Consider the following 144,179-nt stretch of genomic DNA (forward strand, 5'->3'; position numbering starts at 1 on the left):
TTAGTGGTGACAGTTGCACAACTCTGTGAATATACTAAAAAACCACTGAAAATGTACACTTTGAAAGGATGAGTTTTATGTGTTGAGAATTGTGTCTCAATAAAGCTACTGTTTTTGAAAATGTATGGCATAATTCCATAACTGTACCATCTTTTTTAGCAGTCATGATAGGTGTTATACTGTGATAACAAACAACTCCAGAATCTCTGTGGCCTGTAACAATTTATCTCTAACTCATTCTATATGTTGATCATAGATTGTCTGAAGATTCTGATTTGTTTCTTCTTTTTTTCTTCTGTGGTCATACAAAGTATATACTGGCTCTTGAAACTTCTATTTGGAAGTCATACACATTGATTTTGCTCATGTTGACTGAAGGCAGATTACCTGGCTGTCCATGAGTTCTACTAGACAGGAAAGTATAAGCCCACCATGTTCTCTGAAGCAGAGAGAACAAAATATTTGTGTACACCCTTAATGAGTATTTCTAACTGCATGAAAAGACCAACAGCTCTACTTGTTTGCAGTTACATCTAATTTTCACAGTTGCTTTTTTTTTTTTTTTCATTTCTTTGGTGTATTGAGTAGTTATTACTGTGTAACAGACTATTTCAAAACACAGTGTCATACAATAATAAGCACTTTGTGGACATCTGGGTGGCTCAGTGGTTGAGCATCTGCATTTGCCTCAGGGTGTGACTCTGGGGATTGAGTCCTGCATCGGGCTCCCTGCGAGGAGCCTGCTTCTCCCTCTGCCTATGTCTCTGCCTTTCTCTGTGTATCTCTCATAAATAAATAAAATCTTTTTTTTTTTTTTTAAAAAAGCACTTTTTCTTGCTCAAGGGTCCATGGGTTGACCAAAGTCACTCAACTATATATTCTGAAGCCAGGGTTGAAGGCCAGCCATACTCTAAGACATGCCTTTCTCACATGGGAGATCCAGAAGTGCAAGAGGGTCAAGTAGAAATAATCAGTGTTTTTGAGGTCTACTTCCACCTATGTTATGTTGGAGCAGTGAAGCAGATATACAATCTTTGCATGGTATGTGTGGAGGTAGGGGAAGAGGAGATCTTTGCTAAATAATAATCTATCTCCCTTATTAGGTGTCAGGCCTTGTTCTAAGCATTTTACAGATGAACACTCACTTTACACTTATTACAAATCCAAGAAGTAGGTACCATATATTATTTTTCTCCATTTTACAAAGGAATAAACTGGGGAGTAGAGCATCTAAGTAATTTTCCTAATGTCAAATGGTTTGTAAATGATGAAATCATGATATGAACTTGAAAAAATATGAATATATTTCTTATATTTTTATATCCATCAGTTTCCAGTCACTTTACTGTGTCTACCACTGACTAAAGTCTAAAACTTAGGTTGATAGTATTCTAACTTTTTAAAGAAAGAAGATAACACCTTTCAACTAAAAAAAAAATTTGCAAAAATATTGCTTATCAATAGTTGAACTTTCATATTGAGTAAAGGAAGAAATATAGTACAGTCAAAACAATTACAAATTCCTTTTTAGAATAATTTCTATTTTATTAATCATAATGACATCTATATAACTTGACAAAATGCAGTATATATGTATGCATGTCTGTGTGTGTGCCCAAGACATTATTCATTCCATACACAATACTGAAATCTATTTGGATTTTTTAGCTTTCTCAGGTATCTGAGTTCTACCAGTTGGGAATGACAGTTTGTGACAATCCTTCTATAATATGGAAATACTCTTCTGTATATTTCTTATTAGTTTACATTAGTGTAACTCTATAGAGAGAAAACTGATGACTCAGATTGAAGTAATGTTTTACTACAAACATTGAACATGTAATATCTCCCTTGCCTTGGCTCATAGTGCCTGTTAAAGATGTGATGGTGTGTGTACAGTAATTCCTCCCTAGTACTAAAGCAGTAAGGAAACAAGGGAGTGATCTGACTTAAAAAAAAAAGAAAACAGGGGGGAGGAGCAAGATGGCGGAAGAGTAGGGTCTCCAAATCACCTGTCTCCACCAAACTACCTAGAAAACCTTCAAAAAAGAAAAGAAAAAAAGATTTATTTATTTATTTGAGGGGGAGGGGAGAGAGAGAGAGAGAGGGAGAGAACTTCAAGCAGACTCTGTGCTGAGTGTGGAGTCCATCATGGGGCTCAATCCCATGACCCTGAGATCATGAATTGAGCCAAAATCAAGAGTCAGACCCTCAACCAACCCTAATTCATGGTGCCCCCTGATCTTTTTGTCATTATTTATTTTTCTTCAAAGGTAGTCAAACAGAATTCCCTAGGTCAAATTTTGTTTTTAGTCAACAGATCTCTTATAAATAACAAAAGCAAAGGTTGATGTATTTTATACTTTTGTTTAAAAAGAAAAGATATCAGGGAAGCTAAATGTATTATATTTACAAAATTATTTCAGAAGGAAGGAAGGTAAAAAGAAGGTTATTTTGCAAAGCTTGATGGAGAGGAAGGTGGTTAGATGGAATGACATCATGAGGCACAAAGCAGGAAAGATCCTGATCTTTGCATTCTGGCATAGTTCAATTAAAATGGAAGTCCACACTGATCATAATGTTAAAAAATCAATGTGAAATTTTCCAAGAACTTTTTTAGTACAGATATTTCTCCCTTTGTTTCCAGCATTTGAATATTTTTAATTTCAACTAGTATTCAAGTCTATAGTTAATTTTAAAGTATCTATGAAACTGAGAGTATGTGTGAACAAATACATGTGCACTCACTTATTGGGGTAGATGGAATGTGGATATGATGGACCTAATTGAGACACTTGGTTTCCAGATGTGTTTGGGAGAAGCATAAAAGTTGGGCCATGGCTTTAAAAACTATGATGTATTCAAATTGTTACACAAGTAATACATGCTCAATATATTAACTTTTGAAACTTGAATCAAAAAGCAAAAGGAGGGATGCCTGGGTGGCTCAGCAGTTGAGCCATCTCTCTCTGGCTCAGGGTAAGATCCTGGAATCCTGGTATTGAGTCCCACATTGGGATCCCTGCATGGGGCCTGCTTTTCCCTCTGCCTGTGTCTCTGCCTCTCTCTCTCTCTTTCTGTGTCTCTCATGAATAAATAAAATCTTAAAAAGAAATCAAAATGAAACAAAAAGGCAGATATATATCACCTTGATCCTACAAGGTGATAGGACTATTAACATTTGGGTGTATAATCTTCTAGGGTCTTCCCTTGCAAATATAGTTTTAAGTGTTTCACATCCAATATATTTGCAAAGTTCCTTTGTTTTGTTTTAGTATTTGTTGTTTGGGTAAATCCTTCATACACATTTGTCTAGTTATTTCTTTAAGATAATTTTCTGTAAATAGATGAAAAGAGAGGCTGGAACTGGAACTAGACCACTGGTTCTCAGTGTGTGGTCCCTGGACCTTCATCATCAATATCATCTAGGAACGTTTTGGAAATGTAAATTCTTTCACCTAGTCCAGACCTATTGAATCAAAAACTGGAGCATCACCAAGAAATCTGTTATTAAAAACCCTTAAGGGAGTTTTTGTACAGACTCAAATTTTTGAACCACTGAGATTGACTTAAGGTACAAAGCTTCATCTCCTGAATTTAGCACTTGAACTGCCTTGCCCTCTAGCAAAGACTCAGATGAACTTCGTTTAGACTATAGTCTGTGTATGGAGGGGTTGGGTATGTTCCAGAGCAGTTTCTTCCATTTCCACTATTTTTTCTCTGAGATCACTTTTTCTAGTTTGTTTGGGTATTTAATTTCATTGCAGTTGCTTTCTCCAGTATCTGATGATCCTTTAATTTCCTTTCATATTTATGACTGAGACACTAAAAAGCTGATTGGAATCTCTCTGTGCATCACTGACAGGTGGGCTTTGCTGTGTGCCCGCCCATAAGGGAGGCTGCTGCAAAATTGTATCCCTGAGGTCAGTACGTATAGGTGTTTTCTCTTTTGCTGGATGGATTCTCAAAGAGAATTAATTCTCCAGAGAACTACATGGAGGGCCATGACCCTGGTTCACAGCATTTTGTGGGTTAAGAGAGAGAGGACCATGGGTTCTCAGTCTTTGATGTGTATATATTCGCTTAATTTCTTTTCATCAGGACAATGCCTTTAGCTAACTCAGGCTTTCTTTCCAGTCTTCCTTTCCAGAGAATGAATGTGTTATCTGCCAGATTGCAGAAAATATAGTTTTGTGGCTGCATAGGCCGTGGGAAGATATCTTGGTTCTCAAATATTTCTTTAACATTTATAGAAATTTCTGTCAGAGAAATCTGACATTCTTTTGAAAAAAAATCTGAAAATTATGAGTGGCATCTTCAGCCCCCAGAGAGAGCTTGAAACTCTATTCATACTTTCAATTAATCACTCATCTATATCTATCTATCTATCTATCTATCTATCTATCCATCTATCATCTATCTATCTACACTTTTATATCTCCTTTTAGCTATGATTTGATTAGTTCCAGTAATGATAAATCAATTGAGGCCTTAAGAAAAAAAAATCTCTCTCATTTTAAGGAAGAGATACACTAAATTTACAACAGGAAATGTTACGGTCTAGTATTTCTCAGTCTCATTCCTCAACTCTGTTTTTTTTCATAATTCTTAAATTCTGAAGAAATCTTGAGGGTTTTTTATTTTTTTCACTTTAACGCCACCACAATTTGTCTTATTTTAGGAGTACTGCAAGATTCTAGGTGTCCCTTGCCATATCCACTGCTTCCAAATAATCCTTTTCCTCAGTTCCTTAATTTCTAGTGTTTGATATACTGTAGTCCTTTCTTGTTGCCTCTCTGTCCTATAATATAGGAATCTGGCTTTCATTTCCTAGGGGTTATGTGCCAGCCTGTCTCTGCAGGTTTATTTATTTTTCTGCCAGAGTAAGTACCCACCTTGAAAGCTCTAGAGTTGGAATGATGACCTAAAGTGCTTTGAAAGAAGCTTAATCCTGGAATCATATAATAATAATATTATTATTATTATAATAATTATTATTATTATTTAGTGATTTATCATTTCAGAGAATTTTTTAATTAGGCAGTAGGATAGGAGAGGCTAAAGAGGTACATCAGGGCTAAGTATGTTAAATCTTGATAACACTCAGAAATGGAAAAGGAATCAATTGTGTCTGATATTAAACCTGAAAAGATTGACCTTAACACAAGGAAATAATCCTCAAGTTAAAGACAGACCAATTTTTCTCTGTTGATAGATAGTTAGCTGGACTTATTGTTGATGAGTAGTGATTAAAAAAAGAAAACAAAACATGGGGAGGGAGTAATAGTTGCAAGACTGAGAGGAAGAACATACTTCTGAGAAATACCAATGACAGATTCAGAACAGAATTTTCAGATATTGTTTGAAAAGGTCAATAAAATGCAAGAAAAGGGCATCTTCTAAAATAGTGACTAGGAGTCAGATGAAGAGATAAAAAGGCAAAGGTTTGAGAGAAGACAACAGGAGGTAAAAAAAGGTGAGATGGTGAGTTAAAGAAGTATTCTAGGAAAAGTTAAAAACTTATAGGGTGATTGAAATCCAAATATGGGGAATAAAAAAGAAAAGTTAATGCTATGGCTCATGGAATCATGATATCTAGGGGAAATTTGATAATGTCTCTCAGAAATCAGTGGAGACAATGGAATAAACAGTATTAGAAATGAAAAGACTGTATAAGAAAGAGAACACAAACTTACACATAAATATTTGGCAATATAAAGAAGTCAAAACAAATACAATAGGTTTAGTTATTAATGATATAGTAGAATAAAAGTCTTCAGAGTTGTAGACATCATCAAATATCATAAAACACATATGCAAATACATGTATACATATAAAAATGAATCAGGAATTATACCAGAAATATTAGTGCACCCTAATATTCAGAATTCCTTAATTAATTAATGTCAATTAAAATAAACATTTTATTTGTTGTTAAAAAGCATATTTCATATTATTAAAGAGTATGCTATTAAATTAGGAATACGTGTATCTTTTGTAACATAAAGAATAATTTTTTTCAAAGGAAGAACATTTTTCTGAAAAATACCTTATGCTCCATACAGTCTTAGAAGCATTCCCATTAAAATTATAAAAAGAAAATGATCTTAATATATATAATATATAATATATATATTAATATATATATATTCTTATTAGTCAGATTATGTTCTGGAATTTCTGCAATAAGAAGATGATGCAATAAGACAAAATAAGTGTGGTAAATATAATGGAAAGAAAATTAAGCATTAAACATCATTTATCAACAGCAGCTGAAAGAGATTGGAATACTGAGAGGTCTGTGAACAAAATTAACCTGCAAATATGCATGTACATATGTGTGTGATCCCCTTGTTCCTGATTTTATTCTATTATTTCCTTAATTTTTGAGCATTTTAAATGGTTTCACATTACAATGCATTTCAGATTTCATGAGTAGATTTAATTCATTTGATGTGAACCCTCCCATTTTTGAGTTCTGTAAACTGACTTTCTTGGCATTGAACATCTCAGATATTCTGTTTCATCTGGGTGCTAATTTTACATGGGATTTAGCTTTGTTGGGATTTTTGGACACATTTACTGGGCTGTGTAAGTCTTACTATAGAGGCTGATCTAGGTTTGTGTCAATTCATTTTTCTACAAAGTCCCCACCTCTGAGCCCTGTGAGTACCTTGGTTTGGGATTTCCTCACAGGCTGGTCGGCATGAATTCATCAACAGCATTGGCTACAAATTCTAATTTTTCAATGGTGAGTCAGCTTCCATTAGTAGCCTGGAGCAAGGCTTCTGTCAAGAAACAAGGGCGGGTGGGGGAGATTCGCAGGTTTCATTTTGCAAGCAAGCAAGATTTCCCAAATCTGAGTTCCAGGCTGGATCCTAGTAAGGGTGCCAGGCCAAAACCAAATGCTGTGGACTCAGCTTTAGCCTTCGGTGAATATTCCAGGTCTACTCTCCCTCCATGGGCTGCCCGTTCAGATTCTTCTCAGCATTGTGGTGTTCTTCTTTTGTTTCTATATATTGCCTTAAAAATATGTATTTTCACCAGAATTTTTTATTTGGTGAAGGAGTATATCACTGAGTAACTCATATTTCCCCATAAGTCAAAATTTTCTTTTCTCTCTGAAGTCTCACATTTATTGAAATTAACTAAAATACACTGAAAATACATCTACCACTTGTCTGGTAGGTTCTGATCTGCGTCCTGCTTCTCATATCTAAGATCTCCAAAGGTCCAGAGTGCTCCATAGCTTTTTATTTTTTTGTGCAAATTCAGTTATCAAAGTTTTAGAGACTATCTGGAGGGGAAAGTAGAAGGAAAAGACAAAATTAGCGTGTCTGTACACAAAATAGGAAGTCACTAGTGAAAAGCATATAATGCACTCTGATTTAATCAGTACCAAGAACAAGAAAACATTCAATGAAAATGCAGGGTGATGAATTTATAGCAGCTAAATGAAATATGTGCTTTCACAGCACGCAGCAAGTCTGTTGAATTCTTCTTTGGGAAATCACGATGCAAATAATACAATATCTGTTGCTCTGATTTTCTCTGCCACCTGCATTTTCCTTTCAGTTTGGGTCAGTCCATTAGAGAGGAGATAAGCGTCCACGAATCTGAAATGCCAATACTACACTGGAAGGAAGATGAGAGACATTGGTCACACCCACTCATCAGCACTTTGTTCATTTCCTGTGGGTTTTATGAGGAGATTAATCAAACAATGGTCTGTTTTCTTGTATATATGCCAACAATTTCCTGCCCCAAATCTTAATTTATCTTTGATCTCTGTGGTTATTGTAGAGTTCTTTTATTCTTTTTTCTTTTTGTTCTCATAAATAAGATCCTCAGAAACACAACTATGCTTCCACGCACTGGGGAAATCAAAATCATAGATTTTTCTCCACTACTTTTTACCATAAAGACCTGACCTGGGAACTGTATGGAATAGGACATTGGAAACTTTGCTTTGGAATTTATGCTTTTTATTTCTGGTCTTTTGCCTAGTCTGATTCTTAAGAGGTATATTACACAATTTAAAATTACTATATAAGTAAAGGTGGCTGTGTGGATCAGTGCCACTTTGTCACCTCTACTTAAGGCTCAGACATTTAATTTTTTTGCCTTAAAGGTCCATTTCTTTTTCTTTAAGAATGGAACTATAATTGTTTAAGCCTCTAACATTTCACATTCTAACTTTTGCCTTTGAAAACAAGGTAAATAGGTGCTTTTAATTTGTTCTGAATTTTAAAACCATTTTAAAGATTCAGAATACTTAATATAATATGTCAGAATGAGAAATACTACTTCATGCTGTTTTTCTTTTGCTATACATTAATCAGAAAGTTATAAAAGCAGCTCATTTGCTTGGAAATAATTAGACATCTATCAACGGGAGATCAGTTCAAGGGTCAGCAAATTGCAGCCTGCTTTTGTAAATCTATTTTGTCTGGGTAGGCAAGCACATTAGTTTACATATTGGGTATGGTTGCTTGTGTACTAGAGTAGCAGATTTGAGTAGTTAAAATAGTGATGATATGGCAGGCAGAACTTAAAATATTACTATTTGGTCCTTTAAGAAAAATTTTGTCAGCTCTCAGACTGGTTACATATATTATGATCCTTCCAACAATAAAACACTATATACTATGAAAAATGATGGGCATCTCCATATATGAGCATATTTATTTCCTATTGCTGCTATAAAAATTACCACAAATGTGGTGACTTGAAACAAAACACATTTATTGTCTTAACAGTTCTTGGGGTCAGAAGTCCAAGAAATAACTCACTAAGCTAAAATCAAGCTGCTGGCAGGACTGTATTCCTTCTGGAGGCTCTTAGGGAGAATTTCTTTCATTGCTTTTTTTCAGCTGTTAGAGGCCACCTGCTTTTCTTGGCTTTTGCACCCCCCCCTTTTGTTCCCCATCTTCCAAGCTAGCAAGAGTGGGTCTAGTCCTTTTCATGCCACCATCATGTGATTTCGTTCTTCTGCCTTCTTTCACTTAACAAGGACTCTTGTGGTTACATTGGGTTTACCTGGGTAATCCAGGATAATCTCCCTATCTCACAGTCAACTGATTAGCAGCCTTAATTCCATCTGTAACCTTAATTCCTCTTTGCTCTGTAACCCTCTGTAACTCTGTAACATAGCCACAAATTTCAAGGGATTAGATGTGAACATATTGGGGAAGAGAAGCACTATTCTGTCTACAAAGAGTATTTAAAGACATTGACAATATTCTATAATTTGGAAAAATACAAAATAATAAAACTTCATATGCAATATGGCTTAGTTTAAAGTTTTTGTGTCATGATTAGAAAAGTTTTTCTCAAAGGATTTAGGAAAAATATTACAATTATTTCTTTTCTGAATCGTGGGGTTATGCATACTTTTTACTTTATATTTTTTAAAATTCAGATTTTTAAACAATGAGCACTTGTCACTTTTATAATGGGAAAAATCTAAATGTAAATAATATTAAATCAGAGACCAATTATTATGGAAATTTCAGAATTGGCAATTTTGCAAAACAAAATAATTTTCCTATGTATATTTTTGCAATTTTTCCTTTATAATGTTAGTCTTTTAACAGAATCAGGTACTTCTTTGCTTTTAAATTTGGGGCAGGTTATACCATTTCCCTAATGCCAGTGCTTCCCAGAGGGGCTTTACTTCCCCAAATGATGGAAAACTTAATCCTAATTCCCTCAGGCTGGGATGTCCCAACCTATAGAGATTGGAACCACTTGAGTTTGCATAGAGATACTACTTCTCTAGCTTTGTCATCTTTTTGAATATTCAATATTTTCAAAGTCCCAACTTACTGATTGATAGCTTTTGAAATTTATTTGTATATTCCACAATATCTGCAAGTCATTCCATTGCATCTTATGGATGGAATGGAACAAATGGAACAAAAATTGATTTTCAAATTCTCACTTTCTTTTTACTTGTAGCTCCAAAAGATAAACTGAGTGGGCCATTTTGTTGCATGATGGTTTCATTTTCCTCCTCGTCTTCCACCCCACTCTTTCTTTAGATAACTCACTTGCTCTTCTCTTTCTCAACTATCAAAACTTTTAGTTTTGATAGAATCATTTCTATTGTTTGATATTAATCTGTTATCCCTGAAAATCATAGAATTTTACAATTTCTTCCACATACATTGCATCCTGTTATGAATTCAGCTTTATTTAGTAATCAGCAAACATCTATACTGTCCCTACTATGTGTATGTATTAAATAGTGCTTCTTTTATGATGTGCTGTTTTGCATTCTTTGGTAGCAGTTGATTAATATTATTAACCAGACCAATTGCACTATTTGAGATAAAAACAATAAGTTTTTTAAAAGTGTCAGATTAAGGACCAGTAAAATCTTTAAAGGATTCACAATAAAAAATAAGAAAAGTTAAAAAGGAGAAAAGAATAAAGAAGTAGAATGCCCTTAATAGCTTTGAGTTCAGCTTTCTCTTGCTCATTAGCTTTGATACGGCTTAGGAGACCATTGTAATTCACATCTTTATCAGGGAAATTAACCGAAGAGTGTGTGAACCTTACCTTCATATTCTGTATACCAGCTGGCACATTATGGGTCCTTAGGAGGGACTAATAAGAAGATTATTAATAAATATAAGGACAATATTTTTCTCTAATAGGGACACAAACAGTAGCTCTGACCTAAAATAAAAATAAATACAGTAAGGAAATAACCAGGTGCTTTGGTCAAACTGGTAGAGTTCAAAAACACTAGCTATAATGTGACTGAATTAGTTTTGTGTGGTTAGCCTAGCAGTAATGTGTTATTAATAACGTTCAAGCAGGGGAGAGCTATACTTTTTAAATGGCTAAGAGTTGTCCATTACAAACATTTCTTAAACCTTTACATATATGTGAGAACTTGGATATTGACCTCATAAACCTTATCATCTCTTTAAAGAGAAAGAGCTTAACACTGACTTAAGGGGAAAAAAAATCAAAGAACCTAGTAGCATCTATGCTAAGAGCGTTAGTGATCAGAAAATCAGTAAGGACTGGAACAGACAGTAAAGGCTCAGTGGCTGAGAGGAGATAAGTGCAGAGCTTCAAAGGATCTGGGAAGAATAAATGCAGGATGAGATTTGAGGGGACGCCTGATGAAGGGATTTCTATGAGCAAAATTAGAACGCAAGCAAATGTACAGCAGGTTATCCCAATGGCTTACTGGAGCTTGGGTGAAGTTGGAAAGACAGTATTATCTATTTATCCTCAAGGGGCTTCCCTATTGCCCAGATATGGTGAGAGACAAACACCTATTAGCACAAGTAAAAGACAAAACTCAAAATTAAAAGAGAAAAGGAGGTGGAATTTCTACCCAAGAAATTTGTTTGCTGAAAAGAATTGGTTTCTGAGCTTTCTAAAATCTAAGAAAAATAAGGAAAGCACAAATAATAAGGTATCTTTTATTGTGAAAAGGAGCACGCTTTTCCCTTCCCTCCGCCCTAAAGGAATTTGTGATAAGAGCATTGACTAATATCATGAGTAATAGCCTTGAGAACAACTAAAAAAAGCAAGCATTTTGTAAGTGGCGACTCTTCTTTATTCATACTCGAGTGCAAGCGAAGTGTAATGGGAACTAGACTATGAGGGACACTTCGTATGCCAGGCTAGCATGACCAAAGTCCCTGGCTCTTATCCTATATATTTATTTTGACTTTAGGTCAGGGCTGCTATATCAGTGTCTGGCTAATAGAGGACAATAAACTTCCCTTGTTATTAATAATTTTCTCATTAGTCTCTTCCAAGGAATCATAATGGGCTAGTTGGTGGCCAGCATATGCAGACAAAGGTCATACACCCTTCAGTTAATTTTCCTAATGCAGGTGAGAAAGCAAGTACTGGATCATAATGTATGCTGAAGCTAATGAGAAAGAGAAGGCTGGACTCACAGCAGTTAAGGGCATTCTGCTTCCTTATTCTTCTTTCTTTTAAACAGACTTTATTGTGAATTCTTCTGTAATTCTACTGGTCTCTGTTCTGATATTTAAAAATGTATTGTTTTTATTTGAAGCAGTACCCTTGATTTAATTGACAATACAGTGATATTAATCATCAGTTACAAAAGAAGAATGGGAGCACTGTAGTTTCTAAATGAAAACATTTCCTAAGTGATGATGACACGTTAAATAATTTTTGGTGAGAGCTAACCGTTCTTGGGTAAGGGTAGGATCTGGAGAATACCTTCCAGGCCAGGGAGAGGACATTTGGCTTTTTACTTTGAAAAGTAGATGGCCATGGAACATTTAAGTGACTTTGGAATAAAATAATCTATAATTATTTCAAACAGTTTTCTAAAAAGAGGCACATTCTTCTTTTTATTTTTCCTTCCAGTTTGGAAGAAGGCTGAGAGTGAATAATATATAGTTAGAGCCATGATTTCATGATATGCCAAATAAGTACCAAGAAATAGCTACATTTATGGCGTTTATGTTAAGGCCTATTACTGGTATGCAAATTCCTGGCCTATAATTGTTTTCACAATCAGGCCCAGAGGCATTACCATGGAGGAAGTAATTATAAAATGGTTAATTAAAAGTAATTATAAAATGGTAAATTACTTTTTATATATCCTCATACATTGTTCAGTTATAACTTAATCTTTGAAATACTGGAATGGCTGCCTCCCAAGAACACAGCACCCTTTGGGGAAACGCGGCTCGTCAGCCAGTAACAACTGCCCTTTTTAAATACTTTTCAAACTCAGATTCTGGGACGTTCCAGCTTGACAGCTGGTTCCTTGTCCTGTGCCATGGTCAATGTTTAATGCACTGCAGCAGATTTCTCCAAAGTGTGGCCTGAGCTCCCCCGAGGACCCTCTATGACCATATGGGGGAGTGGGATGTGCTGCTGATATGAGCACCAGACAGGCTTGCAGAAGAGTGGGCACACAGCAGCCAATGCTACCTGAGCAAGCAGGTGGATATTTGTTTGAAGAGGGGAGGGATACTGATAAACTTTGCTCATTGGAAATTGAAGGCCTGGAAAATCCAACCAAGTGGCAAAAGGCCTCACTGGGCCAAAAATATGGGAATTCACACAGAATTAAAACTTATTTTAATTAATAAAAGTTATATTCTACAATTTAGCTGCAATTTTAAAAGAACTATAAAAGTTAAAACTAGGGACTATGGTGAAAATCATTGTTGAATAGTAGAGCCAGTGAATATACCTACAGAGAAAAATGCAGTTGGCTCCATGACTTGCACCTTCCTTTTTCAAGCAATATTTGGTACTTCTGGTCTAGAGTAGCTAAATAAAATTCAGAATGCCCAATTAAATTTAAATTTTGGATAAACAATATTTTTTTGTTATTGTAAGTACAATTTTGTTTTGTTTAATATAAGTATGTTTCAAATATTGCATGGAACATACTTAAACTAAAAAAGAAAAAAAATCATTGGTGGCACCTGGGATAGCTCAGTTGATTAAGTGTCTGCCTTCAGCTCTGGTTATGATCTCAGGGTCTGGGATTGAGCCTTGCCTGGGGTTCCCTGCTCAGTGGGGAATCTGCTTCTCCCTCTCCCTCTGCCCTTCTCCCGTGTTCATACCCTCCCTCCCACTCTCTAAAATAAATAGAATCTTTAAAAATATATAAAAATCACTGTTCATCTGAAATTCAAATTTAACTGGGCAACTAGATTTTTATTTGCTAAATAGAGCAGATCTATTCTGGTTGCTATAGTAAACAGTATCTTTTTATCATAACACTTTCAAACTGGTTATTGCTAGTGGAAGAATATGTTGATATTTTGCATATTAATCAAGTTACCTTACTAAATTCTCTCATTAGTTCTCTGGGGTTTCCAGGTGTGAAACTCTACTTGGGCAAATACTGATATTTTTGCCTTCTCCCTTCAGATGATGGATTCCTTTTCCTTGTATGGTTGCTCTGAATAAAAACATAAAAGCAGAGTTAAATATTATTGGTGATCCTGGGTATCTTTGTGAACCCCTATGTGTACAGGTTACAGTTTTATTTAATTTGCAGATTAAACAAATGAGGCTCCCATCCCAAATTTGTGAGAATTCCAGCTTACAATGCACTACTTCTGAAAATTCTGGAGCTTGTTTTCTCATGGTGCTTTCATCTCATTCTAAATTTTGGTACCTGATGTATTTTCAGTACATCCGCTTCTGTGGTTCCCTTCCCTCCTCTATATGCTGAAGTTGTACCAATACAATACTGGTGTGCAGTAGACCCAAAGGGCAGAAGGAAGTATGAAGTATGCATGCATCTGGAAACAACTTAAAATTCACCATTAGGTGTCATTTTCTTAAACTCCCCACATGGATTATTTCCCAGGTCATCTTGCTCTCCCTAGATTGTTGTCCATAACCAAGAAGCTGCATGTATTATTCTACTCTGTAGGGAGCTCCTCCCACTGACCCTTGCTCTATTTACTTGAGTCTATGCAGGAACCCCTACGTGTACCAGCTCTCCCCTGGCATGTGAAGAGTTCAAATGCATGTTACATTTTTTTGTCAAAAAGTTTGGGTTACTGGAATAATTTTGTGTGTACAGAAACTTGGTGTATTCATTAAGAAGTTAATTTCATTGAAGGGCCATTTTCCAGTTTCTCTACTATTAGCAATGCAAAATACTGCCAAAAGAGTGAAATGACAGATTTACTTTAATTTAGGCTAGTTCAGATTCTAAAGCAGGTCTTTTCTGGGAATGGGAGCAGTAATTGGAAGATGAGTTCTTCTTCCATTTACAATTGTCTTGCTTCCGACTTTCATGTGTCTTCTAATTATTTTTCAACTATTAATTATAAAGTAGTCTATTGCTTTGAGATGAATGCTCTTCTATGCTAAGGAAGTTCTTGACAGTGATGTTGTACATCAAGTTGCTTTCTGACATCTGTCAAGACAACCAGCATTCTTCCACTACCATCTTTGATCGTTTGGTAGATTAAAAGATATTAACATATTTCCTGATACTAAGGCATTTTTTTGCTTTCCTGGAAAATACTTGTTTTAGCTGTTTTGGTTTATTTTTTTCCCCACTGAATACTTGAATATTCTTAAATCTGCTAGGACTCATCTGACACAGCAATGTTTTTCACATTGTTCTAGGAAATAATCAATGCTACATTATCAAAATTTGTTATAATTAATAAACTTGAGCAATCCTTCCTAGGGCAGACACACAAAACTTGGCCCCATATTAATGCTTCAGAGAAATACAGAGTTTAAATACCTGTCTTGATTTTTAAAATGACTGAACTAACTGCTTGAACACGGGAAATACGTTCCATAAAACAATTGAAGAGACTTGTTTTCCTTTTTGTAAGCTCTGAAAGAGTTTGTATATCAGGTGAATTTTATGGTTTCATAAATTTTTAAAACAATTCTTTAGTCAAACCATTTTTTAAAGATTTATTTATTTTTAGAGAGAGAGAGAGAGAGAGAGCGAGCACCTGTGCCTGGCCTATCCCAGAACCCTGAGATCATGACCTGAGCTGAAACCAAGAATCAGCTGCCCAACTGTCTGAGCCATTTGGGTGCCCCTAATCAAACCATTTGTATGCGGTGTTGTGTGTATGTGTGTGTGTGTGTGTGTGTGTGCCTGCACATGCACATGCATGTGTGATACATTCCTAGAAATCCTTAAAATTAGGGTTTCTCATTTTTTTTAAGACAACTATGGTAAGCTTTGTTTTGATAGAAATATATTCATGTATTCAAGATTTTCATACAGAGGTATGTAGAATTATCTATATAATATAGAATTCATTTATAGCTTTTAACATTTTTACCTATATCTCTAGATTTAGCACTTTCTGCTACTTCACTCCTCACTTCAGTTCTTTCCATTTAATTTACATCTCTACATATTCCACCTATTGAACCCTGTTAGCAAATGATTTTACTACTTAACACATAGAGAAAATAGACTCTAATATATAGAGATGTCCATCACTTCATCTTTGCTGGGTATTTCTATAAGTAATTAAATATTTCCGATTACTTTATCTCAAAAATAAAGCCCAGGTGGTTCTAAAATGTGTCCAAATTTTTTTTATACTCCTCCCTTCAGAGCAGAAGTTAATTCTCGTCCCTTTGAGTGTGTGTGAGGCTTCACAACTTACTTCTAAGAAATAGAATTCAGCAGAAGTGATGGTATATCACTTCTTTTTTTATAGAAAAATTTTTAAAGATTTTTATTTATTTATTCATAATAGACAGAGAGAGAGAGAGAGAGGCAGAGGCACAGGCAGAGGGAGAAGCAGGCTCCATGCAGGGAGCCCAACGCAGGTCTCCATCCCAGGACTCCAGGACCATGCCCCAGGCCAAAGGCAGGCGCCAAACCGCCAAGCCACCCAGGGATCCCTTGGTATATCACTTCTAAGAAAAGGTTATAAGTGACTGCATCTTCCATCTTGAGGGCATGCCCCTCTTACATGCTCTCTTGCACGCACTGTTTCTTTCCCTTGGATCACTTGCTCAGGGGAAGCCATGTTGTGAGCAGTCCCATGGAAATGTCCATGTGGTGAGGAGCTGAATCCTCTTGCCCAACTTAACATGAGTGTGGAAGCTGAACATCCAACCCCAGGCAAATCTTTAGAGACTGACTGACAGCTTGACTGCAACTTTATGAGATACCCACTCAGCTCAATAGCTCCAAAAGTCCTGAGGCTCAGAAACTGTGTGCGACAAAAAATGTTTGTTGTTTTAAATTGTGTTTTGGATTATTTGTTCCGCAGCAATGGATTTTTGTTATATTCTGCTTCTAGAGTAAAAATATTAAATATTTCAACATCATGTATGGTGATAACTTGAGCTTTTTTTTAAAGATTTTATTTATTTATTCATGAGCAACACACAGAGAGAGAGGCAAAGACACAGGCAGAGGAGCCTGATGCGGATCCTAGGACCCTGGGATCACTACCCGAGTGGAAGACAGATGCTCAACCACTGAACCACCCAGGTGCTCCTATGTTTTTATTTTTTATTTTTTATTTTTTTTTAGAATTCTCCAGAATCTATCCTTATTTCTTCTACATTGCCTTGATATTTAATTCCTATTAGAGCTGGGCAATATTATTTCGTATCACTGGGAGGATAGCTGTACACAAGGATCTGGAAATAATATTAATTAGAGCAAGTTTGCAAATTCTATTATAGGAATTACTGTCTGACTTTGGTTAGTTTGAAGTTTTATAAAATTAACGCATTTAAAATGAGAAGTAATCCTAAAATGGTTAAGTCTTTCTATTTGGAAAGCATCTATTTAGAGTCAGCCAGAGTTAATTTTTATAGTAAAATTATAAACTCTTGACTTTGGAAGTAGTATTTGATCAGTCAACCAGAATCCTTTTTGCCTTTTGTGTCATGGATACAATGGCTACAATATATTGTAATAGAGAAATAAATTTACCTGAAAATGTACATATTGATAGGTAAGGTTGAACAGAAAATATCTGACAAAATTGACTACCATACTGTCTAATGAGAAATATCATCTTGCAGTTTTAAAATTGACATTCTTGACAACATAATTAATCAAAGAGATGGTAGAGGAGAAATATATATAATCCACCATAAAAATCATGTAGCATTACAAAACATTAAGCCTTAAAATTAGCCTTATTAGAATATAATTAGTATTGGCCTATGTAGTCAAATTCTTAGGCATTTTTAGATACCAAAATCTGAAGTCTGTCTATTTTCTGCACTAAATTTCCAGATGCACTGAGTGATGTACTTTGACTATATCTATTAAAGTCTTAAGGGTTAGTTATTGAGTATAACAATGGATACTGTGAAGGAGAAGGTAAAGTTTAAATGTCTGGGTAGTAGAGTCATAACTGGTGAGCCCTACTAGAATCAGTTGCTTGTATTACAAGTTGACTCATAATAGGGTTTGTATCGACATTCTTGGCACACCAGCTGACATTATTTGTTCTTTACAAAGTGTTCTCTGATACTATTTTTGTGTTAGTTTTTATTTTCATTGTCATCATTTTCCTATTAGCAACAAATACTTGCAATCTTATGCTGTTTGAGTTTTTAATGACAATGAATCTGATGAATTCATCTTATTATAAATGAAATTGTTTAGTATTTACTATCCTTTATATTATTTTAATAAGATGGCCGCCCACTCTATGTCTATTTTTATATTTAAAATGACTTTCCACATTCATCTCCAAATTCCTGAAAAATGTAATAAAGCTGGAAATTTATAGTGAAATAATAAATAGAAAAGAGACTTGAGCTATTGACAAATCTTCTAAATATTTAAATTATTGAGGAAACAAAAATTTCTGATTATAAATTAGAAAATAATGATGATGAAAACATTTAAACAAAGTGAACTAAGCTGTACTTCATAGCAAATTCAGTTTAAATGCTCAGACATAAATAAAAAACATATGGAAACAATCTAAAGAATCACTTCAAGGAGCTAGAAAATGAAAAAGTAAAATCTAATTAAGGTAGGAGGTATTGTAAAGACATAGGTAAAACACACACACACACACACACACACACACAAGCTGAAGTGGAAGAAATACTCAGATATATTAGTGTTTGTAACTTTGTGTTCTTTTACCAGAAAATACAGAAGAAACAGATATAAATTCACTGATGGGGGCAGCCCAGGTGGCTCAGAGGTTTAGAGCCGCCTTCAGCCCAGGGCCTGATCCTGGAGACAGGGATCAAATCCCACATCAGGCTCCCTGCATGGAGCCTGTCCTGTGTCTCTGCCCACCCCACTCCCTCTGTCTCTCATGAATAAATTAAAAAAAAAATCTTTAAAAAAAATTCACTGAGGGATCCCTGGGTGGCGCAGCGGTTTGGCGCCTGCCTTTGGCCCAGGGCGCGATCCTGGAGACCCGGGATCGAATCCCACATCAGGCTCCCAGTGCATGAAGCCTGCTTCTCCCTCTGCCTGTGTCTCTGCCTCTCTCTCTCTCTCTGTGTGACTATCATAAATAAATAAAATTAAAAAAAATTCACTGATTAAAAGTTAAATATCTCAACTGACTGGTATGTAGAGTAGAAATTGGGAAGTTGTTAATGAATAGTATCCAAAAAGCATTTAGGCCATAATTACAAGTGAGTTCAATGAAAGCTTCAAGGTGTCAGTAATTCCTTTGCTATGTAGAGTTTTTCAGAACACAGTAAATGAAAGAAGCCTTTCCAATTAACTTTATAAAGTTAGCATAATCCCAATAGTCAAATCTGAGAAACAGAACATGCATAATCAAGATTCTAAAAAACAGGTTTGAAAATCGCTGTACCTTATTTTCAATTTTTCTGTGAACCTAAAACTGCCTTGAAAAAAGTAAAGACTTAATAATAATAAAAACAACAGATTTTAAGAGATCTAACCTAGGACTATAATAGAAGTTATTTTTTTTAAGATTTTATTAATTTATTCATGGGAGACACAAAGAGAGAGGCAGAGACATAAGCAAAGGGAGAAGCAGGCTTCCTGTGGGGAGCCCGATGTGGGAATGGGATCCCAGGACCCTGGGATCACAGCCTGAGTCAAAGGCAGATGCTCAACCACTGAGCCACCCAGGTGCCCCTGTAACAGAAGTTAACTAGGATTTATTCTAGAAATTCAGACTGAGTCAAGTCACTGGAAATGTATGGCATAAATTATCATTTTAATACTTTAGAAGATAAAAAATTAGCTTAATTTATGGCAAAATACATACACACATTTCTTAATAAAATTTATAGTGTTAGAGATATCTTACTAAATAATGAAAGAGAAGTAGGTCAGTGATCATTGGTACTCAGCTTCTTCACTCCTTTTTTGCCAAGTGCTGACCATTTATCAAACTTCTCCAGACTTAGGAAGACTATGGTGGATGATAGGGATGTTTTAATGGATGGATTCATTGGTTTGGTCCACACTCTGTTCATGAATTCCTTAATATTGGAAATTCAAAAATAAAAACAAAAATGAACAAATAAGCAAAAATCCTGAAAACACCAAACACAGACTTGTAAACTTTGGAAAGTATGACATTTTAAAAAAAATTTTATACTGAGAAAACCAACAAAAATAACATTACAAAAGAAATCAACTTCATTGAAAAGATGCATATTCTCCTGGTTCATGGAACGCTTTCACTGAGGGCTATTTGCCTTTGAGGCTGCAGATGTATAATATGTCACTCAGCTTGATTCTGAGAGGTGGAGATCAAGAAGTAAATACAGGATGTTGGCAGAAGAAAGAACTACCTCCTTTTCACAGTTACCCAGATACATACACAAAAATACAAAATTGTTTAAGCCATGTAACTAAACACACAAAGCTCTAAGACAATAGCAGCACCGTGAAAGCCAAAACAGACCAGCAAATCAGTGTCCCCATGGGAACCTGCTCTCTACTGTATTTCATGGGAATTAAACCAACATCCTGAAAGCTTTTAAATGTCTTGTTAATCACTTCTGAATTGTTCATTTTACGTGTCTGTTTTTTTCCTTTGGATACAAATCAGAAGCAAAATGGCATTCATACTAATAATAACTAAAGGAAAAGATAGGATATATATTTTGATATACATTACAAATAGCCTGAATAATTTAAATATCTATATTTGCTGATACTAGAAATAATGAAAACCAAACAATGTATCTATCTTTGAAAGTGGTTTTCTAGCTGTCTCCTGAAGAGCCCTGAGATGCTGTGAAAATATCTCAGAAGCCAACAGGAGAAGCTCCCCACTCTCCCATCTAAGGACAGCAAGTGGAGAGAGACATTCTTATCTCTGACTTCATACATTTTATATATGCATATGCATGTATGCTTGTGTCTCCGTGTGTGTTTAATGTTCTGCATAATTTTTTATCCACTGGAAAAAAGGAAGTCATATTGACAAAGAAAAACAAATTAGTAAACCATTCATTCAAAGACTATAAATGTAACTTGTGAGCATAATGGAGAAAATTTAAATAGTATTTGTTTGGGATTACTTATTGGTGTTTTGATATTACTGCTTAATGTAATACCATAGAGATGATTCAAGGTCTAAAGGGAAAATAAATTTTAGGTGCTTAAAGTACATTTGATTCTTTTTGTAATGAGATAAAATTTCAGGAAAAAAAATGAAAATGAACCTTTTATAAATTTGAAAAACCATGGAAAAAAAGCACTAAAGAAATTAAGCATTAAAAATATTAAGCATTAGGGCAGCCCGCGTGGCTCAAGCGGTTTAGCGTCACCTTTAGCCCAGGGCCTGATTCTGGAGACGGGGAATCGAGTCCCACATCAGGCTCCCTGCATGGAGCCTGCTTCTCCCTTGGCCTGTGTCTCTGCCTCTCTCTCTCTCTCTCTCTGTCGCTCATGAATAAATAAATAAAATCTTTAAAAAAATATTAAGCATTAAAGATATTATGGCATGGTTACAAATTTTTTTAAAAAGCTATTTTTATCCATATCTTCTTTAGTTACTAAAAACGGAAGAAAACAGGGGATCCCTGGGTGGCTCAGCGGTTTAGCGCCTGCCTGTGACCCACGGTGCCATCCTGGAATCCCAGGATCGAGTCCCTCGTTGGGCTCCTGGCATGGAGCCTGCTTCTCCCTCCTCCTGTGTCTCTTTCTCTCTATGTCTATCATAAATAAATAAATAAATAAATCCTTAAAAAAAAAAAAAAAAACTGAAGAAAACATAGAATCTTTACTTTGAAAAAATTTTTCTACTTATAGAGACTGAAAAAATACCAATATTGTTTAAGCACATTATATGTATATATATTATATATACATATAATGTATATGTATAATTTATTATATATAATATATAATATATTATATTATATATAATATATTACAATATATAATATATAATATATATTATATATATAATAATATATATTATATATATAATTTATTATATATATAAATATACATATAATTATATATACATATAATGTATATGTATAATATATAATAATAATATATGTATATAAAATATATATACATATATATTTTAAATATTTATTTATTTGAGAGAGAGTGAGAGGAGAGGCAGAGGTAGAGAGAGACAGAGAATCCTCAGGCAGACTCCCTGCGGAGTGCAAAGCCTGTTGTAAGGCTTGATCCCAGGACCCTGAGATCATGACCTGAGCCAAGAGCTGGCCATTTAACAGACTGAGCCACCTAGGCACCCCAAGCACATTATATTCTTATTTATTTTATTTGTTTAAAGATGTGTTTATTTTAGAGGGGGAGGTGCAGGAAGGGAGGGCACCCCAAGCATGTTATATTTTTATTTATTTGTTTAAAGATTTATTTATTTATTTTAGAGGGGGACGTGCAGGAAGGGAGGGGCAGAGAGGGAGGGAGCCAAAGTCTTAAGCTGACTCCCTATTGAGCACAGAGCCCAATGTGGGGCTTGATCTCATGACCCTGAGATCACCACCTGAGCTGAAACCAAGAGTCAGACATTTAACTGATTGCACCACCCAGATGCCCTGCACATTATATTTTTAAAAGTAAGAGCCATCTTGTTAAACATGCCAACAGCTTGAAAGCTAGACCATTTTTTAAACTGATAAACATTACCAAGAAATATATAAAAAAAGAATTTTTGTACTTTGTACTTATTATGTATTCTTATGAGGTAAGATGAGATGCTTTTCTTTTTATTTTTCTACAATAAAGTCTTTGAGGTTTTTCACCTTCTGAATGATGATGATGCAATTGGACATGCTTTATTGTAAGACTAATGTGAAAAATATATTAAATCAATTGGAGAGTAACATCTTATATTTTCCACATTTAACTAGTCTATTCCTTTCCTTCATAAGATGGTGTTTGATGATACAGAACTGGCTGCCTGAGTCCAAAAAGGCTTTCAGAAAAATGCGAGGCATCTATTCCTGCTTTTATAAACTTCACAAGTGACCCGTGTGTTCTAGTTGTGGCCATAGCCTCGCTGGTTGCTGGTGGGAGCAACAAATCAGAGGAGGCAGGATATTTGAGTTCACAAGGCGACTACTTTCAGTTTTATAGGAACCACTGTCTGTTTTCCAGTTGGTAACTCTGGGACCTAAGGGAGGATTTTGGAGTTGGAACTCTGATAATCTCTCATGTCATTTATATTTCTAGCTCAAGTTCTCACCTGGAGATGTAGTCTTGTTTTTCTAATTTTCCATTTAACTTGGTTGTCTCACTTAAACTCATAATCTCATCCTTGAAGCTGCTCCTGGTCTACTTTTTCTCATCTCATTTCATTCCATTACTATCTTCCCAATCACTCCAAGACATAGAACTGCCATCCTGAACATCTTTGTTCAGGATTAAATTAGTCATCAAGTCGGAATTCCTGGGTGGCTCAGCAGTTTAGTGCCTGCCTTCAGCCCAGGGTGTGATCCTGGAGCCCCAGGATCAAGTCCCACGTTGGGCACCCTTTATGGAGCCTGCTTCTCCCTCTGCCTATGTCTCTGCCTCTCTCTCTCTCTCTCTGTGTCTCTCATGAATAAATAAATAAAATCTTAAAAAAAATAGTCATCATGTCTTATTGACAGGAAAACCCCCGTGTGAACAGATTTGGGCCTATCTCCCTGCTTCACCCAACTCCTGTCTCTAACTTAAATACTTCAACTGTACTTCTTTTAGTTCTCCAAACACATTGTGGTGTTTCCCACTTGGAGCCTTTGCTCATGCTCTTTCTTCCTGGCATGCTTTCCCCATCAACCTCAGTTGGCTCACCCCTAAGCATCCCAAATTATTTTCATCCTGTTAGAGCACACCATTCTTTCCCTTCATAGCAGATATCACAATTTATGATTATGAAATGCTTTTTTCTCTTTGCTTAGTTAATTGTTGACTCTCCCCTGTACCCGTAAACTCTATGGGGGATGAAGTCATGTCAGTTTTATCCCATTGTATTTCTAGGGTCTGTCACGGAGCCTGGAGTGCAATAGTTATACACTAAATATTTGTTAAGTACAAGGTTGGCTCTTAACATAGATTTACTACAAGAGAGAAATGTGTATGCATACTTTCCACTGGATCCTATGGAGGCTGATCAGTACACACAAAATTATTACTTAATTATGAGAAAGGAAAAAGTTGTCAGCACAGGTTGTGTTTCATATTTGTAATATTTACATTGTCTGTCAAACAGATGCTCAAAGTTCATTGGATGAATGTATACATCCATGGTAACAATTAATGCAGAAAGTTTTTCAAAACCTTAGTCAAATAAATTCTACACAGCATTCCAAGACATAGTTGGAAACAAATTGCTTGGTTTCCAAGACATAATCTGATTTTCTTCACCTGTCAACCTTATCTATAATTAATCTATAGCTTTCAAATTTATTTTCTTCCCAGAAAGAACATGTGAAGTCATGTTATTAGTATAAGAAATGATTGTGAAAGACTTCCTCAATTTGACTTTTTAGTTCCTTAAATAAATGTTCATGATGAGAACATTTAAAGATAGTAATAAAAATAAAGAGGATGTTAAGAATCAGTGTTAAACATTCCACACAAAAAGCAATGTTTTCTTTCTATTCATATGCTAATTCTTATAAAATAAATTTCTAAACATTAACAAATAATAATTAGAATCTTGTCTTTGCTGGGCACTCTTGATTTCTTTACAAATATTAACTAATTCAATCCTTGCAATGACTCTGTCAATGTCCCCATTTCACACATGAGGACAGAGGCAGAGATTTATTCAAGGTTGCACTACCAGTAGGACACAAATTGGTATTGTTTTCCAAGTGTATGCTTCCACATTATTTAATTTCATGAATCGTGATTTATTAAGAAAAGTACTACACTCTGTGGAAGTTTAAATATTTTCAAATTTTTAATTGGTATAAATAGTGATAAAATAAATATTTTTGTACATATTTACAGGCACAGTGTCTTTCCTTCTAGCTGAGAAGGTCTTTTGAGCCCAAGATAACCAATGAGAAGTGAAAACAAACAATGTTGACTCTCAGTAACAAAGGAGAGGGCAAACAAAGCTTGCCTAAGGGAGTATACAGAGATTACAGTTTATGGAAATCAAAGACATCTTTTTCCCCTTGTGTTCGGTCAAATAACTTTTACTACTTTATCTTTTTAGAGGCTTGTTTCTTTGTTGATATAAACTCTAAGTAGTATGACTATTCAAATTCTAAACATTTCCAGGTATTCCACTCTTTGGAGTTTAGATGGACATTTTTTACATTTAAATTTTTACATGTTTACATTTACATAATTAAAAAATTAAAAAAAAAATAATAGACTTTATTTTTCAGAGCACTTTTAGGTTCACAGCAAATTTGAACCAAGGTACAGATACTGCCCATAAACAGTCACTCTGCCACAAGACATTTATAGCTTCCCCCATTATCAACCATCAGAGTTATGGTATATTTGTTATAATTGGTGAACCTACACTGACACATCATTATCAAGCAAAATCCATAGTTTGCATTAGTGTTTACTCTTGGTGTTGTACATTCTGTTGGTTTGGACAAATGTATAATGACATGTATTCATCATTATAGTATCATGTAGAGTATTTTCATTGCTCTAAAAGTCCTCTATGCTCTGCCTATTTATTTTACCCCTTACTCCTACCATGGGCAACTACCAATCTTCTATTGTTTCAGAGTTTTGCCTTTTTCAGAATATTATATAATTGATATGATACAGTAAGACTTTTCAGATTGGTTTGTTTCACCTGGTATACAAAATGTTCAATTAAGAGTACACTTAAGCGTACAATTCAAAATGTTTTAAGGTTCCTATATGTCTTTTCCTGGCTTAATAGCTCATTTCTTTTTAGTGAAAAAATACTCCATTATCTGGATATACCATAGTTTATTTATCCATTCATCCAATGAAAGATATCTTGGTTACTTCCAAGTTTTGGCAATTATGAATAAAGCTGCTATAAAAATCCATGTGTGGGTTCCTGTGTAGACATAAATTCTCAACTCCTTTGGGTAAATACCAAGGAGCACACTTGCTGGATCATATGGTAGAGTATGTTTAGTTTCATAAGAAACTGCCAAAGTGTATTTCAAAGTGGCTGTACCATTTTACATTCACACCAGCAATGAATGAAAGTTCCTGTTACTCCAAATCCTTGTTAGCATTTGGCCGTTCTAATAAGTGTCTATTGCTGTCTTATTATTCATTTAATTTCAGTTCTCTGGTAACATATGATGTGGAGCACCTTTTCATATGCTTATTTGCCACCTGTATATCTTCTTTGGTGAAATGTCTGTTAATATCTTGTATACATAGCATTTAGCACTTCAGATACACTCCCAGTATAAAATTGTTGGGGAACGCTGTATGGGTCTTTCTAAGACCCTTGCCCCTCCTCTTTTAAAACTGAGATAAATTTACATGCAATAAAATGTTAAGTGTGCAATTCAAAGAGACTTGACAAATGTATATACACATGCAACCAAGCACCACCAGCTCCCTCATCTCTAAAATGGGGATATTAATAGTACCTATGTCAAATATAGACTGTCCTATCACCCCAGAATGTTCTCTTGTTTTTCTTTTCAACCAGTTTCCTCCTTCTCACCTCCTTTTTCTCAGTGACCCCAAACCTGCTGGTGGAAATCTGTATTTTCTTTTTTTTTTTTAAAGATTTTATTTATTTATTCATGATAGTCACACAGAGAGAGACAGAGAGGCAGAGACACAGGTAGAGGGAGAAGCAGGCTCCATGCAGGGAGCCTGACGTGGGATTCGATCCCGGGTCTCCAGGATCACGCCCCGGGCCAAAGGCAGGCGCCAAACCGCTGCGCCACCCAGGGATCCCGGAAATCTGTATTTTCATTTTTGTCACCATAGATTTTATTTGCCAGCCCCAAACTTCATATAAATGAATCATATGAGATGTAGGACATTGACCACTTCACTCAACATGTTTTTGAGTTTCACTCTGGTTGTATAATATCTATTCAATAGTAAAGTCCCTTTTGTTGTTGAATGTTATTCCTTTGTATGACTATATTGTAATTTATCCATCTATTCATATGTTGACTTATGGATCTTATGACTATTAGACGTATTCAGATCTTATGATCTAAGGCTATTGATGCATATTACAAACTCTTTATATAGAAAAATTGTCTCAATTTACACTCTCCCGAGCCCAACCCACCCCTCCTTTACCAGCAATATAAAGAAGATGTTTCTACCACAGCTTATTCACAGTGTTAAGCTCCATGTCCAACATGGGACTTGAACTCACTTCCCTGAGATCAAGAGTTGCAGGTTCTACCTACTGAGTGAGCCAGGCACCCAAACAGAATAACTTTTAGGTGCCGGTGTTATATTTACCTTGTATATATTAACCCAGGTAATCTTCATAACAATTTCCTGAGATAAGAACTGTAATCTCCCATCCAAAATTCACAGATGAGGAAGTTGATGCATAGAAAAGTTATCTACCTAGCTAACATTATATGGCTAATCAGAGAAAACTGAAATGTGATCTTAGATGGCTTTTAAATATATTCTCTTTAACATTATGCCAGTAGCTGAGAATTGCTCCTGAAAAATAGCAGGCCCTAAATAGATATTAACCAATATCACTATTAGTGGAAATTTACTGGATCATAGTTATAGAAATAAAGCCTTCCCCCTTCCACCCCCAGGAGTTCCAATTGCTAGAGATGGCCTACTTTTCTTCACCCATATTGTTGCAACAGTGAAAATTAGGGTCTGACACTGGAGAGAGGGCTTTGAAAGGGACAGGTGTATGCTTCTTTAATTTTAAACTTTGAAGCCCTTAGCATGTGTCTCGAAGCAGTAAAGCTGTATAGCAAACAACTTCAAAATCTCAGATGCTCAAAATAGCAAATATTTATTTTCCCCATTTACAGATCATGGACCAGCTGTCACTCTGCTGGACTCAGCTAGGCTATTTTGGTCTGTAGAAAGCTGGTCAGAGTCAAATCTGCTCCATGTGTCTTCATCGTTCTGAGACCACTAGGACTTAAGACCCAGGGCCTGCGTGTGATCTTCATATGGCAGTCACAAGGAAGCAGGTGAGTAAGCCAAGCTGCACAAGCACATTTAAACTCTGTTGCATCATGTCTGCTAATATCCCACTTAATATTGAATAAGAGAATGAAATGATACAATAAGATTTGAGTGGAATCTTGGGATCTTATCCAAATACTTTCATGGAATTAGTTCTTAATTTACTGAAGTGGTATTAATCCTTTGTCACATTTATGGAAATATTGTCTCCAATATTTTTTTATTAGCTTTTAAAACATCATTTATGGCATTATGGCTTTGACTTAAACAAATAAACAAGCAAACAAACCCTTTCTCTGGATCATGTATCCTGATATCCAATTTGGAAAATTTGATGTTTCCTGTAAACAGTTAAATCTAGAAAGCTAAACTGAAAACATTTTTAATTAGCATTAGACACATGGAAGATCTACAAAAGACCCTTGTTGAGTTAGGTTAACAGTAGAATGTTAATTAAAAATGAGGACACTGAGAAACAGCAAAAGAAGGCAAAGAATGATAGCTTAGGAATAGTACTATGTTTACTCATTTCTGGACTTCAGTGAAGGAGGAAGAAGGAGAATATATGTGCACTTACTAAGTTATTATATATCTTATTATCTCATTTCATGCATAGAATAATCCTGTAAGGTAGATAAAATTGCCTATGTTATATAGCAGATAACTCCTCTGTGGCTTAGGGCAGGCAACTTTTACAAGGCTGTGCAATGTGGTAACAAAGACTCTCACCTTGACCTAACTGGAGTTAGGCTTTTTCTGAGCCCTCCTCTTGACCAGGCCTTGTCTTTGTCAGACCTGCATAACTCACTTGTAGCAAGAATCCTTCTAAGAATCAATTTAGTGAGAATTTCCCAATCCTTGATATCGGATCATCCTCTCCTCCTTCAGGAAGAATTCTGTTAGGCAGTTTAGCCAGCATCCCCTTACCCTCAAAGGCTCCTTTTAGTAATCTTCCATCCACCACTCCCTCATTCTGCTCTTTGCCTATAGATCCCAGGCTATCTTTGTTATATTTGGAGTTGAGCACCATCTTTCTTCCTTATGGCCATAGCCTTGAATAAAGTCTCCCTGATTATTTTAACAAGTGTCAGGATAACACTGAAAGTGGTTTAACAGTAGTTATCATCAAGATGGGCACCAAAGTTGCCCACTGTGATATCAAATTCACAAGAGAAATGAGAGGAAGCCTGAATAAAAAGCCATCATATTCATGTATAATTCAGTATCTTTAGAGTTCACCAGTTTATGCAAAGGAGTGGATTAAAGAGCCTTTTAAAATAGGGTTCTGCAGGCTTCTTTATACCCCTTATTTTTTGGAAGTTTTGTTTCAGAGATGTTCAGGTGTCAGCCTGTGTAATTGCTGTGACCTCTGTTACCATGTGGTGTCCATCTGCTCATCTCCACCTGCTGGCGAGCACTGGTTGGGTGTTCTGCTGCTAATCACCTTCCTGTCTTTTGAGCACACTGACTTCTCTTAAGCCACCACCAAGACCAATATTCTGCCCTTAGAATATTGTCCTAGAATATCTGTCCTTAGATGATGGTTGCTTTGGCTTTTTTCTCTATTTCAGGGAGACTTAATCCCCACAAGATAGTTGTGATGAGGCTGTGATCTTTCATAAGATTTTTCTTTCTTTTTTTTTTTTTTTTTTTTAGTTATTTATGATAGTCACACAAAGAGAGAGAGAGAAAGAGAGAGAGAGAGAGGCAGAGACAGAAGCAGAGGGAGAATCAGGCTCCATGCACCGGGAGCTCGACGTGGGATTCGATCCCGGGTCTCCAGGATCGCGCCCTGGGCCAAAGGCAGGAGCCAAACCACTGCGCCACCCAGGGATCCCATTCATAAGATTTTAATGAAGAATTCGAAGTAACACCTGGGTACAATAAACATAAAAAATAATATCTCCACTCTTAGGTCTTCTTTAAATTTAGGTCTTCTTTAAGGCCCTAAATGCATGAAGGTTCTTTTTTGACGCCCATAATTGTCTTCCCTTCCTCATCATAGAGCTTTTTCCCCAAATACCAACTCACTTTCATGTCATCTAGGACACTTTACCTCAATCAAAGATGGCAACTTTGAGCATGTTATGTTCTACCTACAGGCCCACAAGATGGACAAGTCAGAACAAAATAGTGCAGCCTCAATATACTTCTCAAAATCTGCATTAATTATCCCTTTATATACAGTAGGATATTACTGGTTTGATTCTACTCTGCCAGGGCCAGTTCCTTTGTTTTAATCCTTTTGCCAAGAAAGAGCAGACCAACTTGTACATATTTTTAGTCTTTTCAGGCCTCTTTTATTGTTCTGCGAGGAACCAGTTAAACTAGACTACACATGCATGTATGGACAACATTCACACACACATACACACAAGCACCAGTGTGCAGGGGCACATGTAGCTCCCGGTTTACCAAACCTCAAGTTCAGTGTTGCTTTACCTGTAGTTTATTTATTTATTTTTAAAGATTTTATTTATTCATTCATTAGAATACACAGAGAGGAGAGAGAGAGAGAGAGATGCAGAGACACAGGCGGAGGGAGAAGCAGGCTCCATGAAGGGAGCCTGACATGGGACTGGATCCCAGGTCTCCAGGATCACACCCCGGGCTGAAGGCGGCGCTAAACCGCTGAGCCACCTGGGCTGCCCTATCTGTAGTTTAGAAAGAAGCGCTTCTGTAAAGGGAGAAGAGTCTGTAGAATTGCAACTCTGCATAAAATATCCACAACCATTTACATTATTGCCCTGAGCAATTGTGCTTCTTCTAGACAGCATTCAGACATCTTTTCTGATGCTAATCTCTGCCTTACATTTGCATAACTGAAAGGCATAGCAGGAATGTGTTTCTCTGAAAACCTTGTGCCCCACAGTTGTTTAAAAACTAGGAAATAGCTATAAAACATTTTTTCCCTACTGTGTCTTTCTAGGTTTCAAACATATTTCTTAGACTTTTAATTATTAATTAATTTTAGTCCAAAAAGTTCCCTTTATCATTCACAACACATTCTCTCATGTCATCATCTTACATAATCATGGGATTTATCAGAACCAGAAAATGAGCCATGGTACAGTATTGTTAACTGAACTTACTAGATTTTACTCACAACCCACCAATCTTTCTACTGAAGTCCCTTTGCTATCTGAAGATGCTACAATACCTATTTTCATTCAGAGTTTAGGCTCACCAACCATCTATCCCATCTTCTAACAATCAATCTCCAGAAGAATGAAATTCTTTTTGAGCACATAGCTGAAATGGGAACTGAGCCCGAGGATAGCGATTTTCCCGTTGGTTTCCTTTCCCCATGGAAAGGTTATGATGCATCCTCCAGGAGGGGTCCAGGAGGGGTTAGTGAGCACCAGGTGTAGATGAGAGGAAATCTGTTCTAGTGCAGAAACTGAAAGTGAAAGTGGAGAGCATTTCTTAGGTTAACTTCTCCAGACACTGAGATGAGGAATTGTGTTAATTGTTAATAATGTTCCCAGGAAATACTGACAGAAAAGTAGGGAAGTGGGACTGGGAATGTCAAGTAGAGGAGGCCTATAAAGGCTGCCATATAGAGCAAAATTCCCTCAACTTGACCATGTGAGGAAGTACTAGAAATAATAGAGGTCACACCTCAGAATTTTTCTGATCAGTGGCCAGGAAGCTGGAGTATTTGTACCTTTTGCCTCCCCGCTGTCATTGGTCCATAGCTGCTCCTGAGGGAGTGTGCATTTCCAGGCTTTGCTCTCCAGGGTTGTAAACAGTTCTGGCAGCCTGAGACTCACTTCTGGCCGACTCAATTACAATCTCAGGCACTGGCTGTTTAGAGTGAGGCACGTAGGAGTCAGTGTGATCAAAAATGTTGCAGGAGACTGTGAGGGGTGAGGGTGGGGGAGCACCTCTTTTATAATCTGAAGGAAAAGGACTTAAGTCAAATGTGAAGTGCATAAGAGTTGGGGCTCTTTGGAGGGCAAAAAGGAAACCCTATTTGAAAAAATATTATGGGTAAAATGGTTTTATTATGGTGAAGGTGTCAGGGAAATACCAACAAAACCACAAAATCTTCTCCCAACCCAGAAAACGTCTTCATGAAGGTTATAGAGACAGAACAGTTTTATTATTAAATAAACATTACACCTGAATGTCATGCACATCACAAGCAATCCACTGAGAGATTTCAAAGACAGGAAGAAATCGCACTCCCTTAAACAGCCAAGCAGATAGAGCCTATTATATAAGTGTTCTCAAAGTAAACAATAACTCAAGTAAGAGAACTTGAGAGTGGCAATGATCATGCATAATTTATCCTAAGTATCTGGTAATTGGAGTGACCATGTCATTCCAGACTCCAGTTTATATATATTTTCATTCTATTAAAAAATATATATATGTCTTTCCAGACACCATTATGAGCTATGATACTTTAATGTAAATTATGAAGTATATTTTCTTTTTAAAAATCAGCAATTAATTTGTGATGCCTTTAGTGATTACTGTATTTTTTAAATATTCATTTTCAAGATTTAAACCATGAGGTCAGTTATGCTGTTGTGCCTGATAGACTCAGTTACTTGGAAATTATTAACGGCGACAAAAAAAAGAATCTAAAGGTAAGAGTCCATAGTTAAGGGAAGTGCATTGAACTCTCATGGGACAGGAAGAAAATAGGCTCTGTGTATTTTCAAGGTACTGTCAATTTTTCAAGGAAAATATATTTGAAGAACATAAAGAATGCTTGCAGGAGAAGTGAAAAAGTTCATTTTCTCTGATATACTGAAAACCAGATATATTATAGAGACAAAAAATGGAATTTAGCAAGCAATAAGGTATGGGGACACTCGTGACTGAAGTCCAACTTCTGGTGGCTTTTAAACATTTAAGGTTTATCCCATCTCTTCCACTGAGTTGAAATCTTTAATGAAAACTTGAGAAGGGACATAAACCTAAAGCACAGAAGAAGGTCAGCCATACCAACTGCATTCTCAGTTACCTGGAATGATTGCAAAAGGAGCGGTTTGATCCTCTTTTCACTTCCCATTGCTAGCAGTTGCTCTAATTTACTTTAATTTATAGATCCCAAGCCAGTCACATGTAAGCATGTGTTCCTGGCAAGAAAAAGGATGTCAAATGCAATCAGGCTGCAGAAAAGTTGGCTGAGCTTCAGCCTCCTTTTGATGACTGGAAGCACAGTTGTCGAAGGTGAGACTAGACAGTATCTTGGAGATCAGATTGCTCCTTTCCTCCCTTAACAAATGAGTTTTAGAGAGAAGGAGACATGGACACTGTAATCGGAATTAGGGCTAAACACAGATCACCATATGTGCTTGGCTTAATTGCTTTGGCTGAGTTATTTCCCTGAAACTCACACTTTATACTGTAAGTTTATTCCTTTTCTTGACCTTCCATATTTTCAGGTGCTGAGTTAAGGATCTGTCTGCAAAGTTTTAAAATATTTAACCCTTTCTTGTTCACTGACTGCCATGTCAACCATCACACCTGGGTTGCGTGCTCTTGCTCTATGTTATTCACTGCCCCCTCAAAGGTCTAGTCCAGGCCTTTCCCAGTCCCATCACTTCCTGGTCAGCATTTACTCTGATTCATAGACCACTTTTACCACATTCAGAAATACAAAGTGATGTAGGATAACTGATTTGGGATCATTAAACATAAACATTAAACATTAAGCATGATATTCTTATTTAATCTTTCATGCTAAAAAGCTTTCAAATTAATAGCTTATTTTCTTCCTTCAATAAGTCATGTTTACTTATAAGAGGAAATTATATTAAGTGATTTATTTTTAAATTTTAATTATGAGCAATGTGACACACATAAAATTAGTTGCATTGTTAACTTAAAGCAATTATTCAAAAATACTTGCCTGTTAATAATCTGTAAGTCATGAGAAAGATGTGCCACATATCCAGGAATTTAGGATTTTGAAAAAAAAAAAACTGTAATTATCTTCATTTCCTGTTCTTCACTTTATGTAATGAATTATAAAAAGTTTATGATTTCTAGTCTAATAACTGCTATGAATTTTTGAAGCAAATAATGAACCATCTTATTTTTGTTTTTTCCCCTCATCATTTAATCTCTTTTCCATCTCTCTCCACATTGACATTTCAGCACACATAACTTTAGAGAAAAATGTTATTCAGTAAAAATATATAGCATAACAACTTACTGGTGGCTTTGGCCCACTTCTTCTATTTTACTTTCTTTACAGATTTTCATTAGCTATAAAGGAACAGCCTTCTCAATTTCAAGAAAATTTTGGTAATATATTTTATAAAGCCTCTTCATAAATATACATGTTGCAGGTGCACAAGGCTAGAGGCTCTATGAATTCTAGAGAATTCCAGGTGTGCATCACAACAATTTTAAAATTATAAGCTTATAATGAGAAGAAAATTTTTATAGAAAATCAAACACTTTTTCTTTGACTTTTCAATATCTGATTTCACTTTTCAGTATCTCAGAAACACATGTACAAGAACATATGTGCACAAGACCATTCACACAATATGATGGCTACCGCAGAATCAGTTGTAAAGAGCAAAGAATAAAAGCTGTGAAGTGTCTAGCAATAGGAACTACTCACAAAATGGAATACTACTCATAGTTAAGAATGACAAATGAGATAAAATCAATATATACTAACCCAGAAACTTTTTCAAAATATATTGCTGAATAGAAAATGCATTTGGAGAAAGTTCCATACAGCATGATATTATTTATATAATTTATATAAATACACTTCAGAGAGCAAAGCTGTTGTAGAAGTGTATGTGCTGTATATGTGTAAGATGTATATGAAAGGTTACATAAATATATATTTTATGTGTTGTTCTGTATGTATAGCCCATTCAATATATATTTATTGAGTAGCTACTCTTATATAAGGCTCTTTCCTAGGACAGTATTTTCATTTGTATATATAGGTATAGGATTTTAGGAGTCAGGCCTGAAGATCATATTTGAAAGTCAATGGCATATAAATGGAATGAAAAACCATTAGGAAAAGAAAATAGAAAATACAGAAACAAATGTAGAACATTCCAAAATAAAGCTATGGTAGTGGCCGTCTCTGAAGAAGGAATGGATGGCTTAGTATAGGGGGATAGTATAATGATATTAACTTTTTATATATATCTGAATGCTCCATTAACCTCTTTGAGATTATATTCATTTATTACTTGTGTAAATAAATTTGGATGCTCATATTTTACATTTACAGGGGAAACATAGTATAGTGGCAATTAAACTAGATTTCAAAATAGCATAATGGGTAGCAACAACAGGATGGAGGCATCAGGGGAAACAGATGTTGACACTATCCATTCTCTTGGGACACATACAGATTCCTGAGGTTGCTCCAACATGACCCTTACTTAGGGCTTTCTCTGTCTCCTTTTGGCACACAGAACGGGGTAAAGATAGAGCGTTTCTCTCTTTTCCATTCACATGAGGCTGCATGCTTTAAACGGGCATGTAAAGCCCTCCGAGAGAACACAGTTCATCTCCACATTATGGGAAAAGACATGACTTTTTGTAAGGATGAAGAAACTGAGGGAAATCACTACACTTAGAGAATAAATGTGTTTAAAAGACAGAATTAAATGAAAACAAACACCTCTGCAGGTAATTGGTAATATTTTGGGGGAGAATCCATATAAATACTATATTGAGATTAAATATGGGAGGCATATATGCCAAAGGGCAGAAAAGAATACAAAACCCAGTCTTGAAGATTTAGAGATTTCCCTTTGATGAAAAGTGTGATCACAAGACTTAAAAAGTAGGTTAATAAGCAGAAGATAATAAAGGACAAAATGGCAAATTAGAAATTGAATTTAAAGAACTATTTCAAACTCATGGAAACAGATAAAACAAGTAAAACTTAATTCAAACAGCAAAATTGCAGTAAAAAGACAAAAAGAGAAAACAATTAGGAGATTCAATATTACAAAATAGATATCTTGGAAGGAGAAAACACATCACACAAAAAAAGAAATAATGAAAAGTACTAGAGATGAAATTTCTTTGCCAAATAGAGAGATTTGTGGCATCAGATTGAAAGTGCTTTTGCTGAGACCTGGAAAATGAGACACTGATAAGACTGTTCATGTTCAACAGTGTAAATCTAAGAGGAAAGAATTTCTGAACTCATGTAGGCAGGAAAACAAGAAAAATATTAATACACATAGATGTAGGTTTTTAAAAAATAATTCCATTGTACTTCATAATTTGGAGTTACTATAATCTTCTAACCATTTTACGCTTGGAGATTTTCAAGGTGAATATGATACTAGCTCAATGACTAGACAGTCTGGGGTAGTGTTAAGAGAATAGCTGAAAGGGTAGACTTGACCCCTGGAGTCCTATAGGAAGCCATGCTAAGTTAGGTGAGGGCTGACAGGTGGGAGGAAATTTGAAAAATTGTGAGAAAATCAGTATCTGGGGGTGTCACTGGAGCCAAAGAAAAAGTATAATTTTGTAACATTTGACAAAGTACTTGTTAAAAATTTACACCAATCTATTTGTGTAAATAAACTAATAATTGAAGTTTTAAAGACTTTCATTTTTAATTACATAAAAACAAAAAATAGAAAACTCTTCAGTAAGATTAGAAGTCATTTTTTCTAAATGCATTTAGAAAAAAATATGACCAGAGTACTTAATTCAAGCAGCAGGATTTAATTCTCTTTATGTTCCACCCAGCCCTCATTTTTAGAGAAAAATCTTCACATGTAATAAGTATTATGTTGACTTAAATTACATCATTAATTTGAATGACTATTGCATATTTACATTCCATTTTAGTCTTTTGATGTATTTAGCACTGTGATGGCAAAACTCTTTTAATAGGAAATAAATAAATATATCTGCAACTTATATGCACATTCTGATGTGAAGCAAACAAAATTTTAACTTGGCATTTTTGAAATACTTTTTTTGGGTGGGGTAGTTGTTGTTCTTCATGTAATAAGAGAATAATTTAGTTCATTACCAGTGTATATACTCATAAAATGTTGCTTCTATAAGAAGAATATTTTAATAATAATCTATGATCCTTCATTTTGAAGTTCACATTCCAAACAATATAATAATATTACGCAAAGCAATTTCATTGCTTCAAATTTTGGAATTTGCATCTCCACATACAAAATTTCCTAAATATAACATTTGTATTCAGGAAAACTCTAATTGATGTCTTTTTTTTTTTCACTATGGCAAGTAGAGGTTAATAAAACTATTTATACTTCTAATAAACTCAGGAGGATAGATTCAATACTGTTATGCTCACTATAGCAGCAGGTATAAAATATTAAAAAATTCAAACGTAGAATTAAAATAACTATGGAACTAAAATAATTTAGAAATTGTTTTAAGATTTAGTGTTTAAGAGTGTCCATCAGCAGTTGGACGGGAAAATGAAATATGTCATATCCATACAAAGGAATATTATCCAGCTTTAACAAAGAATGAAATTCTCATACACGCTACAACATGGGTAAACCTTAAAGATATGTCAAGTGAAATAAGCCATACATAAAAGGACAAATATTGTATGATTCCATTATTGTAAAGTACCTAGAATATGAAAATTTATTGAAGTAGAAAGTAGATTACAGGTGACCAGGGGCTGGGGGAAGAGAAAGTGTGGAATTAATTGTTTAATGGTTATGAGGTTTCTGCTGAATGGTAGAAGGATTTTGGGATTACACATCAATGATGGTTGTACAACATTGTGGGTGTAATTAATGCCACTGAATTGTACATTGTATAATGGTTAAAATGGTTTATTTTATGTTCTGTATATTTTACAACATACACACACACACAAGGAGATTTTAGACAGTTACACGCAAACTATGCCCTCTATATTCAGAATAACAGCTAGAGGTAGGAGAGATACTATATTTATTAATGCAAATTTAGTGACTGTGTATATGGCATAGATATAGTCATTGCTGAACTAATCTAAGATGAGGTTGTAACAGATCTGAACAAAATTCCAAATTTATGTATTGCAGATCCTTAGCCATTATGACAGGAATGAAATAACTTTTATTAAGCAGATATTGGGGAAATTATTATGATCGAAGTACTATCACTTTTCACATTATATGTATTTTAAATATATGTTAGTATTTTCTAAGTATTACAAGAATTTCAGCAGTTTGTAGAAGAAATTTTATTATATTCATGACATTCTTAGGCTTATAATATTGTCTTTTGCTATTTTATTTATTTTTATTTTTTATTTTTTGTCTTTTTAATTTAGTTAAAATTACCAGTCTTTCCTTTCTTTCCTTGTTTCTTTCCTTTATATTATACCTAGAAAATAATTTCCATTTGATGAATAAATTTTCAATTATATTTTGTTTTTAATATTCTATGGTTTTGTTTTTACATTTAGTCTTGCTGGTATGTTCTATAAGTCATTTTGCACTTATTTTTCCCCCTTCAAGTAGCTACCATAAAAAACATTCATTGTATGATTGTACATTTTACGACTAATACAAAGTATCTTCAACCCATATGATAGGCTGTTAAGGTGTTTACTTCTGATCTTTTTTTTCAGTGTCACTATTCAGAAAAACTTTAGAACAACATTGTATATGTAAGTTACTGAAAATTGAGCATATGCTTTGCTATCTGCTCTGCAAGTACATTTAATTACCCTTATTTAAAAATATTTTTATGATTCTAAGCATTATTTTACATCTTTAAATCATCTTGTGAAGTTTCTCTCCCACCATCTTCCAAAGTTGTTGAGATTATAATTACAATCGCATTTACATATGTATTAATTTGGGTAAATCTATTTTCATTTTTTTTTTTTTTTTTTTAGCTTGCCGTTTTTGTTATTTGCTTGCATGGCTCTAATAACACACTAAATCGCATGGCTACTTCTTGATTGTTGGTTTTAAATATCATCTGTTCATTTCCCATTGGACAGGAAAAGACAGATTCCACCTTACCACATCCAGCCTTCCTTCCCATGTCCATTCTCCTAATGTAGTGATGATTTGATAATACCAATAATTGTTATTCGCATTTGTACGAGTATGTAAATGCTACTCATAGTTGAGCTTTGTTGAAGTTGATGCAGCTTCCTGCATCATATTTTTAAAAATTAAAAATTTGCTTGATTTTCTATGCACTTACCATTAATTCAAATTCAAACCCTTAGAGAGTAGCCTAAATCTCTCCTAAAACAGACAGATTAAGTGTGTTACACATTTTATCTTCCTGAAACAAGCTCCCCAAAGCCCACTGACCTGCTATAGTCTGGCTCCAGGTATCCTTTCTGCTGGCACATGTCTGTAACACTAGGGACACTCTTACTCCTAGGGAATCAGGTTGCATTTCCCCTGTGCTAGATATTTTGTTCAGTATGGTTTTCTTTTTGCTAGTTGTTTCCTTATGTTGATGAAGTAAGTAAGGCGAACATTAGTTTCCTGGGGTTGGGGGGGGGGAATATATGTTTGTGTGTGTGTATATATATACTGTATATACCGAATATACTGTATTTCATTTCCAAGAGAATTTTATATATTTATTTAATCTTTTCTCTTTTCTCTAATAACTTTTTTTTAGAACTATTTAATCTTTTCTCTTTTCCCTAATAACCTTTTTTTTTAGAACTTGTCTTATTTGTATTTTGAACCTCCACTCATCTTTTATATCTTTCTTCACCTTTAAAAAACTCCCCACTTTATAGAAGTAAAATTTACATGTAAAGACTATATATTTAATGCATATGACTTGGTGAGTTTGGAGATGGAGTCCATGACTAGTCCATGAAACTGTTACCTCCATGAAGCCTGTAAAAATATCCATCACCTTTTATCTTTCATTGCCACCTTGCTCTATTATTATTTTCTTTCTAGTAAATTCCTTCTAACCTTTGTTTAAATTTCTATCAGTTGAATATCCAGGAGCTTATTTTTCTTGTCTGAATATTCCTTTCTTATAATATCCTATTCTTTTTTAAAGTGAGGTATAATTGGCATATGTTAGTTTCAGGTATACAACAATGATTTTATTTTATTTTTTTAAAGATTTTATTTATTTATTCATGAGAGACACAGAGAGAGAGGGGGGCAGAGACACGGGCAGAGGAGAAGCAGGCTCCATGCAGGGAGCCCGACATGGGACTTGATCCTGGGACTCCAGAATCACGCCCTGGGCCGAAGGCAGTCGCTCAACTGCTGAGCCACCGCTGAGTTAGCCAGGGATCCCTGATTTGATATTTTGTATATATTGTGAAATGATCACCACAAAAAGTCTAGTTTATATCCATCACTACAAAATTGTTTTTCCTGTGATGGGAACTTTTAAGATCCATTCTCTCAGCATCTTTCAAATACATAATCTGCATTTACTAACTACAGTTACCATGCTGTATGTTAAACAATATCTTATTCTTGTTTCCTAGTTGTTACTTTTATTTCTGAGAATACTAACGAAAGTGTAGGGAGTTTTTTTTTTTTTTTTTTTTAATGTTTTCTTAGTCCTACAGAGTTATGTTTCCTTCCTCTTTTTTCCCTTGTTCTTTCATGTGAGATGCTCTTCTCAGACTGCTCATTTCTGTTGTCTCCTTATATTAAAGAGAACTAAACTGTAGCCTGTGAAAGACATCTTTCAGGTGTAAGCTTCACATGGAATGATCTGGATAGGCTGTGTAAGAGGAGAACCTATGATTCAGTAATTCTAAGTCTTTCTCCTAAGACTAGTTGTTTTGCAAAGAAGAATTCTCCCACCCAGTCTAAGCAGTGAAAATCTGGCTGTAGACTTGTGTGAGCAAAGTGGCCAGGACTTTCTAGGGGGTCTTGTATCTAGGAACAATTGTTTATTTAATCGACTGATGTGCTGGGGCTGGCTCATACTGGCACATGAGAGCCACATCTTACAAGGTTAGGAATTTTGCAAACTAGCTGTTAAACACAACCAGTTTTAAGAACTAAGTTACATAAACATAAAATTAAATAAATGATTTAAAAAATAAAGGTAATAAAGACTAAAACTTCACTACTTTTTGATGATTTTACTAGATTTTTCTATTCTCCATGCTTTTGAGGTTGTTGCTACTGTATCTGCATGGTGGAAACACTGCATAATGTGTTCCTGTATATCTCTTCCCATTCCATGTTCAGTATTGTCATGTTGGTAGCTTTAAATCAGCCATAGAAGGAATATTTACACTACAGAAATCAGCAAACTCTATAAATCAGGACTTGCTTTACTGTTTTATTGTCTAGACTTAATAAAGTGAAGCAGAAAATGTTAATAAGGCCCATTTAACTGAAAATTTAGATTTGTAGATGATACATTGTAAATAGTACAGAAAATGAAGAAATATTCTTGGAGTACTTGAAAACTATTATCTAATTCAGCAAAGAAGTCACTTATGTCATTGACAAATGAGTCAAGTGCCTTTGGTTATCTTCATAATTTCGCCTTGTCTTATTCCTAAAGTAAACAAAAATAGCTGGTTGGAGCTATTCTTATCCATTAATTGCTCTTATAGATTGACTGCACATAAGCAAGTTTGGGGAAAAAAAAGATGAAAGCCTTCTGCAGAATCAATTGGCTTTATGAAATTTATAGTACATATATTTTTATTTATATATTTAATTATGATAAAAAAAAAGCCTTCATTTTTAAAGAGCAATTTTAGGTTCACAAAAATTAAGAGGTAGGTAGGGATTTTCCATATATCCCCTACCCTCACAAATGCATAGCTTCCCCCATTACCAACATTACTTATCTGAATTCTTTCCAAGGATGAACCTAAATTGACTATCATAATCACCCACAGTCCATCACTTATCTCAGGATTCATTCTTTCTATTGTGCACAGTATGGGTTTACACAAATTTGTAATAACATACACTCATCATTATAATACCTCACAGAGTATTTTCACTGCTCTAAAAATCCTCTGTGCTCTATTTCTCCATGCCCTACCCAACCCTACAACCGCTGATATGTTTACTGTGTCCACAGTTTGCACTTTTCCAGGATGTCATATACATTGAATGATACAGATAATATAGTATATAGACTTTTTGGATGGGCTTCTTTTACTTAGTAACGTGCATTTAAGCTTCCTCCATGTCTTTTCATGGCTTGATGTCTCCTTTCTTTTTGTTGGTAAATAATATTCTATTGTCTGGATGTACCGCTGTGTATTTATGCCTTCTTCCGCTACTGAAGGGCATCTTGGTTGCTTCAAGGTTTTGGCAATTATGAATCATGCTGCTATAAACATTCTTGTGCAGGGTTTTTTTTTTTGTGGACATAAGTTTTCAATTCTTTTGGCTAAATACCAGGGAGCACAGTTGCTGGTTGATACAATAAAAGTATGTTTAGTTTTATTAAGAAATTGCTAAACTGTCTTCCAAAGTAGCTGTACCATTCTTCATTCTCACTGGCAAAGAATGAGGATTCCTGTTGCTCCACATTCTCACCTATTATGATTTTTAAATTATATACTGCATAGCAGTAGTATTAGTAACTTAGAAATACATTTATTTTTCACACAGAGCCAGTTATAACATGTACCAGTCACCCCTGACTTAGTCCTCTGTTTCATATAATATCCTCATTCCAAATTGTTTCTGTTCTCCATCAGTTCAAAAACCATCTCTTAAACAAACAAAAACAAAAACAAAAACATCTCTTCAGCCATGGACAGTAAATAAATCTTTGGTCTTTCGTCAGAGTGTGGATGTAGTGGTCTTTGTGCAGTTCACAGTAAGACACGCTAAATGGCATTATGAAATGTAACCCCTCCTTTTTATTTTAGTTAATTTTAATTTTTGGATTTCTCTACTACTGTTCTAGAATTTACTTGGGTGAGCTAGATCATATATATAGATTATATATATATAATCTATATATATATAATCACTTTTTCATCTGCCTTCCAACTTCAAAATTTTGTTACTATTATCTTTTGTTCTCTCTTCCTTTGAATATATTTAATTTAAAGTAATTTTCTGTGCTGATATTTCAGCTGGATTTCAGGAGGTAGTGAAATGAGATGCTTATGTTCAATGTAGTGTCTTAGCCAGAGGTCCACACTACTTGTGAGTTCTTCTTTATTATATACCAAGGCAATTTATATGGACTTGTTTCTAAACTTCCTGTACCATTACCATAGTTTTATTTATTTTGGCTTTGTAATATGTCTTAATATATGACAAAAGAAAAGTCTTCTATTATCCAAATTGACTCAAGTGCTCATGAAAATTTTTGAATATTCAGAAGTAGTTCTTAAAAATTTTTCCCTTAAAAATCTCCTGTGATTTTAATTGGACTTCATTTATCTATAAACAAGGGCAATTAATGTGTTCACATTGTTTAAGGGTACATTCATTAACTTGGTATATAGATCCATTTTTCTTTTGGTCTTTAAAAATTTGGGGACATCTGGGTGACTCAATCAGTTTTAAGTGTCTGCCTTCAGCTCAGGTCATAATCTCAGGATCCTGGGTTTGAGCCCCATGTCAGGCTTCCTGCTCACTGAGCCTGCTTCTTCCTCTTCCTCTCCCCGTGCTGGTGCTCTCTCGCTCTCTCTGTTGAATAAATAAATAAAATATTAAAAAAAATTATTAGGGTTTTGCAGACATATATGGTTTACATGGAGGACTCAAGATACCACATATTTTTAATTATTAATATAAAAACAATCTTACTTTCTGTGATATTTTATAATTTGGCTATTATCAGGTTAGAAGAACACAACTGAGTTTTTATATGACCAATATATGACCTTTTTATATGAGCCCTCTACTGGGTTTGCATTTTAGTTCTAATAATGCCTGTTGATTTTCTTGGGTGGTCTAACTGAATGACATATATTCATTATTTCATTTTAAAACTTTAAAGGGGCGCTTTGGTGGCTCAGCCAATTAAGCATCTGTCTTTGGCTCAGGTCATGATTTCAGGGTCCTGGGATTGAGCCCCACACTGGGCTCCCTGCTCAGTGGGGAGACTCCTCCTTCTCCTTCTCCTTCCACTCCTCCCTCCACTCATGTGCTCTCTCTCTTCCTTGAATAAATAAATAAAATCTTTAAAAAACCTTTAAAGATATTCTATTTTTAGTATATTTAAAGAATTTGTCATCAATTTGCAATCATATATATTTAAATTTTTAGATATATCTATCTTAATTGATTCTAATGTTTTCCCCACTTGTGCTTCTAATTTTGTACCACCACACGCTCAACTGAAATTTATTTTTATGCAATTTTTTAAAAGATTTTATTTTATTATCCATTCATGAGAGACAGAGAGAAAGAGAGGAGAGAGTGTGAGAGAGGAGAGAGAGAGAGGCAGAGACACAGGTAGAGGGATAAGCAGGCTCCATGCAAGGAGCCAGCGTGAAGGGACCCCAGGAGTGGAGGGGTGGGGGCCAAAGGTAGGCGCCCTGGGCCAAAGGTAGGCGCTAAACCGCTGGGCCACCCAGGGATCCCCTTTTATGCAATTTTCATATGTGTTTTTAGAAATCATTTCAAGAATGGTACAGGGATTGTAAATATTGCATTTTGGGGCTTTCTTATTACTGTTGTTTGGCTTAATATAAAATTGGTGGATCATAAATTTTTCACTCAGAATTGTAAAAGCTTGCTCTTTTGTTTTTTGACTTTTATTTACAAAAGAACGATTTATGACACTTTTTAGTTCTTCATGAATAATTGAGTTTTAAAAAAATGTATCATGAACTATTTCATAACACTAGTAATACGAGAATACACATGCAGAGAATTGCCTAATGAACAATCTAGTATACAATTAGCTTAAGAAAAGAAAGATTCTTTTTCTTTTTAAGATTTATTTAATTATTTTAGAGAGAGACAGAGAGAGAGCATATGAGCAGGAAGGGTAGAGGGAGAGGGAGAGAGAATATTAAGCAGACCACTCCCTGAATGAGGAGCTTGACTGGAGGATCCACCTCAGGAACCTGAGATCACAACCTGTGCCAATCAACTGTGCCACCCAGGCATCCCTAGAAAAGAAATATTCTAAAAATGTGGATTCCTTGTTTATTTTCCCTCGATTATGATTCTCTGCTTTTGTGCTCCCAGAATAAGAGTTAATCATAAAACTTTATTTTACATTTGTTTTTTTTTCTATTTTGGATTTTAGTTTTATAAAATATGTATGTGTTGCAGAATGTTTGCAGTAGCCCTTGCCACCTCCACTTGGCTCATGCCTTTCTGAATCCACATCCTTAGATAAACTCTGCTCTTACCCTTGTAAATTGTTTTGGCCAATGGCCACACAAGTCTGTGGGTGATGGTCACGCATGGCTTAAGTACTCCCATCACTCAAATTCTTAAAGATATTTCCTTTAGCTTCTGCCCGTGTTTGAGATTTATACTTTTCATGTTTAAGGTTTTAACTAACCTAGAATTGTTTTCTAAGACTTGAAAGGTGGAGATAAAATGTCATATTTTGTCTCTAAGGATAACTTTTCACTTAGGGACATCACTTATTTTACATTGCATCTTTAACCCAAGGAGCTATCATGACATTTCTTTCACATATAGTCTCCCTGTATTTTCTTTATTCCTTTCATTATTCTATTTAGCCACCTCTATGCCAATAAAATATTGTGTAAATTATTATAGCTTTATAGTAAATGTTGGTCTCTGGTAAAGCAAATCCCTTCAGTCTTGATCTTCTTCTCAGCTGTGTTACTTTCTGTATAAATTTTAGAATCAGAATGCAAAATTCCAATAAAAACCTCAATAGAGGTTTCTTCAAGAGTGTGTTAAGTGTGTAGATTAATTGTGACTAGTCTTTAAGCATTTGAGTCACTAAGTATGAATATAATACCTCTTTCTATTTGTTTAGTATTCTTCAGTAAAGTTTCACAAATTTCTCCATAAAAGTCATATGTTTATTTTGTTATCTATTACAAGTACTTCTATATTTACAAGTACTTTTATTAATGCTTTAAATGAAATATTTAAAAAAAAGCATCATATAACCATCTGTTGCTTATGTATAGAAATGGTACTAATTTTTCTATATTTGATTTTATATCCACAATCTTGCTACACTTGCTTGTTACTTCTAATAATTTGTACCTTTTTCGTTGTTCTGTGTAGATAATAATGTTCCCAATAAATAAAGACAGTTTGATTCTCTTTTTTTTTTCACGTTTCTTAGACCTTTTACTTCTTTTCCTTGTGTCCCATGCTGAACAACACTTCTAATACAATGTTGAAAAGAAGTGATGAGAGCAGGCATTCTATTTTTCCTGAGTTTAAAGGGAATGCTTTTATTATTTCACCATTATGTATGCTGTTTGTCTAGGCTTTTTTTAAGATACACATTATCATGTTATCAAATATTCTATGCCACTTAAAAGGGATTTATGTATTTATTTAGATTTCTTTTAGATTTTATTTATTTATTTGACAGCATGAGAGAGAGAGAGAGAGAGAACAAGAAGAGGGAGCGGCAGGTAGAGGGAGAGGGAGAAGCAGGCTCCCCACTGAATAGGGAGCCTGACACAGAGCTCCTGGGATCATGAGTGTAGCCGAAGGCAGGCTGTAACCTACTGAGCTACCCAGGTGTCCCAGGATTCTTTTTTAAATTAACATATATCTTGCATTTTATTGAAAACAGTGGGGGATCCCTGGGTGGCGCAGCGGTTTGGCGCCTGCCTTTGGCCCAGGGCGCGATCCTGGAGACCCGGGATCGAATCCCACATCGGGCTCCCAGTGCATGGAGCCTGCTTCTCCCTCTGCCTGTGTCTCTGCCTCTCTCTCTCTCTCTGTGACTATCATAAATAAAAAAAAAAAAAAAAAAAAAAATTAAAGAAAACAGTGTTGCACCTGTGAAGAGCATTTATGCTACTTTGCACTTAATATGGTAAATTACAATATTAGATTTTATGTTAAACTGCTCTTGAATTCCTGGGATAAACTCAAATTGGTCATGAACTACTATTTTCTTCATACATTGTTAGGTTTGGTTCTGTAATACTTTATTTGGGATTCTACATCTATATTAATGATTGAGATTAACATAGGCATTTTCTTACTCTGGTCTTATCTGGTTTTAATATCAAGATTATTCTGACCTCATAAAGTAAATTAGAAAGAGAGAGGCATGTTTCACGTTTTCCATTCCTTTAATAGAAATTTTGTTTTGTTTGTTGGTAAGATTGTAATGATTTATTCTTCGAATAGTTGATATGACTCATCTATAAAACCACTGGCCCTGTTAATTATAGAATGGGTGTTTGCCATGGATCCAGGATACTCGGAGGCAATCATATGAATGAAGAAAAACTCGGAGTCTCAATGAATTTTAATCTGGGGGACAGGGGGACTGAGACTCAGACTCAGATTCAGACTCAGACTCAAAACAGACCTGGACTCTGACTGAGGCTTTGTCACCTCCAGTTTTTATTAAGAGAGCCAGCAGTTTGGCTATAGGAATGATTAACTTTGGGAAGCAGAGGAAAACATGTTTATTTCAAAAGGTAAAAGAATAGGCTATTGACTCAAGGAGAGGGGAGCGGAGTGTGCCGAGGACTGGGAGATTCAGTTCTCAGGCTCCACAGCTGGTTCCCCACAGGTATTGACTTTTATTTACTGCCTAGATTTTTTAATGGTTGTAGGGCTGTTTAAAACTTCTATTTCTCCTTGAGCAAATATGGTAATTATTTTTTTTAGAGAAATGTACATTTTCTCTAATTTCCCCATTTGGCATGATGCTTTTCTTTATATTCTCTTTAACCTTCTTAACTGTGATTTATCAATGTTTTATCCCCTTCACATTTCTAATACTGTTTTGTTCCTTCTCCCTTTCCTTTACTGGCTGTTTTGCCCAGATATTTGCCAGTCACATTAATCTTTTTAAAAACACACTTTTGCCACTGTTAATTCTCTCTACTTTTCTCTGTTCTTATTTTATTCTTTTCTGCTTTTTTACTTTATTGGATTTATTTATTCTTTTCTAACTCATTAATTTTAGACTTTTCTTGTTGATACAGCATTGAAGTATATAAATTCCCCTCCAAGTACTGCTTTACCTGCAATAAACAAATTATCATTCAGTCCTAAATATTTTCTGCTTTCCTTCACCATTTATTTCTTAACCAATGAGTTATTAAGAAGTTTGTTAATAAATTTATGTGTGCTTCTTTTTTTTTTTAAACTTTTTTATTTATTTATGATAGGCACACAGTGAGAGAGAGAGAGGCAGAGACACAGGCAGAGGGAGAAGCAGGCTCCATGCACCGGGAGCCCGACGTGGGATTCGATCCCGGGTCTCCAGGATCACGCTCTGGGCCAAAGGCAGGCGCTAAACCACTGCGCCACCCAGGGATCCCTGTGCTTCTTTTTATGTGTGTTTACTTCCAAGTGTATGTTTTCCTTTAAACTTATTTTTTGTTTTCAACTTTTAAATTAATTATATTATGGTTAGAGAATAGATATTTATGATGATACTAATTATTTTTCAACTGCCCATTTTTTTATGACAGTACATAGTTGGCTTTCCTTGCATTCTACATATACTTGAGAAGAATATGTTATTTTCTACATTCTGGTTCTTTGTTAGGCCAATTAGTATTTATGAATTCCAAATCTAGTATAGTTTTTTTAAAAGATTTTATTTATTTATTTATTCATGAGAGACACAGAGGGAGGGAGGGAGAGGCAGAGACGCAGGCAGAGGGAGAAGCAGGCTCCATGCAGGGAGCCCAATGTGGGACTTGATCCTGGGACTCCAGGATCAGGCCCTGGGCTGAAGGCAGCACTAAACTGCTGAGCCACTCAGGCTGCCCCCAAATCTAGTATAGTTTTATGGATATTTTGCCCAAGCTACTGTTTATAATGAGAGGATTGTTAAAATGGTGGCTTGTCAAATTTCCTTGCAGTTGTGTTAATATTGTTTCATATATTTTGAAGCTATGCTATTGGGTACACACTGTTTTAGGAGTGTTACCATGCAGCCAATATAGTCTTGTGATTCACAAGTTCCAATAAAATGTCATTTACCTTCAATTGTTATTAATGAAGAATGTAGGAAGATTCAAAATAGACTGAAACATTATATAGCAAATTTGAATCCAATCAAGTAGTACAATTGATTAAATAAGAGTCAGAGAGTCTAATCTGACAAAAACTAACTTATGATTCAAATCCTAAATGTGGGCTAGGGGATCACTGCCTGGTGTTTGTTCTGGAGTCACTGCTACAGGTGTAACCAGGGATCAGTGTATTTTATCAGTATCATATGTGAGAATCTGGTTGATTACTCAGCAGGCATTTTGGGTAATTAAAACACTTCTTCAAGCTGAAAAGGCAAAAACAAAAATGTGTGAAAAGTGGTTCCAAACAGTCTGAGGTGAGATAATTGTTTCCTTAGAGAATTAGCATCTATTTTCCTAGAGAAGATCTGGAATTATTTATAATTGTTCTCTAATATTTCTGCCTATAGTCAGGAAACCATTTTTTTAAAATTTTGTCTGAGAATTAGATCTGTTAGAGTAACAGGTTAACCTTGTAATTACAATCGCCAACTGCTTGATTAGGTCATTGATTTAGATGTCTGATTTTAAAATAAGATATTACTATTTTACATACATTATTGGAATGCTTAAGAAATTTTAAGAATTGCCATAATAAAAATGTAATTCATTGTATTTGTAAAGTGTGATTATGTATTCAGTAAAATTTGTCACATGATAGTTGAATTAATCAAAGAGAAAATTGAGTATATGAAATTTATGAACACAAGTTAAGATTTAAAGTATTTGAACTAACTTTATAAATTGGAACAACATTAGCTAACATTCTCTAGTTTTCCCTACAGCCAGTTTCCCCTCATTCTAGACATGAAGAACCTGTATTTCATCACTTTCTAGTGGCTGGTGGAGCCATGTGATAATTTACAGCTAAAAGGTGTCATTTCCAGATTGAGGCTTTTCAATGTCATATGAGGGACTCTAGTGCTTTCTGCCTTGTTGCTCCATACCCAAAAGCTTCTGGCTGAGAAGGTTTTGGGTATGAGAAGCTGGGTATGGTGACATCAAAAATGGAGACTCCACAGACTGGGTCTTGGAGTGACTATTGGCATGTAAGCCTTTTTTTTTTTTTTTTAATTTTTATTTTATTTTATTTATTTATGATAGTCACAGAGAGAGAGAGGCAGAGACACAGGCAGAGGGAGAAGCAGGCTCCATGCACCGGGAGCCTGATGTGGGATTCGATCCCGGGTCTCCAGGATCGCGCCCTGGGCCAAAGACAGGCGCTAAACCGCTGCGCCACCCAGGGATCTGGCATGTAAGCCTTTTGATGATTTGACTTATAATGTGAGGAAGAAATGATCCTTTGTTTATTTAAGCCAGAGAGATATATTGTTTTTCTTTGTTTTTGCAGCATAATTTATCCCATCTTGACTGATAAAGCTATTGGTCTTGGGGAAAGGCAGGGCCTGAAAGATGTGGCTTTTCCTCAGTGGTTAGGAGATAGGTGGCAAGACAATTTATAGTGGGGCTGGATAAGTTGGTAAGGTTATTTTTTTTTTTCCAAAACTTTCAACTGTGGTAGTTTGAGAGGCAAATTGTGTGCTTATTACATTTGTGTCTATAGAGGAAGAGGTTGTAAAACAGTAGTAGGTATTGGTCAGTATTGGCAATATTTGGTAATATGTTACAAGAAAGGGTTAAGTGTCTGCTTTCAGGTCATGATCCCAGGGTCCTGGAATCCAGCCCTCATTGGGCTCCCTGATCAGGAAGGAATCTGCTTCTCCCTCTGCCCTCACCCTACTTGTGCTCCCTCTACCTCTCTCTCTCTCTCTCTCAAATAAATAAACAAAATCTTTAAAAAAAAATAAGGAAGATATGGCACAGTAGGGAACTGATCTTTTCATAAGCATAGAAGAAGTAGAACAAAGATATTCTAGAAAATTGGAAACTCTCAAAATTGTACAATGCCAACTGATTGTGTCTTCTAATAGAGTAAGAACTGGAACTGATAAAGTCTTTGATAGAAGCTGATTAAAATATTCAGACTTGGGATAAAGACAAAATTAAGATAATCTCTGGTGGATCATGGTGGATCCCTGAGGCCCTTTTTTGGTGGGGGGAGTCTGCAAGGTAAAAACTATTTTCATAATAAAAGGAAGACATCACTTGCACAGGGTACAGAAAGTACATGGACATGATTTCAGATTCCACATTGCAGCCACCCTTTAAGACATTATTAGTTGTTAAGTATCAAATAATTGTTAAGATAGCCACAGTTAACTAGAAAGACTATTAAAATACTTTTTTTTATTTCCCAGCTACTCATATGTGTGAAGTTGAGTTTTCTTCACATTCCTCAAGACCAAAACAACATAGAGCAGCAGGTTTGATACTGAAGTAGAAATGATAATGTAAGTGAAATATGGCCGATTTTTACCATTCCCCAATATCCAAGCTCCTTTTCTACCTCAGAAATAGATGGCAGAATAAATTACATTTTTTAGACCTCTTTTCAACATTTATGGACAGTGACATATGATGAGAAGTAGTGTGCAACTTTTGTGAGTTATCTTTATTACTTTTTATTTTTGAAGATTTTATTTGTTTATTCATGAGACACACACAGAAAGAGAGGCAGAGACACAGGCAGAGGGAGAAGCAGGCTCCATGCAGGAAGCCTGATGCTGGACTCAGTCCCTGGACCCTGGGATCACACCCTGAGCAGAAAGCAGACACTCAACCACTGAGCCACCCAGGCGTCCCGTGAGTTGTCTTTAAATGGAGGGGTTACTCTCTTATCCTTTTTTCTTTTCTCTGTTAGCTAGAATATTGATGTAATAGTTGGAGCTCCTGTAGCTACTGTGTGCCATGTCTTAGAGACTGTTGACTTTGAGGTTATTTACTTGAGAGAATAAAATCTTGTGAATTTCACCAATGTTAATTTATTTTTTCTCTAGCATTCAGCTACAACTACTCATAGCTAAAGTTATAACTTCCACAGAAACGTTACTTACATCATTTTGTTTATAAGACATTTTTATAATACAAAATTTAAACATATTATTAGGCTTTCTAGGAAAGACTCCAAATTGTTATAAAACAGTTAAGATTAGTCCCTGCTACTGCTTAACTTGGGACAGGATACAGAGGCTAGTCCTTGCAAAGAATAGTCCAATTTGAAATCAATTGCCTACCTTCTGTTTTTCTATTTGGGACTGAAATGTGAAACAATGCTGTTTCCTCTTTCCACAGTATCTTAATATGTGTGGCATGATTTGTCTATGCTGTAGTCTCATAAGCCACTTGATGTGATTCTGTTTCATAGGCTTTGAAAATAACTTAGCGTATCTTTCAAGTAGTTCTTAAGATACTTGAAAATAAAGTTGATGCCTGTAGTACACATCATTTACAGATTAAGTTTGCCCATCTCTAACATATTTTTGAAATGAGATGACAATCCATTTAGCAATATTTATTTGATGTGAAAATAGGCAAACAGACAAAAATAAATAAACTTTGTCACATGGATATATAAAATTGGAAAAATATGAACATGTTAATGTTAGTTACATCTCAGAAGTTGGATTATGGGTGTGTATGTATATTTTCAATTAATTCCATCGTGAGTATATATTACCTATATAAGAAAAAAATATTAAAGCAAAAAAAATTAAATTAGCAAATTCAATGATACTAAATTGTTAAGAATGATAGCTTTCTTTAACATACATGCAGAAAATTCAATTACAATAAAATTCTGTCATCTTCTACTTTGCCAGCCAAAAAGCTCTGGAATCTGACAGTTTTTAAGATGCCTTTAGGAACAAGTTCTCAATCAACCACAACCTAAACTAAATCTAATTTGAATAGAGCCAAGCTGGGATTTGGGAGTGAATTTGCTAGAAGTATGCTACTTAATTCTCTGGATGATATTTTGATGAAAAATTATGTTCTTCCTCTTTCTGACAGGGCTGACAGGCAGACAGCAGTGGTTTACATGTGTAAGTTATTGTAATTTTAGAATATAATAGAATGTTGATGCTGGCAGGAATTTAAACATTATCCAATACATGAAAATTAAAACAAACACAAATTCATGAGAGTCCAAATACATATATAAATCTTACAAAAATTTGGAATCCCTGGGTGGCGCAGCGGTTTGGCGCCTGCCTTTGGCCCAGGGTGTGGTCCTGGAGACCCTGGATGGAGTCCCACATCGGGCTCCCGGTGCATGGAGCCTGCTTCTCCCTCTGCCTGTGTCTCTGCCTCTCTCTCTCTCTCTCACTGTGTGCCTATCATGAATAAATAAAAGTTTAAAAAAAAAATCTTACAAAAATTTGAGTAGACTACTATATGTTAAAAGTAGAAGCTAGAAAAAGAAATATAAACAAATATTGAAGTTTAGTTAATGGTGTACATGAAGAAGAATTTAAGGATCAAATGTACAGATATCTGAAACACACTTTGAAATACATTTAGTGAATAATATTCACTGATGGATAAGTAGCCATGTAGACATGGGTGATAAATCATACAGAATGATATACTAATTACAGAATCTAGGGAAGGATATGAGGGTGCTCACTGTATAATTATATTAATTTTTCTGTATGTTTGAAAATTTTCATAAGATGTTGAAAAAAGTAGAAGGTAGAATATAGACACCCTTAAATATTTAATATGTTTGATGACTGACAAGAAGAGTCTGGAATGGAGATACACATTACAATATTACTTACATTGAAATACTTTGGGTATGCACTCAATTTGTCTTTGACCATGAGATATAAATTTATATATTTAAACTTCTTTTTAATATTTACTGAATTTTTATTCTGTACTTTGCTTTGATAACTTAATTCCCAAAAGAAGAAATAAGTACTATGATTATTATGTTTTTACAAGCAGACAATATTAGACTTATGGAGGCCAAGTGACTTATTCAAGGTCATATAATCAGTGAGCAGAATTGAGAATTTAACCCAAGCAGTCTGGATTCAAGTCTGCATAGTTAACTACGACAGTATAGTTCTTTTGTTATAGTACACATTTAATGTGTATTTAACTTATGCCTTCATAAGGCCAAATTCAGCCTTTTCTCCTTTTAGCTGAACCCGCTGACAGGGCCAAAGACATCAATTTTACCCTTACATAACTTCCCATTCTTTTCTCATGAATAAGTAGCTAAGATTAAAATTGATTTCCCCTGAAACTAGCTAGACATAGAGATAACCATTTCCTATTCAGCTAACTGACCTAACTTTCCCTGATTACAAAACAATTCTAACTGGGAATCACTTCACTTGTCTACTCCCCCTCATAAAAATCTAAGGCAAAACCACTCTGCCAAATACTCTGATCTTTGGATCTAGTGTTCTCTATTACAATAGCCTGAATAAAATCAATCTCCTACTTGTTTAATTTTTATCTTTGATAATATCCAAATAATTTTCTCTATGAACATATGATGTAGTGAAAAGAAGAGTAATTGGGTTTGGTGAGATAGTTAATAAACTCAGTTCTACAACTAACAAGATATATAGCCTAGAGAAAATGGCAAAACCAATAAATGACATTCTTTAAAAAAAAAAATCTAGACAATGGTAAGTCACTTGTTCAAAGTCTCAGATAATTCTGCGAAATCTTTTACTATAAGGATTTCACTATATCTCCATATTCAATGCATTTCACTTTGTTGTTTTTTGCATGTGTGTCTGCTGCTTTGTTAGGTTCAGAAGTATCAGTAAACCCTGTTCAGAGAACTGTTATAGAGAAAGCAACTGACTTTGTTACTCAGGGGAGAAAACAGCTATTGTTTCTTTGTCTTATCTTTAAAATAAAGATATCCTTGATAACTATTACAGAATGATTAATAGAATGCGTAATATATCAATATGCCTAAATGTAAATGCATTGTCTTCAGTGGTGGGTTTGTTATATCTAATGCTTTAAAATTAAGAATATTTCAGAAATATCTTACCTTTGTTTTATTTTCATAATGAAATATTAACTAAATATAATAGTACAGAGAATACAATGGCAACCTATTTACTTATCATTCACATTTAACAAACGCCAACTTTTTGTCACATTCATTTTATAATTTTAGAACAAAAGATGCTTCAGGAGGACCTTAGGCTCTCTTCTCCACTTCATGCTCCACTCCTATTCCTCAATCAACAGAGAAAGGAACTTCTGATTTGTAGTTTTATATTTTTAAAACATTGCGTATCTTTCCTATCCATGTGTTTATATATTTGCTACTTAAGTTAAGCTTTCTTTGTACTTCTTTTACCTCCTTCTAACTTAGAAATTATATATTATAGTTTTACTATTTTAAAAGTTAATATGCACATTTTTACTTAACTAAATCCAAAGCTAACCAATATTTTCCTTCTGCACACACAGAGAACAGAGAAAGTTTTATTCTCATTGCCTTACCCCAATATTCCATGTGATTGGAGTCTAATATTTTAGTTTCAACTTGTGTATTTACCTTCTCTATCTTAGTAAGTATTGTTTTCAATATTTCTTTAGGTTTTACAAAAATTAATTTATTCACCTTTCTTCTTCTGTCCCATATCTGGTTTCCAAGTCCTATCTCCTTCTTATTAAAATATTTTTGTATTTCTTTCATTCTGAGTGGCAAACTCAGACTTGGTTTGAAAATTACTTTTTAATTTTTCCTTCAGGTTCTTTCAAACTGCCTAGGCTGGCAGTGAATATTTCCTCAGCACCTTAAACATATTATACCATATTACTTGGTTCTCTGTTGATATTTAAGAGAAGTGTGACTTCAGTCTAGTTATTCCTCATTTGTGGGAAAATTGACTTTTCCTATAATTGTTTTGCAGATGTTCTCTTTGATTTTGATATTCAGAAATGTTGGTATGATACATCAGAGTGCTTTAATGAGATGAGGTCTTGTGTCTTTCACCAATTACAGAAACTTTTGGCATTGTCTTTTTTTTAATATTGCTTTTTGTGAATTTTATGTTGTCTTCTGAAAAAAATATCAAGCATATGTTAAAAAAATTTTTTGCAGCCTCTATTGCACACTTACTTTCATGCTTCCAGTCTCATCATTTCTTCTCACTGCATCCTGGTAATTTCTTTGGATTAATTTTCCAGAGCACTTTATACTAATTGTATCTAATGTATGGTTTAAACTATTCACTAAACATTTAAGATTATTGGCGATGTTTTTTATTTCTGGAAGATTATTTGTTTTTAAATTTGTCTGTTCTTTTTTCACAATGACCTATTACCTTATGTAATATGTGTATGATGTTGAAGGAGATCATTAATGATCACCCTAAAATACATCTCTTTGGCATAAAGATTACTTTAGGCTGATTATTTAAAACAAAGAAAGAAACAAAAAAACAACAGACACGAGTACATCTGAAAACCAAGTAAAAGCTATCCTCTGTAAGAGCACATGGCGATCTCCATTTACCAGGAAAAGGAGGATGACCAAATCTCTAGAAACCCATCAGTGGAGAAGGCAAAGATTTAAATTTGCATAACAATCACACCCTTGTTTATTGTGCTTTGTCTGATAACCTTCCATAATTGTTTCCCCACTACCCTGCAACATCTTTTGTCTTTAGCTGGTTGTGGTATTAAAGGTAGTGGCTTGGGCCATGCTGAAGAGCTACTCAGTTCTCCTGGGTCTTTCATATGTATGCATGAGGTAATCATGTTCTTAAACTTCTGTTTGTTTTTCTTTCTTTGATCTGTCTTTTATTAAAGGTGGGTCTCAGTCAAGAACCTAAAAAAGTAGAGGAAGAATTACTTTTCCTCCCCTATGTTTTTTAATTAATTAAAATTTTTATATGAACCCTTTATAGAAAAAGCTTATGAACTATTTTTCTGTCATGTTTTACAAAAATTCCCTCAGTTTTTATTCTTCATGGATTCATGGTATTTTATGCTGCACAGTAATTAACTATCTTATTGCATTTGTTTTGTTTCTTTTATATGTTTAGACTGTCCTTATCTGAAAATTATGTAAATATTTACCTATATTTAGTTTTAGCATATTTATTGCTTCTGTTTCTGTAAACCATTAAACCTTCAATTAACTTAAAATTACTGTATTGCTTAATGGAGGAATATAGTGTTAATTTCCCATGGTAGCTGGTTGTCCTGTGCAATTTTTGAAATAATCCAACATTTTTCCTATTGGTTTGAATTTTACATTTTATCTTTATCAAATGATAGATTCTTTCTAAAGTCTGTGTTCTGTAACATTTTCTGCCATTTAGCACAGCTTTATTACTCTTTCAGAAAATTTTAACTGTGTAACTCTTAATGTTTCTTGGTGTAAGTTTCACCTTGCTATTTTTTTCAAAATTGTTTTCCATTAAATTGCTAATCCAAAATAGAATTTGATAGGAGCCAACAATATGACTGTTCCAAAAAGTTCTCATTAAAATATGCCTGAAGTTACAGAAAGAGGCACGATCTCATAGCAACATGGAGAATAAAGACCGACAGCCTGATGCCAGAATCTGGGAGGAATTGTCACTAATTATAAGGTAGATGGAACAGTAATAAGGAAATATCTTTAAGGTTCAGCATATGATATTCTCTGACTTTGAGTCAAGAAATAGACACTTTTCTGAAAAGAAGTAGGAGGCTTGATGGAATCGATGATTTGAGTATTAAAAATTTGCCCCCCTGATCCTGAGCCTGTACAACTCAGTAGTTTTAGGTGGTTACAGGGCTTTGCTTTCCATTTCAACTCTCATCCTCTTTATGTTCCGTTCCTCTGCCCCACCTTCATTAGTTAGAGGATTACAATATTGGAAAATAATGTGTTCATGTGTGTTTGTATGTGTGCATGTGTGTACACATTTTGGGGTTGTGAGAAGGCCTGGAAATGGTATCGTTTGGGGAGATGCTGTCCACATGAGTAAAGTGTTATTTATGTGGGTGGTGAGAAAGAACCATCCTGCTCTAAGGCATGATAGAAAAGTAATTTTTCCTATGCAAGTATTTTTTGCAATTGCTCTGTAATGGAGTTTGGGGAATAATAAAGTTAAGAGCTCTAATCCATCATTTAAAAAATGGAATAATTCAATGCACTGAAGTCTAAAAACTAAGCCTTTTATAAACAGACCATGTTGATAAACTAGAAAAATCAGTAATTGGACATTTTCACACTGGATTATCTATGATATTATTGCATTTAGCAGCATAACATATTTTTCACTCCTAAATGTAATGCAAAAGAAGGTAGCAAAAAAGAGCAAATAGTCTAACTTATCCAAATAAATACAACCTCTATTAACAGTCACCATAGTCAATCTTTTTTTTAAGATTGTCTACTTAAAATGTATGTGGGCAAGTGCATATTTAGAAAGGGAGGGAAATATTGCTATACCTGGGCCTTTACCAGAACAGAACAGGGCTGAAAAGCCAAGAATTTTCCAGGTGGAAGGGTGCCTTTAAAATACAGAGTTTCTCTGTCTCACCCCTATATAAAAAGGCATAAACATAGACAACAATTTGAGAAGCCTGGGGCTTAAGGGGATTCCAAGAGTTTCACAGGTACCAGGACTTAATGGAGGTGTCATGGGCACATGAGTGGTTCCTGCATCAGCTGGTAAAATACCATGTATCCTTTACTGGATGCCACTTGATTTTCCCTGACAAGGGAGACATAAGAATTGTAGGTGTGTCCACCTGCCCAGAACCATCCCAGAACTCTGGAATGACCATAGTGAAGAATGCCCTAGTGGTTGTGAATAGCATACAATTAACTCACAAGGCTTTAACCTCATTAGCAAAGTCCTTCCTCTAGGATTGTTTATTTCAGGGAAAGCCTACACCTTGTTTCCATCTTGTTTCCCCAGTGGAGCGATGGGAAAAAGAAAACTGACTCACTGGTGCATGAGAATTTTAAGCGACTTTTTCATGTCAACTTATGGAGCTCCATGTCTTTTTTTTAAAATTTTTTTTTTTTTTAATTTTTTTATTTATTTATGATAGTCACAGAGAGAGAGAGAGAGAGAGGCAGAGACACAGGCAGAGGGAGAAGCAGGCCCCACGCACCAGGAGCCCGATGTGGGATTCGATCCCGGATCTCCAGGATCGCGCCCTGGGCCAAAGGCAGGCGCCAAACCGCTGCGCCACCCAGGGATCCCAGCTCCATGTCTTTTGTAAACATCGGTCACACTATAGCGCATCCTCTGCCTCTGGGGCTTTATCCTTGGTGAAGAGGCTGAAACAATCCCACAGAGACACGTTCTCCAAGCAAATCCTTTCTTGGAGACAGGCAAGGACAGGTTACAAAAAACCTCAAAAGTTGTGGAGGGATACAATAGGTTTGGCTGTAGAGATGACTTTGCAAAGGATGTGCAAATAGGTTCACCTGACATCCTCTTGCTCTAGCTTAATGTTGACTTACATCATCAGGATTTAGTCCTTCTTTGGTGTCTAAAGATTGGGCTGAACTCTTGGCCAGGATTTTGGGATCCCTTTAATCTCATCTCACTGGTTGATTTCCAGATATAGCTGTACATGTAGAGCTTTCACAGTATAGGCATCTTCTCAGTTCTTTCCACAAAAGAAAGGATGCATTCCTGGAAGATGGTTTGGAGATAGGCAGGATGCACTACCCTAGTGGTGCATAGCCTATGAAGTACTCCGGGAGTCAGAGCACTACAAAGACTGTGATCATAAAGGTTTGTTGAGCCCTTCAGTTCCTGACTTTCCAGGCACCTCCTGCTGACAGGAAGTTCAGGAGAGGCCAAGAGCTACTCAGATATTTTCTTTCAGCATCCAATCCTTTCTTTTATACTCACATTTCTGATGGCGAGACAGGTTTTCTACAACCCAGTTTCTGCTTTTCCAGCTGTTTCCTGTTAGGCTCTGCCAATAGGAGGCCATATGGGGAGACTGGAAAGCCAAAGAAGAGTCAGCTTCTTGTCCCTTTGAGATCGTGTAGCAACACTTCTTCAGCCCTGCAGCAGCAGTTCATTCCTGTAATACCAGAGATTCCAGTTTGCAATTCCTTTTTCAACTTGCAGAACTAACTTCAGAGATACCATTACCCACCAAAAAGCACTCCCTTCCCAGACGTCTAGGTTCCAGATTCATAGGAACTCATCTTCAAGCTTCTAAGTTTTAATATGTCTAATCTCTTTCCTTTGTTCCATCATTTCTAGGGATGGAAGCTGTGTCTTATAGTTATTATGCCGAATTCTCATTTTTAAATAATTAGATGGCTTTTGTCTCCTGATTAGCCACTGACTGATACAGATCCTGTGGTATGGATTCCAGAAGCTCACTTGCTTAGCAATTGCAAGATAACACAGAGCGGAGTGTGGTATGCCATCTTTTCATGGGCTAGATAGGCTCAAAGGGATTGGCCAGTACTGCAAAGAAGGATAGTTTGGGATATAGGGAACTTCATGAGTATGTTCAGTGGGATGGGCAGCCCAAGGAAGCCCCCAAGGCTGGAGGAAGGTGCTGTACCTCAGTAAGGGTAGCCCAATGAGGCCCTCAGCCCCCTGGCACAATGGTGCCCTTAAGCCATTACCATTGTGTTCAAGTGCCCACTGCTTTTAGAATATGACTGGGCAGACCTATTCATATGGGCAGAAGCAGAGCTGCAGGTGGGTTGGGAGGTTCATCCTCCATCTGGCTCTAGTTCTTGAACTGTTAATGGGAGAACCAGCTGTAAGGCAGAGATTGGAAAGTGAGATTTAGCCGAGTGCTAGTAAGTGGTGCTTCTGCCTGCAGACCCAGGGTCAGGTTATTCTAACTTCCATTCCACTCCTATCTGGGTGGGGCCAGAGGTTTGGGCCTGGCGTCTTACAGGCTGGGCTTGTCTCCACTGAGGCAGTGGGGGAGTTAGTGAGGCTTTAGTTGGCGCCCAGTCTGCTCCATTGGTTCCATGCGTTGTCTCTCCTTAAACCCCCAAATATTTTAATTCATTATTAATTCAGCCGAGGTTGATTTTGGTGATCAGAAGTTTTCATTTTAAGTAGAATGTAGACTATATAAGATTTTAAATGGAATGAATTTACACTTGACTGTAGGCTTTTGAGATGGAGACTGTATTTTATTCACTGCTCTGTTTCCAATGCCTAAAATAGTGCCTGGGTATTCCATGAAACAGCTGTTGGATTAGTTATCCTTGAAAGTATTCAACTTCGAAAATCTTTTTTTGTATAGTTTCTTCAACTACTGAAAAATATTTATCTTGGATATTGATACAGAAAGAAAACAAAAATTTGATATCACAATCCAAAGATAATTTTAATTTTCTTTTTTATATGTATATATTTATATGCATTTATATGTATATATTTATACATACATAAATATGTATATACTTATATATAAATAATAATTATACATATATAAATAATTTATACATACAGGTATCAAAAATGTATATTTAGTAATATATTTAGTGTAAATTGGTTAGTATCTACCTATTATTTTGTAACAGTATTTTCTCTTAACATATAATCATTTTAATTCAGGGACATTAACATTCTGTTATAGTATTATTTTTAAAGGTTATACAGGATTTTATAGTACTTAGGTATAATAACTTGTTAATTACTTAGGTATATAGGATGTTCATATATATTTTTGATCTCATGCCAATTTGAAGAATACTTTTGAATCTAAATTTTTTAAAATCTTCATGCATATTTCTTTTGGATAAGTTCCCAAAAAGGAAATAGCTGAGTAAATAGGTGTGGAATTTTTTTAAGGCTATTGATATGCCTTATAAATTGTTCCTGTGGCTTCAGCACCACTTCTCTCTCTTGAGTAGCATTTAAGAGTGCCTGGTTCCATGCCTCTTGAATACTAGATCTTAGAATTTAAAAGCACCATCGCCATTTGTGAGGTGAAAGACCCTTTGCTTATTTTGTTTACATTTCTTTAAATCAAAAGTCTTTATACTTTCCATCCTGATATCACTTCTTTATTTCTTCCTGTGGCTTTATGAAAATAAATCCTATTGATTACTTTCTTTATTCTTTTGCCTCTTGAGGCTTCATTCTTAATTTGCACCTTCTCTTTTATTGCTGATTTATCTTCAACAAATAAAGCCTACATTCTTGATCTTTCAAAACAATCGCATATTTTAGTCATGCTTTGGATTTTGCACTGAAAGAAGATTTTGCACGATACCTCTATATAGAGGTATAAGTAAGTTTAGGATAATCAAAAGAACTGATCCAAATAGAAAATTACAGGAGAAAGAAGGATGAAACTATAAATGAGGTCACTGTCAAAATGCAGACTTGAGGCACCTGGGTGGCTCAGTTGGCTGAGTGTCCCATTCTCAATTTTGGCTCAGGTCATGATCTCAGGGTTGTGGAATAGAGCCTGCATCAGGCACCATGCTGGATGTGGAACCTGCTTAGGATTCTCTCTCTCTCTCTCTCTCTCTCTCTCCCCCCACCTTCATCTGTCTCTCTCTCTTGAAAAAAGAAAAAGAAGAAATGTAGGATAAAAATTCACACATGTATTATAAATAGGTGAATAATTTAATTTGATTTTATCTTTCTGGAGTACATCGGGAAGAAGTAGCAAGGATAAATGACTATATTTGCAGGCATGTAAACCTATCAGTCAGTCAAGATCTGCACAATTGTTCCTAAAATGAGAGTTCTTCATCCCCTTCTCCCCAATACACAGTGGGCTCTTATGAAGAAAATAACATCCTATGTCACCAGTTCTTTTTTCAAATATATCCTGCAGGAGATAGAATATTATTTCAGAGGCTATCACTTATTAACCTCAAAGGTTTGGGCTCTCAGGTGCTGGGGTCTTTGAGCCATCTCCTTCTAGGCTGCTAGCATTGCTCCAAAAATGTTTTAGGGTCACAGCATTTACATTCTGCAAGGGACAATTGAACTAACATAGCTACATTGTTTCTAGGATGTTCTAGTATAAGTCAGAGATCTGTTTCATAGAGTAGTACATAGAGGGCATCAGTTATGAAGTCACTTGTTGACTTGAATATTGATAAAACCCAATTAGGAGCCCAAGCCCTTCTTATTCAATACTTATGTAGATCTTTAATGTAGATATTTCAGAAAATCCTAAATTTACTCCCATCAATATTATTTATTCAATAAATATTTTTAGAATGCTTATCTTGCCCCTGGCAACATGCCAGTGGCTGGGATAAAACAGTGGTGAGTGTTATTTATTCTAAAAGCTCATAACTGGGATCCAAACTTGTGGAGGAAGGTTGGCCAAGGTTCGCATGCAGGAATGAAACTTTAGCTGAGGCAGCCTGAAGGATGGGTAGGGGAGAGACTGCTGATTAGGTGAAGAATGCATTCTAGGCTTGAAGAACATGGAAAGAAAGGGTCATGGACCAAAAGGACCTGCAAGCAGCTCCATGTGGCTGCAGTAAGTGGGACAAGGGGAGGTGGGTATGCAACAAGGCTACAGAAGCAAGCAGGGTCCAGATCACACAGGATCTCATGTCTCAGGCTAAAAATTTCAGACTCTTATGGATAAAAGAAACATGACACATGCTAAGAAGAAGTATTTTGTGATACTTGCATTTCAAACATGAAAGTGACAGCTGTGAGGAGAATGGATTGGACGGAGAAGAGACAGGACTGGTTGGTGGGAGCTAAAATGATAAACCAGAATGTGATGGCTTGGACTAGGGTGGTGGGAATAGATAAGGAGAGATGTTGATAGATTTTAGATATATTTCAGAGGTAGAATCAAAGCAATTGGTGATAGAGCACTGGATTTGGAAGTCGAAGTAGCATATCAAGGGTCCATCCTTCTGGCGTGAGTGAATAGATAACGGCACCAACTTTTAATGTGGGAAATGTTAATGTGGGGAAACAATTTGAAAAGGGAAGAATTTAGTTTTGGAGATGATTAGTTTGAGAAATTTTAGGAACATTTGAATGGAAGTAGAAGTGAAATATATATTGGTTATAAAGGTCAGGCATCAGAGAAGAGATGCATAAATGCTTTGTGGTGAGTAGGAGGGATAAGTTTAACTATGAGAGTCTCGAGACTGGCATGGCCAAAGGAAGAAGAAATTAGGAAAGTGTGTGATGAGAGGTGCAAAGAGATTTCTCAAGCATGCTGTAGTCAACTAAGTAGACTTTTGAGGAGAAAGAGAACATAACATGGAGACCAGCAAGGGCCATTCTCTTTGGAAGCCTAGAAGTTATTGACAACTCTCGTAAAGTAGATGGAGGAATGTATGGTGGGTGAAGACATGTAGTCAGCATAAGTACATATTCTTTGAGAGATATTTTTCCTTGAAATGGAGTCAGCTTGTGGTGACTGTGGGTTTCAAGGAGAACATTTTTAACAAGGGGGGTGCAGAGAGTATATGATATCTAATTTAAGGGATCTTGAAGAGTGTCAAAAGGTTAAAGGAATAACAGCAGACTGAAGTCCATGGGAGGGTGATGGAATGCTGCTCCAAGCACTGGCCATCAATGGGGGAGGAAGGAGACTCCTCCTTGTGACCAAGGAGGATTGGAGGAGAGCATGCATTCAGTTTTGTAGATTTGGTGGAGAGAATTTGAAGGAGCTCCCATCCAGGGCTTTCATCTACACTGTGAAGAATGAGGCAAGATAATCTGCTGACACTGTAGGAGAAAGGAGGGAGTAGGTTTGGAAAATTGAGGAAAGTGAAGAACTGTAGATAAAACTGTTTCCAAACATTCTGGGGTTCATGTCTCTCCAGAGTCATTTTATGTATTTGTTTTGCTTCCTTAATTTGTTTTTTTAATTCCATTTAATTTATATTATTGCAGAAACAAATTTCCTTTTACACTTGAGGGGAAAAATAACGTATTATACTAAGTAATGTAAAATAGTCAAATAGCAACTATCTGGGAGACATTTTTATTTTTTATTTTTTTAAAGAATTTATTTGTTTATTCATGAGAGACACAGAGAGAGAGAGAGGCAGAGACACAGGCAAAGGGAGAAGCAGAGGGAGAAGCAGGCTCCATGCAGCGAGCCCAATGTGGGACTTGATCCTGAGACTTCAGGATCACCCCCTAGGCCAAAGGCAGGTGCTAAACCACTAAACCACCCAGGGATACCCCCTCTGGGAGACATTTTTAGTGTTATACTATGGCCAGTAATATGATTAATTTTCACTTTGATAAATAAATTTTTTTCCAGGATTTTAGCTAAGTTTTTCTATTTCTCTATCCATACACTCTGCCGGTTTATATTTTAAAATAGCTAAAAACAATTTTGGAAAGTAAAAAAAAAATGTAGTAGAAAGTAAAAGGTACCTGTAATTAATCAGTGAAATTACTGAAGATATTTCTCCCTTAACATTGAAGACAGGTGACACAACACAGGATTTTCTCTTTTCTTTTAAAAATTGCCATCAAAGTCCTAAAGCCTCTCTTGATTATTTTTCTAAATTTGTGGGAGCTGTACTCAGATTCCTTATTGGTAATTCAGGCCTGAAAGTTTAGCCTATTGATCTCTTCAAAAAGTTAAAACAGTCCTTTTCCTGGAGACCAAGCCACATCACTCACTATCTAGTGTCGGACATAAGTGTTTCCTTCCTTGCTTACAAAAGAATCACTTCTGTGTGTTTCAGGAAAATTTACTTATTTTTTAGTGAGAGTACAATCTTCATTTATTCCAGACTGAAAACATTAGCAGGAAAATAAAAAAAAAATATATTTGTCACTAGGATTGGCTGACTGTCGTTTTTAATTAGCTAGATTTAAGAGATGATGGTGAAATTTGAAATTGCCTGTAATTACACAGCATAATAGGAATGCTGAAAATCCTGATATAAGGATTATTCCCATCATTTGAAGACTTTCATTAGTCAAATTCATTCTTAAAATGGGCACTCACTAATTTGACCTCATTGCCAGTCCCCAAGAATTGCAAGATGTTGAATCCTAGAGCCAGACCGCTCTAGATGACATCTAATTCAATTCTTTCAATTTTTCTTTTCTTTCTTTTTATTTGTTATTGAAGTGTGATTAGCATACAATATTATATTAGTTTCAAGTGTACAACATAACGATTCTGCATTTGTATACATTTTGCAAAATGATCAGCACAATAAGTCTAGTTACCATCCACCACCAAAGTTATGTTTTTTTCCTGTGATAAGAACTTTTAAGATTTACTGTCTTAGTACCTTTTGTCTTAGTACCTTTCAAATTTGCAATATAGTACTGACTATAGTCACCATGCTGTCCATGAAATCTGCATGATTTACTTATTTTACAACCTATTTATTTATAGATGTTCGTACATCTTGATCTTCACTCATTTTGCTAACTACCCTCTCAACCCCATACCCTTCAGTAACCACCTGTTTATTCTCTGTATCTGGGTTTTGTTTTGATTTTTAGTTTCCATATATAAGTGAAATCATATGGTATTTGCCTTTTTTTATCATTTATTTAACTTAGCATAGATAGTGCCCTTAATATCTATCCACATCACAAATGGCAAGATTTCATCCTTTTTATGGCTGAGTAGTATTCTACTGTGCATGTGTGTTATACATATATGTGCATATATGAAAAACATCTACTTTATATGTTCATCCATCAATGGACACTTAGATTGTTTCCTTATCTTGGTTATTGTAAATAATGCTATAATGAAAACGCAGTTGCATATCTCCTTTCAAATTAGTGTTTTGTTTTCTTTGGTTGAATACTCAAAAGTAGAATTGCTAGGTCATATTTTATTTCTATGTTTAGTTTTTTCAGGAACCTCTATACTGTTTTGTAGGATAGCTGCGCCAATTTGCATTCTCTCCAATAATACATAAGTTTACCCTTTCCTCCAAATCCTTACCAACACTTGTTACCTCTTGTTTTTTTGGATAATAGTCATCCTAATTTGTCTATTATCTATTATTTCTATTATTTTCTATTATCTTTTTATTTTTGATTTCATTCATTTCCATTCTGATCTTTATGGTTTCTTTCCCTCTACTAACTTTGGGCTTTATTTGTTCTTCTTTTTCTAATTCCTCTAGGTGTAAAGTTAGATTGTTTTGACTTCTTTTATTTTTTTGAGGTAGGCATATGTTGCTATAAACTTCCCTCTTAGAACTGCTTTTGCTGCATCTCATAGATTTTGATATCTTGTATTTCCATTTTTATTTGTCTCAAGGTATTTTATTTTTCTCCTTTGATTTCTTTATTTTTACTGTTTAATAGCCTCTTGTTTAATCTCTGCATATTTGTAATTTTTCTATTTTTCTTCTTGCAGCTGATTTCTAGTTTTATATCACTGGGGTCAGAAAAGATGCTTGATATGATTTCAGTCTTCTTAAATTCATTAAGACTTGTTTTGTGGCCTTGCATATGATTTATCCTGGAGAATGTTCCATGTGAACCTTATAAGAATTTATATTCTGTTGCTTTTGGATGGAATGTTCTGTATATACTTATTAAGTCCATCAGATCTAATGTGTCATTTAAGGTTCGTGTTTTCTTATTGATTTTCTGTCTGGATGATCTATCCATTGATGTAAGTGGAGGGTTAAAGTACTCTACTATATTGTATTGCTGTCAATTTCTTCTGATAGGTTTGTTAATATTTGCTTTATACATCTAGGTACTCTTATGTTGGGTGCATAAATATTTACAAATGTTATATCTTCTTGTTGGATTATCCCCTGTAAGGGAGCAAAATTTCCTCAAAATATTCTCTTTGGCATAACGGTTATTTTAAATTCTCTATTTTTAAGAAACTGCAGACAAACTCAGTGGAATTTACCTTTTTGTAAGAGACATTTACACTTATAAAAGAAATCTCCATCTGCAAAGATGTCTCCCTATCTTTACCAGGAAGAAGGAGGTGACTCAATCTCTAGAAACTCTTATCAATGGAAAAGACAATGACTTAAATTTGTATAACTACCTTACCTCAGTTTACTATGATTTCCCTGATACTTTGCCATAACTGACTCCTTACCTTCAACATTTTCTTTTATCTTTAGCTGACGGTAGTATTTACGATGAGGGCTTCCACCACTTGGGGGACTTTACTCACTTTTCCCAATTCTTTCCCACGTAGTAGAGTATATGTGTTATTAAACTCTTGTTCTATTTTCTCCTGTTCATCTGTCTCATGTCTCAATTTAATTATTAGACTAGCCTTGAAGAACAATGTTTTTCCTTCCAGCACCCCTTTATCTTAATGTATGCCTACCTTGTCTTTTATTAGAGTCTTTGTTTTAAAGTCTATTTTGTCACATGTAAGTGTAGCTATGCCAACTTTCTTTTGGTTTCCATTTGTGCAAAATATCTTTTTTTCAACATCCTTTCTCTTTCAGTCTATGTATGTCTGTGTTTCTGAGATGAGTTTCTTATAGACAATATATAAATAGGTCTTTTTCTTTTTATCCACTCAGCCACTCTCTATCTTTTGGTTAGATAATTAGTCCATTGCTTTTAAAATAATTATTGATAGGTGTATTCTTACTGCCATTTTTAAACTTTCTAGCAGTTTCTAGCAGTTTTCTGACTGCTTTGTAGTTTCTCTCTGTTCCTTTCTTCTTCTCTTCTTTCTTCCCTTACAATTTGTTGACTTTCTATTGTGTTTTACTAAGATTCCTTTCTCATTATTTTTTGCATATCTATTATAGGGTTTTGCTTTGTGGTTACCATGAGGCTTACATGTAACAGCCTACATAAATCACAAACTATTTTAAGCTGATAGCAAGTTTGCACACATCCTGAAATTCTGCATTTTTATTCCCTTCTCCACATTTCATGTTTTTAATGTCACATTTTATATCTTTTCATTTTGTGTATATCCTAATTATTGTAGTTGTAATTATTTTTACTCCTTTTGTCTTTTACCCTTTGTACTAGTTTTATAAATGATTAATCCGCTTTCTTTACTATATATTTGCCTTTACCAGTGAGATTTTTATTTTCATATGTTTTCTTATTACTAATTAGTACCCTTTGTTTTCAACTTAAAGAAGTCTCTTTAACATTTCTTGTAGGGCCAGTTTAGTAGTGGTGAACTCCTTTAACTTTTCCTTGTCTGTTAAACTCTTTATCTCTCCTTCAATTCTGAATGATAATCTTGCTTGGTAGAGTATTCTTGGGTGTAGGGGTTTCCTTTTAGCACTTTGAATATATCACACCATCTCTTTGGGCCCACAAAGTTGCTGCTAATTAATTTGCTGGTAATCTTACAGAAGTTCTCTTGCATGTAACGAGTTGTTTTTTCTCTTCCTCCTTATGGTTCTCTATATTTTTGACACTTTAATTATAATGTGTCTTGGTGTGGGTCACTTTGGGTTCATCTTGTTTGGAACTCTTTTGGCTCATGGACCTGGATGTCTTTCCTTCCCAGGCTAGGGAAGTTTTCAGCCATTATTATTTCTTTTTTTATTTTATGATTTAATTTTTATTTATTCATGAGAGACACAGAGAAAGGCAGAGACATAGGCAGAAGGAGAGGCAGGCCTGTGGGGAGCCTGATGCAAGACTCCATCCCAGGACTCCGGGATCACAATCTGAGCCAAAGGCAGATGCTCAACCACTGAGCCACCCAGATGCCCCCAGCTATTATTATCTTAAATACATTTACTGCCCCTTTCCCTCTCTCTTCTTCTGGGACTCATAATGAATATGTTATTACATTTAATGCTGTCTCATTGGTCCCTTAAGCTATCTTCACTTCTTAAAATTCTTTTTTCTTTTTGCTATTTCATTAGGTGAGTTCCACTACACTCACAGTTCACTGATATTTTCTGCTTCCTCAAGTCTGCTGTTGAACCCTTCTACTGTATGTTTCAGTTTAGTTATGGTATTGTTCAGCTCCGTGCCTTCTGTTTAGTACTTTCCTATATTTTATATCTTTTGTTGAAGTTCTCACTATGTTTATCCATGTTTCTTCCAAGTTTAGTAAGCATCTTTATGATCACTACTTTGAACCCTTTACTGGGTAAATTACTTATTTCCGTTTTATTAAATTTATTTTTTCTGGAGTTTGATCTTTTTTTAAAATTTATTTTATTTATTTATTAATTAGAGACACAGTGAAAGAGAGAGGCAGAGACGCAGGCAGAGAGAGAAGCAGGCTCCATGCAGGAAGCCCAATGTGGGACTCAATTCCAGGACCCCAGGATCATGCCCTGGGCTAAAGGCAGATGCTCAACTGCTGAGCCACCCAGGGGTCCCTGGATTTTGATCTTTTTGAACATATTCTTCTGTTTTGTTTTGTTTTTCATTTAGTTTGACTCTATGTTTGTTTCTGTGCATTAGGTGCAAATAGCCATCTCGCCCCATCTTGAAGGAGTGGCTTTGTGTAGGAGATTCATCTTCTATTTTAATTTTGCCCCCTAGGTTTTGGTCATCTCTCTCAAATGGTCTCTCTATGATGACTTCTGACTCATGGGGCCCAGAAATGCAATCTCCCCCAGCCACCAGAGCCAGGCGGTCCGGGGGCATTCCCTGTGTGTGGGTCACTCTCACTTTCTGGGTCTGTTGGTGGCTGCAGGAGCAGTGCAGGGTTGTGTGGGGAGCTGGCTCACCAGTGCTAGTAGACTAGGGTGAGATTGCAAAAGCGGCACCTGTCTGCACTGGCACCAGCAAGGTAGAGGGAGAGTATAGAGATAGTCTCCACCAATGCTAGGGCTAGTTAGGTAGAACAATGCCTAGAATGGTATCTGCCAGGTCCTCTACCCCTGGACAGTATCCCAGCAGGCTTCTGCCTCCCCGGCAGATGAGATAGGGTTAAGCAAATAAATCTCCTTCACATATGGTCTGGGTGCTTTTTAATTTGCTTCTTTTGTGCTGAGTTCTGGAGAAAATGAGTCTACATGTGGACCCTTTAAGAGCAGAATCTTAATTCCCTACAGCCTTGTTTCTCCTGGTTCTAAGCCTCATTGGATCTTGAAATCAGATGTTTTGGGGACTTGTTTCTCTCAAACAGGTACCAAGGGTTGGGGTGCCTCATGTGGGGCACAGACTCCTTACTCCTCAACAAGAAGCTTCATTTTGTGAGCTCCCTCTTGACTCTTAAATTGTGGGATTCAGTGTCAGGAGTAGGGTTTTTGGTAAAAATATGTCTCTGCCTCTCCTACCCATCTCAGCGTGCTCTTTTTATCTTTCGTTGTGGAAGATCTGTTCAGCTAGTTTTCAGAATATTTTTCAGAGGGAATTGTTGCATATATAGCTATGGATTTGTTGTGTTTATGGGAGGAGGTCAGTTCAGGATCCTCCTATGCTGCCATCTTGAGTCAGAACCTCTCCGCTTTCTTAATGAAAGAACAGAATTAGAAGGAGGAAATGAATTACTAAAGGTCACAGGTTGGATGTTGGTTTTACTGATCTATCTCAAGGCTGACACACAGTAATTGCTATATAAATAACTTTGAAACGCTGTACTGATTGTCATAAAGACTGTACTAATTTACAGCATGAGGTTCCTCAAAAATTAAAATAGAACTTTCATATGATCCGGCAATTCCTTCTGGGTATATACTGAAAGGGATGGAAATTGGAATCTCAAAGAGAGGGCTGTACTCCCGTGTTCGTTTGTGACAACATGAATCGGCCTGAAGGACATTATGCTAAGTGAAATGAGCCAGACATAGAAAGAAAAATACTGCATGATCTCTTTTATGTGTGGTATTTAAAATAGTCACAGAAGCTAAGAGTAGGATGGTGGATACCAGGGTCTAGAGGGCTGAGGAAAGGACATGATGTTCGTCAGAGGGTACAGTTTCAATAATGTGTGATGAATAAGTTCTAGAGATCTAAGGTATAGGATGAGGATAATAGTTAACAATACCGTGTTGTATACTTGAAATTTGCTGAAAAGATAGATGTTAAATTAAATCTCACTCCCCCCCCCCCCGCCCACAGGATAGTAACTATGTAGAGGTGATGAGTATGTTAATTAGCTTGATTGTGATGATCATTTCACAATGAATACATATATCAATACATCAAGCTGTACATCTTTGAACATATCCAATTTTTTTTTTGAACATATCCAATTTTTACATTCCTTGACACCTCAATAAAGTTGTTAAAATAATTTTGATCTATGTTCTATAAAAACAGTTATTTCTTTTCTTCAAGATATTTTGAAGATGGTCAGGAATCCAGGAATCCTTTGATCTTCATAGCTATACCTTACAATGACTCCTTTGGTATGTATGAGAAGATGTACTAGAATGTCCACATTATAATCTGAGGTCAGGGAGAAGTTTTCTATAAACTAGTTTTGTCATGAACATTAAAAAGCAGTGTTGAACCAAAACTCTGGAGGCAGCGTATAAATCCTAATATTTTAATAGTTGCTCCCTTTTAAAGCTTGTAAAAAATGGTAAGACTTATCTACAAAATGAATATTCAAGGAGCGGATGGCTATAGACACAGGCTAGCACACTCTCCTGATCTCTCCTGACCTGTCAAAGTGCAGACATTCAGGCTGTAATACTGGTGCCTTTCAAAATAATATGTAATATCTGAAGTCTATTTTGAAAGGATTATGTAGTACTAAAGATTAACTGAACTTTAATTCATTCTTATTTAAAAGCAGTGCATACAGGAGCAGAGAATTACCTAGAGGCAAAATTATGGTTGTTTCTATGCTGGAATTAAATAAAAACTAGTTAAACTAGACTTGGAAACTAAGCAGGAGTTAAAGTGGGACTTCTTAAAACCATCCTAGGAGGTGGGTCACTTTTTGCTGCAAGAAATTAAATTCCGTGATTTGACTGAAAGCTTTCAGATTTGCTTCCATGGTGCGGAAATGAAAACATTTTACACAGACTGCATCTAAATGTGGGTGAGTCACCAATCCATATCTGGCCTTCACCCATGTTTGTGTCAAGCTGACACATTGAAATAAGTCCCAGATGGTCCCTGTCTCCTTTTTGAGTGTTTGTTCTCCAATTTTTACTTGAAAGCATTCCTCAGTGCTGGGCACAGAGTGAAAGACTATATTGGGGTTTCTGCCAATCTCTTAATTCATAGCAGAGGTGACCGACAATGTCATATATTCGATAAATAATAAACATAGGACTCCATTTAACACCCAATTTTCAAATCCACTTGCAATAGAAAATTTCCCCAGAAGTTCTTCTTAGCCTTTCTGACTCCCTTTGGGAAATCTGGTTTTGGCCATATGATCTTTACTTAGCAACTCAATCTCATTTTACATTATTACCACCCCCCCCCATCCCCATTCTACTTCCATTATCTCATTCTTCAGAACTATGTGATTTTAGAGGACTCTTTTGTTCTTTCTCTCTCTCTTTCTTATTTATTTGAGAGAGAGATAGAAGGGAAGGAGAGGGAGAGGGAGAAGCAGTCTCTCCATTGAGCAAGGAACCCAATGTGGGGCTCAATCTCAGGACCCAGGAATCATGACCTGAGCTGATCATGATCTATAAACTAGTTTTGTCATGAACATTAAAAAGCAGTGTTGAACCAAAACTCTGGAGGCAGTGTATAAATCCTAATATTTTAATAGTTGTTCCCTTTTAAAGCTTAAAAGGCAGATGCTTAACCAACCAAGCCACCCAGGCACCTCAGAGGACTTTCTTTCTTAAACAGACTTGTCCTTGGGATCTGCATTGGACACTAAAAGATTCAAAGCCATGGTTTTCACACCACTTGTATCAGAATCAGCTGGATTCCTGGGCCTCAACTCACACTCACTGAATCATCTGTTGGTAAGGCCAAGACATTTGAACTTCTACAGACAAGTTATATAGCTATATGTATGCTTTTATACTGATATAAAATGATGGCATTATCCAGTGAATTTGACCTGGGAAAAAAGATTTAAGCTGAAGAAATGTAATGTCTGCCAGAGGGCACAGGGGTAATTTGATAGAGAATATCAAGGTGTCCTTATATCACCCCATATTATCATAATTGAAATACCCATGCTCCAAGTAGATGTGTGTAAGGTGTTAAATGCTGTTAGCAGAAAAGAGAGTCTTGTTGTTTGTCCTCAGAGTTCCAGGAGCACTCTTACTGTCCGGGTTCTTCTTGTCCTATAACTTATCTTGCTCTGGGATTTCACAGCATAAGGAGCATGTATTGGTTATCTTTGCTTTTTCTGATTCGTTACCTGCACCAAATGGCAGTGGTGCTGCCTTTCCAGGTAGTCTGTGGCCTAACCTAGCCAGCTCCCTTTGTGGTGGCACTTCCTGGTTGGTGGCTCACCTGTGTCTTCACCCTCCTGCCCTCACCTCTGACCTGACGCCTCCTTCCACTTACACGGCTACACAGGAGGCTTGACCAGTGACACTTCCCTACAAAAACTGAAAGAGGTCAAGAAATCTGAGAAATCTGTGTTTCTCTGAGTGGCTGGACTGGCAAAGTGAGAATCTAGAGTATTTACACTTTATACCATGTAGACTAGACAGTAAGGAAATCCAGCTTTTATTTTGCTTTTTGTAAGTTCAGCAGCATTCAAGAGCTGACGTTGTAACCTAGATGTTCATTTCTCATATTACTGTGGTTATTGCCAAATACATTGGTGGGAATAGGGCGTTAATAGGGCCTTGACATAAAATGGCAGTACGGTGATTTCTGAAGCCAGAAAAGGTTACTTGTCTCTATACAGATAACTTCTCAGCCTGTGAATCCATCCAGAGATTACGTGCTACTATCACAAAAACCTGTCAACATTTGTTTCTGTACTTTTTATGTTTCAGTTTGTTCAGCTGTAAATAAGAGAACACTTGGTAAAAATAGGAGCAGATTAACCTTACATAACAATAAATATAAAGGAAGAAGATTTGAGGGTCGATGCTTCTCCAGTGCCTTTGCTTCTCCATTCTCAGCATATAAATGTAGTCTACCCTCCAGGCTGTGGGATGACTGGCACAGCCCCAGGCATCCTACCCTCAGACTCAAGGAAACAGGAGAGGGGCTAGGAGCATAACTTTCCTTTCTTGCTATTCTCATCATTTATTCTTTTTCAGTTAGTAGGAAAAATATTCCTCCTGGTCCCTCTAGATCCTTCTGGATAGATCTAGGTTAAATGTTTATCCCATCACGCACGGCAGCTTCCCTGACATTCCTATAGTTCTGATGGCCTGGAAGCCAACAGTAGCCTCCCAATATTTCTTCCCTCAGCCTTTCCAAACACTGCCTTAGATTCTTTCTTTTCTGCATTAAATGCTGTCCGTGAGGGTTTTTTGCCATCCAGACTGAAATGTTATTATGTTCTCTGTTTTTAAAAATGTATTTGTTGCTCTTAATGGGAAAAGAATCTGAAAGATTACATAACTCTGGTCTGACATGCTTTGGGCTTCATCTCATTCTTGCAGAATTCAAGCTGGAATACGCATATTGTGTCTAGAAGCAGGCATCACATGTAAGAGTGCCCAATACTCAACGTGTGTGTGTGTGTGTGTGTGTGTGTGTGTGTGTAGGTGCCTGGTCAACAGCACCAGTTGAGCCAAATCTTTGAGTCCACCGAACCAGATATGTGAGATACGTGAGTGAGAAACCTCCAGACCAGTGCATTCTCCAACAGTTTTCATCATTCCCAGCATTCACTACTACAGCTCCAGGCATAAACAAGCCACCCACCCAGTGCCCTATCTAAACTCCTCACAGAATGTGTAGGAATTATAAAATGCTTGTTGTTTTCCTCCACTTGATTTTCAGAAGGTTTGTTACCCAGCAATAGATAATGGTAACCCGAGGACAGGATTTGGGTGTTCCTGGGTCTTCTCATCAATGCCTTTTTAATATTTCCCTTTCCATCAAGGTTAATCTTTCTACTAGTAGTCCGCAAGCCCTTAAAACCACATTTTAGATTTCTACTGTCTTTCCCTTGGAATTGAACATACTACTGAGCACTCAGTAGGAGCTTTCCAAAATCTGTATTGGCTAACTGGCACGGTGGTGCCTGGACTCTGCCGCAGGAGCCAACACTGACCACAGGATCTGAGAGTTTCCCAAATAATTACTTTAGTTATGGATTGTGTGGGATGCCAAATGCACAAAGGATCCAGACAGAACTTTCCTGAGCCAGTATTGCATGCTTTTACCACATTTTATGATGTGTACATGGTTTACTGGGTTCCCATTCCTCTTTTTAATTGGAAACTATTTGACATTTCTTTTGGTCACATAGGAAATGGAAAAGAGAACCTCATTCAGAATTTGGCATTGCATATTAGTTAGGTAACTTTGTGACTTTTGAAGTTAGGAAGGGGTTGAACTGAAACCAAGAACTGCTACTAGTCTATGACTGGCAGGATATGAATTCACTTAAATGGCTGCAGGAGTGGCCTTGTCACCTCTTTTGTCCCAGTCAATTCCTTGGTCTTTATGAATCAAGATCATTGCACATCTTGCCTGCGCAGGGATGATTATTAGACTGAGTAAATTAATAAATACCAAATGACTCTGGAATCCAAAATGGTATGCAGGCATTAAGTATTATTGTTAGAATGACTCTTGGTAATTGTACCTAACTGCTGTCCCTTAAAACATCTTATTAATTAAGTAAATAAAATACTGTTCTACTGAAACCCTTAGCACCTATTCTGGCATAGTAAAAGAAAAGGAATTATGGAAAAAACAGGCTTAATTATGATAATAAAATAATTTTCTGTGCATCTTTCCTTCTTTCCTCCTACTTACTTCTCAGTGGTAGGCTCCGCTCCTCTAACTGTGGATGTTCACAGAGTGCAGTTGTGGAGTATGGGAAGCAAATGTAAAGCATGTGAAGAGCGATTATCCCACAAAGAATATCTGGCACCCTCACTGGGTTTCAAAGGCAGGTGTTGATGTGCTACTGCCAACATTTCTTAAGTGGTCTGCCCAGTGTGCAACTGCTCTCTGGCCCAAATGACACCCCATTCCCAGATGTCACAGTGCTTCTCATGTCACCTTCCTGTGAATGAGAATGGAAAAGATTTCTGAAGTAATCACCGTTGTAAACTTTCATCTTAGCGGAAAGGCTAATCATCTTAAACATGTTAACAACTCAGACTTATCGCTGGACCTGAACTCTAACCTCACCTATGCCTGTACCACACGGGCATTCATTTGCTCTGTAAACCCTGAGAGCCCCCACTCCCTCCTCCCACCCCCATGCCACCAAGATTGGGACCACAGTGGCCGTATGTCAAGCTTTTCAAGCTTTTGTTCATCCTTCACAGTAGGAAATGAATAATTGCTTTTTAATTAATTGTTTAGCCTAATTACAATTCACTTCACTTGGAGGGAATAAATGTATGCTGGAAAAAGAAACTGATACACTTGTTTTATGAATACAAAAGAGTCAGTTGAGAATTGTGTTTTATATAATACTTGAAATCAAATCAAATTCCAAAAGCTAAGTGATTTCTTCTAATTACCAAGCCATCCTAAGTGTCTTTGAAAAGAGTGGATGGGAGGATTCCAAACAGGGATTAGCTTTATTCCTTGGAGCTAGTGGAAGCACTAAATTATTGGATTAATAAAGAGTAAAACCAAAAGATTCTTTTGACCTTAACTTTAGTGAGAGGAGAGAGAGGAGTTCAAAATATATTTTTTTTTCCTTAAATGAATTTCATACTATCACTTTTCTAAGAACTCCTGTTGAGAAATGGCCAGTAAGAGTTTGGAACTTTCCACATTTGACATGTAAAGCTATCCTCTTGGATATGTAGTGGGAAGATGAGAATGCTTTATTTACTTAAGTGTATCACAGTGCTGTCTGGCTACCTCTCTATGTAGCCATGGTTTACCCTCTTATGTTCTCTAAAGTGGCTATTCTAGTCCTCCATTCTTCTTAGATTTCCTTTATCACCCCACCTTTCTCATTTCTCAAAACTTGATGCCATGCAACTGGAACTCCTTTATCCTTTGCATCCACACCTAAACATTTCCTGAATCTGTGCCTTAGTTTTTTCTCCCCCCGCCTTTTTTTTTTTCATGTGCTTTTGCTTTTGCTTTATCTCTGCAGCAGTGGATGATACACCCAACAACCTGTATGGCAGCAACAGCAATTTAATTGTCATTGGATGAGGACGTCCTTTAGCTTCAGACCCTGCCTTTGTGACGGGCAAGATGAGATTACAAACACAGTCCAACTGTGGTGATAATATATGGGTCACCAGAGAACTAATTATGGCAAAACTGAAGAACAGGACAGTCTTCTGGGGATAAGAATGATCAAGCACAGATATGTTGCTGTGCCCCCTGGGGTGGTAACTGAAACCACTAGAGGAGAATGGGTGCTGTTGGTGCTCGGGAAATAAGGCAGGGAGCCGCATTATTACATTTTATACCTCTTTTACAACTACAAATCAGCAACATTTGGAACTGGCTGCACTGGGAGACCAAACGGCAGCATGAAACCATTTTGAATAAGGGGGCAGTTCATCACTTTATAAAGAAAACTTCCATCATTTCCTGGAGGAGGCTAAATTAAATTAAAAATGAAATTATAAGATGAAAGAAGAGAAGAAGAAGAAGAGGAAGAGGAAGAGGAAGAAGAGAAAGAAGAAGAACACTGTTCTTTAAAATAGAAGTTTCACCAAATTCAGAGAAAAATGTAACTTCTCATGGCAGTGGTCCCTTTCCATCCTCCCCAGGCTGCTGACAAAATGGGCTGATAATTGAAACTCCTATCAACCATCCCAGGAGAATTCTAAGAGTATTGAAGTGAACAATGTTTGCAGAAAGTATTATGATTAAGGATCTAAGAATAAATAATACAGAGTGGGAAATGGATGAGACAAGGGTAATGGCAGATACCATCTAGAGTATGTCAGACTGGGAAGTCAGACTCATACTCTGGCCATGGACACTTGCTTACTGCTTGCCGAATTCTCACACATGTCCTCCTTTTTAAGCCTCTCTAGGACTTGAGAAGAAACTTTGTTAGATGCTGGATATGCCAGCCATAAAATAGTGACTCTTTCCTGTGAAAATATTCAAGACAAGCTCATCCGTTTTGACCGGGGCAGTGCTGTTCTGGGAAGTGATAAGGTGGTGAGCAAGAGGGTCTGCAGCAGCTTCTTTCATAAATATGATAGTTAGCCTGAAAGTCATGTTCATTGTCATCGTTCTGGTCTCACTCAGTGTCACCTGCAATGTATGATCTTAAAGCCTTGTGAAATTCTTCTCCTGGCCAGTTCTCAAGCACGGCATGCTTGCCAAGGCCCTCTGCCCACAACCACTTTTCACATTCTCTTCCCTTTCCAGGAATGACCCTGCTCCATCCCTCATCTGGGAGAATGCCCACATTCCCTTTAAGACCAGAACCTGACATGCTCCAGCTTTCCAAAGGGGAGAGAGTTACTCTTCGTTTGGAGCTTTTCTCTACCTCTTCTGTGTCTTTCATCACATGCCAGAGGCAAACTCCATGTTATTCTATTTCTAATAGCATATGGAACAGATTCAAGCACATTGGAGTCATTCAGCTGCTGAAATAACGAACTTTACAAAATGTATCTTTACCTTAGACCCTTCCTCTCTATATTAAAGCTTTGGTATCTGTCAAAATGTGGATTCTCAATGAATAGCTAACAAGTAGAGTATTTTTTTCATCATTCTTAATATGGGTGGGTATCAGGTTATTTTTAAAGAGTCAGTTTTGATAAGGGGCGATTGATTACAGGATGAGGGTACAGTGAAGTGGGGAGCAAAGAACTGCAGAGAACAATGAGAGAGAATAAAAAGATATATATAATCAGTGAGCATCCTACTTTTCTCCAGGCCTGTCCTCACTCAATCAGCCCTCCCCATCCCACTGAATGAACACAGGCACCATTAGGTGCCCAGGTTAGAGCATTTCTCATTAAATAAAAACAAAGAACTAAAGTGAAAAAGGGACACACCTATATAATAATACTTCTATCAAATATGGCATTCATTGCAGTGCTTAGCAGTGAAGTCCTTAGCGTTGGCAGCATCGGACCACTAGCTGTGCTACTATAACTTGAGCATGAGTGTGAAGTTAGACCCTGTTCCTTAAGCCTCATGCACCAAGATCCATGATTATTAAAAATAAAGGACATGGCAATTAGTAAGATTGTAGAGGCAACATATAAGTTATATAAATAAATATATATAAATGATATATATGACATATAATGTATATTTATCATATATATTAAATATATAATTCATGTCATTGTATATCATAGTATATAATTTATAATACTATAAATGTTTATAGCATAATTTATGTATATTGCATATATATTTTTAAAAAATTTGTTACATGCTATTACCTATTTTTAAACTAGAGGAGAATTTTTTAGGTATTTCAAAGAAGAAGGTATTAGGTATTTTGGAATCGATCAACATGCTTGCCAGGAAATATCCAATAAGATTTGACTCTTGGACCCCAAGTACAAAGGATACTTCAATAGAACCCTGTCTGAAGTGATGTTAAGCCCCTCTGGCCCTCAGTGCCCATACTGTTGACAGGCGCCTATAGTCTTGGGAGCTGCAGAATGCTGGCTAGATTAGCTTCCCATGGCTCCCCTTTCATTCCATCTCCAGTGGTGTGATTTAGTACAAAGAAAAATACCTTTAGGGTGGACATTTTTTTCCTCTGCCTGGCCTTCACATGTTGACCTTCTGCTGCTTGTCCATCCAGGCCTCGACCTTCCCCATCCTCTCTTCGTTGTCATTTGATTTCCTTCTAGCACTATTCTTTGGCTGGTTAACTTCGCTTTAAATAGGACCCTCTGATGCACAGCCTTATTGGTCTATAGTAGATCCCTGGCAAACTCATAAATCTATTTTCATTGTGCCTGAGGCACTAAGTCATTCAGAGAATCCCTTGATGGGCAGTAGCACTTGGGGGCCAAGCTAACATTTATTTTGCCTGTAGCACAAAAAAATCCTCAGAAACTCTTAAAGAGTAAAAATAGCAAACACCAACAACAAAAATCTGACCTGTTATGCTCAGGTGTTTTTACTTAATGTTTTAATCCACAAAGCCACAGCTCAATGAAAATATGATATTGAAAACATTATTCCCTTCATGTTTCAACTTTAATATTTTCAGGAAGAGCCGTGGTCAGCATATATGTCATGTTGGGTTTGAATTTAGCAAACTCATTTTCACATTAGTCACTCTGAGGGGCATCAGGGTCTTCTGGGAACAGTCAACCAGGTCATTTATATCACGTTGCTAGGTAGTAGAGGTATGTGTGGTCTATTTATTTTGAGGGGGAGGCAAGGGGGGATCAAGCTCAGATAGTCACACAGCAATGTTGGTGAAGAAGTGAGCAAATCAGGGATAAATTCAGACCTGGCTATCATTCTTGAGTGTATCTGCAGTAGTAGCTGCTGACGTGCCTCGATATGCAAGATTTATGGTAGCAGCTAACCCTTGAATAGCTAGATGCCAGGCACTGTTCTGAGTACTCATTTAATTCTCATAGCTGTCCTATAATGTAGATATATTTTAATCTCCACTTTACAATAAGAGAACCAAGGCACAACAAGGTTAACAATTTACCCATAGTCACACAGCTCCATATAGAGTCTTGGGGAGATATTTTGTTTATGTGGTTGAATTTTGTTTTAAATCAGGAAAATATCTTCTAGTGGGATCTGGAGACAAAACTACGTCTCCTCTGTGAGTGGCTGTGTCTGGCTTCTACAGTGGTAGCTGTTAGGGTTCTTGGAATGTTTTCTTCCTCTCTATGGAAAAGCAAAACCTTTGCCATCACAATTCTTTTGTGATGCCATGACACCAGGTAGCCGAGGGACTGGCATAGATTGCTATTTGACTCTTACTTTTAAGTCAGAGCCCAAGCAGATGGAGACTGATGATGGGTTTAATTATTTGGGTGCAAGAGGTGGAAAGAAAGCCAGGGGTTTTCTGTACACATGTTCATTTCCATCTTTCTGGGCCATACTGTGTGTAATGGGATGCTATTGGAGCCCACAAATTCTCTTCCTTCTGCAAGGGCTGTGAAAAAGGAAGTTGCTGAGTGCCAAGCACCTTCTCTTCATGGTAGCTGGCATTTCACAATGTGACAGCCCCCATGACAGGGCCCATCAGGCATATGTTGGGAAGGCCTCATGAAAGGATCTGGTTCCTGCTCCCCAAGGCTCTTTGACATTTTCCTTAATCGTTCAAGGCAACTGCAGAAAACCCTGAAACACTACAAGCCTTTCAAACCAAGAATGCTAAGAAACACCTTTTCCCAAGAATCCCCAGAATTTATTGTTCTGGTCATCATTCAGTTGACAGCATGCTCTGTGCTATAGCTCAACAAAATGGACCTCTTTGCTGCAGGATGCGTTTTTCATTCCACCATCCCCCACGATGGCTTTTGACCAACCCCAGTCCATTTTAATAGATTACGAATAATATTCTGATTTTAATAATGAGATTTCCTGTGAAAGGTACAGCAGAGGGATGCAAGGGACAGCCACATAATTATGCACTTCCTTTGCTTTCTGAATAGAGCTTGAGCAGAAAAGAAAAATCACACTCCTTCAACTGAAAGAGGAATGAGAGCAAAGCTAAGACAGGCAAAGAAAGATTTCCTCTGCACATACATCACTGCTGAGTCAGACAGGCTCAGTGAACAAATGCCCTTCAACCTAAGGACATTTAACATTCCGGGGCCTTGTACAAAACCATTTCCCATTCCGGGGAAGGCTAATGAGTGCTCAGGGAAGCAGCAGCAACTAGGGAGAGATAGTACCTCTAAAAGGTAGTAATTTCACTCAAAGAGATGTTGCCATTTCTTCGCAGGAGTTAAATTAAGAGCTATATTTATAGAATCTCCAAGGTGTGGATCTTCTGAAAAGGAAATGAACTTACTTTACTTCTGAACGGCGCAGAAGGTATTAATCAGAAATGCATTAGTGGCAGAATCCATTTTTAACTGCTTGTTACTCCGAATCCTCTCCTGCATCCAGCATGGCCTGTAATATCCTGATTTCTCCCTAACGATGAGGGCTGGTGGCTTCTTGCCCTGTGAACCTCTCCACCCCCTTCTCTGTACTTCCATAGCTCTTTGGACCTGCCTGTCCCCAGATGCCTGTAGCCCAAGGTCTGGCTAAAATCGTAAGGACCAGATTGTTGATAAAGTAATTTGCTCTAAGTTCCATTAAGAAATGACTACATGTCAGCAGCATCCTGCTCAGAAAGCCGTCTGGGAGTAGGAACCAGACCGGGCTCGCTGTGAGAGAGCCTTATCTTCACCAACTGATAACCCTTAACCTTGGGACCAGTGCTTCACCTCTCTGAGTTTCTATCCTCTCCCTTATAAAATGAGGATAACAACACCAATGCTAGATGTTGTTGTGCGGGGTAGATGAAATGATACACATAACATTTGTAGCCCAGCACCCAGCATGTGGCATGTGCCCGGCCTGGACCAACTCCTCATCTTACCCTTAACTGTGATACTCTTGACAAGAGAAATTGCTTTTTAAGAGAGGACTGAGGGGAAACACAATCCTTTCATTGAAAGCATTAACCTGTAACTGTGGCTTTCTGGGGATCATGACCTTTTCAGAGACCCTTGGGTCCCTCTGCAGTGGGTAACATTATCTACTGACATTATTGGCATGGCTTATTGTGAGGGGCATGGGAGGAAAAGCCTCTGCGAAGGAACAGTCCTGGATTCACATTCCGACTCTTCCATTTATTAACTGGTTGTATGCTTCTGGTTACTAGCATTTTTAACATTTCTGATACCTAGTTTCTTCAATTATAAAATGGGAATAACAGTACGTACTTCTTTTTATATATGCTTGTTAAGATTTACTGGGAGCTTCTGTTGCATCAGGTCCTCTTATGAGTTTCTTAAATGTTTAAATGTCCTTCTACTTACCCATCCAAATATCCTATTAGATAACCTTCTTTAAAATCATCTCTTATAAATGGGGAACAGAGGCTCAGGAAGGGTTACCAGGATAGGTGAAGCTGGGATTTAAACTCAAGCTGAAGTCCTACTTCAGAGACTATGGCTTTAACAAAACCACTTCCTCCCCTCAAACATTCAGTGCATAATTGACATTCAAAGATGTTATGTTGGTTTCTTCTCATAGTTGCCCTCTCCAATTGTCCCCCACCCCCACCCAATCATGGAGATGCAGAAGGCAAACACCTCTGGGAACTGAGAACTTCTGTCTCTCCTAAGCCCTATCTAGCTGTCCATACCAACGGGGGAAGGGAAGAGCAGAACCATTTGCAGGGTCCCTTCTATTCTTAAACCTGAGAAAGAAAGGACTCAGAAGGGGTTGAAAGTGGCCTTGGGGTCTTAAACCTAACATACAATTAGCAAAAACTGTCCTTACACTAAGATACTTAGCACCCCTATCTTGTTACATCCATCCTCATAAATCCTGGGGAAATGTTGCCGGCTGAGGTGTTCAAGAGGAGAAACATTTTTACTGCTAAGCAAGTCAGGGCTCATGTCACAGAACAGAACTTATCCAGAGCTTATCTAAATCCTCACAGGGTCAGAAAACTCGTAGTAAGGTCTGGTCTCTGGAGAGTCCAGTAATTGGTGACTTTGGCTAGATCTGAAACAGTCAGGGAGGCTCTGCTCCTTGAAGCAGTTGCCTGTTATTAAATCCTATACTCGATGGGCTCTCTCTATCAAAATATCCTCTCCATATAGAAACATTTGATTTAAGAATGAAATTGGAATTAATGCAACGACATGGAATGGGAGAACTCATCTTTGAAATGATGCTCCTATTGTTTAGATAACTGTCAAAGACCAGCAAATCCTCTCTCTTCATAACCTGTCACTTATATCAGCAACTATTTTATCCATTATGATATTATGTATCATAATAATCAGGCAATAATAATTGGGCAATAAAAATAAGGCAAGACTGTCTATATGCCTATAGTAGTAACATTAAAGAGAATACCTTTATTCGATAAAGAAGTATTAAAGAATGTTTTAAATGCATCTCAAATAGCTTTTTTATTAAACTCAGACTTCTTTGGGAAAAGACCACTCTTGTATATTAACCAGCTAACAGTAACCAAGCCTATAACCCTTCTCTGAATTCAAGACCCTCTTGGAAGGGATCAAAAAATAAATGGCTGGTATAGGAACTTGGTGCTCTACCAGGGCATGAGGTGGTGTGGAAGTGAATATTTCCCTTGCTTCATTTCTTTTTTTTTAACATTTCTTTTTTTCTTTGAGAGTGATGGGTTGGAAGTCTTCTTTGATAGTAAACCACAAAAGTGTATCATTTTCTTCTTAGAGGTTGAAGAGCTAGTTTTTATGACAGCTTTTCCAAGCGGCTTACTCAGGTGTTCATAACAACGTTTCATCTTTCTATGGAGATTATTATTGCAAGAACTCAAAGCACTCTGCAAATATTAATTAACCAAACCTGTAGAGGTAAGGATTACTACATCCCAATTCTCTTGCAGGAAAAAAAGTAACTGTTCCCAGATTTTATTGGCACTCTTCTTCTAACTATAGACATTGGTATTCATTTGAAATATGCATATATATGTAATTTCTTACTTTATTGGGATGTTATCTCTTTAACATAAAATTAAATTGTTCTTTTCAACTAGTTCACTTTTAAGATGGCAAATTAATTTAAAATTGGTTATATCTCAAGTAGATTTTAAGTGTAACTTTTCTGCATAAATTTGTTTAGTTAAATCACATATTCTTCCTCTTAGGCACAGTTTATGTGTCATTTTAATTAAATTGCTTTTATGTGACTTCAAGAGAAAAGATTCTTGGTATTTTACCCAATGTCCTGGTAGAATATGTAGGGAACATTAGTACCAGTCTTTTTCCCTTAGCCAGGTCAGATACACCAGAAATGCTCTATCACTTTTATAATATTGGGTTGAGAGAAAGACTAACATATAGACCAACACTGAAAAAGCATGTGGAAATGTGCATGTTTGTGTCAAGTCATGGAAAATTTAACGTTAGGAACTATCTTAGATTGGATAGCAATGACTCAATGAAGATATGAGTACAACTCGTCAAAATAAAATCTGTTGTGTAAGACCGTGAGATGGCCTTGTAATACAGTTGTGCTTAGTTATCTTCAACAATGGAGTAAAATCCCTAGGTTGGCTAAGGTAATGAAATCTCTAATCTAATCTCATCTAAAGCAGGTATAGGCATTTGAGTAAGTATGCTAGAAAGTTCATTTTTTTCACTGTACCTTAGGGACTTTTCTATGGCTAGATGATTTACTCACATTCCTGGATAAGACAGTCAGAGCAAGTGATTCATTTCCAAAGTGCCAGAACCAGTTTGCATGCTACTTTGGAAGAGAGTATTGCCTGAAATACTTATTTATTTATTTATTTTAGAAGGGAGGGAGGGACAGAGGGAGAGGGAAACAGAGAATCGTAAGCAGGGGCTCAACTCACGTCCCTGAGATCGTGACCTGAACAAAATCAAGAGTCAGATGCTTAACTGACTGAGTCACCAGGTGATTCCCCCCACCCCACTTGTAACGGTGTTTCTAAGAAATAGTGCTTCCTCTCAGCCTTGCTCTATTCAGATTTGGCCCTTTGATGTCTCATGGCTCAAGATGATTGATAGGTGCTCCACTAAAGGCACCATATATATTCAAATATGCTTTGCCTTTCCCGATATAAGTAATATGAGGGTTAAATGCACTGGGCCTATTGTGAATTAGTCAAATGGTAAATAGTTTTAGTAGTATCTTATAAGATATTTTATTGCTTGCCCTTGAGATCATTTGAGGTCAACTTTTTAACTTTTAACATAATCTCTAATTGACAGCAAAGTCTTTCATGAAGAGCAAAAGAGAGGGGGGGGGAGAGAGAGAGAAGAAAGAGCTGTATATAAGAAAAACTAATAAGACTACCTTGAGGTGTGATGATAACCGCATAATTCTGATCTATCTACACAAATGGGATCCACAGTTATTTCTACCATAATTTGCTCCCTAGTAAGGAATCACTGTTTAGAAGTCACTAAGTCCTATAATAAGCCCACCTATTCTTGCCCAGTGGGATCATAACAGCATAGAGTATTTATCAATGCATTCGCTATGAAACCTTCATCAGAAGTATCATCAGAGGCTACAGGAAGAACATAGTTTATGAAGCAGGACCTGAATTCATGTTCTGATTGTGCCATTTATTGGCTCAGTAGCCTTGGGAAGTACTTCGCCTCTCTAAGCTTTGGTTGTTACTTTCGTAAAATGAAATCATTTACTTGCTAGAGTAGATGCTGTTGGTGCCCTGCCCAGATTCTTTTTACCTGGCTTTACACCTACCATCTGCTGCTATAAGGATTGGCTGCTAGTAATGAATGAATGCATAAAGAAGATGGACAAAGAATACACACACACACACAAACACACACTCACGGAATATTATTTAACCATATAAAGAAGGAAATCTTGCCATTTGCAGCAATATGGATGGACCTTGAGGACATGCTAAATGAAATAAGTCAGAGGGAGAAAGACAAATACTCTAAGATCTTATGTGTGTGTGGAATGTGAAAAAAAAAAAAATCCCTGAACACATAGATACAGAGAACAGATTGGTGGTTGTCAGAGGTAGGGCGGGTAGTGGTGAGGAAAGGGCCATATGGGTAAAAGTTAGAAATAAATAAGATAAATAAGTTCTGTGGATGTAATGTACAGCATGGTAACTATATTTAAGAGTAATTAAAGGAAGAAGAAAAAAAGAAAAAATATGTTTCACAGAAAAACATTGCTGTTAGAAGACAGTGGATTTGTTTTATAATTTTTTTGTGTTTATAATACTTTTGTTAGTTTCTTGTGTTTCTAGCATGAAGGTAATCAAGGACTTTCTAATCTTTTAGAAATCTTATCCCGGTTTGCAGAGAAATATTACCACATATATAAAATCATCTTTTTAAGGGATTTTTCCAACCATGCTAGAAAGAGAGCATGCGGCTTCAATGTGTATAAACTGTCATTACCCTTTCTTTGTTGCTCAAGCACTATCATAATCACTGTTATCAAAAAAATGAAAGTAGCAATGAGTTGCAGTAAGAAGAACATATCACCCAACCACATTTTAAGGCCACCTTCTCTGAAGCTTGGCCTCTACTCAGTATTGCTGTACTTCAGGCCAAGGAATACTCTGACTTAGAGCTCTTGACAAGAAGCAGAAAGATCATGTTTTGTGTAGTGAACCCACCACATAATTATAGTTGAGGAAGCCAGGTTTCAAAAATTATCAGTTTCTGAGGGACATTTATTGGTTATCTAGGTTCTGGGCTAGAGATTATCTCATTCTCTGTGTCAAGAAACTAACACTCTTATGAAGGCTGACAGACTCTCAAATCATTAATTATAGTACAGTACGGAAGTTGAATTGTAAAAGAGATTTTACTTTGACAGTAAAGTGACAAAACCTGCTAAATATCACACAGATGTTTAGTGACTATAGTGGGTTGAATAGTATCCTGCAAAAATTCATGTCCACCTGGAACTTCAGAATGTGAACTTATTTGGAAATAGAGTCTTCACAGATATAATTAGTTAGGTTAAAATGAGGTCATCCTGGATTCAAATGGACCCTAAATCCAATGACTGGTGCCTTTTTAAGAAGAGGAGAGGACACACAGAGAGAAATAGAGATACATAGGGAAGAGGGCATGTGATGACCGAGACAGAGATTTGGAGAGATGCACTGATAAACCAAGGATTGCCAGCAACTACCAGAAGCTAGGAGAACAGCATATAGCAGATGATCCTTCAGAGCCCCCAGAAGGACCCAAGCTTGCCAATACCTTGATTTCAGACTTCTGGCCTCCTGAGCTGTGAGAGAATAAATTTCTCTTGTTTTAGGCTGTTCAGTTTGTGGTAATTTGTTATGACAGCCCCAGGATACTAACACAGTGACTCTGTGTTTTTCCTCCTATAAATGTTTCTTTTTCTTGCTCTCGCTAATCCTACTCAAACTTTGGGTCTTGGCTCAGGTGTGTATCCTTCAGGAACTTTCCTCTGATTCTCCCAAATCTTGCTCAGCATCTCTCCTATGTGTTTGTATAGAATCCTGTGCTTACTCCATCTATAGTTTAGGATGAACCCTAGCATAGTTCCTGAGTTACTTGTCTTTTATCTCCCAACTAGGAGAAGGACAAGCTTTTCTTTCTATCTAGTTCTGAGAACAGCAGGATTGCCTTGTATACATCTTCCATTTGTATATGCCCCAATCTGTACAACTTTATCTGTTAATCCTGATGATTATTCACCAAATCATTGGTGCCTAGAAAGGTCATGTCATGTAGTAGGTGTTCAATTGCTATTTTAAAATAAATGAATGGCAAAGTCAGACCTGGGTCATGGAATCATTCACCCTCAAACTTTCCTCTTTGTGTGTTTTCTATATTTTTTGGTTTTTGGTAAGAGATTATTGATGATACTTATCAGTTGCCTGGACATTCATTACAAGGACTCAGCTAAAATCAAGAGACTTTGAGCAAGCCACCTTTGATAATACCTGAGAAAGATACTTCCTTAAGAGCTTACCAAGTGGCAGCAGATCGGATCCTTCCACCACAAGTCACTATGCCAAACTCTCCTTGCCTTTTCCACTCAATACTGAGGGAGGAGTAAATCAAGAGAGAAAGGAAAAGTCAGAGTAACTGTATTGTTGGATTTATGGAGAATACAGAGTTCATGGTAAAATGACACTTCTTTCCCTTTTCCAAGAGGTTGAGAGATAAGATAAGAATTCAAAGAACTTCAGTTAAAAAATTCAGAGTGCTTTCAAAAAGGAGAAGTGGGCATTTATTTTCATTGTTAAGCATTATTCATTGTTAATTTTCCATTCTTAGACATTCTTGCTTTTAAATTAAGGTATAATTTACATAGAGTGGAACACTCAGATCTGAAGTGTGCAGTTCGATATGCTTTGACAAATGTATGCACCCGGGTAACCCACACATCTATTAAGATACAGTTCTTAGGCATTCTTAAGCAGCCAACTTGCTGACTTGGACTGAATAGGAGACAATTGGAAAGAGATGACTGAATGGAGATGTGCACTCCATTATTTATTTGATATGCAAGGATACCGATGCTAAGTAATGACTAGTAGCTACGATTTAACAGTTTTGCTGAGCCTCACTTGAGTTGCTACCTTCTGGTTAAGGGAACTTTAGCTGCTGGAAGCTATGGGGAGATCACCAGTAATGGAAGCTGAGAGAAGGGAATGAAGGGGTGAGCCTGCAATGGGGTATCCCAGGTGGGGGAAGTGACAGCAGGGATGTCCTGTGGGGCCTTCCCAAAGACAACTCCTCTCTACCCCCATGAACAAGACAGCCTTGCAATTACTGCACATAGCCAGCATTGATGTCCAGCCAATGCTGACCAGACACAGGGACAGTCAAGACCGGCCAAGATCTGATACATTTGTCCCTTTTTGTCTCCCTCAATCCTGTCTCAAAACACCGGAGGAGCTAGCTGTTACAGGGGAGGAGGGCTAGACTCCATCAACCTTACTGGGGAAAGACGGAAAAATGAGATTGAAGTCATTCTGCAATTAAAGTTGGCAATTAACCTGAGCTTGTTATAACTGAAAGATACCATGAAATTATAGGATTTTCCCTAACTGTTAAAGAATAGAAAAGAGTGATTCGAGAAAACCTGGTTGGAAGTAAAGACTGAAGAAAAAGAAAACAATTTAACGTTTATACCCTCAAAGAGCTGAGACTTTTCAATAAATCAGTTACATGAGAAAACAAGAGTTCCAAGCCTGTGGATTATAGACCCTTGGGGATAAGCAGGGGAGACTCCAGGTTACTGCAAGTTATTGCAAGGTGTGTGCAAAGCACTACATCAAATAAACATGGTCTCTTGATGCAACAAATAATATCTCATATAGATGGGTAAAATCCTTTGTCAGTATATACTTATTCAGTTTGGTTATTAAGCACAAATATATTTATAAAGGTATTACTGAGTTTTTAGTACATTTTTATTATATATACTAAATCACAGACTGTTCATGTTTAGGAGCTCCCGTAATAACTTTTAATATGAGAAAGGAATCATTGTCAGCAAGAATTATTCCATACTACTTGGTGATTCAAGCAACAGAAATTTATTGTTTAACAATCCTGAAGACTCAAAGTCTGAGGTCAAGGTATAAGCAAGATATACATGTATATATCACATTTTCTTTATCCAAAGTGTGTGTGTATTATATATAATATATATATATATATTATATACATATTTGTATATATATTATACACACACATGTACGCACACAGAATGAAAAATATCATTCACCCTTAAAAAAGGACATTCTGTCATTTGTGAACATATGGATGAATCTGGTATTATGCTAAGTGAAATAAGCCAGACAGAGAAAGACAAGTACTGCATGATCTTATTTACCTCTGGAACCTTAAAAAAAAAAAAAAATGAACATATAGAAAGAGTAGAAAAGTGGTTTTCAAGGGCTGAGGGATGGCAGAAATAGGGACAGTTTCATAAAGGGCTACAAATGTTCAGTTATAAGATGAATAAGGTCTGAGGATATAGTGTCTGACATGGTTACTACAGTTGATAACACTATATTGTATAATTGAAATTTACTAAGAGAGTAGAGTTTAAATGTTCTCAGTAAAAAAAGGGGAGGCAATATAGACTGGCTAGACTGAGGTCTATTCAGGAGAGAACCTTGGAAGACCAATGGGCCTCAAGAGCAATGCCATACAAAGAGGGAACCTGCCACTCCCACTGTTTCTATATGTGAAATATATACTGCAAGTCAGGCATTATGCTAGGCTCAGGCAATTCACTGATGAAGATACAGTCCTTACATAGAAGTGGAGATCAGCAAGCTTTTTCTGCCCGGAGCCAGATAGCAAATATTTTAGGCTTTGTGGGTCATACAGTCTTTGTCACAACTACTCAGCTCTGCTGTGGTAGGGCCACAGCAACCACAGATAGTACATAAAGGAACAGGTGTGGCTGTATTCCAATAAGTATTTAAGAACTCAGAAATTTGAATTTCATCTAATTTTCATGTATCATGAAATATTCTTCTTTTGCCTTTTTTCAATTATTGAAAACACTAAAAGCCATTCTTAGTTTTGGGGCCATATAAAAAGCAGACAGCAAGCCTGCTCAGAAGGACCTTAGAGTCTAGTAATGGAGACAGAAATGGAAACAACTGGGACAGAATGCAGATGTTATGCACATATGAACAAGATAATCACAGGATTTTTCATAGCCATTTAGTACAAGTTGAAGTAATGGCTTTCATCCTGTTTTTCCACCCTAATGTGTCAAAGAGTTACAGTGCATTTCAATTTGTATTAATTCCTCATTATTGACATTTTCCCAGCCAGGAAAGGCATCTTTTGACTTAGAGGAGGTAGGGAAGGGACAGGGAGGGGAAGAAGATGCCATAGTTTTTGATACATGCCTCTAGGAGTGGTGAGTGGACTCAGATTAAAATAAAATACTTTTAAGTTAATATTATTTATTGGTCAGGGTCGTTGTGATAATTAAATTCTGCTATTCTACTCTCCTCCTTTCCATGTATTATCTTTGTTTTATCCGCATTAAATAATTGGACATGCTCTAGCAGATGGTTACATTTTTAAAAAAAGAAAAATGGAAATGTGTTTGCTAAAATTTTGGGTTTCCTCCCCAAACTTCTAGAAGAGTCAGACAATCCAAATAAATTTTTCAGACTGAAGTTGCCATGATCTTTATGGCTTTATAGATACATGGCTTGTGCCTATGCCCAAAGGGTCCCACTCTGCTGTCACCATCTTACAATTCTTAATTTTTGAACAGGAGGTCCACATTTTCAATCCCCGCTGAGCCCAGCAAATTATGTAGCCAGTTCTGGAGATAAAGAATATGAACTCAGAATTGTATTTTATATCCTACACTTTCCATAGCAACATGGCATCTATGTAGGCAGCTATCAAAAATGTCCAATGAATGCCCAACATTTATGAAATGCCTGTATTTGCCAGGGGCTATTCTAGTCACTTTGCATAGAAGATGGTAACAATTACTTGATTCTTATGGAATTGATTTGTGTATCATGCTTAAATATATAAACGATGCATGAATACATAAATAACAGTAGAAGAGGGATTTTAATGAAGTGAAAGAGTGTAGAGGGGGAATACTGGGAAAGAAAAAAAAAAAAACAAGGGAGAAAAGGGGAAGCTTACTGCATAGATGGATAGATGGTTGCATGAAATGTTGCCCTGTGTCTTGGCTACTTTGAAAAATGAAGAATGGATGGATGCATTTGGCATGCCATAATTCCTGGCAGCATTTTTTTTTTTTTTTTTTTGGTAAAAGAGAATTAGGCAGATAATGAGAAGTCACAGCAAGTGACAGACTCTGTAAATAACCTCAGCAGCTACAAACAAGTGACAGTGTTTAAATAAGTAAATGGAGGACAGCTGGTCATGATTTGGTGGTAATACAGGCTCAGAACAGTGAGCATGCCAGATCTTGTCATCTGAAGTCATGCATACAGAGGGTGATCATTCTTAGGAGTCATAAAAAAATCATCAGTTCTTTTAGTTTTTGAGCTTAAAGAAATCTTATAAATCATTTCTTCATTTTTTATGAGAAAAAAAGAGAGGGAAAAGGTATCACATAAAGGAACTCCTTAGCTCCTAATTTCCATTTTTTCTCTTTCTTCTTTCTTTCTTTCTTTTCTTTCTTTCTTTCTTTCTTTCTTTCTTTCTTTCTTTCTTTCTTTCTTTCTTTTCTTTCTTTCTTTCTTCTTCTTCTTCTTCTTTCTTTCTTCTTTCTTTTTCTTCTTTCTTTCTTTCTTTCTTTCTTTCTTTCTTTCTTTTCTCTTTTTTTTCTTTTTGAGAGGGAGAAAAAAAAAAAAAAAAAACCACCTGTGCCTGAGCAAGCATGGGGGACAGAAGGAGAGAGAGAGAGAGAATCTTAAGGAGGTTCCATGCTGGGTGTGGAGCCTGACACTGGGCTTGATCTCACAACACTGAGATCATGACCTGAGTGAAATCAAGAGTCTGACACTTATCCAACTGAGCCACCCAGGCACCCCTTCTAATTTCCAATTTTAATCTTTATATACCGTAATTTAAATGTCCCAGTCTTCAACAGCATATGAATACACATTTAATTGCATTCTTATTTGAGCACTGGGTGTTATACTATATGTTGGCAAATCGAACTCCAATAAAAAAATATATACAAAAAAAAGCCTATATGTCAGTAATTCTAGGCTCCCATCTTTAGGAAGATGAAATCCTGCTCCTTAAAGACTAACCTGTCCTCAAGTAATGTTTGGAATCCCCAAAGCCATCTTAAACATGTGCAGGAATCAGTCCTACCATCCCTTCCTGTATCCATTAGGCATGCAGGTTCTGCCACTAGCCACCTAGGTGGCCTCCCTTTCCATCTTAGTTGTCGGAGACATTTGCTACTGTCACAAGAGGTTGAGGTACTAGTGACTCAGAAGATCCAATATAGCTTTTATCTAAGAGGCCCTGTTTCCTAAAATGAACCACAACTTCTGAATCTTTAGAGTGAGTTTTATTTTTTATATATTTTTTTAGAATTTATTTATTTATTCATGAGAAACACACACACACACATACACAGAGGCAGAGACACAGGCAGAGGGAAAAGCCGGTTCCCTGCAGGGAGCTTGATGTAGGACTCGATCCCAGGCCCGGGATCATGACCTGAGCCAAAGGCAGAAGCTCAACCACTGAGCCACCCAGGGATCCCCTAGAGTGAGTTTTAAACTTGAATTTGCATATGTATCACCTAAGAGATTCTGCTAAGTGCAGATTCTAATTCAGCCTGTCTGGAGTGGGGTCTGAAATTCTGCCCTTCTAATAAACTTCCAGGTATTGCTGGTGCTCCGGGTCCATTAGCCACGCTGAATGGCAAGGTGTCAGAGAACTATTTCTCAAAATGTGTTCTTCATACCACTTGGATGTTCAATCACCACAAATGCTTTTTTACTGTGGACTCAGGCCTGGGCTCCTGTTCCTATCAAATCAGTATTTCTGGAGCCATAAAACGCCAGAAATTTGTATTTTTAAAAAAGGTTTTGGGATCCCTGGGTGGCGCAGCTGTTTAGCGCCTGCTTTTGGCCCAGGGCGCGATCCTGGAGATCCGGGATCGAATCCCATATCGGGCTCCTGGTGCATGGAGCCTGCTTCTCCCTCTGCCTATGTCTCTGCCTCTCTCTCTCTCTGTGTGTGACTATCATAAATAAATAAAAATTAAAAAAAAACAACAACTTCCCTTTAAAAAAAAAAAAAAAGGTTTTATTTATTCATGAGAGAGAGGCAGAGACCCAGGCAGAGGGAGAAGCAGGCTCCCTGCAAGGAGCCTGATGTGAGATTTGATCCCTGACTCTGGGATCATGCCTTGAGCTGAAGGCAGACCCTGAACACTGAGCCACCCAGGCGTCCCAGAAATTTGTATTTTTAACAAGTTTCTTCAGGTCAGTTTTGTGGAACCAGCAGCTCGATGTATAGAAGCTGTGGCTTTGACACCAAAGTGGTTACTTAAAAAACTAGAAAGCACTTTACCCTTTCTTATATCTTTACTAAATTGAGAGCATGGGAGAGGTCCCAGGGTCAGATAACTTAGACTATGATACCTTCAGAATTTAGGGCTCTATCACAAATTCAGTTCTTTTTCTCCCTGAAGACAAACATACTACTATGGGACTGGGTTAGGATATATTCCCAAGATCATTCCAAATACTTCATTCCGAAGTGCCATGCCCCTGAAATCCTTGGTCCTACTTTCCAAGTCATTTTTTTTTTTTTTATATTCTAGATTTAATCTGCCTTTATTGTAGATTCTCTCACGGAACTTATTGTCCTTCCTTGCATTGTCACCCCCATCATGCCTCCTTACTCCCGTCTCAGACCTGAACCTCCAGCTGTGAATAGATTCATAGCTTTGTCTCTGAGATGCCTCCTGAGTGCTACTTAACCTAGTTAATAAAATAAATATCTAATGGCTGAAATGCTATCTGATTCCATATCCTGGACATATGAGGTACTTTCAGGTCAAGTTCAGCTGTATCCAAGCATTATTTGTCCAGCAGAGGCCTTTGGTAACTTCTCTGCTTAGCAGATGATGCCATGGGTCATGATTGAACCAGTATATTTCTCATTGATAATGGCCAGAATCACCTCATGTATCTCAATGTTCTAATAACCGGTATAGCTATTCCAAGGTATTGCTTGTACCCAAAGAACACTGCCCTTGTTCTTAAAAATAGAGCCTGAGGGCACCTGGGTGGCTCAGTGGATTAAGCACCTAACTCTTGGTTTCAGCTCAGGTCATGATCTCAGAGTGGTAAGAACAGCCGTCATTGGTTGGGCTCTGTGCTCAGCATGGACTCTGCTTTTCCCTCTCCCTCGCTGCTCCCTCTCTCTCCTCATGCGCTCTCTCTCTCTCAAATAAATAAAATCTGAAAAAAATAGAACCTTTAGTATTACAGGGTTATAAAATAACTAAACATCAGAGGGTAGAGAGATCCTAATCACATTCTAATCTTATTTTACAAATAAGAAATATCTCAAGCAGAAAAGAAGCTTAGGAACTTGAAAAATATCACACATTTGACTTTCAATGACGTCCTACAACTTAAATACAGGACTCTTAGAAACAAGAGCTTTTCAAAGGCTTTGTGGAATTATCAGTGGGGAAGGAAGGATTTGCTTTAACCCTAAATACTAACATATTTTAATTACTCCACATACTGAGTCCCTTTGTTTTATGAGCCCTTTCTCTACCACATCTGCAATGTCCTCTGGGTACTTTTCTACCTCCCTGAAGCTTAATGAGATCAGAACCCATGTGAGTTCATAGAGTTCACCTTGATAGCATGTGCCACCACCAGTTCTCCCTGGCTCTCCCTCGTCTCCATCATTTCACATCCCATTTTTCAGCTTGACAATATTCGTATTAGTATTCTTTTAAAGCATAACCACAAATGGATTTTAAATTGAGATTTGACTAGTAAGTGTTCAATAAATATTTTTGAATTGGTCTTCCTTTTGTCACTTTATTAGACACTGAGGTATGGCAGGGAAGAGGACACATAAGCTTTGATTCTCCTGGGCTGAACATTCTATGGGATTTTATTTTTAATTATCCAAAAATATTTTGTTTAACTAAGGCTAAGTACAGTAGATCCTGCCACCTGGCCAAATATCTTCCCAAGGAATGAGTCAAATAGTTTTTGAGTGAAACATTTCTAGAAAGAAAGTGAGTCTGGAAAGCAGACAACTGTTAAAGGTGCAGCAGGCAAATAGCAAACCCCTGGGGCTCTAATATAAAGGTATGGGACAACCCCAGCATGGCTGTGGGAAACCAAGAAAGAAAATACAGGCCAATGGATATTTACAGATTGAGACTAATGAGTAAGCAGTTGGCATCAGTTAAGAAAACAGCATAGAGAAGGGGGTAAAGCTACTTGACTGGGTTGAGGAACTCACTCACCCTCTCTACTATCATAGGTAGAATTGCCAGCTGCAGCCATATCCTCAAGGGATGGAGGGATTGAGCATGTAACAAAGCCAGAAATCAACTTTTTGTGGCTAGAGTTCAAAATGACATCCAGATCTCCAACCAAAGAAAGACAAATACTAGGCAACAGAACCAAGACTCAATTTAAAGTAGAAACACCATTATGAATATTATTTGTTATGGTATCGTAGAGCATTTGGAGTAGAATTCCATTTTCTGTTGATTTTGCCAGCTTAAAAATTGATGGAGTAGCCTGATTTGGGAACCAGTGGACAAAAGCTATTTGCATTAGCTAGCATTTAGGAACAATGTTAACTAACAGCAGTGAAAACAAGCATCCATGTTATTTCTTACTTTAATTGGTAACATCCCAAAGTATTTTAATTTCTTTAAGTATGATGCCAACTACTCTTTTGAGATTGATAAGCTTTAGCATTTGGAAAATAGTCCTTTGGATTATAGTTTATTAAACATAAACTTTTAAAATATTTTTATATTTTTAATTAGCTAATTAATTTAAACCTAATAAACCTCCATTGGATGTTGAGCCCAACATGGGGCTTGAACTCTCTACCTGAGGTCAAGACCTGAACTGAAATCAAGAGTTGGATGTTTAATCAACTGAGTCACCCAGATGCCCCAAAACATAAACTTATTTAAATCAGGAATGAATCACAAATAAAAATTTAAATGCCCTCTTAGGGGCATCTAGGAAAATAATCATACTTCCTACCTCATTACATCCTCATGTCTTAAATAAATCCTACTTGGGTATGATGTTATCATAGTACAGGGCTGGGTTACATTTGTTCATGTTTTATTTACAATTTTGGCAACTGTGTTCATAATGAGATTGGTTTATGATTTGATTATTTTTCCTTTGCGATCTCAATAGAATTTGTCACTGAAGTCTTCTGTGTTCAGTGAAAGGTTTGGGGGAAGTTTGTCAACCTCCCCCCTGCCCCAGTTTAACATGATTATAATGTCCTTTAGATTTTCTCTGATTTTATTGAGTGATTTGTGATTATTTTCATATTGTGAGAAAATCAGTCCTGAAATGATAAAATTAAGTAGTGGAGTTGTATAGAACTATTTGGTGGATGCTGTGATGCTGTGATGCTGCTCTAATCCCCCATGACAATGGAAGGACTTAATGCACCTGACTGCTGGGTTCACAGGGGACTGCAGCCCTCAGCTCATAGCCTTCTTAGTCAGGGCTGAGGAGAGCTGTTTCACCCAAGGCCATGTCCCCTTCCTAAAGTGGTCCATGTTCAATGCCTTATCAAGGTGGGGGTGTGAAGGACCAACCCCTTCACCCCAGCTAGTGACAAATCTGGATGGTCATCTTTCAGAATACCTCATGGGGTCATCTCAAGCCTTCACTGAGACTCCACTTCTTCCTCTGTCTCATCTCATTGTTCCTTTTCCTTTCCTTGGGTATTGATCCCAATAGCATTCCTTCATGATCTTTCTGTATACTCATCTCCACCTCAGAATCAGAGGTCTAACCTTCAACAGAAGTCAAGATTTTTTTTAAAGATTTTATTTATTTATTTGAGAGAGAGAGAGAAAGAGAGAATGAGAGAATGAGCAGGAGGAGGGGCAGAGGGAGAGGAAGAAGCTGACTCTTCACTGAGCAGGGAGCCTGACATTGGGCTTGATCCCAGGACCCCCAGATCATGACCTAGCCAAAGTCTGATGCTTAATTAATTCAGCCACCCAGGCACTCCAAGATTTTTATTTTAAAAAATTTTCTTCCGACTGTTCCTTATGTATTTAGATTTCTATATTTTTCTTTTAATTTACTTTTATAGCCTTTAAAATAATTAGACTTAACTATAAATATAAAGTTTATTAGGTTTATTACTTGCTGTTATCACTTTTAAAGTTTGTAATGTAAATACTTTTTTTAAAAAAGAATTTTATTTATTTATTTATGAAAGACACAGAAAGAGGCAGAGACATAGGCAGAGGGAGAAGCAGGCTCTCTGTGGGGAGCCTGATGCAGGACTTGATCACAGGACCCCAGGATCATGCCCTGAGTCAAAGGTAGACACTCAACAGCTGAGCCACCCAGGTGCCCCTGTAATGTAAATACTTTACATTGATTTCATTCTGAAGATTTTTGTTTATCTATTCCATTGTTTTTATGAATATCACTAAACATTGTTGGATGGCAGTGTCTTGTAGACACTACCTCTTTGTGGTCTGTGTCCATTGTGGGCCATACCTACTTAGAGCCAGATTTAATGTCTGATCATTTCTTAAGGCTTAGAGCCTCTGGGTACTAATACGCTGGACAAGGATAAACAGTTCTTTGAGCAAGGCTGGAACATTTTTAGCACATTTGGGGCACATACTCAGGTTAGGTTTGCTTTCGTCAGGATTGTGTCAACGTTGATTTTCTTTTTTGTTCTAGGGCATAGAAAGACTGTAATGACACCTCAGTGACACTTTATAGAGTTTCATCCTCAGGAGGCATGATAAAGAATCTATGGTTTTATGCTAAGTGTAGCAGAGGTGGTTCAGATGAACTGGGTGTCTCTTCATAGGTGGGCCTCATAGGAGTGCTGTTTTTCCTTCAGAGCTCAGTAGTCTTCCCAGGAAGCTTGCTGGAGAAAACATTGTGCTTAACACATACACACACACACACACACACACACACGGAACTTTAAAAGCAACTTACTAAGTCCATTCCCCAATTGCAGTAGTGGAAGAGACAGCCACTGCATTTTATGGTTCTTCATGGTCTCTTTTATTTGTTAGGACCTTGGAGAGTAGGCTGCATCTGAATGCTTAGCTTTCTCACTGAAGTGACTTACAGTCTTTTGCTACACAATGTGGGTGAATTGGAAAGGTCAGGGAACACTGGGTTCAGGAAGATTGTTAGTTGATGATTTTTGGATTTCTGATGGGCGGTGTCACTGGGGAAGGAGGAAACTCAGGCCAAATCTTTCTTGAGGAAGTAATCTCACAGGAAGAACATAGGCAGGCTCTGTTGGAGGGCCTCACTTACTGGAGAGATGACAGATGCATGTTTGAAGTGACCTGACAACGCCATGCAATGTAAGTACCAAGTAAGCACAGACAGCAAGCATGAAAGGAGTTCAAAGAGGTTTAATAGCTATCTGTTGATTTCAATTGCATGGAGACAATTGTCCATAGTTCTTACATCTGGCAATAACTTTTCTATTAACCTTATCTGTGGGTAACCAAGTACCTAATACTGTTCCCATGTCACCTCATCACCTCTGACTAATCTCACAACTTCTATTTTCAACATATGGTAATTGGTGATTTTTGGACCAGTATTCAGATTTTTTTTTCTTTAATAATCAGGACTACATTACTCCTGTAATCTTGCTTGCTTGCTCTTGTGATTATGACAAAGAAATCTCAAAAACCAACACAGTCTTTCCTAAGAGAGAAGTGTAAGCTGAAATCAGGCAAGTGTCCCTGAATTTTGGCTTCCTCTTCTTCTTAATGGAAATAATAACTTTATATAGAATTTTTCTGAGCTTTAAACAAGATAAAGTGTAATGAAGTGACTTGTAAAAGTGTTTCTAGTTGGTTGAACCTGATTTTAGTTAAGGTGATCAGTGAAAACCTCAAACATGCACATTGCACAAAATATTCTTTTTCATCTTTTATTATTTCCATATTCCTCTCTTCATACATGAAGGCCTTAGCACATAGCGAAGGATGTCTATTACTTTTCTTCCCTCATGCTTCATCTAGGCTAGATCTCCTTTATGTTAACCTACTAATGGCATCTGATATATTGTTACAGTGATACTAAATAACAACCTTACACTTGTATTTTGCTCTATGCTTCTAAGTGTGTCTTATGCTTTAATTAGCACAGTATGCAATTAAAATCCTGAGAATGTTTGTCACTCCTATTATGGAGTCAAGGAAAATAAGACTCAGCAAGGTTAAGTGACATTTCTAAGGTCACACAGACAATAAAAGTAGAAGACTTGAGATTAAACATGGCCTGGTTGTTTAGTTATAGTCCCATTCAATTTTCAGGATGGCCACTGCCCCACACTTGTGCATCTATAAAAGTGATAATAAGGAAGAAGCCAAATGAACCCAGATTTTGATATCACCCTCACTTTCATGCTAGCTTTCAATGTTACAAATCTCTATCTTCCTAAAATTCCAAGCTCTTAATATTAGAGGGGACACAGCACTTCTACTCCTGAGTATATCAGACTTGAATGATGATGTAATGTCATCATCTGCCTGAACAGGCATAAGAGTGAGCATTTCTGGGAATGGTCAGGTCACTCTTAGCTTTGGACAGATTCTTTTAGGCCCAAGAAGGAAATCTCAGCTTCAGAATAAAGCACAATGCAAATCCAAGATAAGGTAAATAATCAAAGATGCCTTAGTGCCCAGCTTGAGAAACATAGACAACAGAAGTAGATCAGTGGCTTTGCACAAGTGATGCAGTATAAGATATACATCTGATGGAAACCCATGAAGGGTCTTGATAAAAAAAATGGAACCTCAGTCTGATACAGATTCTAGATCTAACAACCAGTTGATAGAAAACAAAGTAGACAGGGAACATATTAAAAAAAAAAAAAAAAACCTAACATGGAGATGTATGCAACAAAATCCTACATCTGGAAATCCCAAGAGGGCATATGAGTCGGTTTACTCAGCAAATAAATTGCAAGGAGACAGAAAGGAATGGAAACCGATGGATTAAGAGACACTTCAGAGACATAACAAACAATGGAATGCATGAACTCTATGCAGATTTTTACATGAAACTGCTCAAATACAAACAACATATTTATGAAGAAATGAGGGAAATTTGAAAATTCACTATACATTTGATAAGCTGAAGAGTGTATTTTTAATTTCTAAGTAGAAAAAAGAGATATAACATATCTCCTCATTGTGGGCATGCCATACGGAAGTTGAGTTGATTGATCAAGTAACTTCCGAAGCTGCCTCCAGGTCCTTCACCGAGTGGCCATCTGTGATACTCACTCAGAGCTGTAATTCAACAGATTATGTGGGGAAACTACTCTGGTGAATTCCACATGCTTTTAAAGATGTGGTCGGGGGCTATATAGAATGGTAAGTTTCTTGCATAGCCTCTCGGATCATCACTTATTTTCCCAATAGTCTGGACTCAGAATACATATTTATGTCCTTCCATTTGTTGTCCTCATTATTTGTTTCTTATTTTGTCTTCCATTCTTTTTTTTTTTCCTTCTCTGGTTTCAATTGATGATTTTATACAATTGCATTCTCTCTTCTTTTATCATATCAATTATACTGTTTATCAATATTTGTAGTGGTCAACCTAGAATTTGAAACATAGAATTTGAAACTAAGGTAAGTCCACTTTTAAATAACACTATACCATCTCCTGTGTGGTGAAGTACCTTAAAACAGTGTATTTCTGATTCCTCCCTCCTTATACTATTGCTGTCACTGATTTCACTTATCCATAAGCTATAATCACTGAATACATTGTTGCTTTTACTGTTTTGAAAAACCGTTCCTTGTTAGATTAGGAATAAGAAAAATAAAAGATTTGTTTTACTCAGTTTATTCCTTTCCTAATACTTTTTCTTTATGTAGGTCCAAATTTCTGACCTGTATTATTTTTCTTTTTCTTCTCTCTGAAGAACTTTTTTTTTTTTTTTTTTTTTTACAATTTCAGTGTTTGTAAGTAGAAAAACACAAGGCATCAAAATTTTTAATATTTAAAAATTAGATGTAGTCCCTAATAGAATAAATCTGTGCATATTTGCCATTATATGAGAGTTGTTTTATTCATTGTTTTTGTGTGTATGCTTTTTCTTTTTAAGCACAAGGGAATTTTGAGCACAAATTAGAGTCCAAGTCAGAGAAAAGAGAAAGAACAAGAAATCTAAAGCCAAAAAAGCAGAAGATAGCAGCGGCAGACCAGAAGTGTTCACTGTTTCCATATTCACCAGGCCACATTCTGAATGTACCTTCTCATTGGTGTGGTTACAGAAGTACCCTGTGGCTCTCCCAGCCATTCTGTCTCTTTGTTGCTCTGTTCTGCTTGGTTAGGCATCTGTCTTATATTTTCACATCCTATTTCAATTCCTTCTGGAGTAATTTATGTATCCCCTATAGGAGTGAAGGAGCCTACCCAGAGGAGAAGCTTCCTATGAATGTTTACTGTATGCAAATAGATTTGGAGTGAAGAGGTTCAGAGAAGTTTAAAGAATAGGTAAAAAGATAAATGTTGAATTTTATTTTTTAATCCTAACTTTGTTCTTTCCAAAAACATTTTAAAGATTCTTAAACCTGTCAGAGTCCTACCAGTCTCCTCAATAAATTAGTGAGATGATCTCTTTGGAAGTAGGTGCAAATTATTTTATAATTTTTGAATAGAACTATTTAGTGTGGCTTCAATATTATGGTAGAATTTATTTATGATCAACTTTGATGTGTTGACATTTTATTTTTAAGTAAAGTTAAAACCTTCAAATTGTAATCCTTCAAAGAGTGACATATCTGGAACTTGTAGTCCAGATATCCTTCCTTCCTTCCTTCCTTCCTTCCTTCCTTCCTTCCTTCCTTCCTTCCTTCCTTCCTTTCTTCCTTCCTCCCTTTCTCTCTTTCTTTTTCTCTCTCTTTCTCTCTTTGCTTTCTAAATACTTTCTATAGAAGAAATTTACTTGTTTCTAACAATCAAAGTGTTAGATGAAATAGTAACTCATTTTTATTACCATGCAGTCAGATAAAATTCCTCTCATCTCATTCAGTCAATACCATTAACCTTTCAACTTCAGTGGCAAATCCAGCCATAGAAATCCTCTCACTGTAAAACTAAACACCACAGATAGCACTGCTGCATAGATGTGCAGCTTTTGGTGGCATGTAAATTAGAACAATGGTCCCTTGACAGACTGATCTGAAATGAGAATGCCTTTGATAATGAGAACTTCAATTTATATGTTGCTTTACCTCCTGAGGATTTGGAAAAGCAACTCCCGATGCATTATTACTTGAAAAAGGCTGAAAACATGAAGGTCTATGTTAATATTCCCACAAGATATAAACGGGTAATCTGTGAACAAAACAGAGAACACCCACATTTTACTAAATTTTTACATTTTTAAAAAAGATTTTATTTATTTATTCATGAGAGACCCACAGAGAAAGAGGGAGGCAGAGACACAGGCAGAGGGAGAAGCAGGCTCCATGCAGGGAGCCTGATGTGGGACCTGATCCCGGGTCTCCAGGATCACGCCCTGGGCTGAAGGCAGTGCTAAACCGCTGAGCCACCCGGGCTGCCCAATTTTTATATTTTTAATATGCCTGGAACACATCTTGAGGCATATTCCTGAAGGGAATTGTCACAAATGGGATCATTTATTTATTGGCTGCCATAACAGATTTCTCCATTAAACTCTGAAATAACAAGTCCCCTTCCTACATAGGGGCTCGCCACAGCTGACCCTACCTGCTTGCTTCCATTTATCAGGTTATCAGTTTATTTGGGGGCAGGCATCCAGAAGAAATGTTTGACAATGTGTTCACTAAGGAACCACATTTAGATATCCTTTTTAGGGATACTTGTTGTTTTAACAGCTCTGTTGCAAATGGTAGCCAGTGAATGGTGAATGGGAGAAGGAGTAAGTCAACTGGGTCTACATGTTAGAAGAAAGAGAAGCTTAGAAAAGAAGAAATGAAAAGTACAATATACATTCCAAATGTGTGTTTTGGAAGAAAAATTCTAATATTTTTAATGTGATTATCTTAACATGACAAATCAAAAATTTTTAATTACTTTTTAGGCCATGACCGAAATGAAAACATAATTTGATCACAGTAGAAAACTAAACAATCTCACATGGTACCAGTTACAGAGAGATCTGAAAACCTCAGGGACTGTAGAATATTCATTCATATTCCTTTGTTATAATGCTGCCTTGAATATTTTTCAGATCCTTGGCATGGCATTGTTTCCACCCCTATGTTTCTTACAATGAACATGAACCCACTCAGGGGATATTTTTAACTCAGTAATATTATTTTAAAAATAAAGAAACATCCCCTACTCTGACCTCACACTTGATGTATTTAATCTTGAAAAGCAAACAGCTCTGGGGAGTCCTTCTTTTTCCCCTTTATTTAGCCTCTGGGGAGCAATTCACCCTAACAGAAGTGACAAATTTTAGAAACATTACAAGTAGAAGACTGATAGCTAAGAATAGAAGATACTATTTGAGTGATTGTAGATTTAGAGTAAATGTTGCTCTTGATTTATTTGTGTCTAGACAGAGCTAAGAAAAGTGTCTATTTGCCATCAAAATCAACAGTGCACATGAAATCTTCCAGTAAATAAGAGAGCATCTGAGCATCAGCATCTCCTGTATATTTGCCCCTCTCCTTACCTCAGATTTTGATGTAGGAAACATTGCAAATAGGGAAGAGTTCGTATCATTTCTAGAATCTGAGGGGGCTGCTATATAATAAAAAAGCACTCGAGAAATTCTGATATGGTACAAATGGGACCTGTTAACCAATAGGGACAATATAGCATAGAGGATACATGATCCAGGGGGTCTGAGTCCCAGCCTACATCTATCACTAATTAAAGTAATCTAGGGAAAATACTATCTTTATTAGCACTATTATTACCGTTATTATCATTAGTGGTAATACTATTAATTCACCTCGCTTTAAAGGGGTTTGGCTTCATGGGAATCATGTAAAAGAAGTTCTGCATTGTATGAACAAACTGTAGTTTCACATGGGGAATGATATCTGATGGCAGTGATGTGGAAAACAAAGGCAAAAGAAAATTTAAATTTCCTTATTACTTACAGCCCATTGATAAGTCCTTGAAACAGGCAGTCACATTCCTCTAAGAACATCTACTTTAACCATAAAGATTTCTTTGGAACCTTCCTTTATCTTTACCTCCCAAGATATATGTTGACAATCATCCCCCAAGCATATGGCCCACTGATACATATCTGAAAGGCCTCATGACTAGGGTGTTACTAGACAGTAATAAATGACCTTTTCCTACCATACCCTCTCAAAGTCCTGGAAACCTTCCTTCCAAAATTATAATGCCATCCCTAATCCCTCCCAGCTTGCAAGTGCATAATGGGCCCCCCTCAGGACCCCAGTGCAACTCTTTCTGCCCATAGGTCCTGTCCCTGTGCTTTAATAAAACCAGATTTTTGCACCAAAGATTTCTCAAGAACTCTTTCTTGGCTGTTGTCTCTGAACCCAAACATTTCCTACATCAGTAGCAGATGCTTCTGGAGAGATGTCTGCACAAATATCTGTCCTAGCACAGCAGAAAGTTGCACCTGGAAGGCACTAAGAATGAATTGCATGAATTGAATGAATTGAATGGAGGCTGTGCTGGAAGGCACAGGGCAAGGATAGCTGCAGAAATGGAGAGGCAGTGGTGGCTGAATTGGAAAGAAGTTTCCCAACAGCAGCAAATGTTCACTGCAGCACTTAGGAGACCAGATAGAATTAGAAAACTCTGTGTATGTGAGGATAGGGAACTTGGTGTTCATAGGCATATGAGACAGCAACAAGGAGGGGGTCAGTTACAAAACTGGCCACAGGATAGAGACCTGGCCGATCTGACACTTTACTCACAAGTTTCATCCAACAGAGATGAAGACCCCTTCTGTACAGATTCGTCAAGCTGTAACATAGGTTGCAGCCATTTCTTCGTTTCACCCTTCCTGTTGTTTGAATCCTTTTGTTAATTTCAGCCTGTCTTGGGGATGGCATTATGCAAATTCATATATCCTCTCCCATTTTTCCAGAAGTTTTGGTATCTCTCTTTTGAGATCCAAATAGCAATAAAACATTTCCTGCATTTCCAAGATGTTCTTTCATTCTGTCGTTTTTGTTCATAGTTGAGCACGCTGATGGTTGGCTTAAATTCAAAGGTCCAATTTGCTTCCAATTGAGGATTCAGATTTAACAATATGTTACACTAAATGATTTCCATATTTTTCTCAATTGTATTAAAGTCATATGCTTCTTTTCACTACTATCAACATACTCATTTTTCTATTTTGTTTATGAAAATAGTGAATAAGAGCAACATGTTATAAAAGAGATTTTTCTAACCATTTTAGACACAAAAAGCTTTTTCAAATGAGTATTATCCTAATGAACCATTAACTCAGATGATCTGAGAAGCAATATAGACATCCTAGTGGTTAAGATCACAAATCTTCAAGTTGGTTTGCATCTTTAGCTTTTTAGCTGTGTAACATAATATATTTAGTCTGTTTCTTAGTTTCTTTATATGTGAAGCAGGAATGGTAATAGGTAGCAATAACTCAGTGGATAGGGTTGTTGTTGGGATTAATGAGTTAATGTATATCAGGCACTAAGAACAGTACTCTGTTCATAGTAAGAGCTATACTATTGTTTATTACAGCCATTGCCCCAGTTCCAATAATTAACCAAAATAGAAATAAAGTTACTTTGGTTGATGTCAGGATTTCAAGAATTTATTTTCTTTGGGTGAGAGTAAAGTTTTAACTTTCTTTCTTTCTTTCTTTTTCCTTCTGCATCCAAATAGTTAACTATTATCCTGGTACTATTTGCTAAATATTTATTTTTGATAACTTTATATTCATGTTAATTCTAAGTTATTTTTTGTATAATGCTGTTATAAAAGTAGTAAGTTTTAAACCTTGTCTTATTTTGTTACATGAATAATATATATTAATGTTAAAAGAAGCACAAATGCATATGAAGTAAAAGCGTATCTTCCATATTCCAACATTAAGAAACATTTGTTTATTTCTATGTCAGGATGAGCTTTGTTAGTCTGTGGTTAAAGACACCCCAACAACTTGGAGTTTTAAAACCACAATGGTTTATTTCATCCTCTCACTGTATATCCATCTCAGTCAGAGACCCCATATCCATCTGGGGTCTCCGGTCTGCTGTATCTCCATACCCTCTTCAAAAGGCAGAGCTCAAAAGTAGTATCTTTGCATTATTTAGTTCAAAGTTTAGGATGTCTGGTTAATGTGGACTAGTCCCTACCTGTCTTGTTCAGTTCAGGCTGCTATAACAGGAAAACCATAGACCGGGTGGCTTAAACAACAAACATTTATTTCTCTTAGTTCTGGAGTCTGGGAAGTCTGAGATCAGGTTCTGGCAGATTTGGTGACTGGTAAGGACCTTCCTGCTGGTTTGTAGACAGCTGCCTTCTTGCTGTATAATCACATGGCAGAGAGACAGGACACTCTCTCTTACCTCTTCTTAATAAGGACATTAATCCATCATAGAAGCTCCATCCTGTAATTACCTCCCAAAGGCTCTATCTCCAAACACTATCATCACACTGGGGATTAAGGCTTCAGCATATGAATTTGGGGAGGACACAAACATTCAGACCTTAGCAGTTCTTCATATCTAGCGGCCCTTCCTTTTGATGCAAAGACCCACAGATACAGTTCTTTTTAGACATATAATCTTATAAATTTGTCATATATCTTTACACACTCACTCTTGATCTCCATGTCTTTGTGACTTTATCCTGGGTAACTTGAGTTTATTGAGCTTCAGAGAGAAAGATATACTTAGTAACTTGTCTCTTAACCACTTTGTCAAATTAAAGGACTTACTGGTGCCACATACTTTGTTTGACCTTTATATTGATAGAACTTAATGAATTGAGAAATTTGAATAAGGGGAGAGTGGCCATACCCTTGACTTGATCCTGGGTTTTAATAGGATTTCATACTCAGAACTTTCTCAGTACAACCCTCACCATACCACCAGTTTTGGGTTGAGAAGCCCTTGTCTCTTTGAACTCTGTGAATCTCTGAATTTATGAACTCTGTATTTCCATTAATTCTGTGCTTACAAACAGTTTAATTATTCTCTGAAATTATCTTTTGCTTCTGTTTCTTTTCTAAACAGAGCTTGTGACAACCATCACATATGCTACCAACATTTTGTTTTCTATCCTTGCCTCCTAGAGCCACAAGTTTGTTAGGAACATGTTCTGCCTTCCAAGAACTACAGGTGACAATTTATCAAATGTTCAATCTCTGCATAAGATGGACCACTGTTTTTTTTAGTCTTCAATATTAGTTTCCTCAAATCCTCCCTTGAACCCTAATGCAGTAGCACAAATGTAGGGACTAATGGTTGTAGCTGTATCCCACTACTGTTAACTCACTTACATCAATAAAGATAGATTAGGTTATGCTGTGTTAATAAACAGCCTCCGTGGTCTAATTGGAAAAGGCTTATTTCTTGCTCATTCCCTATGTCCACCACAGGTCAGCTGGGGTTCTTTTTTTTTTTTAATTTTTATTTATTTATGATAGTCACACAGAGAGAGAGAGAGAGAGAGAAAGAGGCAGAGACACAGGCAGAGGGAGAAGCAGGCTCCATGCACCGGGAGCCCGACATGGGATTCAATCCTGGGTCTCCAGGATCGCGCCCTGGGCCAAAGGCAGGCGCCAAACCGCTGCACCACCCAGGGATCCCCCAGCTGGGGTTCTTTACATTATCTTTGCTTGTGCTCTTTGCTGCTGGGCAACCATCATCAGGAGTGTTTTTAGTTACAATGAAGGAGTGAAAGAGAGCATGGCATATTCACACTAGCTCTCACAAACAAAGGAAAATAACCACCCATCATTCCACTAGTCAAAGCAAATTACATGGCTACACTTAACTTCAGCAGGATCAAGAAGTGAAATAAATGCATGTCTGAGAATAGAACTAGAATTCTCAAATTCACCTTCCTTCTCTCACTCTATCTTTCCCTTTGTTCCCCCCATTTTATTTTTCTCTTTCTCCACCCCACCTTTGAACTGTGTACCATTTACACATGTGTAATAATTTGATTGGAAATTTTATTGCAGGGATTTCCCATTTGTGTTCTTCCAAATTGTAGTGAGACCTCAGGAACTGAGGTAGGGTGTAAAGGGAGGTTCCAGGCATGCAAGATTTTGGCCCCCCAAATTCGGCTCAAGTAGACAACCCATGATATCTTTCCTTTTAGACACAATCCTTTAAGAACAAATTCCAGATGTTTCATGTGGTTTATTCATTCAGGTCTTTTTTTTTTTTTTTTTTTTTTTTTTTCTGATTCACCTCAGTTTACTGGTATAAATGCAAGGAACTACACAGATGACTGAACCACCAGAATATTACTTCTGGGTACTACAATGGTGGATTAATATTTTCTTGCATTCATCTGCCTTTTCTAGGGGCTCTGGGTTTGGCAGCATTAAATCTTCATAATAGTAAATCCTTGACAATTTTGTGATGGGAACATGTTAATGAACAAAGTAAAAATACTTAGAAATTGAATCACTCTAGATGCCTTTCTATCCCTGAAAATTAGAAAATAATAGCTTTGTGAAATGGCTTAAAAGAGGTGAAGGAAGAAGCATTTAGACTAGAAATCACTTCCAAATTAAGCCTGAGATACAAATATTGGAGTAGGATGGCACAAATTCCATTTGGAGAAGGTAGCTCTGGTATCTTACACTTACACCAGTGGACTGGCTATGGCCATGTTTTGTGTAAATATAGATTGAATTCTTGTGGCAGGCAGGTCAGTGTATTTGCTGTTGTATAATGAGGGTGCTCAAACTTAGACTGTTTATCCCCTCGAGTCTCATTAAACTAAATATACTTGCCTTAAGCCACCTGCCTTTGGGCAGTCGCAATAGAAATAAAATCAGATTCATTTCCCATCTTGATAAATTGGCATTAACTACTACTTTATCTGAAATAGGCTTGATAATTAGTGCCTCTGATTACATGGAGAAAACTGTTGAATCTTTTAGAATGCTTTAAAAAAATGCAGGCTTTCTAAATTTGCTGCAGTTGAGGGAGGAGATTTGAAAGCCCTGAGCCAGTCATGACTATGATGAGCGTCATTAAAATAGCAATCTTTTTTTGGTAACTCATCTTGTCCCAAGTAAATGTGATTTAAGAATATGGGAACACCTGTTCTAGGGTGGCAGCTTTTACCTCACTGCTCCAATATCCACGGAAGCTTGTGAGCTAAGAAGAAAGATATGGATATTAAGAGTAAAAGGTCTAATTCAAGAATTAAGAGAAAGGATCCTTAGGAAATGGACTGCCACAGGACCGTGTCCCGCTCTATGTCTAGTTTATCCATCACTAGCTGAATAGCTCACTTCAGTTATGTTTCTGTCAATAACTATTGATCATTCACTGTGAACTAAATGCTGTGTGGCCTCTGGGGCACCTGTCTCCCTCAGTGTGGTGGGCAGCTATTTCCCACTTGGGTCTTGCCAGCTTTCCAAGAGGCAGACAGAAAGCAGAGCCAGGTCCTTGCTGCCCCAGGGTTCCACAAAATTCTTCTGGTCTCTCATCTCTTGTGCCAGATAGAATTTCTGTTTAGACCGTAGGGAACAATTCTTACAGGTTTCTTAAGGCTTTGTTCAACAACATATACGTTGTCCTGAGGCTTAAACTTATGTTGAGAGACTGGCCAGAAAATTCTATTTTCCTGACCACCATATGCCTACCCACCTTTGAGGAAATAGCACAGAGTTATGACCACAAGGGGGCATGCTGCATGCTGGGAAGAAGAAATAATTTGCAAATTCCTTGAATAAAGTGAGAAAATAAAGGAAGAAAATAATAGTAGACAAAAACAAAACCAAGCAGCCATAAAAAAACCCCACATGGATTGTTTTATCAAAGTGGTGTTAATGATAATAATAATGAGCTAATATTTTTGAAAGCTTACTTTGTTCCTGGCTATTGTGAGGAAATGACATGGATAGATTGAGCAAATCTTCCCATCAGTCCTATAGGTAAAGAGTACCTCTACTACCCAGCAGCCCAAATGAGTGGCAGAGCAGGGATTAGAATGACCCCAGAGCCCTGCCTCAGCCAGAGGGATGGCTTTGGTCTCTGAATTTGTGGCTACACTATGATGGATAATATAGACCTTGTTCTGAAAGAAATATGGTGACTTTGGCAGGTTTCAAGAGTGTCTGTGGTATGGAAAGACTCTGATATTCTCTGATTGTGTGGACAGCGGTTTAGAAGATGTTGAGGTTGGACATGAGATCCATTATCTCAGCAGCTAGTGTATTGATCAGAGCCTGAACATGGATATGATGAAGGCGCCTGAGGAGAGTGGATTGATTTAAAATATGTTTACAATGCAAAAGCTAAAGGATCTGGTGATTTGTTTGATTTGTGGGCTGAGGGAAAGGGAGAAATTGTGTTTTTCCAAGACCATGGCCTTTCCAGGAAAACATAGATAGGAAGTACTATTTAATTCAATATGGCAGAGTTTTGAAAGTATTTGCATTCAATTTTATAGATTAGAGCACTGTGCCTGAAGTATCTTTAATCTGTTTCTGGCGGCTGACCATACTATCACAACCCTAGGTCACGTGAATCTGAAGGACTAGAATACTCAGGGAATCCTGTGGAAGCAGGCCTAGTGCACTTTTCTCTGATTTACTCTGTTGTGATCCTTGCTCTATTTGGGGATTTTACAGTCTTGTTTAACTGAAAGAGCAAAGCTTAGACTACTCTCTTCCCAAGAGCTTATTTCTTGAGTTATAACAAAATAAGGGATCAAGGAAGAAATAGTCTTTAATCTCAATTTTGTAGATGGTGAAATTTTTTATTTGCTTTTTGCTTGTTACTTTATAATATTTCTGTTAGAAAACAGTGAAAGCCCATTTTTCAAAGTCTCAAAAAGGAAAAGACAAGTCATTGGATGTCATTCCTATTACTCATCAGGGTATAAAAGAGGAAGAACAGTAGTAATCCACACACAGCACATTTATAGGACATAATTGGAGGCAAACCTGTTTTTGTCAGTCCAAACTAAGATGGGGTAGAGGGTATAGTTTTCTTAGATGACTGTCTGGACTTTACCAACTGGGTGTAATAACATTTGTTTATTACATAATATTATTTTAAGGAACATTGAATAAAATTTTTTGGAACATCTTTTATTTTTAAATCTTTATTGCGAACTTTGTACTAATTGACTAATAAAAATAATCTACTAATTCTTTTGAAAAAGGCAGACTCCTGTTTAATGCAGCAACATGAACAGTACCAGGGATAACAGGCTAAAGTCAAAGGGAAGGACTGTCTAAATGGCCATTCTGAATGCAGTGGAGACTCCACTCCAACCTAAGGATATCCTTTTTATTTTCTGTTACCTGAAGTCTGAATAAATCCTACTTCTGCGATTTTATTAAGAGGTAACTAGTACTGTGGCAAGAGAAACTGCTAGCACTGTGCTTTATGTATTTGTGCTTCTTTGGATGCTTTGTTCTATAAACTAAAGTAAGATTGAAATAGGTTTGTATATTTTGCTTTTCCCATAATATGAGCTAAAACAAGAATTATGAAGTGGGTGTCATAATGAAAATGGAGTCTGAAGTGTTCTCATGAGAAAAATGTAGGATCATTATGTGTAAACCAGGGCAATGGATAACGTATCTCCCTACTTGAGATATCTGTATGGTGGTGAACTGAAAATGCTTATGAAAACCTCTTCAGTTTGAAAAGTCAGCATAGGAAAACCCCACAGGAATAGAACAGTCTTTTTATTTTTACTATATTGCTTTTTTTTAAACCAGTTTTCTAATCATAAAAATAAGAAGTTTATTCTTAAGTTTAGGAATATAGAATTTTGTGATAAAGAGGAAGTGCTTTCAATTTCCCATTTTACTAAATAGTGGGCTTTTAAATTTGTAGTAATTGGATCCTATTAGGCTTATATTTACATTCTAGTTTTCATTCATCCCCCACATCTGCAAGAACAGTAAAGAAAATATTTTTGTGTGGAAAAACTGAGACACAGGAAAAGATACAATGTCTTATCCTAAGTCAGGGATGCTGGTAAACTATAACACATTTATTGTTTAATTGTTGCATATTATTTCATGGAATAGATGTATCAGGACTCATAATCATTCAGTATCTTTGGACACCTTGTTTTCAATTTCTCAGTAGATACTAAAACATAAATCTTTATGAATGTATGTGTTGGAGAAACCATTTTATTTTTTATTTTTTAAAGATTTTCTCTATCAATTCATGAGAGACACAGAGAGAGGCAGAGTCATAGGCAGAGGAGAATCAGGAGCCTGATGTGGGATTTGATCCCAGGACCCAGGAACCATGACCTGAGCCAAAGGCAGACATTCAACACTGAGCCATCAGGTGCCCTAGAAAAACCATTGTAAAGAAATGGTCTCCTTTTGAATGTTTTCCCAAAAACAACAACAACAACCCCTGCAATTAAAACACAAATTCAAAGCCATTCCACAAGAGTTTGAATTGAAGACCTCACATCATGTATGAAGTATAGAGTATCTCCTTGCCAGGCTGTGTTCTAGGTTATGACTTTATTACCATCACGTCTGTATTTCTAATATTGTTATTTCTATTTGCACAGTGTTTGGCACATGGTGGGTCCTCAATAACTATGGAATAGTAGTTAATATCTATTCCTATTTGAAGTTTTTGGTTACAAAAGAGAATAGCATCAATATGTCATCTCCTGAGAAACATCACTCTCATTATACCTTTCTGGATCTAAAATGCCATTTTTTGTTTGTTTCAACTGTAAATTGATGCTAAACATGAAAGCAGTGATTTTTGGCTAATTGAAATTCTAATCAAATGAGTTATGTTTATAGAAACATTCCACATGGTAAGTTTCATCTCATCACTACAATTAAGAGCACTCTATTACTTCTATTCAAATTCTCTATTTTCTTTGTCCTCTTGCCCTTTCATTTTTTTGGAATAAACATTTCCTCCCACCATATATTTGAATAATAATTGCATTTATTGTCAAGATCTATATTTGAAGGATTTTAAAACTCATTTAACAGTTAAAAATATAATGTCTTTTTTCATTTCAGAGCAACAACCAAATGAACAGATTCAATAATTGGAGACATATATACAAAAGGGAATGAAACATATTGTGATACATTGCTACGGAGCGCAACGTTCACCAACATTTTCAGTGTTATCTTTGATTCTCCAGGAAAGATTAAATGTATATCATTTTTTACTGTCACATTTCCCAGTTGTCAATGTCTTTCTTCCTTTAGTGTTAAGAATTTTCTAGTTAAATCCAAAAAAAAAATTATCGCCAAGGCTTATAACATAAGATCGTGTTTCTAGGAATTTTATGGTTTCAGGCATCACGTTCAAGTCTTTAATCTATTTTGAGTTTATTTTTGTGTATTGTGTAAGTTAGGGATCCAGCCACTTTTGCATGTGGCTGTCCAGTTTTTCTTTTTTTTTTTTTTTTTGTCCAGTTTTTCTATTGTCGTTTACTGAAGAGACTGTCTTTTCCTTACTGTATATTCTTGCTTCCTTTGTTATAAATTAATTGGCCATACCTGTGTGAGTTATTTCTGGGATCTCTATTTTGTTCCATTGATCCTTGTGTCTGTTTTTATGCCAATATCATACCTTTTTGGTGACTGTAGCTTTACAACATAGTTTGAATCAGGGAATGTGGGGCTTCCAGCTTTGCTTTTTCTCAAGATTGCTTTGGCTATTTGGGGTCTTTATTGTCATCTACAAATTGTAGGACTGTTCTATTTCTGTGAAAAATACTATCGGAATTTTGATCATAATTGCATTGAATCTGTATATTGCTTTGGAGAGTATGGACTTTTTAACAATATTAAATATTTCCAATATGTTAGCAAGGAATATTTGCCCATTTATTTGTGTCATCTTCACTTTATTTTGTTAGTATCTTACAGGCTTCAATATCTTTATACTATTTGGCTAAATTTAATCCTAGGTATTTTATTATTTTGATGCAATTTTAAATGAGATTGTTTTCTTAATTTCTCTTTTTGATAGTAACTTTTAATGTGTAGAAAGAACAGATTTTATCCATTCCCTGTTAGTAATCATTTGGGCTGCTTCCACAGCATTGAGTAGTATGTGTAAGTTTACTATAAATATTCTTAGATAAATCTTTTTGTGGACTTGTGTTTACATATCTCTTACATATTCACCTAGGATTGGAATTACTAAGTCCTAGGATAGATTTATGTTTAAGTTTATGGTAATTCCTGTTAAATTTAAGAACTTGCTAAACAAGTTTCTTGTGTTGTTGTACCATTATATGGTCTTTGCAGCAGTGTTTAGGAGTTTTAGTTGCTCCGTGGTGTAGTTCAATCATTATCAGTGTTAAAATAAATCTTAACCACATTAATGATTGTAAAGGAGCTTCTCATTACAGTTTAAATTTGCATTTCCCAAATGACTAATGATGCTAAGTATGTTTTCATGTGCTTTTTGGCCATTCATATATCTTCTAAAATATTCACTCAATTATTTTGCTTAATCTTCTGATTGTTTTTTTTAAGAGTCTCATATATATATGGATATATAATATATCAGATACATAGTGATGCAAATATTTTCTTCAGTCTGTAGTTAGTGTATTAATATTCCTAACAATCTTATTTGATGAATAGAGTGTTTTAATTTTTATGAAGTCTAATTTATTATCTTCGTGTGTGTGGTCAGTATGTTTCATGTCCACTTTATAGGTTCTATCTACTCCGAGGTCAGGAAGGTAGATAGATGTTCTATCTTGTTTTCTACTAAAAGCATTTGAGTTTTTTGTTTATATATACAATACATCTCAAATTATTTTCTGTGTATAGTGTGAGGTAGTGGTGTAGACTTGTTTTTATTTCTTATATATTTAGCCAGTGGTTACACCATCATTTGTTAAAAAGACTTCCTTTTCCTATTGAATTTACTTGGTACCTTTATTAAAAGTTAGTTGAACAGTGATACTGTTTCTAGAATCTGTGTTCTGTTCCTATGACATGTTTTCTTTTCTTCTTAAAGATTATTTATTTATTTATTTATTTACTCATGAGAGACACAGAGAGAGAGGCAGAGACACAGGCAGAGGGAGAAGCAGGCTCCATTGCAGGGAGCCCGATGTGGGACTCGATACCAGCATCCTGGGATCACTCTCTGAGCCGAAGGCAGAGGCTCAAGCACTGAGCCACCCAGGCATCCCTATAATACAGTTTTCTACCCTAATGCCAATACCACCTTGTCTTAATTACTATATCTTTCTAGCAAATCTTTAATTCAGGTTGTGTGATCCTCCAACTCTTTAAAGATCACTTGGCTATTATGTATTCTTGAATTTCTATAAATTTTAGAATCGGTGTATCTTTTCCCTCTGGATAGTATGGTGGAATACTGAGAGTGGTTGTAGTGAGTTTACATACTACTTTGGGGTCAATGGACAACTTAACAATACTGAGTGCTCCAATTCATGAACATAGTTTCAGTTTTTAATTTCTTGACCCATATTTGTAATTTTCAGTATAGATATTTTGCACATATTTTCTTATACATTTTTCTAGTTTGTGATGTTTTGATATTATTATAAATAGATTTTTTTCCCTAAAATTCATTTTCCAAATGTTTGCTGCTAGTATATGGAAAAAACTGATTTCATATATCGACTCTGTATTCTATGATCTTGCTAAATCCACATAGTAGTTTTTATAGATTCCTTAAAGTTTTCTATGTAAATGATCATGTTATCTACCAATAAAAAAATGATAGCTTTACTTCTTCATATTCAAACTTTGTCTTTTACTATTTTCTGGTTATCTCATCACACAGGTAAGAACTCTTAGTACACTGTTTGATAGAACTGATGAGAGTGAACATAACTTGTGTTTAATCACTATTGAAAATATATTAGCAGTAGTTTTTTCATTGATACCTCTTGTAATATGGAGAATTTTTCATTTATTTCTGGTTTGATGCAAGCTTTTATCATTTATCGATGTGATTATATAGTTTTCTGCTTACTTAGTTTTGTTCCAACACTTCCCCATACTTCACAACTTTTGGTAGAACCTTTTAGCTCCCAACTCCCTAGCAGCCATCTCTGCTATGGTCTGTGCAGTTCAACCCTACAAATACCTATCTTAGCCCCAGCTTAATTTCTTCAGGGGATATCCACACATACTTCTGCCTCTGCTTTCACCCTGCACAGCTCCTCCTCTTCAGGGTCCTGCCTTGCAAATTCCAGCCCCTTCAGCATCTTGGAACTCTTTGTCTACCTCCTCAGCTTGGGAGACTGACTCTGCTTGGATCAGTGGAAGCAAAATGCCCTGGTGCAGAAAGATGGAGAAATATTGGGGTTCACTGTGTGTATTTCCTTCTCTCCAGGATCACGGTCTTATTCTTCATGTGGTTCAATGCCTTTTAAGAAGTAACCATTAGTAGAAGACAGTGTGAAAGGGAAAGGAGTATAGAAGAGTAAAATGGGTCCCACAATTAAAAAAAATGTGAGCATATGGAAAATGAAATGTTTACTTGACTATAGTATGAAGCACATAGTTATGAGCATGTTGAAATTTATAAAAGTTGAACCTGATTATCCAGTGTTGTCTAGTAATTTTGAAATGGCAGAATTTCTTCATATGTAGTTTTTGATAGAAGCATTTTACTATGGATATACCTTAGTGTAGTGTAAATTAATACTGGTCTTAAGCAGAAGCAAATAAACGTGATTCTAAGGAGTTGCAAACATGATTTAAAATGTTGAATTTCAATTTTCTTATCTGTTAAGTGAAGATACCATTATTTGCCTTTCAAGATTGGTGTGAGTATTCCAGATAATGTTCGTAAAACACTCGAGTCATGCTTTGTCTGGAATTTAGCATGAGACCATTAGGTGATGCTGATAATAATAATGGTGATGAAACCATAAGTCCTTTATCTTATAAGCTAAAAACACTGAACTTTCTGGGAGTATCTGCTCTAAGGAAGGGTCAGTAACTTATTTACAGTTTTCCTGGCACTGCATAAGACAGGCTGGTAAAAATGCTATCTGGATGAGATCCATAGAAATCTGTTTAACTCTGCTCCTGGCCTATTTAATCAATTCATCATGGAAAGTGCTTTATGGAAAGCAGTGAGTGCTGCCATTACCCCACATGCACAATCATTCTTTCATATTTTGATACTATAAATGTCACATCTTTGATGACTTTAAAAGTAATCTTTATGGGAAGTGCATTGCTTAATATACAGTACCAAAGAAATACCCCCTCCTCCCCCAAGCAAGCAAACATTTATGGTGAAGAAGAAAAAAACGCTCTTTCTATCTCTAAACAATAAGGGAACAAAATCAAAGCTGAGGAATGAGTATTTCTAGAGCAGTGAGGTAATTAGAACAATTAGAAGCAAATGCAGAGTAATTGCAGTGCATTTTTCTTTTAGCTATTTATACAGTGAAAGTTCTAGGGCAAGAACTATGCTTTAGATGTGCTAGCTTCAGCACTGGGTACAGTGTTGGTGCCACAAAAAAGGGCAGGGGGTACAAGTAAATTTTGTAACATTTCCAAAGAAAATTCACTTAGGGAAGGGGTATTGCACTTACGTAGCTTTATAAATATTGTAGTTTCAGAACATTGAAAAGGTAATTTTTTAACTTTTAGGTTATCCCACTGAAAAGCATGATTTAGTAGTCTGAAGCAAATTGCTTGTTTTCTCTGAAATTCAGATGTTTGTCAGACCTTTGATGTGTGATGCATCAGACAATAAGAAAGTAAGTGAAGATAAAACATTGTACGTATCTGTGTGTGTATCTCTCTCATTCATCTATCTATAATTTATATAGTAAGGCTTATATAACACATTCTTCAAAAAGATTTCAAATAATAGTCAGTAGAACTAAAAAAAAAAATAAGTAGCTAAAAATAAGTGACTAAATCAAGGCAGAGAGAAAATAAAAGTAGTACATTTTGTTTTTCCATCTCTGAGATTAAAGGTAGGTGATTTTTTTTTTTAATTTAGAAATACCTGTGAATGAATCTTTTGGTTATGAAAGTGTATTTAAAACACTCACCAAAATAGAAGAAAAGTGAAGAGAAAAAAAAAGAGAAAGAGAGCAATACCATGGCCTATATTAGAAATAAAGAACAACCAGCAGGAGAGACAATGCAAGGAAGCCTGACAAGGGAGGAAGAGAAGGGTGGGTGCCTAGTCAGAAGAATGGCTCAGGCTCAATCAAAAGGATAAGATGAGCAATGAGAACTTTCCTGTAAAGGGATGTCCAAGTAACTTTAAAAATTGGAGAGTCTAATATTCTATTTTAGGAGTTATTTCTCACTTTAAGCAGCAAAATAGGCCTCTTATTTATTCCCCAAGCTTGACCAAATATCTACTGAATGCCTCAACATTGCATTATTGATGCTTTGCTTGAAAAATTAAGGAAGAGTGAGAGCATTTACAAAGGGTGAAATGAGGGACACCAGGATGGCTTAGTGGGTTAAGCCTCTGCCTTCGGCTCAGGTCATGACCCCAGGGTCCTGGGATCAATCCCCATGTCAGACTCCCTGCTCAGTGGGGAGTCTGCTTCTCCCTCTAGCTCTACCCACCACTCTCCTTGCTTGTGTTCACTCTCTTTCACTATCAAATAAATTAAAAAAAAAAAAAAAAAAAAAACAAAGGGTGAAATGAAATAGGCCCAGGAGGCAAGGTGACAGGAGGAAAAAAATCTAGAGACTCAAATGACCAGAAGAATATAAGCCCTCATATCCCTCACCTTAGGGGCCCTGATGGGTATCTAGGAGGAGTGTCGAGCTTTTAACCATAAACGGAGTGGTCTTGAGCTAGTTAGTTGGGTTTTAAAGATCTAGCGGAGTCAGAAGCCCTGGAATACTTAGACGTTTTTGTTTACATCACTTATTGTAACTACAAAAACAATAGTAATACCAAAACAAGGGAGCAATATTTTAAGGACTATACTTTTGGTTTTATGGAGGTTTAGAGAGATAGTATAAAGAAAAAGTAGATTTTAAAGAAAAAGTAGATATTAAATTCTTTACATATATTAAGATGATAATATTATTTGAGAGAAATGAGTCAGACGTACATAAGATTTATTAAATTCAGTAAATGGTTGGGTAGATCTAAATGGATGCATGAAAAGTGGTTGAGGTAGGTGATTTCTATCAGGTTGGTTATCAGTTCTTCCTACAATGTCATTTATACTATTCAGTTTTTTGGCAAATAAGGAAGAAAAATGATTCCCTGCAGCTAGTTATTTATATGGTTTTACATTTATTATTTATGGGGGAAAAATCCCATTGGATGTAAACCAGTTTCATAGAAAAATAATACTGACTGATTAGGTTTGGGAAATCCAAGTCAGTGAGAAATTTTACCAGCTAAATAGGCCACATCATAAGCCTCTTTGCATTCTAGCTGAGTAAAATTACCTGAAAAGTTTTTTAAACAATAGTTACTATGCAGATGCTAAAGACATTTATTGTCTTTCAGAAAAAAAAAAAAGAAAAGAAAACCCAAAACAACAACAACAACAAAAAACTTCAATATTTCAAATTACTTTGAAATGCCAAATGGCAATGAGGCCATGTTATAAACTAATTCCTTGCCAACATTAATATTTTAACTTAGATATGCCCTATGAGAGAAGTAATCCAAGCCAGTAAATATTGGTTTTAATATTTATGAAAATGAATGTGGCCAAAGCAATCATTTTGATTTGCAAAAAAATTTCCTTTTCTCATTGATACTTCACCATATCAACCAAATCCATCTCAGCTTGTGTATTAGTCAAATAATCAACTATGATCCAAAGGTCAAAATATAACAACAGACTCAAATTGATTATTTAGGTCATTAAGTGATAAATCAAACATTATCTTCTTCTAAATATAAGGAATGCTTCAAAAATGTTATTTTTGTAATAATTACTATCTGGTACAGAGTTTGTGAAAAATACCTGGCTGGTAGCATGGTAGGGAAACTGTTAAATTTTAACTCATATTTGGTGACAGAATGAACAACGTGCCTGAGTCAGGAGTACAGGTTTATATATCAGGCAGATTAAAGTTCAAATCACATCTCTACTTGCTGAGCCGGTGGTAGAGTCATTAGCTACATATGCTTCTGTTTCCTTATCTGAAAAATCAAGACTTAAATGGCCTTTGACCACCATACATGTGGGACTAGAGGAATGTGTGTTTGTGTGTGTGTGTATGTGTGAGTATGCATATATATATTTAAATATATATATAATATAACATATAATATAAATACAATAAATATAATATATATAATATAAATAATATAAGTATAATAAATATAAATATAAATATAAATATAAATATAAATATAACATATGCACTTATATATAAAATACCTGACATTTACTAAGTGGATACTTAGAGGAGTGTTTATTAATTCATAGTCACAAAATAGTATAACTTATTTAATATTTTTTCCTTCTTTCTAATGAGATCTTTTTATTGTTAATGATCATAACTCAGATCTGTGATTGATACATTTAAGAAAAAAGGGCTGTTACAAATTTTTTATAGTGGGTTCAGGTAAACTTTAGCTTTGTCTATGATGTTCACCTTTGATAAATAAATAAGCCAGTACATTTATATATCATATATATGACATTATATATATATATATATTTTTTTAATTAGCAATATACAAAATGTAGAGTTTACTAAATCTGCCAAAAACCTAACCTGTTGATTTTAGGTGGTAACGTGGGTGATTGTTACATTAATTTTTGTTCTTTTTGTTTTTGTTTTTGTTCTTGTTTTGTTGTTCTTTTTTAATTTTAAGAAAATTTCCAAAAATAGAAGTGTCAATGTTTAATTTTTTCGTTGTGTATTTCACTGCTCCATATAATCAACAGTGTTTTAAAAGTTCTCTCTGAAAGACTGGACATTTTTATCTTCTGTGTGGGTTCTGCTACATTCATATTAAGCTAAATGTACTTTGAAATCAAGTAATTAATTAGGTTAGTAAACTTGCCTCAGAAAAATAAGACACATGGCAAACACTATTTGTTGGAAGAGTCACGAGACAAGCATATATTTGGACATACTTCTTGAAAGGCATAGGACAGAGTATCAGTACCCTGGGGCCAGGAGGGAGAGACCTGGCAGGCTGGCTGGGAGGAACCACTTGAGAGGCAGATGCAGAATTTACAGGAGGAATACTTCACTGCTTTTGTAGGAGTTGTCCTGCTTGATTATTCCCTCCTCCACAATCTCCATGTGCTAGAAGAAGGAGAGAAACTTATCTCATGGAGGGTCAGCTGTGGGATCTCTTTAGAAGGCAAAAGGCACAATCTGAGATACTCAGTTGCCTTGACACCTATTGAAGTTCAAATTTGAGTTCTGATACTAACTTACTATAACATATCTGCACACAGATCTGGAAAGATGGTAAGAACATGTGGAAAAAACAAACACACAAATGTGGTATCACTGTTTAGTCTAGCATCAAAAATTTTAAGCAACATAGTAAATAATCAATATCTAAATAATCGCAATAGTAGATAGAGGGGACTGGCAAATAGATGAAAGAGGTGAAAGATAAAGCTAGCATTCTAACTAGTTTACCCTAAATGGCTGATGCAGTCTTTTGTATAAAGTTTGATGCTTTAAGGAAGCTTTAAAAATTCAGTACAAACCCTAAAAAGTTTACTGTGCACCTAGCAAATTGTAGTACTTTCTCAGAATTTAGGTACAGATATGTAGGGTTTGGTATATATATATATATATATATATATATATATATATATATATATATTATTCTTTTTCTTAAGATTTTATTTATTTATTCATGAGAGACACAGAGAGGAAGAGAGGCAGAGACACAGGCAGAGGGAGAAGCAGGCTCCATGCAGGGAACCTGACGTGGGACTCGATCCTGGGTCTCCAGGACCACGCCCTGGGCTGAAGGCAGACGCTAAACCGCTGAGCCACCCCTACTGTATATTTTTGAAATCCCACCCTACCTTTTTTATTTTCAAAAAAGGTGTCAGAAGACTCAGAACTTTCTGAAGTTAACAAAGTGAGAATGTGTAACAAACACCTCTTAGTGTTGGAAAAATAATGAGATTAAGGCAATAGTTTAATTGGTTTCAGGTTTAATTTATTTCACTGGTCTATGTTTTGTTATTGAGACTCTGGTTTGAAGTACTTATAACAGGACACAACTTGTACAATGAGGGATTTGGGAAAACTCCAAGTTAATGAGTGGGCAAATACACTTTTTATTTAATTGAGATTAAGTTGCCTCCTTATTATTTCAAGTTGATTACTGACCCACATGCACATTTCACCTTAGCTCTTTTCCTGTAGATAGAATCCTTTGTTAATGCAAAAGATCATTAAAAGTTTAGAGCTTAATTTTTTTAAACATTTAAAAAATGTGACTTCTGCTGTCATTTAACAATACTCAGCAAAACTATTTGTTCCATCCTCCTTTTGGGAAACGTGGAAGTCATTTAATTGGTAGTGCTGTCAATCTACAGGAAAAAAAAAAAAAACAAAAACAAAGTGATTGCACCTTGATTTCTCCATTTGATGACCCTAAAAGAAATGTGAAGATTTCATACACACAAATTAGTAGTTAGCTAGATGTACTGGATTTACACATGCTGTTTTTATGCTGCTGGACATAAAAGAAACTACACTGTACTGTATGTGTTTATCAACCAAAACATCTAGCAAGTAGCATGATTTTCTTAATGAAGATGCTCCTATGCAATCAACATATGTCAGTGATGGATGATTCGAGGCAGGCTTATCCCTTCCCTTCCCTGTTGCTAAGATTGCTTGCAGCCTTAGTCATTGAACACAACAGCTCTATACATATACATGGCTCAAGTAGGAAAACTTCCTATAATCTGAGCACTTTGTTTTCTCCAAATCTGGCAGTGGGGAAAGTCAGAGAAATATTCCTAAGACCGACATTGACTGTGCTAAGGTGTGGCCTTGACAGTGAGGAAAGAAGCAAGAAAATCATAAATATAATAAATAACTAGTTTCCCTGAGCATAAGTCCAATATTAATTGTTCAAGTCACCAATCCCTTAGTCATCAGTTATGAGGTATAATGTGTTTATATATATTCAGCTAATAAGATTGTGCTCTTGAGAATTCCTATCTCAAATAACTTAAATAAGTTCTCTGACATTTAAAGAGCTAAATTTGAACCAAACTAAACACCACATAGCCTGAGGAATTACTATGCACTATAATAGATTTACAAGTACTTTCCACAGTTTGTAAAAATTTTTCTTGTTCATGAAAATAGAAAATGGATTATCTCACCTCTTTAGACAAACCATCCCTTTATTCAAGCTTAATTCTTCCTTAGTCCTTTCACTTTTGTGTGTGTGTGTGTGTGTATATGTGTGTGAGTAGGTAAACTATGGCTAACAGACAACAGAAAACAAACAAAAGCAAACTAAAATACAAAATCGATGCTCCATTTAATCAATACAGGCAAATGCAGTAAAAAAACAAATATTAAAATTGTTTTTATAGACTTTGTTATTTGGATGAAACTATTTATCAAATCACCACCTGGCTTTATTCTTGGCTAGGTATTAGCTAATTCTCATTTGTTACTGAATGGGAATTAAGCTTTGTTCCTTTCTGTATATATTGTATTTTAGCAAGATATTATTAAAATTAAAATATTTGTTACAACCTGTAGAAAAAAATGGAATGATTGTTAAAGCAGTGTTTCTAAAGAAGACGGGGAGTGAAAGCCAGGCATGTGGGTAAGATCTGAGGTAGAACTGCATTGCCAAGAATACCTAGAGAGATTTTCAAAGTACACTCACTTAGCAATAGCCTTCCACACCCCACCTAGGCCCTCTAACCAAGCCACTTAAAATGAACTAACCTCAACAGTGATGGAGGGGAAATAGCAGAGGAATTTACATTTGAAAAAATATTTTATATTTAAGAAAGCCCCATCTGTGATTTATTTAGATTTCTTCCTTTTTCACCCTCCAATCCTGTCCTGACTGAGATAAACTTTTCTAGTAGATTTCAGATGCCAAGGTAAGGGATTTGAAAAACCTGAAAACTTTAATCCTTCTAAGTCATGATTATCATAAAATAGCAAATTTTAAGCAATTATTGTAAAAGAAATAGCATTTATAGTGTACCTGGCAGTGGGTTTGTTGTTCTACAAGTATTGTCTCACTGAATGTTCACACATATAACATGATGGTGGGTGTTTTTACTCTCTTGTTTTACAAAAATATGGATCTGAGATTCAGAAAGATAATATTACTTTTAACCACAAGAACAACTAAATCCAAAGTATTTTTCCCTAGAGTTATAAAGAGGACTAAAGAAATTCCCATCAGCTCTTAGAAGGCAGCTATGGGTATTTTAATAGGTATCAATTCATGTGTGGGGATGTTGAGTTGCGGCTGGTGCTTGGGTATGCCCAATGGCTCCCAACCTGAATTGCCACTAGACTACATTCTGTTGGAAGTGTTAAATCTGTGTAACACTATTATTATCTCATTGTTTGTGCAGTGATATAATAGATATGGGACATTAATAAAGGTACCATTATTTTTCTTGCATTATTAGAAACTCGATTATCTGAATATTGATTTTGTGAGATGGAATTTCCTAAATCATTTATGCAGCATATGATATTCACTATTGTTCCTTCACCTGAAATCTATTTTCTTTTTGTTTAAATCACTTTAAATGTATTCCACAAATATTTATAGTGTGACTGCCATGTGTGAGGCACTAAACTAGGTGCTGGGAATCTCTATATGAAGAAAACACAGCCTCTGCTTTCAAGTAATTTACTCATGGGAGTAAATTGAAAGGTAAAATGGCAACTGCAAATGTGTTAGGCTTTCATTTTGCGAATAAGTTATTGTCATTTTTGAGATCATGAGTTTAACTGGCACACTGAGTTCATTGTGAAATAGGTTTGGTAGGCAGAAGATTTAATTAAACTTGAAAATTTGTTTCTTTGATGCCAATTTTTGGAGTAGAGACAGATCAATGAACTATTTCAGTATGATTATCTATCTATCCACCCATCATCTGTCCATCTATAGCTCAATCAATTGATCAATGCCTATATGCCTATCTATCTCTCTCCATCTATGTATTATTTATAGACGTATTTGTTTTTGTGCAGGAGATTTTCTAAAATAACTACAGTAGGATATGGTTAAGGTAATTTATTCTGGGGTATCACAGTCTAAGTAATTGGAAGTATAGGCATTTTATTTACTACGGTGATGAGATAATATAAAAAGCATACTAAAGGAGTTTTTATTAGGAGTTTGTTTTTTGGAAATTCTAGGTTTGTGATGGAATGTTAGGTCCAGCGAACAATTGGGTAAATGAGTTTGGAGTTGCTGGGAGAACCCTGGGTTAGTGATATAAGTTTGGAAGCTTATAGTATTCAAAATCATGGGTGTAAGTGTATATAGAGCAGAGAAGACATGGGAATAAAAGGGTAGAAGTCTAAAGATTTGATACAATCAGGGAGGAGGGGAAGAGGAAGAGGAACCAGGAAAGGACATTCAGAAGGAGCAGTCAATGAAGCTGGAGGAGAACTGAGAGAGTGGCACACCAGAAGCCAAGCAAAGAAAATGTTCTGAATGAAGGCAGTGAGTCCCCAGACCAAATGCTGATTGCTGCTTCAATAACCTGGGGGTTTGACCAATGGATTCATAAGCCTTGATCAGAGCAGTTTCAGTGCGGTGCAAACCGGGCTGGAGTGCGTTCAGGAGAGAATAGGTGGCAAGAAATTGAAGTAGAGAATATAGACAACACTTTCGTGTTCCATGTGTTCTTCCATTAAATCTTCAATGACTACACTGAAAATGATTTTAGTGGGCTTATGCTAATGCGCAATAAAAGCACAGACATTTTAATGGAAACAGACCAGATGGGTACTGACTACTCATTTGGAGACCCATTTTAGTCCCATTGAGCTCAATTATGACTCCCTGGTAATGTCTCTCAAAATATACATTTCATAGCTTTCTTACCAAAGTGAAAAATATGTTTTATGAGTCAAAAGTCCTATAACCTTTATTCACTATCTATATTTTGTAATTGCTTCTTTACTCTTTAACACAATGGTGATTTACCTTGAGAGCTAGTATAGTTTCATAGTGATTAAGAGCACAGACTTTGGGGTTCAAATCTCAGCTCAGGTCTGTGGATCCTGGGGGTACTAGGCCCCTCCATAAGCAGGTTTTTTTTAAAGATGTATTTATTTATTCATAATAGAGAGAGAGAGAGAGGCAGAGATACAGGAGGAGGGAGAAGCAGGCTCCATGCCGGGAGCCCGACATGGGACTCGATCCCGGGACTCCAGGATCGTGCCCTGAGCCAAAGGCAGGCGCTAAACCTCTGAGCCACCCAGGGATCCCCTATAAGCAGGTTTATGTCTCATTTTTTTCATTGGTAAGCGAGGACAATTTTGGTGCCTACCTCCTAGTGCGATCTCAGGGGTCAAATGAGTTAACAGGGTAATATATTTTTTAAAAAACCTTAGAAAAGTGCCTGGCATGTAATAAATAATATATGTTAATTATTAATAATATTAAATTAATTAGTATTTTTAAAGTGATGATACCTATACATAATAAGTTGGCAAATGAATAAAGATAGACTAGACTCTAAAGATTTGAAATAGAACTACTTTTAACTATTGTGCTTTAGAAATTGAATTCTTTTTACGCACATTTGGAGATTGTCAGACTAATTTCAAAATGAAATAAGTAATAAAATTGTAATAACAAATTAATGTTCATCCCTAATATTGTGTATATTGCAGGGATGCAGGGTATTGAATGAGCTCCCTCTTAGAATACTTGGGAGAATTGAGGGATATGCTACATGTAAAGTATTCAACAAAGCTTTGAATATAATAAATACTGAAATTTTGGCTGTTATTATTATGTCCTTCTATAGATGATTTTCTTCTTCACCTTAACAATTTTATAAGACCCTTACTATAGTGTTGTGGCAGAGCATGCTAAGAGACCCCCAGAACTGGTATTTCTCTCTCTTTTTTTTTTCTTTTGATGATATAACCTCCTGAATTTTAGTTAGGGCATACATCTTCCCAGCTAGAGGTTACGGTTGCCATTTTCTTTGCAAATAAATATGACTATGTGACCAAGTTCTTGAATAAGAGATATGAGCAGGGCTGCCTGGGTGCTCAGTGGTTTAGCGCCGCCTTCAGCCCAGGGCGTGATTCTGGAGACCCAGGATCAAGTCCCACATCAGGTTCTCTGCATGGAGCCTGCTTCTCCCTCTGCCTGTGTCTCTGCCTCTCTCTCTCTCTCCCTCTGTGTGTGTATCTCATGAATAAATAAATAAAATCTTTTTAAAAAGAGATATGAGCAATATATTCTAGGCCCCTCCATTAAAACAACTGAATGTATGCATTTCTCTTTCTTTTTCCCTAAGTTGGACATGATGGACCACACTGATGAGTAGCTGGACCAGGCAGAGTGAGCCAACACTCTAGGAAAATTATTTATTAAATGTGCTCCTCAGAACAGCAGCATGAGCCTATACCCTCTCACATGTGAGACCTTGTTAGAAATGCAAATTCCCAGGTCCTATTCCAGACCTAATGAATCAAAAACTCTGGGGGTGGGTTCAGCAGTCTGTTTTGACAAGTCTTCCAGGAGATTCTGATACACATCAAGTTTGAAAACCACTTCTGTAGGGGATAAGAGAGTACCAAGGTCAAGGCCTCTGGGTCTCTGGATGATCTCAGGAGCAGAACCATCTGACCTCCATAGATTGCCTACTCTTACATGAGAGAAATGAATTTCTGTTTTGCTTGAACTGCTAGATTTTTGTGACCCTTTGTGATAGTTTAGCATCATTCTCTTTAAAGCTATAGAGGACCTTTTAGTTTCTCAGTTAATTAGCAGCCATCTTTAACAGGAAATAAGAAGTGAAATTTTACATGAACGGATATGAATAATCCAACACTATTTGTAGAAGAGAAAGGAAAATTGACTAGCTTTCAGTTTGCTGGACCTACTAATCAAAAACACAACATGTTCTCAATCATAAACTCAGTCACAGTCAAATACATTACAAATACATCCTTCGATAATAGAAATATACTTCTATTATTAATAGAAATATACTTCTATTCTAGAAGTAAAGTAATCCAGAAATAAATCACATGCAATCAGAATGATACTCACCTGTATTTAAATAATTTTACAATTAATCATGTCTTGGAATTCACAATCTTATTTAATTCATTTGATTCAGTGCAATTCAATAAACTGCAATAAGTATTTCATAAGAGGGTTTTATGTTTCAAAAACTATAAAAGGCAGTGGGAAAAACAAAGATGATTAAGACATGAAAACTGCCCCAGAGGAGCTTGCAGTCTCCTAAGATAATTGCAGCTGCATTTACAGGAGCACAGTACAAGTCACATGCTTCTTAATACCCTCCCTAGCCCATTCTCTTTCAAATCATTGTCAGAGTAATATGTAGAAAAATATCTTCTTAATTTTCCCATTCGCTTTTCTTTAACACTTTAAGGATGCTACATATTTTTGCCTGTTTGTTTCTATACCTTAAAGTTAATATTAATTTTTGTTATTGAGTGACAATTTTTGTACGATAAAATCCCAAATCTTCAGTAGACATTCCGAAGCTGAGGTGATGCACGGGGATTTGGTATAATGGGTTTAAATGAATTTAACAAGGATTTTGAATCCCAGCTCTGATACTTACTATGTAGACTTGGACAAGTTACTTAACCTCTCTACAGCTCAGTTTTTACATCCCTAAAATGACAACAACAATACCTAACTTTGTGTGTGTGTGTGAGCTAAACCCCTTGATTTTCATATTTCCTCAGTTCCCACCCACTGCAGTGGGTCTCATCACCACCACCATGCTGAAACCCTCTCCACCCAGGCTACCCTACCCTTCAGGTTGGAGGTCAATGAACATGCTTCAGTCTTTCTCAGATTTGAACTTCCCTAAAGTCATACTATAGTTTGTTGGGGTAAGTTTGTTGGGATTTTTTTGATTACCAATTTAATTTTGTTACTATATTTGGTCTGTTTAAATTTTCTGTATCTCCTGATTCTGTTTGGAGAAGTTAAGTGTTTCTAGAAATTCATCCATTTATTCTAAGTTGTCCAATTTATTGGCATATAATTCTTCATATTATTTCAACCTTGTTCATCTTTGAACATACTGAGTCATTAGGCATCTTCTTGAGATTTTGGGAGCATATTCTTTCATTTTTTTCTATGTATCTAAATGTGCCTTCTTAGTCCTCTTCCTCTGCTCCTTGTCCTTAAAAGCTTATGACTAGGGTCTTATTCCCTTAGATGCTGTCTTGTCTTTATCTTAGATAGTCTTCTCTTTTCTCCCCTCCCCCTCTAGTACTTCTCCCCCTCTCCCCTTATTTCTCTCGGTCCCTTTCCCTAACTCATTCTAATCTTAGAATACCTTATCAATTCCTCTGGTTTTAGATCCTTTATGAAGTTTACTCTGTATTACTAACTGTGTGCTTTTCTGGAATGCCAGATCTGTCCATTTTATTAGGTATCTCTATTTGTTTCCTAGTATGGTATTCAAATTCAGCATACCTCCAAATTAAATATATCATTTTCCACTCTGGGAAACGAACTAGGGGTGGTAGAAGGGGAGGAGGGCGGGGGGTGGGAGTGAATGGGTGACGGGCACTGGGTGTTATTCTGTATGTTAGTAAATTGAACACCAATAAAAAAAAATAAAAAATAAAAAAAATAAATAAATATATCATTTTCCTCCTAACCCTCTTCATTCCCCAATATTCCCTATTTCAGTAATCTAATTGTTTAAACCTCAAACAGTGACCATTTCCATTCATCTGTTTCCTTTACTTTGCAGATTCTTGGTGGAACTGCGGCAACACATTTGCTACTTGTTCTCCGTACATCTGCTCTTATTACCATTCTAATCAAATTTCTACCCTGTAGCAAGAATGATCAATTTTTAATGAAAATTGGGTCATATGACATTTGTGTTTAAAACCCTTAAATGACTTTGCCATGAAACTTATTTTTTAAAAATATCCAATATAATTAACATTCAATGTTATATTAGTGTCAGGTGTACAATACAGCGATTCAACAATTCTATACATTACTCAGTGCTTGTCATAATAAGTACATTATCAATCTCCTTCACCTATGTCACCTATCCCCCAACTCCCCTCCCCTCTGGTAACCCCGTTTGTTCTCTACATTTGTCTTTTTTTTGTTTCTTTTTGTTTGTTTTGTTTCTTAAATCCACATGTGAGTGAAGTCAAATGATATGTCTTTCTCTGATTGACTTATGTCACTTAGTATTATCCCCTCTATATCCATCCATGTTGTTGCAAATAGCAAGACTTTATTTTTTATGGATGAGGAATATTCATATATATATGAATATCTATATCTCACATCTTCACATCTATATCTTTTTCTAGATATATCACATTATATATTTGTATATATGTATGTGCATATATATATAGATGTGATTTATGTGTGTATACACACACACACTCATCACATATTCTTTATATATTCATCAATCTGTGGACATTGGAGTTCATTCTATAGTTTGATTGTGGATAATGCTGCAGTAACTATAGGCATTCATATATGTCTTCAAATTAGTGTTTTTGTGTTCTTTGAGTAAATACCCAGTAGTGCCACTACTAGGTCATATAGTAATTCTATTTTCAATTTTTTGGGAAACCTCCAGACTCTTTTTTTTTTTTTTTTTTTTATGATAGGCACACAGTGAGAGAGAGAGAGAGAGGCAGAGACACAGGCAGAGGGAGAAGCAGGCTCCATGCACCGGGAGCCCGACGTGGGATTCGATCCCGGGTCTCCAGGATCGTGCCCTGGGCCAAAGGCAGGCGCCAAACCGCTGCGCCACCCAGGGATCCCAAACCTCCAGACTCTTTTCCACAGTTGCTACACCAATAGTGCAAGAGAGTTCCTTTCTGTTTCTGCTTTCTCGTGCTTTTGATTTTAGACATTTTGACAGGTGTGAAGTGATATTTCATTGTCATTTTGCTTTGCATTTCCCTGATTAGTAAAGTTCAGTGTCTTTTCATGTGTCTGTTGGCCATCTGTATGTCTTCTTTGGAGAAATGTACTTTGTGTCTTCTGTCCATTTTTTAAATTAAATTATTTGGGGTTTTTTTGGTGTTGAGTTATCTAAGTTCTTTATATATTTTGGGTACTAACCCCTCATCAGTTATGGCCATTGCAAATTTTTCCCATTCAGTAGGTTGTTTTCAGTTTTGCTGATTGTTTCCTTTGCTGTGCAGATTTTTATTTTGTTGTGGTCCCAATAGTTTATTTCTGCTTTGTTCCCCTTGCCTTAGGAAACATATCTAGATAAATGTTGCTATAGCCAATGCCAGAGAAATTACTGCCTGTGCTCCTTTCTAGGATTTTTATGACTTTAGCCCTTTAATCCATTTTGAGTTTATTTTCATGTAGGGTGTAAGAAAGTGATCCAGTTTCATTCTTTCTCATGTTGCTGTCCAGTTTTCCTAGCACCATTTGTTGAAGAGACAGTCTTTTTCACATTGCATATTCTTGCCTCTTTTATCAAAGATTAATTGACCATAAGATTGTGATTATATTTCTGGATTTTTAAAATTCTGTTCCACTGATCTATGTGTCAATTTTTTGGCCAGTACCACATTGTTTTGATTACTACAGCTTTGTAGTTTATCTGAAATCTGGGATTGTGATACCTCCAGTTTTGTTCCAAGATTCTTTTGGTTCCATACAAATGTACAATTACTTGATCTAGTTCTGTGGAAAATGCTGTTGATATTTTGATAGGGATTGCATTAAATCTGTAGGTTGCTTGAGGTAGTATGAATATTTTAATAATATTAGTTCTCCTAATCTATGAGCATGGACTATCTTTCCATATGCTTGCATAATCTTCAATTTCTTTTATCAGTGTCTTATAGTTTTCAGAGTATAGATCTTATACCTCCATAGTGAAGTTTATTCATGGGTATTTTATTATTTTTGGTGCTATTGTAAATGGGATTTTTTTTCTCAATTTCTCTTTCTCCTACTTTATTATTAGTGTATAGAAGTGCAACAGATTTCTGTCTATTCACTTTGTATCCTGTGACATTACTGAATTCATTTATCAGTTAGTTCTAGTAGTTTTTTGATGTAATTGTTAGGGTTTTCTACATGTAGTATCACATCACCTACCAATAATGAAAGTTTTACTTCTTCCTTACCAATTGGGGTGCCATTTATTTATTTTTCTAGTCTGGTTACTGTAACTAGGACTTCCAGTACTATGTTGATTAAAAGTTGTGAAAGTGGACATCTTTGTCTTGTTCCTGACTTCAGGGGAAAATCTCTGTTTTTCACCTTTGAGTATGATGCTAGTTGTGGGTTTTTCATATATGGCCTTTATGTTGAGATATATTCCCTCAAACCTACTTTGTTTAGGGTTCTTATCATGAATGGATGTTATACTTTATTAAATGCTTTTTCTGTATCTATTAACATGACCATATGATTTTTTTTCCTTTCTCTTGTCGACATGATGTATCACACTGATTGATTTGCAAATATTTAATGACCCTTGTTTCCTAGGAATCAATCCCACTTGATTGTGGTGAATGATTTTTTAAAAAGTATTTTTAGATTCAGTTTGCTAATAATTTGTTGAAGACGTTTGTATCTATGTTCATCAGAGATTTTAGTTTGCAATTCTCTTCTATTGTAGTGTTTTTATCTGGTTTTGATATCAGGATGATACTAGCCTCATAGAATGAATTTGGAAGGTTTCTTTCCTTTTCTAATTTTTTGAAATAGTTTGAGAAGAGTAAGTATTAGCTTTTCTTTAAATGTTTGATAGATTTCATCTATGAAGCCATCTGGACTTTTGTTTGTTGGGAGTTTTTTGATTACCAATTCAATTTTGTTACTATATTTGGTTTGTTCAAATTTTCTATTTCTTCCTGATTCTGTTTGAGGAAGTTAAATGTTTCTAGGAATTCATCCATTTATTCTAAGTTGTCTAATTTATTGGCATATGATTTTTCATAATATTCTCTCATAATCCTTTGTATTTCTGTGCTCTTGTTTGTTATTTCTAGGTTTTAATTTCTTATTTTGTTTATTTGAGTCCTCTCTCTCTCTCTCTTTTTGTTTTTGATAAGTCTGGAAATGGTTTATCAATTTTGTTGAAGTTTTCATAGAATTGATTCCTGATTTCAATGATCTATCCTGTTTTGTTTTGTTTTTTTCTATTTTATTTATTTCTACTCTAATCTGTTATCCCCTTTCTTCTACAGGTTTGGGGTTTTGTTTGTTCTTCCTTTTTAGTTCCTTTAGGTGTAAAGTTAGGTCATTTATTTGAAATTTTTCTTGCTTCTTGAGGGAGAACTGTATCAGATAAACTTCTCTCTTAGAAAGGCTTTTGCTATATCCCAACATTTGGGATCATTGGGTTTTCATTTTCACTTGTCTAAGTGTCTAAGTACTTTTTAAAAATTTCCTCTTTGATTTCTGGTTGACCCATTTATTGTGTAGTAGCATGTTATTTAACCTCTATGTGTTTGTGTTTTTCCAGATTTTTTTTCTTGTGCTTGATTTCTAGTTTAATAGCATTGTGGTGGAAAAAAATGCATGGTATGCCCCAGTCTTTTTAAATCATTGAGACTTATTTTATAGTCTAACTTGTGGTCTGTTCTGGGGAATGCACTTGAAAAGAATGTGTATTTTGCTATTTTAGGATAAAATGTTCTGATATTTACAATTCTTCTTTGTCTTTTGTTACAGTATCTGTTTTAAAGTCTATTTTGTCCCATGTAAGTAAGTATTGCTATCCTTGATTTCTTTTCACTTCTATTTGCATGATAACTGCTTTTCTATTTCTTTTCTTCCTATCTACATGTGTCTTTAGGTCTGAAATATGTCTCTTGTAACCAGCGTATAGATAAATCTTGCTTTTTTATCTATTCCATTACCCTGTGTCTTTACATTGGAGCATTTAGTTCATTTATATTCATAGTAATTATTGATAGTATATACTTATTATCATCTTATTATTTGTTTTATGTTTTTTTTTTTTTTTTTTTTTTGTAGTTCTCTGTTTGTTTTGCTCTCTTCTCCATGATTTAATGGCTTTCTTTAATGGTATACTTGAATTACTTTCTCTCTCTCTTTTTTTTTTTTTGCATATCTATTATTGGTTTTTCTTTGTGGTTATTAGGTTTATATATAACATATTCTGCATATAGCAGTCTACTGTTGTTGTTTAAGTTTGAACCTGTTGTAAAAGCAATAAATTTTTACTCAACACCCTGCCACACACACATTTTACGTATGTGGTATCATACTCCACATCTTTTTATTTTGTAAATCTCTTGATTGGCTTATATATATATTTAATTTTACTGTTATTTTAGCTTCCTCCTTTTCTTACTCTTCCTTTTGGTCTTTCTTTTCCTGTCACAAAATCCCCTTCAATATTTCTTCTAAGGCTGGTTTAGTGTGATGAATTCCTTTAGCGTTCATTTATCTGGGAAACTTTGTCTCTCCTATTCTGAATGACAGTTTTGCCAGATAAAATATTCTTGGTTACAGGTTTCTTCTTTCAGCATTTTGAATACATCATGCCACTTTCTTCTGGCCTGCAAAGTTTCTACTAAAAAATCAGCTGATAGCCTTATGGGGTTTCTATTATATGTAATTATTTTCTTTTCTCTTTTAAAATTCTCTATTTATTGCTACTTTTTGCTATTTGTATTACTATATGTCTTGGTGTGGACTTGCTTGGGCTGATTTTATTGGGGGGGGGTCTCTGTGCCTCCTGGATCTAGATTTCTGTTTCCTTTCCTGGATTTGGGAAGTTTTCAGTTATTATTTCTTCAAATAAATTTTCTGCCTTCTTTTTTTATTTTATTTTTTTATTTATTTTATTTTTTTATTTTATTTTTCTAATTTTCTGCCTTCTTTTCTCTCTTTTCTCCTTCTGAAATCCTATTATGTGAATGGTATTGCTCTTGATAGTGTCATTAAGTTCCCTTAATCTATTTTCATTTTTTATTTTTATTTTTCTCTCCAATTTGATTGCTTCCATTTCTCTTCCCTTCAGGTTGCTGAGTTGTTCTTCTCCTTCCTCTAGCCTGTTATTTATTCCCTCTAGTGTATTATTAATTTCAGTTATTGAGTTTTTCATCATTGATTAGTTCTTTTTTATGTTTTCTACCTCTCCTTTGAGGGTCTCATTGATGTCCTCCACTCTTCTCAAGTCCAGGCCATTACTTTAAATTTGCTATCAGACATATTACTTATCTCCATTTCATTTAGCTCTCTTGCTGGATTTTATCCTGTTGTTTCATTTGGGACATGTTCATTTGTTCCCTCCTTTTATCTGACTCTCTGTGTTTGTTTCTATGTTTTAGGAAAGTCAGCTACATTTCCTGCTCTTGAAAGTAGTGTCTTTATGAAGAAGAGATCCTGTAGTGCCATGCAGTACAATATGCCCTATTCACCAGAACCTGGCGGTTCAGGAGTATCTTATGTATTGCATGCACCCTACTGTTGTGGCTGAGCTACATTTGCCTCCAGTCCAGTCGCCGGCAATGGCTCTGCCTGCTATGGGCTGGTTTGGTCCCTGTGTCATCAGTGAGTGAATCTGGGGCCACCTTAGGCTAGACTTGAGGGGGTCAGTCTAGGCATTGGCCAAAGCTGTGGTAGCACTGAACAGCAGAGTGCTCTCCCTGTGTTGTCTTCTGAGAGGATTTTTCTGGAGGGGCAAGGCCTGCAGTTAGAGAAGATGTTTGCCCCCAGTCCACTGCTAAAACTGTGTTGAACTGGTGTCTGTAGTTATCTTCCCCTCTCCCTGGGGCGGGAGTCAGTGTGTGTGTGGGTGCAACCCCTTTTGGGGTTTGCACACAGCAATGCTTTTGGCACCACTTTGGGTGGACTCCTACTGTGGGCATGCTGGAAGGGCTTAGTCAGTGGAGAACACTGTGAGGGGGGCATGCAGTGTTAGCAAAGTTTATGCAGGTCTGCTGTGGGAGGACGCAAGTTGGAGGTGCAGTCTACAGATGTGTGTAGGGCAGGGCACACTGTTAGCCAGCTAGGTGGAGAGTATTCATAATGAACTTTTTCTTGCAGGTGCCCATGTATCTAGGCTTGAGGGATGTGGAGGGAAATGGCACCTACAAACTCCTTTTTCTTGGAGAAGTTGCCTAAAGATGCCTGCCTCTCCAGAACAGGCCCTGAAATTAGCAAACAAATGTTCCTCCAATACACCCCAGGCATCTTTCAGACTGCTGCTCTGTGCTGTGTCTCAGCAGGGCTGTTTTTTGTGTTCTCTCATCAAGAGGAAGAGGAGTATCTCAACTTTCCATAGTCCTCTGGATCTCCCAGTGCCTAGCCACTGATTATAAGAAGTCAAGAAGTTAAGCCTGTCTGGTTTTCAAGGTCAAAGGTTATAGGAATTTGTCCTTCCAGTGTGGGCCTTCTGTGCCTGAGGTGACTGGCTGTGGGGTTTCCTCCTGTCTCCTCTTTGTGCTCACAGTGTTCCTCCTTCCTGTGGACAGTCTTATGGGTCAGTTTGAATTCTGACCACATCTGCACCCTTTCTATACTCTTTGATATGGCCTCTTCTCTCTATGTAGCGGTGGAGAGTCTTTTCTGACAATTTTGGATCATTTTACAGGTTACTTACACTGATATGGATTATATTTAGATGTATCTATGGGATAAGAACCTAGGATCTTCCTACTCTGCCATCTTCCCAAGATTCTTAATATGTGTAAACTAGATGCCACCTAGAGTCTTCACCCTTGCAAATTGAGGAAATATTAGATTGTATCACAATTTCATGCCCTCAATGAATCCAGATTCCACAAATTTTAGAAATTCCCCAAGTTGGGGAGGGATGTATGATGTCATATTCATGTGGGTTCTATTCTTGTTCTGGCAGGGACTAGCTCCCTGTCACTTTAGGTCACTCAGATATGAAAATTAAGCCTTTAATTCCCATCAAGTGTCCTGTTCCTCCCTGCAAGAAGTGTGTGTATGTGTGACTCTGATTGTATTTACTAAAGATACTCATGAGTATGAGAAGTGGTGATGGTGGAGATTAAGATGCATATTGAAGCAACTCATAGCAATTAAGATGGTGTATTAGGCTTCTGAATTTTTAAAAGTTGGCCCCCCTTCATACCTGAGGTTCTTATGAATCCTTAAATCTTAATAGTTTCTAGCATTTTATAATCACTTGGTTCCAATGACGGGTACTTCAGTGTCCCGTGCCACATCTCCTCATGACTTCTGACTTCACACATGTATAGTAGACTGTTTTGTGCATCTTTCCAGGATCTCACTTTTTCTTCTTCAGGGCTTTCTCCTTGAGTCGCTGTTCAGCCTCTGTGCAGAAGTAGGCAAAAATGTGGGGTGCTGACACTCTTGAGGGAAATTTTGAACAGAGATCATCCGAGGTGAATTCTCCAAGGATCTGGGCAGGGTAGAATATGGCCACCCATCATAGCAACAAGGTCAATACTCTATTTTGTTTGCTTTCCTTCCTTCTCTAATCTCTACTATCTCTACTCCTTCACTCTGCTTCCTGAGATCACCTCCCAAATAAACTTCCATGGCTAAGACCACGTCAAGAGCCCTGCTTTGGGGAAATGTTACATAAGACTTTGTTTCTTTGTCCTCTCTTACTTCCCTATGCCTTTTTTCTTACCTCTTTCACATTCTACCAGAGGGGAGATAAAAAAGAAGTAAAAATAGCCCAATCATTCATTTCTCTCAGGAAGAGCAGAAGTGAGAATACTTCTGTCTTCAGTGGCTCCATCTCCACATCAACTAACTAAGCAAGGGTCTTCTCTAGACAAAGATAGTTCCTTTCCCAGAGGACACTCTGGTACTAATTAAAGAAGATATTCACCTCTTCACACATGGTTGAAAAGCCAACTTGTAATAATTTTCTTGCCTTTTTCCTTAGGTTCATATAAAATGCCCCATTACTGCTTTTGCTAAACATGCTGATTTAGTTTCATTCTTTAAATATATTGGTATTTGTCAGATCCTACTGCAGATGCCTGAAACTCCTCCCTGCTTGGCTACTTCCTACATTTTCTTTCAATTTCAATTTAAATGTTAGTTCTCAAAAAGTTATTACATCACCTCCTTACCATATGCTTCCATATTGGATGACCTTCCCAAAACCCTTATTCTATTTGTAATAATGTCCTGAATAATTAAACTCCATAAAAGATAACTCCATAGGAAAAAGCTCATGTGTAGTCTAGATCCCATTGCTTGGTATATAGCAACTGTCCAGCAAACACTGTTGAATGGAAATGGATTAATCAATTTGAATTGAATTGCCAGAAGGAGTAGGATTAAGACCAAGTTTGATGATTGCAAAGGTAGTCTTTACTTTGTTGATTTTGGTGACATTTTAAAAAATAATATTCTAAATAAAGTAACTTTTGTAAAAGGAAACGAATGAGTGGTGATGTTTGCAAAAGTAGGCAAGCAAATAGAATACTGTTAGCAGAAGTAGGGTGAAGGGACTTGTTAGAAGTTTGACAAACAGCAATAATTCTCTTTTATTTTTGAGTGCATGGAAACCTATTTCCTTTTTAACTGCTGGCCTTGTTCCATCTCTATTTCCACCAATGGTTTCTTGTAATTTAAACATTCTGAAATCCCTGAAACAATTACCTCAAGTTGTAGGACTCTTGTGAAACTAGTTACTTAGGAGGTCAGACAGAAAAGAAGAAAATAGTTGTCACACTATTTTAAATTCTGTGAATTTAATTTACCTTCCTAAGTATATTTTCTCTACTAGGAGTAGTCTTTCTTGTTAGAGCAATGCTTAATGAAAACTATGCCTTGGGCAAATTATTCTGGGGATTTGGACACTGTAGCAAATAGCTGAGATGAAAGGACACTGAATAGAACTTTTTGTTTCCTTCTGACTTATAATGAGTGGGCAGTCATGGTAAATAATATCCATTTCCCTTAACCAAATATCTCTTTCATCTAATGCATTATATTAATTGCTACTGATACTTTGGATTTTGCCGGCAAATTCTGAGCATTGAAATCACACAGTGCAAAACATTTCTATTTCAATTCTTCAAGGTTATTAGCTTGTTTAAGCTTCAATTTATACACCTTACATTTTTCAAACTAACATTTAACTTCTTGTTAATGATAGGTTGAGCATTGAAAATGACCCAAAGGAATATAAAAATAACAACAAACTTTCATCCCAAGGAGCGGGTAAGGAAGTGTGCTGTCAGTATGCTGAAAATTGTTAGGGAAATGCATGCAAACTATATTGCAGGAAAGGCAAGCATGAACTAAGGGGCTTCTAGCTAGTGATATGTCACACAAAGAAAGTCTTGGAATGGATACAAAAATATCCATAACTATTTTTAAGAATTCTACCAGAATTAGAATTAGAAGAATGAGGTAGCAGGAAGGTAAAGTAGGGTCAAAAGAGGGCTAATGCAGATGACTCAGTGGAGAAGGGGGCAAAACCAATGATGCAAGGGAGAGGGGGGAAATAATAGAATAAATGTTCCTGATAGGACAAAAGTAGATACAACCTAGTGTATGTGTGGAGCTAGTCTTTGGTAGGCCTGTGGGCAGTCTATTCGCTACACAAGAGGAAGACTGAGCATATATTTATGAGTGCCAATAGGTATATCATTGTGGTGGAAGTTTATGGAGGGTCCTTTCTTACTCTTTCAATTTTCCGTAAATGAGAATAAAGGAAAAAGTGTTAGGTGTTTGAGAAAGAAGTTGTATGAGGCAATTGAGTTTTCCACTTTCACAGTGGGCAAGTGAAAAAAGTTGGAAAATGTTACTCAAAAGTTAAATTGATGAATAAGACCTATGTATATTAAAACATAAGTAGAACTCAGAAATATAAAACTAGGTCCAAACAAGGTGCAGAGTGATACATAGAGTATGCTTTTTATGTAAATCTAAAGCATTCATCCATGTTTATAGGAAGATATATATGTATGCAAAAATATTTTTAAGACCCTCTTGCAGAATACACACCAAGATGATGGCAGTGGTTGACTGGGTGGAGGAAGGGCAGCTGGGCAAGGGACTGAGGAGGTGGTGAGAAGTGCAAGCAAAGGTAGCTGGCTAAAGAGAGATTTAGCTTTTTCTGAAATCTTTTACTTCTTTAAAAAAAAGTTTGTGGCAAAGATGACAAAGATGAACAACTAGTAATTCAGAATCATGGCAGAGATAGAAGTTTTGGGCTATAATCTATTTTATGTATTTTTTTGCTGTTTTTCAGAAACAAAATGCATATAAAATGGAAAGAAAAGTTGCTAGAGACATAGAGAAAAATGTGAATTTTATACTGAACCCTCAATCTTAAAAATATCTAAAGGATAGGGTGCCTGGGTTGCTCAGTAGATTAAGCATCTGCCTTTGGCTCAGGTCATGATCCCAAGGTCCTGGGATTGAGTCCCTCATTGGGCTCCCTGCTCAGTGGGGAGTCTGCTTCTCTCTCTGTCTCTACTCCCCCCCCCCCCGCTCATGCTCTTTCTCTCTTGCAAATAAATAAAAAACAATCTTTTAAAAATATATCCAAAGGACAAAAATTAAATAAGTAGTTATTAAAGATTATATAATGCTGTACATGTCTTTGGTTCCTTTTTAGTAAACACTATACCTTCAGTAAATTCTAAAAATCAAAATAGTACAGCCCACATCTTCTTGGAAAAATGCAAATAAAATATAAAAAGAATGACACAGCTGTATACAATAGATTACTGAGAAATTTGTAAATACTTCCCCTGCAAAAAGAACACAAAACAAAATAAAATTCTTAGGTTAAGGAGGAAGACACAATGTGAATTATAAACTATTTAAAAAATCATGTTAATGAGACAACTCTGTCAAAATTTTTGTAATGTAGCCACATTTGTACTTAATTACCTTATTTTGTTTTCTTTTTAAATAAGAACAACAGGAAGGAAAGGAAGGAAGAAATAAGAGAGGAAGAAAAGAGAGAAAGAAGGGTAAGAGGAAGAGGAAGGATTGACTTTTTAAAAAAAATGTATTTGAGAGAGAGAGTGCACAGTGTGGGTGCACATGGGTAGGGGGAGAGGCAGACTCCCCGCTGGGCAGTGCTTTATTTACTTTCCCTCCAGATTCCTGACTTAACATTTCTTTCTGAATGACTATAATAGGGAGATGAAAATCGTAATTTATATATAGTTTTTCTCCTTACCTTCTCCAATGCCTCTCTCTTACCTTGGACCTGCATTTCTCACTGGTATTACTGGATATCTGCCAGACTTTTCCACTTCCTAAGAAAACGATTTTTTTTCTCTCTCCAATGAGAGTTTTAGTTTTGTATTAGGCTTCTTCCTTCATTCATGTTATATCTGCAGAAATTCCTCAAAGATATTTGGAAAATCATGTCATTTTTTTAAACAGATGTTTGTTGATTAGCTACTCCATGGCTGGTACTGGAGACCAATAAGAGCAACAGTGCCCTCATGAAGTTTATACAACAGTATTGGAAACAAACAACAAACTAGTACAACTACACATATATGAAAATGATGGAATCATATAAGGAACATAAATACTTTGCTGTTATAGAGGATAGATTGATACAAGAGTAAGGGATTTGAATTTCTTATTGGGATGAGATAATCAGAGAAAGCCTCCTTTCAGAGCGAAATTGCATCGGAGAACTGTAGGGTGAGAGGGTAGTCCAGCACTTGCATATTGTCGGGGGTGGGAAAGAGTTTGCTGTGCTAT

Source organism: Canis aureus, chromosome 12 (assembly GCF_053574225.1).
Source record: "Canis aureus isolate CA01 chromosome 12, VMU_Caureus_v.1.0, whole genome shotgun sequence".
NCBI lineage: Eukaryota > Metazoa > Chordata > Mammalia > Carnivora > Canidae > Canis > Canis aureus.